This window comes from Glycine soja, chromosome 16 (assembly GCF_004193775.1).
Source record: "Glycine soja cultivar W05 chromosome 16, ASM419377v2, whole genome shotgun sequence".
Lineage (NCBI taxonomy): Eukaryota > Viridiplantae > Streptophyta > Magnoliopsida > Fabales > Fabaceae > Glycine > Glycine soja.
The window spans coordinates 3,669,526-3,785,130 of record NC_041017.1 but is presented as its reverse complement, the minus strand read 5'-3'; the positions used below and the strand labels follow the sequence as shown (position 1 = coordinate 3,785,130).

Here is a 115,605-nt window from a genome sequence, read left to right as displayed (position 1 = left end):
CCAGCACAGCACTAAACAACCTTATTATAATCTCTTCATTTTTTTTTATATAAAGAACAACTATTGTACGTGGTATTTGGCTAGTGGCCATAATTGTTATATTTATTTATTGATTGCTGCAAAAGTTGGAGGATAGTATTATAGTGAAGATCTTTGATGAAGGATCCTCTGATGATGGACAGAGATTTGATGACATGCAGGATTTTTATGTATCAGAATGATTTAAAGAGTTATTAGCTTAACTTCAATTAATAGAAAGAAAAAAAAAAATTCTCTTTCAATATTTTTCTTTATTAGGATAGATTATGAAAAATATCTGTTTTTTATTTTTTTTCATTCTATTTTTTCTTTTCATTCTGTTACAACATCATAATATTCTTTGGTTAGTTTGTTATTTTGCTTTCAGCCTTTGCCCCTTATATTGATAAGGGCAACACTCTAAATGTTCCCTTTTGTATTCAGTTTTAATAAAGGTGGAAGATATGAAATACACCATTCAGATTTTTAATTTTTCTCTTTAACATGGTATCCACAACCATTTGGTCTAGTGGTAAGCCCTAATTTTTTTTTAAACCTAACTCTTCTTTTTGTCTATGGCTACCTCGAATCCTTCTCCTTCTGCGCCTCAATCTTTTCCCAACTTAATCGCTGAAAAACTTGATGACTCTAATTATCTACATTGGAAACAACAAATTGAACCTGTCATCAAATCACATAAACTTCAGCGATTTGTCGTTAACCCTTCAATTCCTCAACGATATCTCACTGATGAAGATCGCATTGCGAACAAAGTGAATCCCGCGTATGAGGCTTGGGAAGTCCAAGACCAAACACTCCTCACATGGCTTCAATCAACATTGTCGAAGTCGATTCTCTCTCGAGTCATTGGCTCGATTCACTCGTATCAGGGCTAGGATAAAATTCATGAGTACTTCCATATGCAAACGAAGGCGCATGCCCACCAACTTCGCACTGACCTTCGCTCCACCTCCCTTGACGGCAAGACGATGCGTGAGTTCTTATCGCAGATCAAGAACATTGTTGACGAACTCGCACACGTCGACAATCCGGTACCTCATGAAGAACACGTCGATGCCATTCTTGAAGGCCTACCACAGGATTATGCACTAGTGATCTCTATTATTGAAAGCAAGTTCGAGACTCCTCCTGTCGCCGAAATTGAGGCTCTCCTTCTTGCACGTGAATCCCGAGCCAGCAAATTTCGTAAACAATCATTTGCTCCCTCTATCAATTACACTCAAGGGTATGTGCTCCCTAACTCAAATGATACTACCACTCGCAATAATTCTAATGGTGGATATGGCTGCAGTAGTGGAGGCTGTGGCAACAATGGTGATCGTCGTGGCGACGGTAATGGGAGGGTCCGTGGAGGACGTTTTGCGAACTTTCAATGCCAAATTTGCTTGAAATATGGTCACACTTCCAACATTTGTTTTTACAGGGCTGATTCAAATTATCATCCCCATGAGTCTCTTGTGCTCTATGATCCCCAGACTCTACAACTTGTGCAGATTAATCATTCTCAGTCTAACAATAGAACTTCCAACACTTGGGTGAATCCCAATTTGAAAAACTCCAGTCAAGATATTAATGTCACCTCAGCTACTCCTAGTGTCATGCTTGCCAATGTCTCTTCTACAGGTGCTGCCCATTCTGCATGGATCCCTGACTCAGGCGCATCATTTCATGTCACCGGTGAGCCTCAGAACATCCATCAACTAGGTCACTTTGAGGGTCCGGACCAAATTTTCATTGGAAACAGTCAAGGTTTTCATATTAATGGTTCTGGTTCTTCTTCCTTTTTGTCTCCTATTAACTCACATGTTTGTTTTAGACTAAACAACTTACTTCATGTCCCATCTATTACCAAAAATTTGTTAAGTGTGAACAAATTTGCCAAGGACAATTCTGTTTTCTTTGAGTTTCACCCTCATCATTATCTTGTCAAATCTCAGGGGACTCATGAAACTTTGCTTCAAGGTGTTGTTGTTGTTGATGGTCTGTATTCCTTTCCCAACCTAAAGCTTCAAGAGTCATCTATGTTGTTGTCCTCTAGACTATGGTGGAACTTCAACTAAACCACAAAATAAAAAATGTCCAATCTGATTGGGGGGGGGGGGGGGGGAGAATACAAGCCTTTCACTACCTTTTTGCCTAATCATGGCATCACTCATAGATTGATTTGCCCCCCCCCCCCCCTCCCTCACACCATTAAAATGGTGTGGTTGAAAGAAAGCATAGACACATTGTTGAACTTGGTCTTACAATCCTTCATCATGCTTCTTTGCCTCTTGCCTTTTGGGACTTTGCTTTCACTACTGTAGTATATCTAATTAATAGACTACCTACTGCATCTTTAAATTTTAACATTCCTTTCACAATCTTGTTTAACAAATCACCAGACTACAAATTTCTAAGAACTTTTGGGTGTGCTTGTTTCCCTTTCTTGAGACCTTACAGTACCCACAAACTTGATTTCAGATCACAAGAATGTGTATTTCTAGGCTATTCATCTTCCCACAAAGGCTATAAATGTCTATCTACTTCAGGCAAAATTTACATTTCCAAAGATGTTATTTTTAATGAAATGCGATTTCCATATTGTGATTTTTTCAAGCAAAGTCCTACTCAGGCTACCTCTTTCTCTCAATATTTTACACTTAATCCTGACTTGTCTCTACCTTGTCATAACTCCTCTTTGACCTCTCCAACCCCTACACATCAGCTTTCTATTTCCTCTCCCATCTCTGCTGTTGTCCCCTCACAGTAACTTATTTTGTCCTCAAATAACATTCTCCATAATAATGAAACTAGTCCTACATCTGTGTCACAACCTGAATCTGATTTCTCATCCCCTCATGAATCCCTTGAACATGGTGAGCCTGTTTCTAGAACTACCAATGCTCATCCTATGCAAACTAGGTCCAAATCAGGGATACATACTCCTCGAATTCATCATTCACTATTTTTGGCACATAGTGAACCAAAAGGTGTTAAACAGGATCTCGCTTATCCAAATTGGCTTTCTGCCATGCAACTTGAATATGTTGCCTTACTAAAGAATCACACCTAGGATTTAGTTCCCTTGCACTCTAACAGAAAAGCAGTAGGGTGTAAATGGGTTTTTCGGATCAAAGAAAATGCGGATGGGTCCATCAACAAGTACAAAGCTCGGTTAGTGGCCAAGGGCTTTCACCAAGTCCATGGTTTTGACTTTCATGAGACGTTTTTCCTGTTGTTAAACCTATCACTATTAGGCTTATCATTACTCTTGCCCTTACTAATAATTGGGGGTTATTTCAATTGGATGTGAATAATGCTTTCCTCAATGACCTTTTAGATGAAATAGTTTACATGGTGCAACCTTCAGGATTTGAAGTTGAAGACAAATCCTTTGTTTGTAAGCTTAACAAGGCCCTTTATGGGCTGAAACAAGCACCAAGGCTGTGGTTTGACCGACTAAAAATTACTTTGATTCAGTTTGAGTTTCAAGCTAGCAAGTGTGATCCATCATTTCATGTATAAGCGTCAAGCTCACACTATTTTTCTTCTAGTATATGTGGATGATATTATCCTCAACGACAACTCATCTTTTCTCATCCAGCAGATTACAACTCAACTTAATTCTGCATTCTCTCTCAAACAACTAGGTCAATTGGACTATTTCTTGGGTTTTGAGATCAAGTATCTACCTGATAGGTCTTTTCTCATGACTCAAGGCAAGTACATTAAAGACCTCCTTCACAGGACTCACATGGCTGAAGCTCATTCTATTTCTTCTCATATGGCCTTTTCTTGCAAACTGTCTAAAATTGGTGGTGATTTATTTCAAGATCCTACTCTCTACGGATCTACAGTTGGTGCTTTGCAGTATGCTACTCTAACAAGACCAAAAATTGCATTTGCTGTTAATAAAGTTTGCCAATTCATGGCAAATCCCTTAGACACTCATTAGGGGGCAGTCAAGAGAATCCTAAGGTATCTTAAGGGCACCCTCTCCTATGGTCTTCTCATGAAACCTGCTGCTGTTGGGAAACCTTTATCAATTACAGCCATGTGCGATGCTGATTGGGCTTCTGATGTTGATGACAGAAGATCAACCTCTGGCTCTACTATTTTCTTAGGTCCTAATTTGATCTCTTGGTGGTCAAGAAAACAACAAGTTACAACCAGATCCAGTACGGAGGCTGAATATCACAGTATAGCTCAAACCTCAGCTAAATTAACTTGGGTTCAGGCTCTGTTACAGGAACTTCAGGTTCCCTTCTCTACTCCTATACTGCTCTGTGACAATCAGAGTGCAGTAGCTAGTGCTCATAATCCTGTTTTTCATAGTAAAACTAATCATATGGAGATTGATGTCTTCTTTGTCAGAGAAAAGGTCCTGTCCAAACAGCTTCTCATTTATCAGATGCCAACCTTGAATCAATGGACTGATATATTAACCAAGCCTCTCTCCTCAACTAGATTTGAGTTGCTAAGAGGCAAACTCAATGTGCAACATTTCTCTAGCAACCCTCCACCTTGAGTTTGAAGGGGGGATTATAAATGCTTCCTTTTGTATTCAGTTTTAATGAAGGTGAAAGATATAAAATACACCATTCAGATTTTTAACTTTTCTCTTTAAGATTCTTTAAGAGAGTCAAAATTGAGTAATGTAGGATTTTAGTTTTTTTTTCTTTTAAAATTTTGTACCGTACGAAATAATATAAAAAAAAATTCCTTCCTTCTCTATTGCTGTTCTGATTTTCCTTTATTCAGATGCTATGTCATTGTAGTTCAGTTCTTTATTACTGTGTTCCCATTTTGAACCAATTGAACCACAAAAAATAGTTGGTTGGGTACTCAATATTCATGAGTGGGGCAAGGAAGGTAACGGGAAATGAGTTTAAATTCTGTTTATGTTTTTATTGTTTCATCGTTTTTTTTAGATCAGTGCGTTAGTAGATATTGGTTGGGTACTCAATATATACTAGTACGTTTCATTTGGGATTATTGGATTAACGATGCCCCTTAACCTCTGACCATTGGATAATTTTTCACGCTACAAATAAAACTTCCTCAAAAAATATTTTGTGCCTTTATTTTTCCCTTACGTTCTCCTCGAGGTTCTCTTTTTTACCTTTGTTGTTCACGCCTTGTGCTACCATTAGTGTGCTCCGTTCTTTTTCAATTATTTATTTAATTGAATTTTTCCATGCCTAATTAATGATATATTTTAATAAATTTACATGATATTAAATTATTAGTCTTTCAAGTTTTATTTTTTTATAATTAGTTTTCTATTTTTACAGAACTAGTAGTAGTTAAATGTGTATTAGTTCTTAATAAATATATTTTATTACATATATTATTGTAAATAGAGAAAAATATATACATAATTATTTTTCTATTAATATTGATGTTCATATTAAAAATATTAAATTTAAAAAATATTATTTATTGCATATGTTACACAAGTATAAATATTATTTTTTCTTAACAAATCTTAGGGGATGTACATGAGAAATAATTATTTTACCTTTTTAAATTTGTCAATTAAACAATGTTTATTTTCTTTAAAATAATTAAAGCACACTATTAGCGTGTTTTAATTAACTTATTATAGATTAAAAACTGAATTTAATAGTTAGGCATGTAAAAGTTTTTACATTATCAATTAATAAAAAAAATATGCACTGAAAATATAAAATAATTTTACATAATTATCTAATTACAGTATAAAAGTAATTTTTATATTTTTAAAATAGTCATAAATAACAATTTTTCTTAAACCTAAATATTTTTTCCTACAATTTAGTGCTTTTTTAATTATCATCCTTGCAATTTTGTTTTTTTTTTAGTTATGGTAAAATATGTTTATTTTTATTTTTGTGTTTAAAGTGCTTTAGCAAGCATTTTTTTCATTGTTTAAAATATTTTTTCACTGTTTAACACATATATTTTGCAAGGAATAAAAATAATTTTTTTTGGCGAAAATGAAAAATGTTAAATTACAATTTGTAAAAAATAAAGTTTAATATCTATTTAATACAAAACAGTTTATACTATGATTATTTGAATTCCTTTAAAAAAAATTAAAAAAATTGAAGAAAAGTTATTTGGTCGGAAAGAAACAAACACAAGTGTTAGTTTGTTACCAAAATGGCAAGATGAGTACTTGTGTTGTGTGTTGGACTTGGGTTGGTATATTCAGTTTTCAGGAGAGTTTGGTATACACACAACACAACACCAACATGAAGAGCATGGTGACGCCATTGACGAGGGTCTTACCCTTTCGTCACCCAAATGGCTATAATACCCTTCCCTTCTCTCTTACACGCTACCCTTCCTCACCGAACTTCTCCTTCTCCTTCTCCCCTCTCACTCTCACTCTTTCCATGGCCGCTTCACCACAATCCTCCGCTCCGGTACCTCTCTCTTTCTCTTCCTTCCACCCAATTGAACCGTACTTAGCTTGCACGCTTCGAAATTTGAACTTTGCATCACTTGATTGGAGTTTGGAATATATATATTTTTTTGTTTTTGCTTGTTTTCTTGTCTGTTTCTATCGTGTGATTGAAATTCTGAAGTGCTCAATGATACAAAGTCCATTGTTCTTTCGGTGATGATTATTTTTATGAAAAAATAATAATATTTGTTCTATTGATGGTTTCTGAATCAGACTGTGTCGCCTGGTGATGCTAACATCAACAAAGATGGTGTATTTCAATTGATTCAAGCACATCAGGTATTGTATCGGTTATCACTTATCAGTTCTATTCAATCTGTTAGGTGTGAACTTTGATGTTGTTTAACATTGAAATATATATTTGTGTGTGTGTGTGATTGGTTGTGTTAATTTATTGATTGGAGCTGTTTTGCTATGATAGGAAAAAGCTGCTAGACTTCCACCAGTTGAGGAAATTCGAACTGTCCTTGATCGTAGCGTGCGTGGGATGCTCTCTACATTCTCGAAGGTTTCTGTGCTTTCCTTACTATGTGATTTGTATTTTGTACAACTGGTAGTTTTTCCTATGTTGTTAAAAGTTTGGTGATCATAGCTGAGTGTAATTCATGAGGATCAAAAACTTAGGGTGTGTTTGGTTTCTGGTTTTAGAAACTGTTTCTAGGTTTCAAGAAAAAAAAAAAAAAAAAGCAGACATGTGCGCGATCACACCAAGTTTGTGCCTCACTAATGCAGCATCAGTCCAGATGACTTGCATACTAGGATCACAAAACAGAATATGTGAAAACATCTCCCAGCTCTTTCTATTCTTTGGTTTTTAAAGCACTTGTTTTTGGAAACAATTTTCAAAACTTAATATTTTTTTTTTTTGAGAAATTGATTGCTGGGTAGTATTAAATTATTTTATAAAACAGTTTTTTTAAATTAAAAAAGTGAGAAGGAAATCAAACAAGCCAATAACTATCTTCTCTGATGTTGAAATGATCTGCAATCACCTTTGAAAAATAGAAAAATTGTGTTAGCATATAACTATTATTTTTCCTGGTGAGACATGGAGAAAGGACATTTTGTCTTTCTGGGAGTTTAGTTGTGCCCGAATCTTCAGTTATTTCTGGTACTAAAGGACTAATGAAACTGCAAACACCCTTCCCATTCTAGTAACAACAGCAATAGCAAAATCCAAGTCTGGCAGAGCAATAAAATTGAAACCTTGCTGCCTTTTGTGTAAATATATTTTGCCTGGAATTTTGTTTGTGTTTATTGGAAGACAACTTAAATACCCTCTTGTCATCTGGTCTTCTTTTGATTTTTAACATGCAGAAGTTCGATGGTTATCCATCAGGGTCTATGGTTGACTTTGCTTGTGATTCAAATGGATATCCTATATTAGCAGTGAGCGACTTGGCAGTTCATTCGAAGGTTTTTCTTTTTTTCCTCCAAAATTTTCCTATTGTTACAAAATGATAAATATAAATAATTTAAATTTTAAAGATTAAAAGTGCTTCGGGTTGTGAACTGACTTCACAAGAAATAGGATTTGATGTTGAATGTGGTTTTGTTAACCGGCTTATATTATATATAATCATTCAGTACGTTATGCTGAGCTTGGCTTGTACAATACCACAAGTTCAATTTCAAATCCTATTTTTCCTGTCTTCAACCAGCACATGGTCTTGTTAACATTTATAATTCTTGAGACCACCTACAGTTAAAAGCTTGCTTCCATTGCCAAAGAATCTTTTTGTTTTCCTTTTCAGGACCTAACTGCCAATCCTAAATGTTCATTGCTTGTGGCTAGAGATCCTGAAGATAGGACTGATTTAGTGATTACTGTACATGGTGATGCTATCTCTGTAAGTTATGATCTTCTGTTCATCCCCCAGCTATACATGGTTTCTTTTTGTGTTTTCATTTCCTTTTACTATTGCATATTGGATTATATAGTTGTTATATTATAGAATCATTATATGAAGATTTTGAAGTTTAAATGCATTGCTGAATTTTTTTTTTCAGGTACCTGAAAATGAAAGAGAAGCCGTTCGAGCTGCATATTTGGCGAGGCATCCCAATGCATTTTGGGTAAATTTGTTCATCACTCTTCTTTGTAATTCATGTCTTTTCCTTCTTCTTATTGTTGTATAATTAACAACTATGAAACCGTCCAATATTGAAGGTTGACTTTGGAGACTTCCGATTCTTGCGCATTGAACCAAAAGTTGTACGATTTGTGTCAGGTGTTGCCACGGCTTTGTTAGGATCAGGAGGTTTGTTAACCCTGTCACTCTTGTTGGTTTAATTTTCTGATTTGCTTTTTTTTTATTATTAAACTAAAGGATGTAATTATTGTGTAAACTTTTTGTCATCTTAATAAAGTCTCTGAAGTAGTTTGTTAGAATAATATATAATAGTTACTAGTTAGCTGTTAGAATAATGGTAGTTAATTATATCAGGTATGCTGAGCAGTTCTGGTGTTAGGGGTAGGGAGTTAGTTTAAACAAGAGGGGTATGGTTGAAGGATTATTCATTATAGTTGAAGCCTTGAAGGTAAGGGTGATTTGCAGCAATAGGAGAGGTTTTAGGGTTTTAGATTTGTGGGTGTTTGGATGGTGTGAAGTTGGGAGAAAGCTCTTCTAATGTGAGCTAGTCTCTAAAGTGAGCAACATAATATCCATTCTTGATTTAATTTGAAGTGTATTGTGATCTTAACCTACTAAAATTTAAGAGTGGTTTTATCCTTATTTTCTCACTTTAGAGATACTCTTTTTCAGATGAGTTTTTCTCTCTTGTGAATGTTACCTGTGGGCTTCCTAAGTAATTAAGAAACACTTAAGCATCTAGGTGAACAAATCATCCAGATTCCTAATAAATATTATAAAAAAATAAAACACCGTAAAAAAAAACCCTCTAAACCAACGTACTGAGATTGTTTGTATTTTAAGTAGAGGATTTCTTGATGATGGTGCATTCTGCATCATATGGGATGATAAGAACCAAGTCTTTCGAGTAGGTTTATTCGATTGGAAACTGTACTGGTTATCTGGTTTTAGGATAGCCTTCATTTTTATTGCAAAGAATCTGTAATAAATCATTGCATTTTGGGGTAAATTTTTTTATCTTTATCTACTTAATTGTTGATCATAATGTCTTGCCATCACAATGGAAAGCTTCATGAATGAGCAAATATCATCTCTGGACCATAAGTGAATTTTGTGTGTTCTCTATATCGTCCTTGACAATTTATGTCATGTTTTTCTTTTGATTTTGATTTTGATTTTCAGAGTTTAGTGGAGATGAGTATAAATCTGCAAAAGTTGACCCCATAGCTCAGTTTTCCAAGCCAGTGGCGGTAGTGATCTCTAATCGACCATTATATGTTACACATCTACAATGCCTTTCAGAAGTCGGACATTTTTTATTCTAATATAGATAAACTGTGTTGTTTAACAGTCTCATATGAACAAAGATCATGCTGAAGATAACAAAGTGATTGTGCAGCATTGGACCTCAGTTCCAGTATGTTGTCTTGACCATTCTACAGTATACAATATAAAAAATAAAAGAAGCTCTTTAATTCAATTGCTAATATCATGTAAAATTACTTTGTTAAACCAGTGTGCAATATGATATCTTAGTGTGATGTGTGATATTAATATTCAGTGGGGTGCCACATTAACAGGCTTAAAAGAATCTATGAGGATGACTCTCTAATTGTCTTGTATTCATCAATCATCATGGGGGTATGATGTTCAGCATTAATTTAACTGAATTCATCATCATCATCTGCAAGTGGACTTTGCCGACATACTAGATTTGGATAGTCTTGGTTTCAATGTTAAGGTACTTCCTTCGTTATGTTTTTTCTTTTTTAATAATTGTTTTGCCTATTACTTTAGGAACTATTTTTATTTTAAAATTCACTTATAAATTTGACAAATGAAGTCTTTAATAAGTTGGTCTTTTCAATAGTCTTTTATCCTCAGCCCTGCAGTTTTTGGATAGTTTTTTGAGTTTGAAATTTGCACCTTATTTATTAGAAGATTTTTTTTTTTGTAGGCTGGTTACCAGGGTGATACTTTCAAGCTTCGTGTACCTTTCCCTCGACGTGCTGAAGATAGAAAGTGAGACATCATATTTGATATAAACTCCCATCTGCAAAAAAGGACATATCTATATTCATTAGATCAAATATGCTCTTCTGTTTTCCAGTTTACTTATGCAATTCCATGCTTGTGTGAAATTTGATGAAAATGGTAGTATTACTGTATTAGTCTAGGCTTTACTGTTCAGTTGATTAAACTTGATGCTGTTAATCAAACAAATACCATTTTTCTATCTTTTTTCGTCCTTTTGGGATGATGAGATTCATCATGTCCATGCCAAGGACTCCTTTGCTGAATAACTAAGTTGTGAGCTTCCTATTGCCATGGGCTTATGGGTTTCCGATAAGGAATTAGGAAGAATAACCTTTCCTGAAGCATGTTGGGTTTATTTTCCACAGAGAAGTGATTCTTTTACTGTTTTTCTTTTAGGGATGTGAAGACTCTCATTGTTGAGATGCTTCAAGCTGCTAGGCCTAAAGTTGATTGATCACGCCATTGATCAATGATGAACAGGTGCTCCTCCAAACTTCATATAATCCCTCAATTCAATTCATGTGCTTCAGTCTCCAAGATTTGTCATTTTTCTTCGTTCAGAGATTAGTTGGCTATGTATGCCTTGCAACTAAATATTCACATACCACATAAATTATTAACAATATTTGTGCCAAACAAATACTTGCTTACGTATTGGTAATTAGTTTTTTGTCTGCTACTTTCAGACCAACTTACAAATCTTTGGTAATCGTTAAATTGAGTTGCCTGGTTTGGTAGTCAAAGGAACGTTTTCAATCTTAATTGGATTGTATTAAAGTTTGCAAAAAGGTCAAAAAGTAGTGAAGCAGATGCTTAAAAAATGGAATATTATAAGATGTGCTTGCTGTACTCATCCCCTTCTGTTTGAAATGCTGCAGCACCTGCCAGTCATCCTGGGGAGAGGACAAAATGTATACGTCAAAAAAGTAAATGCAGTTATAATTTCCAAAGATAAAGATGACAAAGCAAATGGTTGACTTTTGTCATTTCTTTTATACACACTATTTAGTATTCTTACTAGGGAAAGCACTTGAAAATTCAGACATACAAGTGGTATGGTATTTTATCAAAGAAACAAACCCTTTATACATAAATGATTTTGTGTATTTCTTCCTGGTGTACTCTTGTATAGAGTTGGAACAATGTATGGATAATCCTTAAGAAACAACAACAATTATTTATTTTGTGCATGTTTATTTTATTGTTGCAAATAGACTTTTGAGACAAAATGAGATTTGCGAAAATATCGAGATCCTTCCTTTTGCAAAATGGAGTTTATGGATCATTTAATTTATTTGAAAATTTGTACACCACATTTTGAACGAACATCCAAACATGTTTGTTCGTACCTTGACCTATTATAAGTTCAAAGGAATGAACACTTGGAAACTACATTTGCGTTATGGGAGAAAGTACAGCAAAGTCAGATCTGTTTGTCTGTTGTGATGATTTTTGTACTTTGACATAATAGAACAGCGGCTGAATGAATGTTGTGTCAATCAAGTTTGCTAAACGGCTAGGGACTTAGCCTACACAATGCCCTCTTTTAGACGTAGCTTCTTCTGTTGCTTAAAAAAGAAAGCACTATTGGGGAGTTTGAGTTATTACACACACCTAACGGTTTCTAGAACATGTTATCATGGCTTGAGAGAAACCTTTAATTGATACAGTACAGGATGATGAGGCAGTGTAACTAATTTCAATCCAAACAAGCACTGAAGAATTAGAGTGTATTTGAAAAACCGCTTTTATCCATGTTAATGGACGTTGAACTTAAAGACACAAGATTTGCTCATTGAATCTTCTCTTGGAAAGTGTGAATGTTTCTAGGGTTTCTAACGGTAATTCAAATATGCTATTAATAAGTTTTGTCGTTTAAGAAAATATATCATAACATATTTAAAATGGTAATTTAAACACCCTATTGATGTAAGTTTTGTCATTTTAGATGATATATCATTACGTAAGTTTTGTTGTTACAAAACATATTATGATTTTTGAATTTTAACTAGAAATCCTAAAAGGTTAAAACGAACTTTCAAATCAATCCTTTTTTTCAAGTGTTTTTTTGTTCAATCGACTTAAAATATGTGCAAATAATAAACCATTGCATGTAGGAAATTATATAGGCTTGTTTCTTTGATTTTTTATTTCAAGAATTTTTTTAACTCTAGTCTATTTTTTTTAGTTGTAAGAATTGAACACGATATTAAAAAATTTACAACACTTACAAATATTGATCTTGTTCGATCAACTAAAATAGACCGACTCTATTATTATCTTAATCTCTACTAAGTGATGTTTTAATAAAACGATAGGACATTAATGGAATGCTATGTTTAAGTATTATAATATAGAATGATTTGATCAAATAAATACACTTCTATATTTTATATTCTAAAAATAACTTAAATTAGAGATATTTGACAACGAGCAGTTGATTGGTGCGCACGACGAAAGAACGGTGCGTTGAAACAAGTCCTTTTTATATAACATTGCTTCTAAAAGCTAGCAAGTGGAAAATGGTACCTTCAAAGCTGCAAAGATGCACGTTTTTGTATAGCTGTCTTTGGTGTTACCCAGTCAATTTTCATGTTCATATGATTTTATGAAGCGATTTACTCTTGTTATTATAATCAGTGATTTGTTCAGCATTATTACATAGCCACTATTTTTATTTTCAATGACAGAAGGTCAACTTTCGTGGCAAGTGACGAGATAAGCTACAATCTTTTTTTTTATCCAAATTTCATATCTAGCAAAGAATTTGGGTGACAGATCTCTTGTCACATTGTTAGCTGAAAAACAAAAGCCGACAAAGACCAAAAGGGAAATATTTGCTGCCATTTCTTTCTTTCCTCTGCGTGAAATGCGTTCAATTTCTTGCGCTGTGAACGCACCTAAACCAGTTTGTTTTCTTATTCTCTTTTGCTAATGCTCAAACCAAATAAAAAGTAAAAATATAAATGTTGCACTTATGTAACTTTTCACGTGCCACAACTACCTTTACTCGCAAATATTATGAATCAGCATAAGGTTTTGATTTTGAGGGATCATAGAAAATTTCCGTGGCACACACTTAATAGGTCCCTATTAGATTGTGTTAGCTGAATTGAGATTGAAAATTCTCAAACAAATACCCTACTCCGTTTAATTTTAAAGATCAAGCTTAAAATAGGAAGGTATTTTTTGGTGGAGATTTGAGTACTAGAGTATAAAGATTCGCCTCAATTCTTCGTTTAGATCAAAATCTAATTTGCACTAGTGTTTAGATAGACACAACAAACTCAGTGAGATACCACAAACAAGTGGATGATGCTGAATGATGGACATACCGGAGGCTTACAATCCTTGAGAAGTATTTATTTTCCTTATTGGCTAATGCAACCCTATCTTCTTTTTTTATAACTTCCAAAGCTTCTAACGGTCAAAAACACTATGATTTCAATAACATTCAAAGGTACATACATCGTAGTGCTGTGTCGGCAAACTACAAATGTGGGGCACATAGCATATTTTGCATAAATGGGTTTTGCAAAAGATCGTCCAATCTCCACGCTACCCATTTTCATCGATGTTTCTCTTCAAAAAAATGAGAAAAAAAATACCATGGAGAGGGGGTTTTGCTGGACTTAAAATTAAGAAGTGCACGCCATAAGAAACAAAAAATTCAGAGAAAGAGGAAAGAGATGAAGGTGAGAAAATATTTTTGCTTAATTAATTGAAATGGATTGGATCGGATCGAATCTTACTCGTTTACAAAAAAACATTGAGGGGGCAACATACATGCCACACAAATATAAAAAAAACTTGAATCATCATTATCTTCACCATTCATCAATTCAAACAACATCATCATCATCATCACCATCTCCAAAACATTTCTTCTTCATGCTTCTTAAAAGGGCTTCCTTCTTCCCCCTTCTTGTGGATCCGCTCAATTGATTTTTTTTTTCTTTCTTTCCATCATATCATTCATTCAGAATCACTTTCCATGCTTCCCATAGCCTTCAAACCTCTTGGTCTCTGCATCCAAAAAAAAAGAAAATATATAAGCCGTGTGGTATATATACATACAAACACACACGCTATATAGAAATTTAGATCTAAGTCACAAAAGGTAAAGTAAAAAGCCCACAACACAAAGCCACCAACCACGTACCTTCTTGTTACTTTTCTTCTCCCTAACTTCATATCTCTCTTGGCACATATCAGTCAACCACGCCCCGGGACTCACCAACTGTAACCAAAAACAAACAAAGACAAGATAAGGTGGTGAGAATAAAGATCAACCCAACCCCAACCCAAATCACCCACCAAAATTAACCCCCTGTTTTTACTATAAATAAAAACATAAAATACCCTTTTTTTATTAAGAGAGAGAGAGAAACAAAAAACAACTTACAAGTAAGCTTCTTTGAATGATTTTGGCCCTCTTTTTGGGTCGCTGAGGAAGCTTGCAACCCTTCATGGCCAGAAAATCTTCCTCTTTCTCCTTGCTTGAGAGAGTGATGTAGAGCTTGGGCCAAACTAGGGCTCGTTCTTCGCCGTTGATGCCTTCGCCGCCGGTGACCTTGCCGTTCTCCTCCGCCGAACCCCGCGTCGTGTAGTACCGGTCCTCCTTCTCCGGCGACGCCGATTTCCTTGTCTCGCCGGCCGATGACCGGAGAATCGCCCCGTCGGAATTCCTGCACCCAAATTAAACGTCAAAAACCACAACAAAAAACATAAAAATACGTAAATTTCAGACATTATGGCAGAATTAACAGATCCAATGCCCTCTTGTTCTAAAAAAAGAAAAACAAATAAAAAAACGGTTACACCCCAAAAAAGTATATTCTTACGGCTTTACCCCATCTGGGTATGTTAAAAAAAACTTGATTTTTTACATCATCAAAAACCTATTTTTTCCTGTTAAGAAGAAACGAATAGTGAAATGAAAAAAAAAAGAATTTTTTTCTCCCTTAGCTGCTTTTCATCCTCTGAGAGAATTCTCAGCAACTCTAAAAAGGGAAAACAACACCATTACAACCCATCAATCAAAACCCCATTTTTCTTCTTCTTGAAACCAAACAAAATGAAAGAAAATTGGAGACGGGCAACATCATTGCATCCCATCAACCCAAAATCACATCTTCTCTGGGAAGCCAACCATAAGCCAGAAAAAAGAAAAAGGGTAGAAAAGTGGGGGAAGAAAATCATGAAGAAACCAAATCCCCTTAGTTGATGTTGTTGTTTTCAGCACCTTGTAAGGCGATTAAGTTGTTGATGATGATGATGGTGATGATGTTCTTTTTCTGGCACAGTGAGGCCAGAGCGATGATGCTCCATTGCAGAACCAAGTTTCCTTCTGATTCCACCGTTGAGCCTCGCTGAAATCCGAGGGTCCTTCACCCTCACACATCTCAGCCTCTTCCTGTTCCCCCACTGCAAGAAAAACTCTGGCTCCGAAGCCTTGCAATCTTTCTGGTTCCTCTCTTCTGTTTCCATAACCTACACCACAAAACAAAACACAACACAACACAACAAAAAACGCTCATCAAGCTTCGGTTTTTCGCCACAACACAAAAAGGGGGAAGGTGGCGAATGAAGAAACAAAACAATAAAAAAGAAAAACCCAATTTGGGCTTCGAGATTAGGATAATACCACCAAAGTGTGTGAAGGATTTTGCCTCCAACCTCAAGATCTGTGTCTCTCTGAAGAGACAACAACCCTTTGTGAAAAAATTGTCCTGCGAGGTGAAAACCAGAGATGATGGGGTCAAAACAAGGTGAGTTTGAAGAACAACAAAAAGAGACCCTTGAATGTGAATAAGAAGAAAACTTACAATGATAAAAATTCAGACACGAAGAAGGGTGTGTGTGTGTGTGTGTGTGTGTGTGCGTTTGTGTGATTTTCTCTGCAAACAACAACAACAACAAAAAGAGAGAGAGAAATCACAGATCTTCTTTCTCAGTTGTTAAATTTGCAAAGTTTCATATCTTCCTTTGCAAAACAATTTTTCTTTCAGTTCTTATTTTCCTTCACACACCTCTCTCTCTTGAAGAAGTGGTGTATGTGTGTATTCTGCAGCACTTTCTCTCTCTATATCTCTATTTTTCTGTGAGTGAAATGGAGTTTGAGGGTTATTATGTGCTCCTCTTTCTCTTCTCTTCCTCTAAAAATGAGTCATGAGCATTGTTGTGTATTTATCCTTCTTGTGGAGGGATGGGAAACTAGAGAGAATCAGGGCCGTTGGATGGAGAAGGGAAAGGTTTGGTGATTGATCACACAGTTTTGAGGGACCCGCACCCTCCTCAGACTCTTCTTCCCTCTTTTTTTCTCGATAATAATTGTCAAATATAAAATTAAATTACAATATTTAATGAATTTTGTATTGTTATGTTGGAGTAGGAAGATAAGAGATGGATGGGGGTTGTTATCAGAACGGACCTGCCCCCAATCCAACGGGTATGGGCTTGGTCTTGGGCTTAGGTTTGGGCCTGGTCCTCTTTTAAGACTGTGCTGAAGTTGATTTTTTTCTTGGGATCATTTGGGCATAAAACTTAACAAACATTTCTTGTATTCATGGTGATATGACTTACGTCATGTTATATAATTGTTGTTCACTTTACACACAAAAGATCTCCTCTTTGTTTCTCAAATCAACCTTTCACCATTAAATTAAATTAATCCTATGAGTTGTTGTATTTTATTTTAACCCCAAATATAAATTCCCCGAGAAAGAGAATTTGTATTTCTAATTAGACTTTAAAAAAAAAAACATGTATTGAAAAAGTTTACACAATTAAGTAATAAAAATAATATTTTGTATGACTTGGGACGTTGGATAGGGGAAAAGTTTTATCAGTTAATTATAATTTCTGAAAACGACTAAAATTTATTTGATTGACTATCACAATAAATTTTTTAGAAATTAAAGAGTTATGTATTATTTTGTCCATTATTTTGATTATTTATCATAAGAGTAACATGATATTTTTATTGTAGCAAAAGAAAATTTTTACTCAAGAAAATAAGATTTACATCTTCCAATGGAAAAACTTTCGTGAAAATTTTTTAAAAAAACATTCTCTAAAATCCCATGAATCTTATTTTTCAAAAAAACAAATGGATACCAAATATGAGAGACTAAGTGTCACTTAGTTGGAGTGTTTATTGTTTTCATTTTTAAAGAAAAAAAAATAAGAATGAAAATATGTTTAATTAAAAATTAGAAACAAAAGTATTTTAAAAAAAAAAAGCCTAAAACTGAAAATTTGCTTTGTAAATCAAAATAAACATGTGTTCCTAAATCTTGAAAATTTGAAAATCAAAACTATTTTTAGAAAAGGAAAATATAAAAAGAAATCAGAAAATAAATATTCAAACCAAATGCCACCTAAGATTCTCAATCCAAGATATTCACAAAACTTGAAAAAAAATTCCTACCAAACGCCTTCTTAAAGTAAATATTATAAATGACTTTTAAATTATATTTGGATAGTTTGTTTAAGTTTATTTGTTTAAAAATATTTATTTTAATAAAATAAGCAGTTTTTTTGTTTTTTTAGTCTACTCATCTAAATTGTTTTTCCTTAAAAAAAATTATTTATTTTGATAAGCAAATTCTATTTGCATATTAAATAAGTGTTTTTTTAATTACTTATTATAAATTTAAACAAGTTCAGTCATTCTTATCTAAACACAAATGATTATGTATGATAAGATTTTTTATGTTAATAATAATTATCTTAAAAAAATACCAACAATGATTTTTTATTGATTGATAATGAAGCCTAAGCCTCTTGTGTGTAAAAACAAAACTCTATTGTAAAAATTAATAAACTTCTTGTGATTTCTAATGAAATGACAAAGGGTAAAGAATCTTATATTATATCATTGAGTATATAGATTAATTAACAAGAGGTTAATCTAATTTAACAAGTAGTCTTAAGTTTAAATCTTGATATATGTTGAGTAAAACACACATATATTCACACATATAATAATGCACATGTATAAAACAAAAAGCAATACCACAGAGAAAGAAGAAAAGATCACGCAATTTATTTAAAATCATTTGGCTCATCATACCTACATCTCCAACACCGATTTATTTAACATGGTGCAGTCTCTTATGTTTATACCCACAGCTTCATTCCCTCGATTTTTTTCACAGACATACAAGATTTTTTTTTTTACCAAAACAAACAACTCCCTCCATTATTTATCAAAATATATATATATATATATATATATATATATATATATATATTATTCATAGAGTAAATTCGGATTGAGGAGACTCAAATTTATATTATATTTTTAATTATTTTTTTTGCAAAATTCATTGAGAAATCGGATTTTCCCCACCTGAATTCTCAACATGATTTTTAATATTTTAGATAAAATTATTTTAAAAAAATATAAATAAAGGAAATTAATAAAAATAGAAAAGATAATAAAGTTAAAGAAAATTAATTAAAATAATATCATTGAATAATTTTTTTTAATTTATATATAGTGTGAAATGAAATATATTGATAATAAATAAAAAATAATAATTTACTTTATTAGAACTTTTAGGAGGATGAAGACACCTGATTTTTAAATGACTTATTAGGATGTAAATTGAATAAATATTTTGATTGACCTCTTTTTTTCTCATCCATATTAATCATTATTCCATTTGATAATTTGTAGTGTGTACTTGATGATTGGAGTGATGAATGGTGCTAGAAGGTATTAAAAAATTGTTATGCTTCTATTCCTAGTGGTGGAAAGGTGATTGTTGTGGATTGAAGAGAGAACAGGTGCATTGAAGAGCATTTCCCAATTTGATGTATTGATGATGACTACAAACCCAGGAGGGAAGGAGCGAAGTGAAGAGGAATTCATGGCTTTGGCAAAAGGAGCTGGATACAGTGGCATTAGATTCACATGCTTTGTCTCTCACTTATGGCTTATGGAGTTCTTCAAGTAAATGTTGTATGTCACACGTGCTGCTGCAGATGGAATAAAATAAAATTACAAAATGAGTAGACAAGATTTTTGGAATTAATAAAATGAGCAGACGGATTTTCGGTTCTTTTATGCCATTAATTTACTAGATATGATTATAAGACTGTTATTATAATTGGTCAACAATGTATCAAAGTTTAATATTATTAATGAAATATAAAGTGATGTCACCCGTTATCATTATTTTTTTGTACTGCAGTGATGTCACCAGTTATTAATACTTTGTAGTTATATATATATATATATATATAATTGATCAAGAAGACATATTTTTCCAGTAAAAAATTAAATTTAATATTTTTTTCAATATATATTTATCATTTTTAATCGAATCATCAAGATCAAGAAAGGAAAGTTAAGTCATTAAATATGTCTGAAAATAAAATAAATTTTCAATTATACTTTAACATAATTATACATTCAACTAATTTCATTAATAATTAATTAAATGTTTAGTCTAAATTATCATCTCACAAAAGATATAGATAATATGAGAGAGAAAATAATAAGAGAGACAAAAAGAGAATAAATTTAAAGAAATACTCATATTTTTATTAATTGTATGGAGTGAATGGATGATGCATGAAAAATAAATTTCCTTATTAATAAAATGTTAAAAATAATATAAATGACAGAATTAAAAAATTATTATTAATAAATGAAGTTAATAACTTATAAATAAAATTAAATATTTGTTTTAAAATGTGACTAATATATATAAGACCGGAGGGTTTCCTTTTAACGCGCGAGTTCTCTCCACGAGGTCAATTTGGGATGCAATCTTCCTAGGCAGTAAGTTAGTTTAGTTGTTTAGCGAAAGAATTGTAGCGTAGCTACTTGATGATTTTCTTCGAATACTCAGACAGCAGAGTGTGCATGAGAGAGATTTTGGATGTATTTATACCGTGTGTCTGGTTACTTATCTTCACTCAAAATTCATCCACGCCTAGCTTCTGCCTCTTTAAACATTGTTTGATATGAGAACTTGTACTATTATTCTAAATTTTGAGAGTTTAATTTTAATATACTCTTAAGTATACCTAAAGATTTTTATCTCATTGATTAATGAATTATAAATCATTTTAAATATAATTTTTTAAAGATTATATGTATAATTAAAAGAGAATGTGTAGTAAAACATTATATGTATAGTTTTTATCTCATTAAATTGAACAACATTTTGGTTGATTATCTCTTGTTTTTTTTTCATCCATATTAGTTCATATTCTTGTTGAGTTTGGTCGACTTTTTTTTATTTTTCTAGATTGATATATAATTGTGATCTTTCATATGGTAACCCAATCAATATGACGACACATACATGTGAATGAGACTTTGTAAGCATATGACAAATAATCCAATGTTTTAATTGTGTTTCTTGATCTCGTGTTTTAATTATATTTTTTAATATGTTTCTTATTTTTGTTTTATTATGTTATGTTTATTATGTATGTCTCTATGTCTCTCATATCAGTTATATTGTTTTATTATATATGTCTCCATGTCTTTTATTTGAGAGTTTCTTATTCTCGTTTTATTATGTTATGTTTATTATGTATGTCTTTATATTTTTAATTTATTTTAAGATTATTAATTAAATTTTTTATTTTCTAATTAATGTATATAACAAAACAAAATCGTCAATGACATACAAATTTAATGTTAGACTAATTCACAATATGTTTAACTACCTCAAACTTACAATATATCTAAGTACCTACTTGGTAACTAAAAATTATATCATAATATTTCTAATTTTATTAATTTTCTTTATTTATATTTTTAAAAAATTTCTAAAAAAAAATTAAAAATCACGTTGGAACCCAAATTCTCAACGGGTTTTGCAAAAAAAAAAAATCAAAAACACAATATAAATTCTGACCCCAACCTGAATTTATACCGTGAACAACAATATGTATTTGTAAATAATGAGAGAAATTATGTTTAGGCAAAAAAAAAAAAATCTTGTATGTTTACGAAAAAAATCTCATTCTGTCCCTTCAAATCACCCCACTCTCAATGAGGGCTCTAGGTAGTTCTTCTCATCCTAATAACATTTATTTATTTATAAATTTAACCTCATAATCTTAAAAAAAAATTTCTTAATTTACATGTAATATCTTTAAATTTAAACAAAATATTAAAAATAAGATAATATTCTTTTAAATCTAAACAATATCTTAAATATATTTAAAATTGGAAATTTAAATTGTTTCTTAACAATATGTAACTATAAATTTGAGTTATATAACAATTTTAACAAACTCGATCAGAATTATCTTTCATAAATAATATTTGTAATTTCTAAACAAAGCTTAAACTTTTACACTGCAAGTATATTTACTATTTATTCCTGGTTATACAAGCAGTCATGTTTCTAGTTTATTTACCATTTCAAACTTTTTTTTCTGAGTTCCATTTCATAGTCCTCTTACAGCAGAATAAGTATTACAACTATTATTTAATTGTAAAAATACCTTAAGGAGTGTTACTTCGAGAGTTGTTTAATTAAGCTATTTTAACAAATAAGTGTATCAAAATATTAAATCATTAGGACTGCTTGATATGACAATTACATATAAGAAATGATTATTTATATAAGCAATAATTTTTACTTAACCAATAAAGCAATAATATGTAAGAGTAAGACCCACCAAAATTATACCATTAGAAGAAATAATTGTTTAAATTGCATAAGTTAAAACATATAAATTATACAAATAATGGATTTTTTTTACAGAATAAATAATAGTTACACGACACTAATAAATTGTATCATTATAAACGCTGTAATGGGCATAAAACATGTTTACTATGCAATGTAAATAACGACAATTTATTCCGCCCTCCTTGTCCGGCCAGCTTTTGTTGAAATGTATAAAAACGTATTGTTTACTATGCAATGCAATCATAATCATCGATCTTTTGTTGGACGTGTTATATGAATTTGCTGAAAATTACCCGAATATTACATAGTAAAGTGTCAAATATTCCGAACTAACGAAAAAAAAAAGCAAAGTAAACTAAAGAGTGAGTTGCAACAAACTTTTTCTAATATTTATAAAAGAAACAAAATTAAATGAATCAAATTCTCACATAAATTAAAAAAAAAACCTATAGAAAACGTACAGATAAGAAAAACTTTTAAAAAGGTAACTGCATAAATTTTTCTATCATTTTTTTATATAAGTTTATTTTAATTTACAAGAGAAATTTAAGTCACTTTATTTATTTATTTTCTTCTTTTATAGGTGTTTGTTGAGAAATTTAAATTAAATTCACAATATCAAATAATGATAAATATTTGTTGAAAATTCTTTTGTATTACATTTCTTTACCATTCCGTAAGTGTCAAATTAATTGATGGAAAAAGAGGAATGAAAGCTTGATCTTTTAATAGATGCAGAAGGGATGTAACAAAAAAAATGATGTAATTAATTTTGATTCTAACATATTTATTTAAGATATTATTAAAAAATATTTATCAATTAAATCATAATTAATGAATAAAATAAATGTCATTAAAATTGAATATTAGACTAAAATTATGAATTTTCTAAAATAGAAAAATCAAACATTTATATTCTAAAATAGTGAGACTAAGGGTTTGTCGGGATGGTTTTAAAAATAACAACTAGTTCTTAGTATTAGATTTAAAAAAAATTTAACCAATTTTTAAAATATGATTAATTTTAAATAAATTTGTTTTTTAGAAGTTTTATATTGTATTAAAATTATTTTAAAAGTATTTTTGTGTGGTGGTGACATTAATGGTGATGATGGTGATGTCATCATCAACAACGATAGAGATCTCAATTATAGTTGTGGTGGTGGTGGTGGAATTATGCAAATGGTGGTGATAGTGGTGTTGGTGGTGGCAGCCAATGGTGATGATGTTGGTGGTGGTAGGAGAGACGAAGGTGATATTGGTGGTAATAGTAATGGTGACAAATGCAGTATTAATGGTGGTAACAATGACGATGTCATTGATAACTATAATGGTGGTGGTGATGTTAGTAACGACGATAGTGACAATGACGATGATTGTGATAGTGTGGTGGTGGTTGCAATGACATTGTTGGTATAGGTGTGATGACAGTGACAGAATGGTGGTGGTGGTAATGGTAGCAATGCTGGTGGTGATGGTGATGTTAGTGACAATGGTAGTGACAATAATGACAATCATGGTAGTGATAATTAGTTATGACAGTGACAACAATGATGATGATGATGGTGGTGTAGTGGTGACAATGATGAGATAATATTGGTAGTGGTGTCAGTGCCAGTGAAGATTATGATATTGGTGGTGGTGACAAAAAATATCGTTATCAAATGTGAGGAATAAGTGTTTTTTTAAACTAAACCAAATTTATAATTTTTTTCTTGTTTAGAAAATGAGTATAAAATTATTTTAAAAATGATTTAAAAATCATTTTAGTTCTATTTTTGTTCGAAATGTTTTGTTTTTAAAATTATATTGAAACCCAAAAACTAAAAACTTGCAACCAACCCAAATGGACCTTAAAGTTGTTGAGATTGAGCAAAATCAAAGGATTAAAATTATACTTAAGTCTTTAATTTTTATTTTGAAAAGTCTTTTAAGAAAAGACCATTTTAAGGCAACATTTTACTGATCAAAAATCAAAACAAAAAAAATTCATTGAAATAATTAATAAAAAAAATTATTAATTCATTTATACTTAAATAGAAATTACAATAAAAGATTTAATGAAATTAAAGGTCTTACTATATTTAAAGTTAAATAATTTACTTTTATAAATAGTCAAATTTATTTAATAAAATTATTAAATATTACTCAATTGTTTCCCTTAAAAATTAATGATTAAAAATAATCATTTGTATAAGTTAAAATTTAATAATACACAAAATAAAAAAGAAGAGACCTATTCATAAATACAATAAAAATATTAGATAAAATAAAAAAATCACTTTGATATATAATAAAAATATATAATATATGAAATCATCAATATTATTCAATAATTTTCCTTAAAAACTAAATATTAAAATTTTCTTAATTTAATATTTGTAATTTACAAAAATAAAAAATAAGAGTGCTATTCATGAATACTCTGAAAATTTTAATTAAACTAAAAATTTTACTTTCATAAATAAGTTAAATATTTAATAAAATTATTAAATATTTTTAGCGTTATCCTTTAAACCAATAAATAAAAGTTAATTATTTTGCATAAATTAATATTCTATAATATTCATATTCTTATACAAAAAACAAGTATTAATTAATTTTTTCATGTAATTAAACATTAAATATATAAATAAAAAATAAAATATGTATGAAATGATTTTTATATTTTAATGTAATAAATAATTTTCATTAAATATTTATTATTTTGTACATTTCTTCAGTGTTTTAACGTTTTATAAAAAATAAAAATGTAAATATAATCAATGAGTTTCCTTAAAGAACTTTTTTAACTGACCTTAAAGTAGAGTGTAAATATTTACTTTTTTAATTATTAAATATTTACTTCATGAATCAAAATGTGCATTAAAAATTAAATACTATATAATTAAACTGTTTGCACAATGATGATAATTACAACTTTTTTGATGATGTAATACTTAATAATATAACATAAAATTAATATGACACGAAAAAATAGAAATAATGTTATCAGTTACTTTTACCACTTGAGTTTAAACTTGTTATTTATTTAATTTTATTTTTGGTTGAGAGGATGAAAATAGTGAAAATAAAAGATATTTAAAGTAAAATAGAATGTAAGAAGTGTGAGATTCATCCATAAAATTTTTTCTCTATTGTTTTTCTCTTTCTCTCCCTTCTACCAAATATAAGAGTTTTTTTTTTAAAGAAATAACACAACATATAAGAGTTAAATATGAAAATCATCCCTCAACTTTTGACAACTTGGTCTTTATTTTCTAAAATCTTGATTGATTTTAGTCCTTGGAAATGAAATATTTTTGAAAAGTTAAGACACTAATTAAAAAAATGTAGTATAGCAAAAAAAATATTCTTAGATGTCACATAATATTAGTAATCTAAATGACAAGTCATTAGATTATCAATGTGATTATCAATTAATTACTTAACAATAATACTTGACAATACATGAACCAAAATGTTAATAAAGATAAAAGTATAAGCAATAACACAGGTTAAAAGTTTATTTAGGGACTTTGTCAAAAGTTGACTGAGTATTTTTATATTTAACCCTTTCTCTTATGCCAAGAATTAATTATTGATCTAAACAATAGTGATCATTGATCTTTCTCTCTGATATTTTCAATTTACATGTATTGTTTAAAAATTAAAAATTTGCTTTGAATAATTCACTCCAATGATTTAAATAAATATTAGTTTATCATTTTTCTCTATGTTAAACTATTGTCTCCTTATAATGATAGTGTTTTTATATTACCAACTCGTAAATATCGTTTCTCTAAAGAAATAAATTGTAAATATCGTTCGTTAGTGTGTTCGGGAAAGATTATAATCTCTAATTTTACCTGTTTTTTATGGGGGAAAAACTGTTTATAATGTACATATAAGTATTTACTTTTCAATTATATAACGTTTCTTAAAAATGCATTATCAAATAAAAATATTTTTTATACTGGAAATAAAAGTGATTATATAATATAGACTTGGACATAAATATTAATGTAATATTTAATATTATTTATTATGAAGTTAATTTTATTTATACGTAAATACATGATTTTTATTATTAAACGTTTGAATCAATTTAGTGTGTTGTTTTATTTTAATAGTAACTTTGATTTATAACTTCGTTAAATACTGATATTGGATACATAGAGGTAGGGTTTTACGGTCCATTATAATCTATATAAAAAATATATTTTAATATTGTATTAATGAATAATGATTGTATTTAAAAATATAGTATATGACTAATTTTAATAATATTATTGAATACTGTAGTTTTTTTTGTTGTTGTTGAGAAAATCAAGTACTGTATTTATTAAATACAATATAAATATATTAAATTTAATGAAGATAATGAATGTTTCTTAACCTTTCGTATGTTTTTTTTTTTTTGACTAAACGTTTTGTATGAATTTAAGTGTATTAAATGTTTACTATTAAATAAAGCTAATAATATATTTATATTGTATTTAAAAAATACATACGAAACGAAAAGAAGCATTCATTATGTTGGTTAAATTTTTATATATTTATTTTGTATTTAATAATATTATTAAAGTTAGTTAAGTCAATTTTTTTAAAGTTAGTTAGATATTATATTTTTTAAATACAATCATTAGTACTATATTACAAACATTAATAATACATTTCAGTAATAAAAATATTCTCTTTACATATAAAAATTAACTACAAAATAGATATCATTAAATATTACATTAATATGTGTGTCCAAGTCTATATTATATATTCACAGTAAAAATAATTTTATATAATTGAAAAAATACTTATGTTTATTAAATTTAATATATTTGTATTATTTTTTTAAAATATAGTATTTAATAATATCATTAAATTGAATTATAAATACTATATTTATTAAATACAATAATTAATATTATATTAAGAAAAATATTTATTCAAAAATATAAAATTAAAAATATTACATTAATACTTGTGTCCAAGCCTATAAGTATATGTATGTGTCTTTTTTTAAAAAAAGTCTATATGTATGTGTGGATGGTGAGACAAATAGATAGAAACATATTGATAAAATGTTTTTTGAAAAAATTCGGTGGTTGTTTTGGTCAAAATAATGAATTGATTGATTACCGGTCAAACTAGTGGGTTAGTCGAATCGAGAGAATTTGTGTAAGCAACATAAAATATAAATAAATATGTTATTTGTATGATAAATTTACTAAATAATTATTATAATTTGATGATAAATTGATCTACTAAATAATTTTTAAGTTTTGAGTTTGATTCTCATGTTGTTATTTTGGTTGTATTTTCATTAAATGTTACATTTTTAAAAATATTAAATATTGATTCAACAATATAATCTATTTCTAAGATATTGATATAGACAAACAAATAGACAAATAAAATGTTGTAAGAAAAAAATTGGAGTCTTACTTTGATTTTAGTAAATTATATTTATGAAAAATTCTACTAACATATTCTTTGACACAATTTTTATCATAATTCAGACTTATTGAAAATTATAAAAATTATAAGAAAGAGGGGTTAAATAAGATGTAAAACTCTCAAAATTTTATATTTTTCAATAATTTTCGATCAATAATAAAAAATATATTTAAAAGAGTTTTACATATTATTAGCATTTCTATTATGTTTATTACATAAGTTGAGAAATATTTTCGCTGTCATTCAAAATTTCTATAAAGCTCTAGGATGGTCGAATGCAGGAGCTTCTTTATGCAACAACGTGCCTGTTGTTCATATTCTTGGTGCTGACGTAAGTATTGAAGATGTGTGGAATAAGAGTAATGATATGGGGACAAAGACTGAGTTGAACTTGTAATGCAAAAGATGAAGGATATCAATGGCTAACTAATCAGAAAGCAACATTTTCTTAAGTCTATACGGGGAAGGATTTGGAGATTGAAGATGCCAGGCCAATTCTTCCTTTGATTAATTTTTCTCGAGGCAATTCCCTCAAACTTTCAAATTTAGTTTCAGAGACTTTTGTCTGATGCTCTCCTTTATGCAATCACTTTTCACTCTAATGTCTATGATATGAAGATTATTCTGCATTGTTTAAGAGATTGCTGGTTTGCCTTTTCAAATCTGGCAAGTCAAGGGTTTCCTCCAAGTCTCTAATTTCTTCACTTCTAATAGTCTCTATTTCATCATACAACTCTGGAAATTTGTTGTTTTGTAAGCAACCTATGGCATGTTTGATTGGCCAGGAGCTCTCATATTATTGCTGATCAATGATTTCAATAATGAGAACGGGAGATGGGTTTGGTTATATATAATTAATCATCTTTGGCTAATTATATTTGTCTAATGTCAATGGAATTAAGCTTGCTTGCTAGCTAATTAATCCAGGTCGCGCTGGCTTGTTAATTGGTCTAATGTGAGACTATAGTAAAGTGGTTTAATTTTGAGGGTTTTTTTATATATAACACAGGAGTTTTAGATAGTATTCATGTTGAAATTCTAGCAATGCTTTGAGTGAATATAGAAATATTCTGTGTGTTTCTGACTGTTTAGAGGTGTTGAATTTTTGTAAGAAATGGAACAATATAGAGAATATACTTTTCATAAATATGGGCCAAGGAAAACTCAGAACCTCATTATTAGATGTTACAATGTATCTTTGGAGCCTAGAAAATTATGGTGATGTGTTAACAAAGATGGGAGCATGTGAGCATCACAACTAGACGAATTTTGTGTTCTGAGATCCCCTATAAATTTGCATCAATGATTGCTGGGTAATATTGTAGGAATAGCTTTTTTTAGCGCGTAATTTTTCTTGCCTTTTCCTTTTGTATTATAATGAAATATAAAAGAATTGTAAATGCTTTTATATTAAAGAAAAAGAGTTATATATTAATACACTTAAAAAGTTTTACATAATTATTCAATCATAAATATATAATAAACTTATTAAATTTTAAAATAATTCAATAATAATTTATAATTAGATAATAATATAACAGTGCATATACATTAAATTCTTTATATTACTTAAATAAATAAGATAATTATAAAAAAAACACTTCTTGGACACCGCATATATACAAAAATAGAAAAGTTAACACTTAAACATTTTTTTTATTAGCAACAAAAAGGTCAAAACTCAAAAGACAGTGATATTATTACGGAGAATATTTTTTAAAAGATAGAATACTTTTGAGGTAAAAAAGAAGGAAGGATAAAATTTATTTCTTAAATTAAAAGGGAAGATATATTTCATAATTAATTACACATGATTTTGAGTCAACTAGCAAATATTCTACACATTGTACATATCTATTTATATTATGAAATATAAAATATAGAGTTAACTTTTTAAAAATATTTTATTGATTATAAAAAAATAGAATAAAAATAAAAAATGCAACTATTTCAATTTTCATTGATACTTATGTCATATTTTTCTTATAAATTTATACTTTTTAAACTTAATTCCTTTCTTTTATATCATCATACTCTCGTGATCAAGTTTAAGTTAATTTTTTTATAATTACAGTTAAAACTATATTAAAAAACAAACAAAAAAACAGAACTAAATTAAGCACGGATGAGAGAATTTAACATTTTTTTGCTTTTCCTGTAAAAAAACATTTTATGTTTTATAAATTTGTATTTAAAAAAGTATATCAATATTTTTTATGACCTAATTGAGGATAATAGTAGGAACTGGGTGTACGGATTAAGATTTAGTGGCAAAATATGCTCCAGGCATTCTCCTTTTATAGCTTGTTGCCTTGCACCCTTGCCATTAAATAAAGCATAGCCTGAATGAAAGAGACCTCTGAAGAAATTAAATCGTTTACAAGACTGATTCTATGGAAACCTATAGATTAGCTTCAGGCAACCTTTCTATAAGCATGGAACTATTGTTAATGACTTTTATAGCTAAATAAGGGGTTGCCAGTCCTAAAAGTCCGGCAATTCTTGATTCCCTCCTACTAGCATAAAATTTCTTATGCTTGATGACTGGTTACTTATGTTGTTTGAAAAAATATTTTTCTATAACATAGTTTTATAGGCTGACTGGTTACTCATAGTTTTATTAGTTATAGTTGTTAAAAAAATTCCAGTATATGTTTGAATGTGGAGAACTCAAAAGTATTTTTTTTATTTTATTTTCAAAGCAATAAACTTTTTTTTTTATTTCTATGCCTTGTAACTTGAAAATGTTTATTGAAATTTCCAAAAACATATTTCCAACTTTATTCAAACATTTATCCTATACTCGTCATTAGAAAATAGTGATAGAGATTTTTATAAAAACATTTAAAATTTATAAAGATCAAAATGAAAAAAAAAATTATATTTATATAAATAAGAAAAATAGTGATTTATTTTTAAAGTTAGACATAATTAATTTTAGAATTTAATGACTATGTATTGACAATATAAAATGTTTTTATACTTTTATCTAATTACAAATTACATTAAAGATAATTGTTAAAAAATTAATAAACTAATATATTTATATTTAAGATAAACTAATATATTTTATCCTTATGACAATTGCTACTTAACTAAGTGTATGGTAGGAATATATATCATCTGCAACGTAAACTCTGTCACCCTCTCCTCACGCCTATTAGAAGCAAAATAAGTAGTTTTTATTACTCATGTATATTTCTCTTTTTCTATTCTTGATTTTTTTTGCAGATACGCGGATGCAAACTTCACAATGGAACAAGGTATTTTGATGGTTCCGACTTCAGAGAGTTGGTGCATGTGTTCTTCTGTTATCTTTTAGTATTCAATGGAAAATATGCTTGCTTGTCTGGAGTTTTATTATTGATTATCAAACACATCCACACATATAATTATTTTAAGAGTATTAATCGTTTAGTTTGGAACTATTATGGGGTTTATTTTATTTTATCATTTTTCTACCTACACTCATTTCGATTTGGTGCTAGGATTTAGTAAACTCTAGAAACATGATTGCTGATAAAATGTACTTTTTTTTTAGCAAAAGATTAAGTTTTATGGTCATTTATCTCCCATTTTTTTAAATTTGTATTAATTAATCAATTTTTGTATTAAACTCTGTAATTTGAAGATTATTATTATTATTATTACATTTTTTTACAAAAAAACAACATTAATTGGTTTAAAATTAATGTAGAAAGTGTCTTTAAAATATTGATTTTGTCCATAACCGATGTAGTATACATATTTAACATTAATTTTTTCAAAATTAACGCACAAAATACTTTAGAATATATAATTGTGACTATATTTTTACATCGATTTCAGCCAAAATCGATGTTAAAAATACTTACTTTTGATTATGATTGTTTCAACATCGATTCTATAATCGATATTAAAGTCTTTTTATGTAGTATTGACATTATTATAATTATGTGTTCTGGCATCAAAGCGATGAAACAACATGTCTTTTATATGATTCACACAATAAAATTTTATTAAAAGACTGAAATTAACATCATCTTTCATATATATCACAATTATTAAGGATTCATTAGAAAATTGAAGTTTTCATAACAAATTAAAATTTTCAAGTCAAGTACATCTAACACTTTTCAAACTTTATTGTGAAGTTGTTGTAGAGCTAACAATCTCACTTCCAAGAGCTGGTTTCTTGAGGTGTTTAAAGGAACTTTTTAATTTTTAGTTTTGGTTATTTTCAATCACAATATGTCACCACACCTACTTTTTTTATTTTAATAGCATTTTTTTACTTTTTAATTCAATAAACATGAATAAATATTAATATAAGAATTTTACCCAATTAATCAAATTTAAACTCAAAAGCAAAAAAATGACATTTGTCAACGTCCAAATGCATGTTTGATTTGTAGTTAAAAATACTACTACACACATTCCAATACAAATTTAACGAAAAAAAGTAAAATATATGAAAAATAATGATCTTAATCCGTTGACAAAATTACCTTTTCTTCAAACATAATTTTGTAATGGATTTTCTAAAGAAACACAGTTTAATAAATTTAACACTGAGATATTTGACAATTCTCTAACACATTCCCATACAAGAAACTAGCTAGATTTTTTTAGAAATGTACTAGTGGTAGTAGCTCTATGATTTAACAACTAGATTCGAAGACATTGTGACAAAAAAAAACAAAAGTTGGAACGTTGCTAAGTTCGGAAGCAAGTTAGGGGACCAATCGTTTGAACTTTCCTTTCCCTACCTCGCGGTCCATTCGTGGAAAAATAATGTGACGGTACACATTGTTCTCTTTTAGTATTTGTTTGTTGCTATTATTGTCCCATTGAATTTGGTCACTCGAAATTTAAAGCCAACAAATTTGGACCCATTTTGAAATAGAGTATGAGGGAATAATAACATGCCACAATTTCAGTGGAAGTGGGGGGTCCCATTAATGCATTATGCCACGTTAGGTGATCAACTCAAGAATCAAAATCTCTTCATTCTCATTTTCTCAAATTGAAAACCTATACCGTTATGAACGCAGCTTTTTGAAAAATATATAAAAGGTTGGGTTCGGAAAAGAAAGAGCGCTATTAAGGTTTGAATTTGGTGTTGAGTATCATAGAGTTTTGCACCCCTTTAAAATAACATTAAGAAACCGTTAAGGCCAAAAAATTGATAGAAGACTATGTCAGCAGATTTGTCGGTATCGATTATTTGGTCTGGTTACTAAACCATCGTTCCCAATTAAGCACAACCCATGAACTCGAGGTGAAAAATTCACGTTATGTTCACCATCATTATTGAAGTCTCTTTTGTTTGGATCTAGGGTTTATTTTTTGGATAATAATCATTTAAAGGCAAATAATTAATTTCAACAAACATTTTTAGCTGTAAAATTACAAGTTATCTATTAATTGCGATATTCTTATATTTAAACTCAAGTCACCATACATTTTTTTTAAGTTTAGAAGATTAATTAGGTAAAGTACTTTTGTAAATTCACTAATATCAACTTAGAGGTGGAAAATTTAGATAATTTATACGAAATAACCAATTTAAACCTTGTTGTCACTATTGTAAAAAAAGCATTTTTGTGAAAGATGAAATGCATGCTTGGATAATCGTTTGTATTTACAAATAGAAGTAGTCCAAAACATTCCAATCCTTACTTTTTCTTTGCGTTTGTGGTCTATCAAATTTTCCTCAGAATTCGTGCAAACATATGTTTGATATGCCAGTCACGAGAAAATCAAACATGCTCGAGATGGGATAATTAATATATAATTTTATGGAAATCACTGTGTACTCTCCCTTCTCTTCTCTTGTCTCTTGTCTAATAAATATGAGCTAGCTACAACCTACAAGTGTGAAGTTCGTGACTATTCTTTGTCGATGATACCCACATAAAAAAGTTCTTTGTTGATGATGATAAAGTGTAATAGGAATGGGTTAGCCAAATCTTCCTAGCTAGCTGACTATAATTAAATGGAAGGGGAGCGGCTATAGCAATACAGAGTGACTTTCAAAGTGTGAAAGGGAAAGAAAGATCAGTAATTAAGAATAGCATTTGAAGCACCTAATAACTATGTTGTGTTATTTTAGAAGTAGAAGTCGCACGTTGAAAATTTTAAAATCTTTATAAATGAATTTGTGATAATTATAGTTTACAAATAAGCTAGTAAGAAGTTTGAACTCACATCCATGAGATTGAGTTAAGTTCACATTGTTGTAGAATGCAAATTCACTCGTTAGATGGATTAACTTGGTTGTTAATTAAGTTGGTTTTTTTTTTTAACTCTTTCCATTTCTTTTTTTCTAACTTTTGCTACGTAGCTCCCCCTTCTCCTCCTCTCATTTAAGTTTCACATTTTTTTGGCCTTTTTTTTTAAACATATTTTTCTTTTGGTTTTGTTGTTTTGCTACCTCAGCTCAACCAGAGATTTATGCATCATGCAGATAAATTCTTGAGGTTAGCATGCACACCTCAAGCTTAATTAGTGTTGGTTTGTTTTGGTTCATGATTTCATTGTGGTTAGTCATACTACAACTACAATAACAACATGGATGCAGTGTAGGTATATGGATGTTCTTAGGGTTGAAATATCTATTTAAGATACTCAAATGTACTAAAAGTATCTATTTAAAAATATAAGATTGATCTAGTAATAAAATAAAAAAAGATCACAGAATTTAAAATCCTTTACTAATAAAAACTAATAATATTAATGATTAACATTTATTGATAAAAAAAGAAAATAATATCTACTTCATACTTTATTCATAACTATCATTTGTCTCGATGATCTTTAAGATGATTATTATTATCACAACCATTCAATTGAGAGCATTCCAACCTACAAATTCATGATTGTAACAATTAGGTTGACCCTTGGCAGTGTATTCTCAATGCACTCTTCCAATCGGTTGTCATATGAATCAAGACATCAAGTCCTAAAATATATTCTTGAATGTAAATGTGAGTCAAATGGTTCATACATGTTAGGCCTAGTAACGGTTGGTTCGTTCCTAAAGGATATCGGGTAAACTAACTAAAAGATGGAAAATAATAACATATAGCTTTAATTTCATAATGTAAAAAGATTCTAGTAATTAATTATAAGAATCAACAGTATAAGCACAAAGCACATTCACGAGTAAAATTCTGATAGAGTAATTCAACTACTTTTGACAAAAGAAGAAAAATACTAACTATACAGAGTTAATTCCAAAACGAGAAAGTTATAGTAGTAAAACTGAAAGCCACACAAAACTGAAAAAGCTTCCGAAAAGATTACCTCTAAATAAAATGAGCAACATCTTGATCTTATGAGGTTCACGCAGAGAATTGTGATGGGTATTCATTCGTACATGGATATCTGAATTGTTGCTCGTGAATTCAAGGGTAAGGGAGTTATGAATGTGAGGTCCTTATGCAGCTCTCAATTAGAGGTGTAAAATACAATGGCCATTAATGATACATATAAAAAATATCTCTCATATCATTTCCTGATTTGATTTATATATCACTTTATTAAAATTTACTAATTATGTAATTTCATTTATTAAATTATTCTTCACATTTAATAGGAAAATTCCTCCACTGAAAGAAAATATCAATTCTCTTAATTACTAAATGATAAATTATTAAATAAATTATATATTAAGATATTAGATATATATACATTTTATTAGAAGTACTATAACGATTTTTTATATAAAAAAGTTAACGAGATTTAGAAAGATATAAGAAGAATATTTATGATAATGACGAACCACATGGGATGAGAGAATAAGTTAATTATTTTGTTGTCATCATAATAATCAATGTCCAAATCATATATATATATATATATATATATATATATATATATATATATATATATATATAATTAGAAGAGACGATTACTATCTATCTAGGTATCAGAAGTCTCAACCAGCTCAACAGTACTCACACCCCCAGATTTTGTTAAAATTAATTTTTAAATGACTAAACTCAAATAATAAAGTAACACCCCCAAATTATTATGAATGGTTGCCGACAACAAGGCACATATCTCATTCCTTTAGAAAAATTATAAATGAACACAAAATATATCGATGAACATCTGGTGAGAGAAAAATAAAAATAAAAAAATAATATGATTTGACATAAAAAAAATAAAATAAAATGAAAATGTTTATTAGGTATATAAAAAAATGAGTGTCTATCATGACTATTCCTTTAAACAAAGTCCATTAAAAAATAACTTTTTTTTATTTGGAAAAAGGAAAAGATAACTATTTTTTTTAAAAAAGAAAGAAATATAGAAGGTTGACCCCACAAACCGTTGGCAACAGCTGTAAGGCACAATGAAATCCAATGCAGACACTCTGCCCAACAATCCGGGTAGCCGTACCTGCCCGACAACCACGACCCTGTCGACAGCAAGAAAAGTCCGGGCAGCCTGCCCGTCTTTTTCCTCTGCCCGCATCTATATAAGATTACCCAATGCATCAACTTGTTTTCCAACAACTGCAACTACTACTACTCATCATTGTCTCAAAAACCTTCTCTCTCAACAAAACCTACAACAACAACAAAAAAAGAGAAATTTTTTAGAACAATGGAGGCATCAAAGATGAAGTTTTTCTTGGTTTTGGTGATTGCCATGTTGGCGATGGTAGCAACTGGGGTTTCAGCTGCTGAGGCACCTGCCCCAGGTCCTTCATCCGATGCCACCACCTTCTTTGTACCCACTGCTCTTGCTTCTCTCTTTGTTCTTGCATTTGGCCTTCTCTTCTAATTAATTCTTCAACAACCTTTGGTTATTTGTTACATTACATATATGGAATTCACTTTGTTCAGAGGTGGTTGTGTTTTGTGTTTCGTTCTTCTCTTTTTTTCCAACTCAGCTTGAGTAGTGGTTGCTCACTACTCTCTTGTGAGTAGAAGGGTTTATTTTTTTGAGGATGCATTGAATTGGAGATTTGGAGTGAGGGAGGAAGAGAAGTAGATGATACAATATAGGCTCTTTTTGTTGGGTTTTCTGTATTATTATCATTATTCATATTCTTATGTAACAAATTCATTATTATTCCTCATTGTACTTTCTTTATATGGGTTGTGACAATGTAATCTTATTGTGATTTTGTTTGGTTCCCTGGTTTGTCTCGCATTTATGGTTAAGCTTTAGCTTCAATTTTATGTCGTGTTGATTATTGAACTGACATTAGTTATTACGGGCAAAATTATTAATCCAACAAAGATAATTCTTTACTATAAATAGTTAAATTGTACTACCAAAATAACCATTTTTTATGTGCGAAAAAATTGGTTATTTTTCGAAAACAATCGTGCTTTGAAGTTAATTTACCTCTTGTATACATTTTAATATAGAATCTGTGGTTGAAATTAATTTAAAAATATATTTGAATTACATCAATGATTTGGAATCATGTTTATTAAAATTAATTCTACTAAGTTTTAAGAACCTTTTACATTTGAAATGTGTCGGCAAGTCTATTAAGGAAGGAAAAAAAGATCATTGGCAGTTACAGTAGTTAATAACGGAACAAAAGTCCAGTTTTCGAACTCCATTGGATTGTTCGAGGTTGGTCCTGAAATTTGAACAATCAAATATCAATAACTAACAACTATCTTAGATTAGTTTTTAATAGGCCTCTTTGGGGAATAGTACTAGCTAGTACCATATGTCTAAAGATCCCAACTTGCTTAATAGATTGTGAAACTTCAAAGAGGCTTTGTCAAAAGGTCAGTTGATTGGTGTTGAGATTTTACCCCAAATGTTGACTTTGACCCCAAATGGATTTTCGACTGATTTGTATGCTAGAAATAAATCAAATGTAAATATTTGAGACACGTCAACTTGCTTACCACACTTTTCATGGATTTGTTTTTCGAATTCTGCTGAGGACGTCAAAACTATTGTTGGTTTTTTACAAGGATGTTGGCAAACATACAATCTCTTTAAAAAGAATGCAAAAACCTAGGTGGTTGGTGGATATCTAGTTTTGAGGAAACTCTCCCAATTTACATCTACATATGTATTAACGTGGAGGGAATTAATTAATAAAACATAATATGAAATAATAATACTTAATCTAGAGCTTATTTGATGAGGTCATTGAAGGAATGATGCATAACTTGTAGATAAAGCATTGTAAAGTACACTAAGCTTCCTGAGATATATATCCTTTAAAATAGCACCAAATGGCTAAAAGTTCTGCATCAAGATCACACCACAAAATTAGAGAAACACGTCTCCCTCGAGCTATTCTCCGTCTTCATTTGTAATGAGACCACCAAAACCAGCCCTCTCCGATTTGTACCTTGTCCAAAGTGTGTTCCAAGTCAAATTATGGAGCCTTACAGTATCACTGTGCATGTAGATCGATCATGTATATTAGGGATAATATATATAATACTGTATATATATATATGACTCATATAAACTATTATTCTGATTCCTGACCAATAATTAATATCACCAGAGACTTGCTATGAACAAAGATTCGTGCCTGTCCTAGACATATGCACTATTGAATTTCCATATCAATGTGATAATCATCGATCTGCCACTGGATCAGTAACGATGATTTGCTGAAGTATGTGATAGTGTTGAGAATGTGAATCAATACCTATTTTTATTGTAGTTTATTAGAGTTTATGGTAGAAGTTCTATTGTTATGTCTGTTACAGTTTTCTGTTTTTATGTGAGTTTATGGGCCGTTACAAATTGATTTGCGATTATTTTCTGTTATGAATCTTTTATATTTAAAAGTCGGAAAGTATGAAGTAAAGCATGAATTTCAATCTTCATTTTATTGTGTCTTTGTTGAATTTTTTTTCTTATTTCCTACCAATAGTGTAAAGATAAGAGAAATGCAGAGAGTATGATGATAAAAGACATCCTGCACAACGAGGTCAGGATTCAGGTATATTAATAGAAGGAAGTTGATTGCATAAGGGTCCATTAATTCTTTAGACCAATTATCAAACCATAATAATGAAATACTACCATTGCCCACACCATATCTCTCAACACATCAGCAGCTCCAGGGATAGATATAGATCTCCATGTGATAGAATCCGGTTAACTTGCGGAAGCTAAAGCCATTAACTAGTTGGAAAATAAACAAGTGATTATAAACAAATTGAAGACATTATGTTACCTTTTTTTTTTATATATAGAGATTATGTTACTTTAGCACATGCTATATGAATTAGTCTGGATTATAATGGAGTAGCACATGACTATTACGTATATATTCAAAAATTAAATTTTTTATCAGTAAATATTAGTTATTAATTATTAAGTTTTTTTACATGACCATTTACATAAATATCCAATTTAAATATTAAATATAGACATAATATTAATGATAGATTCTTAGTGATTACATAAAAAGGAATAATACCCTTTAAACAAAAAATAAACTCCCTTAATTAGTATATGGAGTAATAACAACTCAAACCTCTTTATATTTTAAGAATTTATTTTCTAATTATTATTTTTAACATAAATTCTTTACACATATTGACAGAACATATTAATTTTAATATTATATATAACTAAATCATAAAATTAACTAAATATACAAGTACAATTAACATAATATATATTTAAAGATAAATAATATAATATTAGAATAAACATTATTTATTAAGTCAAAAACTTGTATTATTAATATATCATTATTTAAAAATTATATTTTAAAAGGATGTATGACATTGAACTGGGTTAGAACAATTCGAAACACAAACCAAAACCTTCCTCAAAATATATCAAAATTAATTTCTTAAATATGAAATCCTCAAACGTCCTTTTAAATTAAATTAAGTGCATGTTTGTTTTTTTGGTGGACTTGTGCAGTGATAAGTTAAAGACCGCTATACCATAGAAGCAGCATGGGTTTTGTTGCTTTTCTAACCTTCATTTTGGATTGTTTCACCGGTGATCCAAACACATACTAAGTTAGTGAAATAATCAAGACAGATCATTGATACTTTCAAAGGATCCAATAATTAAGATTCGCAGAAAGGGGCATAGGAGATTAAGAAAACCAGAACGTTAGTGATGATATTTTAGAATGCCATTACTAAGGCTAATAGTAACTTGTTAGAAATTCCTTCGGTCTAGCACTCTAGCTTGCAACATCTCAGCCAATCTAGGATCTCTAGTCCCTGTATTAAATTTAAAGGCATTTCCTACAACAGACCAAAACACAGGTTGAAACCCGTCAAGCGCAAGCACTAATTTATAATAATTCATCCATAGATGATAGGCTATCGACCACGACTTAATTAAAAGAGGGTCTTTACTATTTAAACCTCTTCAGTAATACTCTTTAGTGATATGTCATAGGTAGGTGATGAACCAACAAATCTGGACAAGATTCAAGGGAAAAAGTGAAAAATAAAATACAAAGACAGGTGAAGAATCAAAACAAGTCCAATTCTCTTATTTCTGGTAGACTATAGTCCAATTCTCTCATATAATGTTCAAACTTGTTTTTTTTTATCCGTATGTTTTGAATGTTGAATTATTGAAATCCATGGCTATCCCACACGTCGCCACATGACAAACAACGTCCAACTTGGGTTGAATTGGTTGCTATGGTTCCCTCCTATAATTTCCAAGTACGTGGTACTCAACAAATGATTCCAACAAAGCCATCACATCATTAATTCAATTTCTCTTATTTATTTATGTAATTATATTCACCCCCACACAGCAGCCAATGTACACCGTGTCCCATTTGTGTTCGTCCATAGTCTCATTTTCTCGAGAGGGGTCATGTCTCAATATATCTCATTTTGTCTAGATAGTTTGGTGGTTCAATATAGGTCACTTTCTCTCTTTGCAGTCTCATTATTTGATTCACACCACAAATATCTTGCTTAATTAACTGGAGAAATTAAATTTCATCAGTTTACCCTTTGGATCCATTTGGTAAAGCCCCATTTTAAGTTTTTAACATATTCCCTTCTCAACATGGCCATTTCACATTTTAACGTAGCCGTAAGTACAAGGATAACAAACTTAATTAGAAACTAGAATTTGTTATATCACCGGTGTATTAACCCGTGCAACTATATATGCAACGCATGCCTGCCTTGAATTTTAATTTTTACAAGACTAATTTTTAGGTGAAAAAACTACTTTGTTTTTAAATTTATTTATATTTATTTCAATTCAATTCTTTATTAATATTTTTTATATTTTTTTGTGATATTTTTTGTTAACTGTGAAAGTTTTGTACTGTCACTAAAATTGATAACTAGACAAAAAGGGTCAAATTGAAATCACAATTTCATTAAAAGTAAGTAAAGTGAAATAGCTTAGATGAAGAATAAAAACTCAAAATGTGGAACATGAGTGCAGAAGGCTGAGAATAATAATAATAATAATAATAATCACAACTAGTTGTTCCCTCAACCAGTAGTAAAAAAAGAAAAAAAGCTTTCTCCGAGAAAGCTTCTGTTCACGTCAGGGTCCGGGGTAGGCTTCTTCATTGAGATTGGGTTGGTGTTCAGTCTGAATGCATTTCCTGCAACAAATGAGAGCATGAATTATTTTGATTTAATAAATAAGCAATAAGTTTTTTTAAGTTAATAAAAGCAACATGTTTTATCACTAAGGTCTCATTTGTAAGAGCTTATAAACAACTTATTTAAATTTATTCTATTATAAGTACTTATATAAGAGTATTTGAGAAAGTTTATATTATTTTATAGTTAATGCATAAGATGTATCGAGCTTATTTTCATAAGTTGTTCAATATATGTAAACAAGGTAAATCCAATGGGAGCCAAAAACGGGAGGGTACCACATTGATTGACATTGGGCAGAAGATTAAAAAAGCGAAGGGTCACCCAGCTTTTATGAGAATTATCTTGTACAGGACTTTTCCAGAAGCACGGGTTTGAATGCATGTCAGTGCATACTATTTTATAATGAAAAATACTACTTGTTTATTTACTTCTTTTTTTTTCATCTCACTTTCACCCTTATTTTTCTTTGTATCTCTCTCCCTTCCTTTTTATTTATTTTATTTTGCCTATTACATCCAAGAATATAAAATAGTCAAAATAGGTCAGAATTCACGAATAAACTTAACTCACCACAAGTTCGGATTGAACCAAATCAGGTTGTAATTTTTTTTTGGTTGCCTTTTCCAGTTATATGTAAAATCAGACTCAACCCACCAAATTTGCTAGTTCAAATACGATGTGTAAACTTTGATAAAAATATAACTAATAGTACATATATAATAATCGTTGTTGCTATAAAAGATAATATGATAAATAACATAATCTGATTTAATTAGTACATTTTTTAATATAATTAATAAGATATTTATTTTGAATTCTTTTATGTCAAATGCAATCTATATGAAAGCAGACAAATTACCAAAGAAAAGGAGATTACATCAGATTGAATCATAGGAATCACTTGGTGATGGACATCCTTAATCCAAAATGGTTCCTTAAACATAACAACAAGATCAAGGATATGTTTGGATACAAGTTAGAAGTATTTTTAAAAGTTTCTTTTATTTGAAATATAGAATTTTTTTTTTCAATAGAAAAACTCTTAAAAACACTTCTATCCTTATATCCAAATAGGCCTTAACTTATTTGCAACTATATTGTGGATTCTCTTTGTGAAAAGATAAAAGCAAGTTGTAGCCTCTACTTGTTAAGGAAACACAATTGCTGACCATCTCAACCAAGTAGGAAAAGTCTTAAGAGTTTCTGTTGTGCCACAAAGAAAAGAGAAGTTGACAATATAATTTGACACTATCTAGGGAAGAGATAACTGAGTTGCAATTGTTATACTCCACCTAAAAGTCGAAATTTCAGCAATAGTAGGGTTATAACAAATGGGAATAAAATTTGTTGCTGCTGCAAGTGGCTATCCCAAATGATCTCTACAAATCATTCCCATTCTCGTACCAACATCCTTCTTTATGGAGGCATCAATATTGAATTTGATGTGGTTTAGATTTGGGGGCTTCCAAAGAACTTGAGGTTGGTTGTTTTGAGGGATAAGATGATCTCAAACAGAGCTTAGTGTGTTTGTTGTGGACAGAACTTGCTCCAGAGGTGTGTTCTAGTTTGAGAACAACCATTTGTTTCGTTTTTTCCATATCATCCACGTCAGTTCAAAAACTTTTGCCACGCATTAAGTCAGGATTATTATGCTCAAACACTCTAGCTATCCAACCAGAGAAGTCTAAAGGTTGTTCATTGGAGATTTGCAAACAAAATGTTTCTAACCTACTGACATTGAAGGAGTGCATGCTCAATAGTTTCCTCAGTTAAACCACACATTGGACAGATAAGATCAACATCAATCCCATGTTTCTTCAGATTGGTGCAAACAGGCATGATGCCTTTATAGGCTTGCCATATGAGATGTTTACACTTTGGTGTAGTCTTTACATTCCATATTTGACCCCATTGGTTTCCATCTACTTTACTTGTTAAGCCTTGTTATTATGATTCATTCCTCATAACAGAATTATATCCCGACCTTACAGAGTAGATGCCATTTCTCTCATACTTCCACATGAGGCAGTCAGGCTTAGGTATAGTGCTGAAACTAGAATCACAATTAATTGAAGAATATTTTTAAAATTGTATAATTAAATATGACCAAAGGTAATTAAAATTTACTTATATTACTATTTGAGTTCAATTTTTTTTTTATGTTACTTATATTTAGGTTCAGAGAGTACCTTTTTTAACCAATGGAAAAATATTTGGCTTTTAGAACTTGTGGCATGAGTAAGTCACCAAAATGGACAAGTCCAAGAAGGTTCTTGGTGTTGGTGGCATATGAAATTAATGAATGACTACATTTGTAATTTTTAATATTTAATTTATTTTATGTTACTAATATATTTGAGACGAGAGGAAGTATAAGCAATAGTAAGCATTAATATTGGTAATTAAGCTCATAAAAGTAAATGAGGGATCATTAATTAAACAATGATCTTTTCTTTATGACTTGACTTTATGTCCAAAGCATTAATAATTGCTGCCACACTTAAATTCTGCCTACCTGTGCCAACATTTGAGTGAGCATCAGAGCATGCCTAACAACAAAATCAATTTTCTATACCCATTTTCACGCTACCCCACTCATTCATTTTGAAAACCTTTCTTCCAACAATTGCTCCAGAACTTGGGCCAACCTTCCAGATGAACTTTTTTATCCTCCAAAACCATATCGATAAAATAATAGTACTAATAATACTAAAAGAGCCCCTAAGCTGTAGCTTAATTTACAAGGCACCATCCTCATTATTTTATTTACAAGAAAAGAAAAAAAAACTATATGATAGATCTAGAATAGTAGTATAGTTGGCCCATTGTACTATCCGAAACTTCCTTAATCAATGCTCAATCAAAGGCCATCATAGTAACCACCACAGGTTATGCGAGCTCTACTCAGAGGAACACCACTCACTGCTGCCATTGCTTCATTCAATTTGGTTGCATGCACCACTTGCTTAATCCTCTGCAGAGTCACAATTAAGGGTCATTTCAATAATTAAATATCCAAAGATCCATATCTAAGGAACTATTCAAGAATAGTGAAATTGCATAGTTGATGCAAAAGTAAGCAAAGACATAGTCTTCCCCCAAACCGCACTTTTTTTAATGACATCATTTCATTAAATCATAGAATTGGCCCTTCCATCATAATCCTAGACTAAAATATGCATAAAACCATGTCTAATTTTTTTTAATTGATAAGTAATCACAAGCCAAAATAAAAACAAAAACTTAAAGACATTTGCTTACGCATATAAGATAAGATTAATCTAATGATTGGAAAAAAGAAAAAGGAGAAGAGAGACATAACAGGTTTAAATCTTCCGATCAATATTTCTAACAGAACTAAGAACTAACAAAATAATATCTGGAAAAAAAAAAAAGACATTTGTTGACCTTGTCATCAGTGTAGATCTGGAACCAAATCTTCTGATCCTGCTGGATTTTGTTGTTCCTTTGCTGGCTTCCAAGAATTAGGACACAGATTGTGGCAGCAGCAAACCCAAAAGAACATATAGCCCCAACACCATTCAAGCTCCACTTCCAAAAGTTAAAACCACCACTAGAGTCCTCCACTTCTTTGCCACAGTCCATAATAGTATCAATTTCTTTCTCAATCTTCATTCTTGGAGAGGCCATGATGATCTCTTGTGCCTGATCACCACCTTTGTCCTCAAATTTCAAAGCACCCATATCAGGGAACAACAATCCTCTATCAATGGACTTTGGAGACTCAATTTCCTTGATCTTGGAGAAAAGGTGTGCAACAGTGTCATAATCAGCCTCCAAAATCCCTCCTTTGATATTCTCAATGGTAGTTGGTGATGATGGAACAAGAGGGACCTCAACACGATGATGATCCTTAGTGTTTTCTTCCATTGACCCTTCATCTGGGGCCTTCCCAATTCTCGGTTCCAATTGAATTGGAATATGAAGAATCTGTTTAGGCACCCTTGGATGAAAATTCCTTGATGCTTCAGAGGCTTTCTTGAATTTTGGTGAGGTGCACAAGTCATAGTCATCAAAATCAGAAAGGCCATCATAAGAAAGGACTTCCCAGTCAGTAGTGTCCATCTTCACACCAGATCAAGGAGTATTAATTCAGAAGGAAATTAAAAGGTTGGTTTATATAGGAAAAAAGGAAGGGAAAACAAAATGGGATTTTGAAAACTCGGTGTTGATTTCTTGAATCAAAGAAGGTGGCTTTTGTGGAGTTTTGCGTGGAATTTCATTTCATTACTAGTAGCACACAACACAAGAGTAGTAAGTGCCACCATTTCGGTGTCTTGTTGCTCTTGTGAAATATAAAGGGTGAGATCACATGCCATTTGCACATGAATTGAGTGTGTGTTTATCCAACTTGAAAATGACAATTTGGGGAAGGGTGCAATGGCCCCCACCAAGCAGATTGGCCTCTACGCTAGGAATTAGGATTCTTCTCCTTGTTTGTTTCTTTTCAGTTTTCTATTAGAAAATTGGACTAATAAACAATTAATTATGACTGTTAGGCTGTTAACTTTGGATAAATAAGAATTTCGAACGGTAATGGGAAAATTAATGAGTAATGACCAAGTCTTGTCATCGGCAAAAAAGAAGGAGTATGGACCAAACCAACAAAAGATTCTCCTTTTTATTTTCTTAATATTGATACGATGATTTTGTGGCAAGAGGGTGTTTTTTTTTCCTGCCATATGTCTTCATGATAGAAGACAATCTTATTTAATATTCAGAATTTAAATATGAATATTTCTCTTAATAAAAATTTTAACCTTGTTTCAAGGGAGATTAATTTTTTTGTTAGACCCAACTTTTGGTGGGGGTTTTATTTTTCACTACTGCTGATGAATAAAGAAAAGAGGAGAGAGATTGATTCTTTCTTTACCTTCAATCTCTTTAATTGTAGAGGGAGATTGTCGGTTGCTTGTTGGAGTGAGATGATGTTGATGTATTGATTCTGGAAGTTAAAAGAGAAAGAGAATAGAAGAGACCTCTCCCAAGCACAAGTGTCCAGGGACTGGTATCTTTGAGTATCTCATATTTATGAGACGAATTGAACATGTTACTTCTCTCTGTTTTTTTTTTTTAATCTTTTATTAAGTTGTTTATTATTTCTTATTTGATTATTAGACATATAATATTTATTAGTTTTGTGTAAGATATAATCTATGAAGTTTTTTTTACTGAAATATAATTTATGAAGCTGTTATATTATTTTTTGTACAATTTTAATATTGTAATTTGATTTACAACTATTTAATAAATTCTAATAATGTATAATATTTGTAAATAAAACAGTACTCTATTGCAAAATTTATAGTTATTATTATGCGTAAAATATTTTTTATGTTATTCGTTTTAATTTAATGTAATTTCAATTATTAGAATATGATGATATTTATTTTATAAGTATTTAAAAATGCATGAAGTGGTTATATTGAATATGATCTTTAATTAATTTAGAAATAAATGAACATGCTATTGCAAATAGCAATATCTTTTGTATCATAATTGTTTTGTTATTTGTATTAATTTAGTGTCATTTTAATTATTAATATATTTTTTTATTCATATAAAAGAGGAATTTATATGACGCTTATTATAAGGTTTATTCGCTTTCATTTATATATTTACGCATTATGTTATTTTTCTTGATTATCTAATTAACTCTTGACTATCCTTGTTTTTTTTATTTATGTTAATTCGCTTCCATCAATGATTTTTATTTTTTTAAACTAATTTTTAATATTTGATTTTTTAATTTCTTTCTATTTTTTTACATATAAACACTTAAGTTATACATTTAATATTTTATACTTATTGTTTAAATATAATATCACATTAAATTAAAAAATTGAAAATGTATTTATTTTTTCGTTCCTAGTTGGTGGCTATAATTGAAAGCACTGAAATTAGAAATTGATATAACAAATTATGTTTGTTAATATTTACTGGGAAATGGAAGTTTAATAATAATAATAATAATAATAATAATAATAATAATAATAATAATAATATAAATGTAAATATAAATATAAATATATTTCATATTCCTAGTACTCACATAAAATGTTATAATTTATTAACAAAAAATCATATCTTCGATATTGATAAATGAAATTACAATATAACATTTTTTTTAGTTTTGTTGAAAAGTAATAATTGTATTATATTTAATATCTAATAATCATTAGTGATATAATATTTTAAAAATATTTTTATGTATATTTTAATTTTTTTTATTAAAACATTCATGAACAAAAATGAAAAATAAATATTTGATCATATTTTTTCTTTCGTGCTTCATATTAATTATAAGAATGTGAATCACTCACAACATTATTATTAGGATTATATACTACAAAACTAAACTCAATACCTTTGATGACTATAGAGTTAGGTTAATATGTTATATTTTTCTTTTTTTAATATTAATAAATAGGAGATATTTTTTACATATAAGATAGGAGAATTTGACTCCTCTAGGCAACTTAAGAGGATAAAATGTACTTACAACCTTGATTAGAAAATTAATGGTTTAAATTTTTTATATAATAAAATCTGAAAGTTATCGTTTATCTCAATCATTGAATTCTTAATTAATAATTATAATTGTACTTTATAAATTCAAATTAACTACTTTCACTTACATAACAGAGAGTGATACTTTCACTTTTCTCACTCTTTAAATTAGACATTTGGATATTCTATCTATTCTCTCATTTGCATTTGTATTTTACTAGCTGTTCTACCAGTAGGATATTTAAGTTGTGTAAATAAAAATAATAATTTAAATATTATAATTTGTTTAAAATTATATATGATTTTTTTATATATAATCACATTTCACAAAAAGAATAAAAAATGATTATTATTTAACATTAAAAAATAACTATATAACATTTTTATTTGTCATTCTTTATAGTTTGAATTATTACATTTTATAATATATAAACTTTATACATGAAGTGAATATATATATATATATATATATATATATATATATATATATATATATATATATATTAGAATTGAATCATGTTAAAAATTAGAAATTATTTATGATAATAATATTTGACAATATAAGAAATATGATTGAAATTTATACATAATGATCATAACAATAAGATTGTTTCTTTATAAATAATTATTGATTTTTTTATTATATCAATAGTATTAGTATAAAAAAATAAAACATATACCAACATAATATATATGTATATGTATGTACATATATAAAAAGAAAAAAAAGTCATTTATAAACATGATTGAAACTATAAATTATCATTTTAGAAGTCTTTTATTGATGCATTAAAAAATTCTTTCATGAATTACCGTGTGTATTTTTTTAACAAATGTTGTATGTATTCAAATAAACATTGCATAACATAATGTGACAAAAAAAATCAATATTATTTATTTAATATTTATATTTTCTTCATATGATTTATAGAAGAATAATTAGATGTGTTGGTTAAGTATGAATAAAAAGGACATGCTGGTTAAGTCTATAACTCGGTAAAAAAAAAAAAAAGAAGCAAATGTCAATTAAATGGACACATATATAGGAAAAAAACATATCCCTAGGATTTACTGTGGGGAAACTGTGTGGATATGTCTCATTAAAGAGAGGGAATGCACTTTAGAAGATTTGGTTTTGAAGAGTTTTTATCATATCTCAAACCTGAGATTATGAACATAGTGTTGCAATAAGCAAATCATTAGCCCAAGTTGAAGACAAACAATGCACTTTAGAAGATAAAGTGAAGTGCATCCTTCATTTTATAGAAGTCAAATCTTATCTATAATATATGAGCAAATTTTAGAGGTAATTATGATGAACCTTTTAAGTTCACTTATTGTATATTAACATTTTTTTAAAACTATTTATATGAATTTAGTTTAAATATATTTTTGTAAATTTTTTGCGCACTACCATTCAATAAAAAATAATAAGATTATTAACTTTTGTAATAATTAATATAAAATTTTATTAAAATTATTTTAATTAGTTGATGGTATAAAAATGTGAGAGATGGTGAAATTAAATTTTAGTTATATTTTTTTATTATATTGATTTTCTTACACTTTTTTTAAAAAAAATGTATATACCTTGTTTAAAGTAAAAACTCTACAATTTTTTTAAAAAATAAATAAATAATTTACATAAATAACTTCAAAAATAAGGTATGTGTTAAGTTAAAAGACATTTATGTCTAAGATGAATTATGACTCCTAATTATTTTTATTAGATGCAAATAAATACAAATGATAAAAGTTGCGTATAATATCCTATCAGATCATGATATGTGTATACAGGTTTGAAGTTTTTAAATGATGCACTTGTAAGATGATATGATATAGTATTTAAGTAGTGTATTTAAGACCTTCATTTAATACTCCATGTCTGAGACTATTTTATGCAGAAAATATTCTTCTAGAATCTGCCAAAGTCTTATGAAAAAATAAAAGAAGTCTACAGTCTAAAAGACGTTGATTCTCATCAAAAGGCGTGTTCTATTGTTACATACTTGATATGATGAAAGAAGTGACTTTTTTATTGAAGTACAAGACATGTTATCCTATCAACATGGATTTTGCATGAAGAAAGTATGTGCATTTAATGTAAACATTAAATATTTCAACGAACTCAAGACCTCAAACGAAGAACAGAGTAAAAAATTCAACTGCTGAAAGACAACAAATACTTGGAGAAGAAGACTATATATATATATAGAAGCTTTGAAGAAACAAAATACAACCCATCCACGCAAATCATTCTTTCTTGTAAAAAACTTTTTGTAAATTCTTGTAAAGAAACAAAACTTTTAAAACACTTTGTATATCATGAAAGAAAAGACTAAAAGTGTTAAGTGATATATTTGTATGTTAAATGATCATACTTTAGTCAATAAACAATCTTCTAACATATATTATTAATTTGCTTAGAGTTAACAGTGACTTGGTAGAATAAAAATATTAGTTTTAAGTCAAACTTAGAGTAGAACTTACAAGTGTAAGTGCCAAGAGTAGTAAACAATACTTGTAACTTTGATTAGTTAGTGAAAACTTGAAAATGACAAATAAATAGACATAATTTTGGGATTGAAACTAACCAATATAATTTTTTTATGTATTTTCTTGTTGTTTAATAGACAAAGAGTTTGAATTTATTTTTAGTTTTCATATCTTTATTATTTTTCAAAGGAAATTGTTTTCTTTATTATCTAAATCAAAACATGTCTAAGTGTTTTTAAATTTATCTATATCAAACAATAAAACCTATTTTTCAGTCTAAAAAAAGTTTTAAATAATTGAAAACACAATTCAACCTTACTTTTTGTTTTATTTGCTTCTACAAATATTATACCTAGTTAATATCACCAAGACGCCTTCTAGCGATTAGCTGGGAATATAGTTCACGGTGGACCAATAACAAAGAAATCAACCAATAGACAATCCTAAACCAAAACTACCATTGTGTTAGTCCAAAATCAGCAAATTCAAAATTTTATTCCTCGCACAGTTCATGCAGATTGAGATGAACAGCTTTGCCCTAGAGAACCCGCCGGCATTGAAAGCGGCGATCAAGATCAAAGAGACGTTCATCGTGCGCACTGCCGTGGGACAATTTGGAGGGTTCTTGATGGCGGATTCGTTGTGGGTCTCTATGTAACTCTTTTTTTATTTATTTATTTCGCGCAACAAGATAAACTATCCTTATAATGTGTTTGGATGGAATAATTTAGTAGAGAAATTTATTTTTTCAAAGAATTTAAAATGATTCATGATAAAATATAATAGCTTATTTGGATAAAGTATTTAAAAGGAGATTTAATTTTTGATATTTTTATAAATCATTTTGATTGACTAAAACAGTGAGATTTCAAATTTTCTCAAAAAATATAGAATTTTAAATTTTTTTTTGGAAGATGCTCACTCTAACTTCTCACGACTCTTTCTCGCTCAACACTCACAACTACGGGTGACCAAAGTTTTTATGATCAATATCGACATAAGTTGTTTTTCATTAACGTTGGTCGAGGGTTTTTCGGTCAGAATTTTTTTGTATGATGTCAACCAAAGCTATTTTTTGCCGATATCGGCTAAGATTTTTTTTAGATGATGTTGGTTAGGGTTGTTTTCTCACTAACGTCAATCATGAGAAATTTTTGCTAATATCGGCCAAAGATTTTTTTGACTATTGTCATCCAGGTTTTTTCCGTTGATGTTGATCAATGATTTTTTTGGGCAACGTTGGCTAGATTTTTTCTACTGACATTGATCATGACTAACTTTTAAGTAAACACCTATTAAGATTTTCCAGCCAACATCAGCCAAAGCTATTTTTTAGCTAATATCGGCTAGGATTATTTTTTAGCCGATGTTAGTTAGGGTGTTTTGACTGATGTCAACTAGATTTTTTTAGCCAACATCAATTAGAATTTTTTTGCTGACATCGACTAGGGTTTTCTGGCTGATATCAACCAGAGTTATTTCTTAACCACATTAGTTAGGTTTTTTGGTTGATGTTGGCTAGGATTTTTTCTGCTAACACCAGTTAGGTATTTTTGACCGACATCGGACATGACTATTTTTAGTCAACATCAACTAGGTTCTTACAGTTGACATCCACTAGAGTTTTTTTAGTTGACATCGGTCAGAGCTATTTTTTAGCCAACATTGTCCGACATTGGTCAGGACTATTTTATAACCGATGTTGGATAGGGCTTTTTGTCCGACATTGGTCAGGACTATTTTTTAGCCAACTTCGACTAGGGATTTTTCGGTCAACATTGACCAATGATGTTTTTTGACCGACATCGGGTAGGTTCTATTGGTCAGCATCGTCTAAGTTATTTTTTAGCCGATATTGGGTAATTTTTTTGTCAACACCTACTAGGATTTTTTAGGCCGACGTTGGCTAAAAATAGCCTTGGTCAATGTTATTCGAAAAGACCTTAGCCAATGTCGACCAAAAAAAACCTTAGCCGATGTTGGTAAAAAAATCTAGCCAACATTGACTGAAAAATAGACTCAATCAACGTTAGGCAAAAAATATTCTTGACTGACGTCAACCGACAAATATTCCTAACATACTTTGACAAAAAAAATCCTATTTGATGTTGACCGAAAAATAGTCTTAGTTAATGTCGGTTTAAAAATATCAGTGGTTGTGGTCAGACAAAACAACCCTAGTTAAAATTATCAATATTTTGTATTTATAAATTATTAAAAATTGAAAATATTTTTTAATTAATATTTCAAAATTAGATTGTGTTTATTTTTTATAAAGTTTAATATTAAAATTTCATCTATTTAAAATATAAAATTGAAATTTTGCATATGGAGGATATCGAATTGTCCTATCCAAACAAAGGATTTAAAATGAAAGAAATTTGAATTGATTTATCCAAATAAAGCATTTGAAAAATGAAGAAAATTAAAATCAAAATAATTCAAATTCTAAACATTTCAAATTCTTTCAAATTTTAAAATTCTTGATTCAAACACAAGGTTAATCTTTAAAGAATGACTTTGGCATTGTGAGAAATGCCTCAAATTCCCTTATCGGAAATTCGATTGCTAGGAAAAAACTTATAAATTTACTTCTGAAAAAACATTAATTTAGAAAAATGAAGTTCAGGTAAAAATTAAGTTTGTAACTTGTAACATCCAGTATATACACACAACCTCAAAAGACCAGCTAGGTACAACAAGTCAATGTCAGTTGTTTTCTTACCACATTGGATGTTAGCCATGTTTACGTAGATGCGTGATTGTTAAGATTGACTATGCTATGAATGTGTATGTGGTCTTCGTGTAAGCTACGTATTTTTACCGTATGAAACTATGACCTAGAATTTGGAAATGATACTATTATTTGGTTTACTTGTTTGTACGCATTGACAGTTGTCGAGCAATCTATAAACGTGATAACCATGTCAAAAGGGGTCGGAAATCTATTAATTTATTTATAATATATAAAATTAGAGTTTCTCAATACGATACTATTTTACTAAAGAGTAATTTAAAGTAATTTAAAGGAAGAAGAGCATAAGTTGAATTTTTTTAATATATGAGTCATCAAAGTTAGTGATATGGAGGAAGGAAAATATTTCAAATTTTGTGTCATTATATTAATTTAAAATAGTATCGATGAATAAACATTGATATATTTTAATAAAATTACTAATTTCTCACATTGATAATAATTTAAATTATTTCTAATATTTAATTTTATATATTAAATTATTATGAAGGAAAAATTATTAAATAAAATAAATGTAAAAGTTTAAACTAGTTTAATATTATTATGTATACACAAATTTATTTATTTTTATGATTAGTTACTTTAAAATATATTTCTGAAAAATAATAAATTAAATTCATCACTTTAAAGTTATAAAATAATATAATATAATATGAAAATAAAAAAATAAAAAAATAAATAAATATATATATATATATATATTTAAAAATAAAATTATTAATAGTTATATTCAATGTTAGTTATTTAAATTAGAATTAATTAGATAAATGTAAATTAATGATAGAAGACTAATAGTTAGTATAAATATAAGAATTTTTACATTATTTTTATTGTAAATTTTATTTATAAAATATTTTTTTAAGAAAACTATAAATAAAATAATAAAATAATAAGTATTATTGACTTCAATTTTATATAAAATAGCTATATGTAAAAATATATGTTACAAAATATATCATAAGATAAAGTTAACAATATTTTCAATTTTAAATTATATTTTCTAAAATAAATCTTTGTTCAATGATAAAAAAAAATAATTATATTTTAGATTATTTTATTACCACATTAAAGTTACACAATGAATACCAATAAGATTTAATGGTTACATGTATTAAAATGCTATTGAATCATATATAAAATGATTGATAGAAAATCGTTATATACATAAATGAGTTTTAACATTGGATTTTATTTATGTGAACTCTAAGTTAACTTATTTGTAAAATATAAATTTAAATTAAGTTCATCCATAATAATTTAAATATATTAACCCTAATTATATAATTTTGATACTACTTTAAATAATAATTTTCACATTGTTAGTAAATTAAATAATATTTGATTGTGCTTAATTTTATTTTATTTTTAAAAATAAGATACATTAAAGTATATATTTCACAAAATAACAAAAAGTATTTATAATATTATATACTATAAAATAATATATATTAAAATTTTCTATGGCATTATTATTATTATATATTAAAATAGTATAATATATTATTAGTTTCTTGTTTTTTTTCACTTGGTTCTTTATAAAAAAGTATTATTATTTAAATCTTTTAATAATAAAATTATTTTTAAAATTAATAATATTTATACTCATTGATTATAGTTAAATTTTTATTATCATTTTGACGTTCATTATCAAATTGATGGTTTTACTTTTTACATAAACTCTGCTTCAAAGGATTGTAAATATCCATTTAATTTCTTTCTAGTGTGTTTTTTATCTTCTTATTCTTTTTCATTATTATAATCTCATTTCTTGCATTCTTTATTTTTATGTATGAAAAAAGATACTTGAATTTGTTATTGATCATTATCAAAATTGAAAATTTAACTCTTTTAGATTGATAAGATTTAAAGTGGATCTATATTCATAATTGATAAAAATTCATCTGTTTAAATTTTTATTTTCAATGTTATTTATATTTATATTTTGATTTTAGGTCTCATTGTTTCTTTAAATGATTTTTACGAAATTGAATAAACATTTGAATAAATATCATGTTTTTAATAAAAAGTTATTATATGAATAATTTATCCAATGTATTTTGTGAGGAATGATAAGTGGAAATTGAAAACTGTATTTGATCACCTATATCGTCTTAGTTTTAAAAATAATTAATAACCATATATATTTATTAGAATTCATATTATTCAAGAAAATTTGAAAATATTTAAATTTTTCATAAATGTACACTTAAATTTATATAAATATTGTACATTATATAAATATATATTATATCTATTATTCTTTAACTTTTATGTTTTATATTGATATTACATTAATACTATTACTTGGAGAAAAAATAAATTATAGTGAAATTCAATAGACTTAATAAATTTAAAGAGAACGTGTGTTTATTAAAAATATAATATTTTACATTTTTTTCAATTTTAATATTTATATATTTTTTTCACTTTTAAAAATCTTTAAAATGGATAGTTTTATTTATGTACATTTATTTTTCAAAAGATATTGTATCATCATTATTACTTGAATGAACAAAAAATTATAATAAATTTTAATATACTTAATTTTTAGGAAAAAATTAACTCAATTAAAAATATAATTAATCAGATTTCTCATTTATAATATAATTATGTTTAAATTGATAGTAAATATTACATAATAATAATAATAATAATAATAATAATAATAATAATAATAATAATAATAATAATAATAATAATAATAATAATAATAATAATAATAATAATAATAATAATAATAATAATAATAATAATAATAATAATAATAATAATAATAATAATAATAATAATAATAATAATAATAATAATAATAATAATAATAATAATAATAATAATAATACAACAATTTTTATAAAGGTTAATTATAAGAAACTATAACTTAATATTCTTATACATTTGGACCATAAAGAATAATAAACATCAATTAAATATCATTAATTTAAAATAACTATCGTATGTAATAATATAATTATCATTACAAAGAAACGTAATAGTTAATATCGTATTAAAGATTAGTTATGGTGACATCTTTAATAAGTTAATAAATATGTAAATCATCCATAATATTTAAAGTTTGAAATATATAATTATTTTATGAATAACTTTTAAAAATTAGTAAGCAATGAAAATAAAACTAAAATTAAGGAAAAATAAATAATAATAATAATAATAATTATTATTAAATCGAGATTATTAAATTTATATTACGTCATAATGAGATTAATTAATTCAAACTTTAAAACTTTATAAATATTACACAAAACTAATATATTCAAAATAAGTAAAATTATAATTTTAAAATTAATTAATAAAAATGATCATATCTATTTAATAGAATTCATACTATTTCAAAAAATATAAAAATGTTTAAATTTTTATCATAAATATACACTCAAATTTAAATAAATATTATATATATATATATATATATATTATTTATTATTCTTTAACTTCTATGTTTCATATTGATATTGCATTAATATTATTAGTTGAAGAAAAAATAAATTATAGTGAAATTCAACATACTTAATAAGTTCAAAAAGAACAAGTGTTCATTAAAAATATAATATTTAAGATTATTTTTCAATTTAATATTTATATATTTATTTCACTACTAAAAATCTTTAAAATAGATAATTTTATTTATGTACATTTATTTTTTAAAAGATATTGCATCATTATTATTTGAATGAATAAAAAATTACAATAAAATTTAATATACTGAATGTTTAAGATAAAATTAACTCAATTAAAAACATAATTAATCAACTTTCTCATTAATAATATTATTATATTTAACATAATACTAAATATTTTAAATATATATATATATATATATATATATATATATATATATATATATATATATATATATATATATATATATATATATATATATATATATATATATATATATAATTTAAAACAACCCATGCAACACACGGGTTAAAAGTCTAATTTAACAATAAAAAATCGCATACTAACATATACCCGTGTACATGACTCTTGTTGATGTTGAAAAGGACTTTTGTGAATTGTGAGTTTCGTTTGTTATTAGATGATTAAGGCTGTCTAATTTTTTACGAGGGTGCAAGTATTATGTTTATGAAAGAAAATCCTGTTTTAATTAGGTTGTAATAATAGGTGACACTTTTTTTTTTTTTAAGAAAGACAAAATTTTAAGAAGGTAAATAGTTACATATTTAAGACTTATTAAATTCAACATTAGTTCTTTGTGTAACCTAGGACCATTAGGTTTTGGAGATATAGTGCGAGACTCTTAAGGACTTTAATTTTTCAAGTTCTATGGTCATTGTGGTCACACTATGAACATGTATGTTGAATTCCTTATTATCCTTAATAGGATGGGTCATGCATGAAATAATGAGTTTAGATACATGATCATAAAGACAGACTTCTTAGTTGTTATTCACCTGATTAAACAGTAGTCACCTTTGTTCATCCGTTCACAACGATAGTTGCATCTATTAGGTTACTTTTGGTCTTCCAATGTGATATTTGTATCGTCCACATTTTGCGGGAAGTGAATGTTTGCGCTAATATTCTCACAAAGAAGGGAGCTTCCACTAGTGTGTCATTGGTCACATTAGAACTTTACATCGATAATGTTTTACCTTGTGTAATAGTTGATGGCACAATTTTTGTAAACTTGTTGTAATTATGCTCTCTTCTTTTCTTCATTACTAAAAAATAGATCACTAATTAGTGTAAAACAATTTCGTACTAGTTAATTGATATTTGATAAAAAAAAATTCTGATTATGATATTTGCACGAAGTTATCTTTGACAAAAGTTTTGATTAATATTTATTCTGGGACCTGAGTGCACACAAGATATATATTTTCTTTCCAACATGATTTATTTCGTTAGACATTTTTTCACTTTATAAGAAATAAAACATGAATGGAATGTTGGGTATGCATGTGTTAGACCAAACGTTGGTTACCATTAGAAAAGTTGTGGACTATAGTTTTTCTAGTTTTAAAGCAGGTAAGGTAAATTTAAATTCTCATAAATATTTATGTCTAACCTTTATTAATAAAAATCCTACATTAAGAAGAAAAGTCTTGGACGAAATCCAATAAGTACTTGAGACAACACGTAAATAAGGAATATCGTAGATTCCTATATTTTTGTTTTTATAATAGTAACTCTTATTCAAGTTTTAATTGTCTAACCATCCTACGGTTGGCCATGATAGACAAAAGAATAAAGAAAGAAATTGCTCAAGAGTAGCAAGTCTTACTATTATTTGGTTGAAGTGGAATTCAAAGTTTCTGCATTCCTGATGCTTTGTGTGGGCTGGTTAAGCACTAATGCAATAGCTTAACAAAATTCTGGTATGCCTCTTTAAATTTCACTTGCAAGACAATTAGATGTTGTGTAAGTTTCAAATATAATTATATTATGAAAGCGTTGGAAGAATTTACACCCAAATGCACACTTTCGAGGAGGCAGAAAATTCATACCCTTTCTTGAAGGATCACACGTTTACCATGATCCAATATAAGGTTTTAGACACAGTTGTATAGTTGTAGGGATATTAAACAATGCTCCAAATTCTACATAGGCACGAGCCAACAAAAATATAAAAAGGGGTTTTAATGGAAGGAAATAAAAAAGGAGAAGGGTCAATAGAGAAGAGTTGTCATAAACAACTAGACAATGGAGTCTAACTAAGTTGCCAATAGGAAACTCGAAGCCTAAGTTTCATAATTTGAACTTATTAGCACACATGTGAAATAAAGTTTTTTTTTTCCCATTTTTTAACTTCCAAATTTATTCCAACCATACCAAAATCAATGGTAACATTAAATTATAAAAAGTTTATAACATGATTAGGACCTTTCGAATTGTTCTTAAAAAAAGTAAAAATCAATTATAATAGAAGTGATATGCTAGTCACACTTGTCTTCTACTATTCACAACATTGATTTTAAAGTAACACCAAAAAAAATTCACATGCACACATACATACATTAGTGTAAAAGTAACTACACCCTGTAGTTTCAACATCAATTATTCTACAGGCTGCACCCTTAAACAACAAAACAAAAGTGTGTCGTTTTAGTTGTCTCTTCAATGACACAGTACCCAGTCTTTGAAAGAAGATACCAGTGTAACACGAGACAGCTGAAAATGAAAATGGACCTTTCTTGCTACCAAGTCACTTCAGCCAAGTATACATTAGTTGAGTATGGAATAATATACCTGAATCAGTTTCAATATGAATCTCCTCCAAAAAAGTAAAAAAGAAAGAAAGAAAAAGGAACATTTTATTGAACTTAGAAAACGTGTGTAAATATATACATTCAGAATTTACAAAGGAAAGATATTTCAAATTTACACGCCTATTCACTACTTTCTCCCAAAGTCCAACTCAGACATCAGCATCTTTTAACTACTAACAAACAAAATTAGTAACAGAACTAGGGAGTTATGTGCAAAAGGTCATCTGATAAACTCTTCACAACCCTCAAAATGACTAGAACAACATGGTTAGTTCAAAGTTCAAACATTGAGATTTGAGACCATCACCTAGCTGATGAGTCACCAAGGGAAACAGAAGCCAGAGATGATGCCAAAACCCGGGCACTCCTCACCCTTTCATGAAAGTTCCTGGTCTTGTATAGTCTTAGCTTGGTCCAAATCCTCTTGACATCAATTACATTAAGAACACGTTCCATCACCTCGCCAAATATTTGCATGTTCAAATGAGAAGCATAGGAAGTCCAGAATTCTTTGAGACGTGACATAATCGTGGGCAATACAAATAGAATAATCCTTAAACAGAAAAACAATATAGATAATGCCAAGTAAGGTTCCCTGTTAAATATTTCTTTGAGGGAGAAGCCCTTCATAGTTGAATGTTCATCACTCATCAAATTGCTCAGTTGACCAACAACAGCATTGTCCTTGGCTTCTAATCCTGAGATGAGACATGGTAAGGTCATTATCATTTATCACTCATTGGAGTTTGAAAAACTATGTAAATATGGCTTTCTTTTTTCAACACATTATAAACTCCAGGCTATCAAATCACAATAAGGTGAAAAATGGTGGTCCAGGAAATTCCCCCAGAAATTACAAACAAGATTCGGGATATGCTTACCTGTGTTTCTCTCATAAAATTCTACAAGGAAGTTAAGAATTTTTGGACCATGATATCTCACCCTAGATGTCTGATTCACCAGTAAGATTGCAGGTAAGCTATGGATTCCATATTTTGAATATAAGCTACAGGAAAAAACACATGAACATTAAGACATTTATGAAGTTTGCCGAATTGATTATGCCATATTCTACAAATTCTAGGTACACACTACAAAGTAGCATAACATGCCACCAAAGAATCTACTTCAACATTAGTTCATGGAATAGCCTGTCAAATGCAAGCTGAGGCACTGTTGAACAAAGAATGGACCTAACTACTAAAACTAACATATGAACCCTAAAGTATGTATGTGGCTTACATATAAGGAAATAAAATTCATAATTATCTAGATACTATAGAACCCAAGGATATATGGCTTCAAAACCTGGGCAAAGCAGATGATTGCTCAAGTGCTACATGTTGTACTTGAGGAAACATGGAACTAAGAATCTCAAATTCAGGAAGCATTCTGCATGATAAAGGACACCAGGAAGCATAGAAGAGTATAGAAATGTATCCAACCCTCTTTCTGCCAGACAAAACCCCTTCTATGAAATTCCCATCCACCTGAACAAATCAAAACAATATATAAAATACAAGACTCCAGAATATGCATAATGATACAAATTAACTAAATGAATAACCAAATCTGCAAAACAAATCAATTTTCAAATTAATGAACTATCAGCTTCGATTATAAGGTTCAAAGAAAAATAAGCATTTTCAGGAAACTCTAAAACACAACGACACATTGGAATCAAAGCCAAAAACCATTACTGACCCAGACACAATCTGTGCATTATCTTGCATTAATGGGGTAAATTGAGTTTCAACATCCCTTCAAAAGGAGGCTGTTAAGTCATGTGATTCTTCTTACTATTTTGCATCAACTTAACTACCAATAAAATAAACTGCAATATTTTCAGAATTGGCACACATCAAGTAATGCTACACGGGCCATTTAAACTGGTTTTGTAGACAGTTCTACTTGCACACAAACAGACAGACAAAAGAAAAATCTTAGCAGAAAGGCAAGCTGCTGAAAGAAAACACAAACATAATAATAAAGAAAGACACATTTGAAGTTGGCATTGAGGTACAGTAGCAGGACAAAGCTGTTCTAAATTCCTTTAATCAGACACATAGGTACATTATTTAGAGAATACAAGTTGAGAGAGGATTCTGTCAAAAGTTGATAACTATCAATCAAAGAGGAAATTTTCTAACAATAAGCATTCCCTCTACATTATTTTGTTCTTTATGATAAGAGAGATATCATGTCTCGTACTGTTTTCTGACCAGTTTTTGCCTATAAAAGGGATGCTCTCACTACTGTTTTAATACTCCAAAAAATATCTTCTCCTCTCTCTTCCTGGATTTCTCTACTTTCTTTATACATTTCCACTTGCTAGTTTTGATACCAAAATTAATTCATGATGAGCCTATTAAATCTTAGGGGACTTGCGCATCATGCGCAGAAGTCCTTGTGTGTGACTATATTTTCAGGGTAGGTGATTAAGCTCTATGAGTCGGAGAACTGGTTGAGGTTCGTGATCATAAAGTTCATGTGATTCATAAGATCGTGGTTCATGATTTGGCCTACCTAGATCAACATTTTTTTTTCTTTATTTGGGGGGAAGGGGGTATGAGACAGTGCAAGATTCTAAACGGATGAAAGTTAGAATGAGATTAAAATTTAACAAATTAAAGTAAAATCAATATTCGCACTACATGCAAACTGTTACTTGTGATTGTTAGATGCATAAAATCAAATTAATAATATAAGTCTTAAGTTGACTTCAGTCTATGAAAAGAGCCCATCCATTTAAAATCGTTTTGCTTTTAAAATTAAAATTGGAAAGTGATTACCATAGTCTAAATTCTTATCAGTAGGATATAGCCCAATCACACAGTTAAATCTCAGCCACCCATGTAAAATTTAGAGTTTGCTTGGTATCACCTTAACATTGGGGATTAGGGATGAGTTTTTCATACAATGTTTCGTATATATTTCATCCATAAATTTTTCACCCTTATTTTAAAATTAAAATTTTCTTATTCTTTTTAACCAGTTGCAAAGATGCATTTTTCTTTACAAATATGAGGTTATAAGGTCTTCTCCTTATTCTCAATATTTTAGTTTTCAAGACCAGCAAAAATATCAGCAGAGCAGGCAATAAAAGTAACATATCTGGTTTCACACAATGGAAATCTCACACCAAGGGGAAAGACTGAATGAAATTGATAACCATTAAATGAGCTATAAGCCATTAAAACTTAAAGGGGAAATAAAAGTGAAAATTCAAAGTACACAGTGATTAAGGTTTTTAGCAGAAGCATTTATTCATAAGAACAAACAGAATCACTTATGACAAATATGAAGACTTCTAACACTCAGTTTGGTAACCTGAGCTTCACCAGGTAAACTTAACAAATAATGAGCAAGGAACAAACTATAGGTTATATATATAAATGGACTTTGCATTACATCCCAGTCTAACTACAAGCTTAGAAGTTATCACTTATCACATTTCCAAACATATAACCTAAGGTAATGAAAACTAAGTTAAGAGACATTGACTTTATCGACAATGTTAGTTTCTTTTTACACCCTCAAAAATTAGAATCAGGAAAAAATATTAAAATATCATCTATTTTGATATTTTCTTAACTGTAAACGGCATACTGTTTTTGTTTTTGCTGATAAATTATGAAACAACAGGAGAAACTAAATTGGAGACATTATTTGGGCGTGTCTGCAGTTGCAGTGCAAATGACTTGTTTGAAATCATAAGAATGTCATCTCTTTCCATTAGGTAAGTAATTATTGTCATTCAAAAGATTTCACAGGGATTATTTCCTACAAGAGATTTTGATGATAAGTGTCTCATCTTGCATTCAGAAGATCCTCAAGGAGATAATATAATAGTATTTGCGGAGTTAAATAACACATTACATTTACATGACATATCATCTGTAAAACACTGCAATGTTAAAACTGAGCATTTAATGCAATCTCTCATCAACACTATAATTTCGCCCTGTTTGGATAAACTTCATACTAATAGGAGAAGAAAAATAAGAAGATAAAATGCATTGAGCTCCTCCATAAGCTAAAATCATCTTATACACCTTGGTTTTTAGTGAAGTTTAATGAAAACAACTTCTATGAAAGTTTAATACATAAGTTGATTTTAACTTATTCAAGAAACTTAATTCATTTTACCTATTTTCTTTCTCCTGTAAACACTTATGGAGAACTTTATCGATCAAAACATTTAAAACAAGTAAACTCTATTGATAGACTGAAAGGATCACTCCCTTGTAGATTGTTGCGGAGGGAATCACATGGATGCATTTTAGTACAAGTAAAATCAATCAATTAGACCTCAGTTTTCAGTCTGCTAAAAACAATATAATTTCTTTTTTGCTTATCTAGATGCCTAGGATTGGACCACAGAACAATTCCTAGGAAGGACTCAATTAGATCCCCAATCCTAAACTCACAACAACTACTTTTCTAACTAACCCTGATACGTATTATATCAATATAGCCAAAAGCAAAAATAGACAAGATTTAATGTAGTCCAAACATATTGATATTTTCCCTTCTGTACAATGCTAATGGAAATTTTCTGGGACCATGACATCACAATGAATTCCTTCAGTTGAATTGAATTGGAAAAAGCAGTTCTAACAAACATATATCAACAAAATAGAAAAGAAAATTATCCCAACACACTATCCTTCAAAACTATACCCTCAAAATTTCCTTCATAATCACAAATTTCCCAAAATGATTCCCACATAGTTTGGCATTAGATGGTAGCCAAACACAACACCTAATGTTCCGATTCCCCATTTTCAAATTACCATACCAGAGCCTTATTCTTCAAACGAGGACACTCATGAATCGAAACAACATCAATCACAAGTGAAGAAGCATTGGCATAAAGCAAGAAGCCATGATAAAATCACAGACATCAATCATATCAAGGAATAAAAACAAAACCCCACAATCAAAATCACATAAAAGAACAGAAGAACACTTTAAAAAAGATAATTTTTGAAGGGACAGTGATAGAGAAAGGCACCTGAAGAGGAGGGTCAGGGGAGGTGGCAAGGGAGCACTGAGATTGAAGTTCATAGAGAAAGGAAGCAGAAGGTGGAAAAGGAGAGGAATAACTATAAGAAGATGGTAGAAGAGAGAAACAAGTGATGAGGAGAAGTAGAAGAAGTGAAGTGGCCATTGAAGGTTGTAGAAGCTAATAAGGGTATGTTATTATATTCTATTATATATATATATGTAGAAAGAAACACAACACAAACCAACGGGTTTAAAGGAAAATAAGAAACGTGTGATGTTGTTTGTTTGTGCTATGTTGTTGTCTCTTATGGTGTCTGTGTCTTTAGATTGAATAGTATCTGGTACTGTTGATGGTGTGGAGTGGCATATACTCTGGAGGTTGGGGATGGCTCGTGTAGTGGGTAAAGAAAATGGCTCGTGTAGTGGGTAAAGAAAATGGCTAAGTTGGGTTTGGTTTGGTTTGGTACGCTGATTCTAACACAAGGAAGTAGTAAGAACTAAGAAGGAACCAATTTTCAAAGTTGCTACTACTTTTCCAACTCATTTCACTGAACAATGTCGCACAAAAAGGGTCTACTTTTCTTTCCTTGTTTTAAAAACAAACCATTTAACTTGCCGACATTAAAAAAAAAAAATCTTATTATTCGGATTTAGATCCTCTCTGATTATATTTCTCTTCAGCTCTTCTTTATTAGTTTTGTATATGTTTGATTTGCAGTTAAAATTGTTGTGACATACATTTTAATATAATCCAACGGATAAAAATAAAAGCAAAGATATGATCTTTTCATTTAAGTATTTTCATCTTAAACTTACTTTTTCACTTGATTTCCAAATATGTTCTCTCTCTCATGTAAAAAAATTTGTGCGTTTTTCGCATTCTTAAGTTTGAAATTGTCAAGTTTTGACTTGGGAACCTACAATCACGATCCATACGTTATACATATAATTGATATAAATCTATTATTTTTTATATCAATTATATATATAATCAATTTAACATTTTTTACATCAATTATATATATATATATATATAAAATCAATATAAAAAGTTATACATATATGTTGAGATATTTAAACTTTATTCGAGATAAAAAAAATCATATATTTTAATTTTATGATGACAAAAGGTTACAAATTTTTTTACAAGCATAAAATCTAAATATTTTTAATTTTATGAGAGTGAAAAGTATATCTTAACCTTTTAATTTTCAATTATGTATTCTCGCTTCTCTTTTTTTTTTTTTTTTGAAGAGGTAAGAGGGTAAGAGAGGATTCAAATACTCAAGATTATGTTGTATTTCAACTTCCAACTTTTTTTATTAACTAAAAAATTTATTTGACTATCTGATAAATAAACTTTTCTAAATATTTTTTAACATTTTTTGAAAGACAATTTAAAGTAGTAAGTAATATTTTTTAAAACGCTAGTTTTTAATTTTTTATATTTTATTCTCTTTTTATCTTTAAAATATGTATTTAATTTTCTTATTATCCTTTTTAAATATATTATTTTATATTTTTCAACTATTTCAGCAATTATTAATTTTACATAACACTTTTGATTTAATAAACTAACCTTATTATTCTTATGGTTGGTAATGGAATATGTTATGTTTCTGTATATTCAGATTTAATGAAAGAGAAATGACCAGAACATATTATTTTTAAGGTTTACCCAACGATAAAACAACTAAACCCACAATAAAAAGAAATATTTTTTATTAGTTTTTATAAAGCAAAAGAAAAACTACATATGTTAACAAAAAGACCAAGGCTAAACTTTTTGCACTCCCACTATTGTTTCTTGTTGCATCTCATGACATTCTGGGAAGCACAGTCCACTTAAAATTATCTTAAACCTCACTCACTGTTGGATCAACTAGTCTTGCATATTCTCTCACTCGTCTTTTTAAATATATTCTTTTATCATTTATTAAAATATAATAAAAAATATTAAACTTTACGAGACTTGCATGATATTTAATAAGTCTCACTCATAATTATGTTATTTTTAATAAATTTTAAAAAATATCAATTATTAATAAATGTATTAATAGTACCCTCTTAAAGAAAATAGTACCCTACTTATATTGATATTCCCTTTGATAATAATTTTAAGAGATGTAATACGCTTATAACAATTTATAGTTTGTGATTTTGTGAAACTTTATTTTTTGTGGCTATTTATCTCCATTATTATCATATGTAATAAATTATGTGTAAGGAAAAAAACAGACACATAAAGAATATTATATAAATTGTTGTATAGGTAACATTTTTCTAATTTTAATACCTACAGTTTATCTTGTTAGGTACCTAAGTATTTCTATAAAAAAATTATTACACTCATTAATGTTGTGTACTTTTACCTAATTATAAAAAATTAATGAATATAAAAATATTGATAAATAAGTATAAATTTCATAAATTTATTTATTTTTAATTGGAAGATAGATATAATAGAAGTCAAGTTTCATAAATTTTATTTTTTAAATTTATTTATATGTATGCATGGCTATGAGACAAGTAAATATCATGGTAGTTGTACTTAGATGCATTTTCATCTAATTATCTGAATGAGTACTCATATCTATACTAATTAAATAGATAATTATCTAATCTATCATAAGTAATTTTGCAAGATAAATTGATAAATAAATAAATAAAATAAATGAATAAAAAGGTATTTAATGCAAGTATTTATCAAATACATTACCCATTACCATGTTTGGATAATTGTTTTATAAATTCTATAGGTGAAGAAAATAAAAATAAAATAAAGCTAAAATCAGCTTATATATTATCATGTTAATTTAATAATTTCTCCAAAAGCTAATTTATAACTTTATCTTGTAAAATAATTTATTTCATTTTTTTCTCCCTTTAAGTGTTTATGAAGACCTTTATTCATTTTTTTTTCATCCATAAATCAGTGGTTATGTTTGTTTTGCAATATCTTTTAATCTCTCATTAGGTAGAAATAAGCTGGGCCAACCAAGACTTTCATTAAATAGGTCTATCCTATTTTAAAAATTCAAGGCTTGAATCTCACCTATTTGAAAGTCTAGTTTGGTTTATTAACCTACTTTAAGGCATATTTCATATTAGAATTTTTATAAAAGTCTGGGTAACTTCTCTTTATAATAGGCTCATAAACTAGTGAGAAAAACTCTATATAAACCAAAGTATAATCTATAAAAATCAAAATTGTTGTTACTCAATGCATAAGACAAAGGTAAAAATAGGCAAACTAAATTTTATAAGAGTCAAGTCTAGCATATTAATATGATATAAATTTATCACCTTTAAGATAACTTAGTTAAAAACTTATTTTGTAATAAGCCCTCTAAGTAACATAAATTTGACATTCAAAATATTTTTAAAAGATAAATAAATATATGATTTTGTAATTTTAATAATAATAATAGTAATAACAATACTAAACAAATGATTATAATTTATACAAAATTGACTTAAATAGGTTGGTCTGTTAAACCTAAAAGATTTTTATGACCTAAAGTGTGACGTTTTTAAGCAAATAAGCTTTTATAAGAATCTAAGTCTAACCAATTTTTGAAAAAGCTTAACATGGGCCTGATGTAGGCTAAGTTATTGGATTTGGTCCCACCCCTACCTCTCATGAACTGTGGTTAAATGCCTCTTGCGAAGCGTGAAAGAAGTACTATTGTGTGTTTGTATTAGTTCATTTTATATTTAATTTTTTTGGATAAAAGCTTTACAGAAACTTTTACAACATTGAAAATAACTATAGATAATTACTACAATTGAACTTATGTTAGCTCCAGATTCATTGGACCTCTACTTAAATTCAGAAGTTGCAGTGCACAGTATCAAAGGAAAATTATCTATGCCTTAATTAGGGGATTTTTTTTATGAGAATTAGGGGATTGGTATTGCTGTATTGTGGAATAAAACAAATCCGACATCCAGATTTAAACCCCACTTGTATCTTTAATTAAGATAAACGAAAACTCTGTTATAAATGTAGTTTAAACCTGGAAGCATTCCCCTACCTTAAATTAAGATGTTATCCTCAATCTTCCCTTAAACTTTTATAAACTAAACATTAATACTCTAGAAATGCAAGTAGATATGAAACTAGATTCATCAAATCCACAAACTGTTAGCTCTAGACTGGGATATTGAGGTTGATCATGTTTATAGATAAGCAAATCGTACTGTGAATACTTTTGCCAAGCTTGGTCTCTACTAAGACCATTAACATATTATTACAAGGAGCCTTAGGTGGCTCATGAAATTCTTGCAGATGTTACAAGAGTCTCTACTCCCTCTTTTAATTCCCTTATAATTTTGTTTTTAGGCATAAACTCCTCTTTATTCTAAAAAGATCAATAGTGCTACGTAATTTGATTTTTTTTATTAAAAAATATGACAAAAATACATTAATAACATTAAATTTCACATTGTTTAATAAAAAAACACCAATTTAAAATTTTAAGCATTACCTTAAGAGTTTACAATCTTAGAATTATAAGTTTTGAGTCAAACTCAATTTTACAAAATCTTATAAAGTGAAATATATACTCTAATTTAGTAATACCACTAGTCTCCAACATACAAAATCATTTTATATGTGAAGCCTTTTATTGTGTTTGGAGTACATATAACATGAAAACATTAAATACATTTTATTAAATAATACTTTAAAGTATTTAATAGAGAGAAAACATTGAATTTTTATGTTTTTAAGATAATAAATATTTTTTGTTGAATTTTTTAATTTTTATGATAATTTTTATCATATGTCTTTGAACAAGTATTGGGAAAAACATAACAATAAAGGTAGCATAGACTCATGCATGTGGCCAAAGATAAGGTAATTGGCAAAAAGTCATTTCAGGTATGCATTTGAAATATTTTATTTTATTTTATTATTACTATTTTTAATTCTAAACATCTTCGAAAGAACTTTTCAAAATACAGTTACTTTTTTTTTATAAAAAAAAATGTTTATCAAGCATGTTGAAGTCACCACCAATAAAATAAATTGTATTGTACGAAACAACGAATTAGTATTTTTGTTAAAGTAAACAAACATAGCAATATTCCACTCATATTTCACAAAAATATAAGGGTTTGCCGAGAGTGCTTTATTAATATTACTATAATCTTTCTTTTGTGGCCATCCCTGAGCCACAGATTAATGGTGACAAAATTGTTTAATGTGGATGTGGTTGTTGGAGAAGTGATTTATTGTAAGCCGATGTAGTTGGTCATTCTGAAAAATATGTTCATCTAATCATCTTTATATTACTAATAAATAGTATTATCTCTTTTTGCCCGGTGGTTCATGTTTATGGTGTATGATGATGCTATACGTGAAGAGCTTTGGAAAGAGTTGTCTTTTCAAGAAAAATAACTTTGTTCCTTGGTGTCTAGGTGGTTTCCATAAGGTAATCTATGGTTGGGAAAAGGTTGATTGGTGGCTCCAAATTCTCCATCTTTCTCCAAATTCTCCAAATTGCCTTATTTAATGATTGTGCTCTTACCGACCTTGATTGCAAGTGGTCTGATAGAGTTGTGGCTAATAATAAATGGATATGAACCATTCCCAACAATTGTCTTATAAATGTTCCCATGTTGATCACTACAATGACTCTGGTGTGTTTAGCTTCTTTTTTTTTCTTTCTTTCTTTAATGTATAATATGCATAAAGATTTCAATATAAGATTTCGTATAGATTATTTAATTTTTTTACTATTAGGCCAGGTCTAGCTAGTAAGTTTGGGTAATTGGCTTTGCCTGCCTCAAATATATACAGAAAAAAAAACTTAAACATCTTTTAGTGAAAACGCCCCACTTAAACAAAAATGGAACAAACATTTATAATGATAATTAAATAAACTAAAAAAACTTGAAAATTGAAGAAGAAAAAGTATATTATTGAAATAGATCGAATTTTGGATCAGATGTTGAAAGTCAATCCACTTCAAATTGAACCCAATTTTATTGTGTATTCAAGATTATTTAATAATTAATTACATTTTCTAGTATTCACGAACTTGAATGAGTTAGAAATCGAAGAAAAAAGAATGAGTTAGGAATTTGATATATTGTGTATTTGTTCTTTGAGTTTTCTATAGTTGCTCTCCGAGAGACTCGTTTTTCACACATTTTATTTAACATGTTTATGGTCATTTTTTGATTATGTTCCAACAATTTTTATGTAACTAAAACTAATTAAATAAATTTTACTTCTTGAATCAATAAAAAAAATTAAAAATTGTGTTCCAAAATCATGGTTTCAGGAGCCTTGAAGATATGATTAGTGAGAACCGTTAAGGAAGCCTGACAATTTTGAGATCAATTAATGAAATAACTCCTCTAGAAATGTGATCATGTCTTTGTTTTGTTTTGAATTTTTTTTAACGAGTGTGATGTTATCTTCAACAAGCCTTATTGTGTGTTTAATTCTGCGTTTCCTACCACTGGATTCAATTAATGAAATAACTCTCAGTAGTAGCTTTCACTTCCTTTTTTTTTTTTCATTTTGATGTGAAAAACAACTCATACTTATGTTAGCAACGTTGAATCAAACACACTGTTAATTAACTGTTGTTCTAACTCAATATAATCATTATATATTTCATGTACATCCTTATTACTTTAAATTCTAAAATAATTTCGTCTTCCTCACTTAGTTGCTCTCCTCATGTCATGTAACTATAGTAGGTGAGAAGCTATATAACTTAACTCAAACATTATTATTCGGATTTGTCACAGATATGTGATTAGAGTTTTATTTCATTTTTTTAAAACTGGCGACTGGTGAGTCATTAGGGACACAAAAGTGCTGTCACCGTTATCCAAAACTTTTATATACGTAAGAAGTATGATTCATGAAAATGATCAAACAAAAAATTATTTCTTGGAGACATTACTACAGTTTTTTTTCTTAACCATTGACAACTTATCAAACACTATTATTTATTGATTTTGACAATAGACATTAAAAATTTATTAACATAGGTTAATCAACATATAATTAAATAGTACTCATATCTAACAAACTTGTGAAAAGCTATCAATGCTTGGGAAAGAGTTATCATCAAAACCTTCAATGAGAAGATTAAATGCATTTAATAGAGTGGAGGCATATCCAATCTATACTGCTTCTTGTCCAAGTAATTTTGAAGCTAAGAATAAAATCTCCTAATGGAAAAATATAAATTTGTTGAACTTATAACAAAATTAAATTCAAGCACTAGGGACATGGAGGTTGAAAGGTAGATTGATTCAGCCTTTCATGCTTCAAAGATCTATGGCAGTGAATAGTGATAGTTGAAGTCACAACTGACCAGGCCAAATGAACCGATCATACAGAGATCCAGCGTTTCCAATTTTCTACACCAAGTTAGCCCACAAAAGCAGTACAGAATTGCAGGATAGAATCATAGAAAGTTTCTTTATTAGCTTTGCTGAGTCTTCTGAACATTCTCAGCAAGTAACTCTTATGATTGTTATTCTGTTATCACTGATTTTTGGTACAAAGGCTAACTGTACTATTGACCCATCTTGTCAGATACCAATATTTATTTAGGAAAAAAATCATCACTAGCTAATTATCACTAAGCACATTAAAAAGCATAGTAATCAATCAATCATTACAAATATAAGAAGTAAGGACACATGCCTTTTTTAGTACAATTTTTCTAATCACTGCTAATTTTAAATCCTAATCTAAGCATTGTAACTTTCACTCAATTAAAACTAGACTCTAGTTTTTGTTTTTCGTTTGCTTTGGCTGTATTTTTTCTGACTGATAAAAAACTATCACTCAATTAATATCATCCTACACGTGATGTAATAAAAAATCTGATATATTTTAAGAAAAATATCTAACTTAACAGTCTTAATTGAAGAGAAACGTGGAAGAGCAACGTCATCAGCTGTATAGCTGGTACAGCTCGCCTCAATGGAAAAAGATGTGTCACAAATGCAAGATAGATGATAGTGCATAATAAATAAATAAACAAATATATATATATATATATGTGTGTGTGTGTGTGTGTTTTTTTTAACTATGACATAATAGGACAAAACTATATACAGTTATAGAGATTTTTCTGACACGCAAATCTTTATTAAGTGGATTACTAAGAAGAAAATTTAATTCTTATTGAAAAACAATACAGAAAGATACAAGAAATTGTTTAAGTTTTTTCTTAAATAATATATACTCCACAATCTAAAATTTTATTTATATTATCATTCAAAATTATAAATTATTATATCTAATAAATTTATTAATTTTATAATAAAAAAATAATTTTGTAATAATGTGGAATGATATTGTGTGATGCATGTAACCATCTCATCCAATAGATAAGACAGATAAGACTTGTTGTTGTGTTGGTTGAAGGTATAAAAACTTTTATACTCAACAGCGCATGTGCTTGTCATGCCTGCGTACTTTGTGCCGAGCTATGACATGAAATTTACAGCAAAGGAGACAAGGACTTGTGCCCCCACAGATAAGTTGCAAAACCGACCCAAACAATGAACCCCTTCAACTCCACCGAGCAGTTATCTTATCTCCAAATGAGGGTCCCCCACTTTATTATTAAAAACTCTCTTCAATAATTTAAGATATTTGTCAACTGTAAAAGTTTGTAACCATTTGACTATTTAGCCATCCCTTCATATATTGTGATTATGTTATTATGTCAAATTATAACTCCAAGGAAATAAAACAAATACAATCAAAGAATCTTCTTTGCTTTCTCTCCTTTGCACTTTCCTTCTCCTCCTTGTGATTTTTTGTTTGCATCAAAGGGAGAAACTGGGAGACACAGAAGATGAGAGAGATAATTAGTATTCATATTGGACAAGCTGGAATTCAGGTGGGGAATTCATGCTGGGAGTTGTATTGCCTTGAGCATGGAATTAACCCCGATGGGACCATGCCTAGGTACACTGCCTTATATGATCATTGCTGTTTTATGTGTTGTTTACATTAATTATGTATCTTCATGGAATTGGCTTGATTCTTTAGGTCTTTTGAGTTTGGTGTATTTTTTTCACTCAATTTTTGGCCTTGAATAAAAAAAAAAGAAGAAGCTTAATTTGATTGATTTTCAACATGATTGTCTTACTTGCTCAATTAGATGTAATCCTTAAACTTGATATATTTTCCAAAGTGCATCTAGGGTCCATTATTTAGCACTCTGCCAAATTGGAAAACTAGGGATATCACTTCAATTTGGATCAACATATTACTACTCTGATCTATAGTTATATGTTTAAATGTAATTCTAGAATCTTATAATGTAACTTTCTCATGTTGTTTCTATCATTGTTTCCCATTAATTGGTTGAGTTATTGTGGAGTACTCTCGGTGGGGTCTTAGAGTACCATTTGGAGTCCAAATTCATATTGAATGAATTTTATCATTTTCTAAGCTTATAATTTCTCATTACTCTAAAACTAGAACTTGATTTTTGTTTTGACTTATCCATTCTAATTATTTTTCCTAATAATTGACATTTATATCTGCTTAATTGCAGTGACACCTCTGTTGGCATTGCACACGATGCTTTCAACACCTTCTTCAGCGAGACCGGATTCGGCAAGCATGTGCCAAGGGCTTTATTTGTTGATTTGGAACCTAGTGTTATTGATGAAGTAAGAACTGGTCCTTACAGACAACTCTTTCACCCTGAGCAATTAATTTCTGGCAAAGAAGATGCTGCTAATAACTTTGCAAGGGGACACTACACTGGTAAGTCAATTTTTTCTGATGCAGATAAAAAAATGGCTAATCTCTTCCTTGTTTAGCTGGACAATGCCACTTACTGTGTATCTATGCCGCAGTTGGAAGAGAAATTGTCGAACTATGCCTCGATCGTATCAGAAAATTAGCAGACAATTGCACTGGTTTGCAAGGATTCTTGGTTTTCAATGCTGTTGGCGGTGGTACTGGTTCTGGTTTGGGATCATTGCTGTTGGAACGGTTATCTGTCGATTACGGGAAGAAGTCTAAACTTGGTTTTACCATCTATCCTTCTCCTCAGGTATTTATTTTCTTAAAATCATTGGAAAATAACAAAGAAAGTAAAAAGATCTGTTTGTGGTGCATCAAACAAACACTTGTTAACATCATTCTGTCTTCTGATTTTCCAGTCTTTGATTCAGGACAGTATTCCTGTAGGAAATATATTTCTTGCCTGAGTAATCATATTCAAATGGAAACAATTCCAGTGAAATATAGTAGAATGCCCCCTATTTTATTTTTGAATATTCTAAGATACAATGTAGCATTGCCGCCACAAAGGAAACTACCTAGTAGGCTTAAATTAAAAGAGATACAGATACTTTTTCTCAGTTGTTGCTCAACATTCTCTTGGGATTTCTTGATTTTGTTAACTCATGTTCTATTGTTTGGTTATTAATTGTTTATATGTGCATATTGTTATTGATTATCCATGTGGAATGCCTTTATGGTAGTACTGTTTTTCATTCAGGTATCTACTGCAGTTGTTGAGCCTTACAACAGTGTCCTTTCCACTCATTCTCTTCTTGAGCACACTGATGTGGTTGTGCTTTTGGACAACGAAGCAATATACGATATCTGCAGAAGATCATTAGATATAGAAAGGCCAACTTACACTAACTTGAACCGTCTGATATCTCAAATTATCTCTTCCTTGACCACTTCCCTGAGATTTGATGGTGCGATTAATGTGGACATTACCGAGTTCCAGACTAATCTCGTGCCATATCCTCGTATTCACTTCATGCTTTCATCTTATGCCCCTGTAATATCTGCTGCAAAGGCCTACCATGAGCAGCTATCTGTTCCCGAGATCACCAGCGCTGTTTTTGAACCATCAAGTATGATGGCTAAGTGTGATCCAAGACATGGAAAGTACATGGCATGCTGCCTGATGTATCGCGGAGACGTTGTTCCCAAAGATGTAAATGCAGCTGTTTCAAATATCAAGACAAAGAGAACAGTTCAGTTTGTTGACTGGTAACTAAACTTCCTTGGAGTGTCTTATTATTAGTTATAGTTTAGTATGTGTTCCTTGCCTAATGGTTTTTGTTCCTTCTATTGTAATTCTAAAATGATACTTAGTCCAATAATTGCTAGTTTGGGGACATGTTCTTTGGAGTTTTCCATTTTTTCTTGACAAAAAATCTTATAAGGTGATTTTTATGGCAAAATTCAGGTGCCCTACTGGATTCAAGTGTGGTATCAACTACCAGCCTCCAACAGTGGTACCAGCTGGTGATCTTGCCAAGGTGCAGCGGGCGGTTTGTATGATAAGCAACAACACTGCTGTTGCTGAGGTTTTCGCGCGCATTGATTACAAGTTTGACCTCATGTATGCCAAGAGGGCATTTGTTCATTGGTATGTGGGTGAAGGAATGGAAGAAGGTGAATTCTCTGAAGCCCGTGAGGATCTTGCTGCTCTTGAAAAGGACTATGAAGAGGTTGGAGCAGAAGGCGAAGAAGAAGAATAAGAAGAACACGACGATTACTCGAAATAGAGTCAATCATTCATCAACATTTTCACCAGCTACCTTACCTACATCTCCCTTCTTTTCTCTGTCTAATGTCTGTCCTTGTCCGTTGAATTTTAAGCATTTTTCTGTTGTGTGCTAGCTCTGTTCTTACTATTGTTTCATGTTAAAGTGTTAAGTGATACAATTGCTTTCCTCATGAGCAGCAATGGTTTATTTGTAAGTTTCAGTGAAAGAGCAAAATAAAGGACAGCGTAGGAATGCTGCAATTTTCATTACTTAAAAAAGAAATCATATGTTTAAAAATATAGCAAAATAAAAATGAGGGACTAAAGAGATAAATTGGCTATATAATGTTTTCTGCAAGTGAAAGGATAGTTAGGATTAGATTTTGCTATAAACTATAATAATGTATATCCAAACTTTCAAATGGTGATTGTCATCTAAACTAGCCAATATATTTCCAATATTAAACCACAGCTCATGTCATATAATAGCATTTCCTACATTCATATTCAATCCAACCAGTTACACCCTCCCATAGTATATCCAGAAACAAACTATCTTGATCAGAAGAAATTCTGTATCACAAAACTAAGTGTTTGAGGAAAGGAAACAAGTTGAAGGTCTGTGGTTCCACTTCTACACTTCCCTGTTATACAACATTGGTAGAAAATATTGTTACATTACATGGTCTTTTTATACACAAACGATCAGGTATATTAATTACAAATTTGAAGGCCTAAGCAGAATTGGAGATTGCAAGCTTTTATCATAAATCAATTCTAGAACTTACCTACTTCGTATATGATTAAAACCCTTTTATTTTATTGTTTTCATTTTAAAGGCAGAAGAAGACTGAAAAATAACTAATGTTGTCATGATAAAAAAAATCCTACCATTTGTATTGAACATTAGTGGAAGACTAGAAGTCCACCATTCCATGAATATTAATTATAATAGTGGTGTTACATAGCATTAAGCAAGCCTCTTTTTGTTGCTGAACAAGTTGCTTGTTTGGTCAAAAAAATTTGACTCCTATGCCTTTGCAGGCTCCGCCCGAGCAATTCCTTTATGTTTAATCTAAGACCATACCTGAGACCAGGTTCAGACGTAATTTGTCTCCACTCATGTTCTGTAGTGTCATGTATCTATCAAATTTGACCTATCCTACAAAATAAATGTGAGTGGCTTATCCTTCACAACAAATATTTTTAGGTTGAATTTATTTTTTAGATTCAATTTGCTCCCCTATTTTTTTCGTATTTAATTAGATTTTCTAATTTTTAAAATCAATTTAATTTGATTTTATTGTTTAAATTAGATCATCGATGTTAAGAAATCATACTTTGTGGCGGTTTAAAATCATCACTAAGTGATTTTAAACTACCATAAAATATATATTTAATAACCCCTTCAATCTATTGTATACGGCATGACCAAATTGAATCGTTTTAAAAATTAGATGATCAAAGTGAACTCAAAAAAATTTAGAGGATGAAATCAAATCTAAACAGTAAATTAGTGGGGGAAAACTAATTTAATCATATTTTTATTGCTTTTCTTTTGTAAATATGGTGCTGAGTTATTCCTTGTAAGCATGCCTTTAAGAAAAGTTCTTTATTCTTTGCTAGTCTCTCATGCTGACGAGTTTTGGTCTATAGAAATTTTCACATCATTTTTTATACTTCCCATGGGGTTTGTCTTTTCCTCCAACTCATAAGGCCAGCAGACATTATTCTTAGATTTAAACAACCACTGTCTAGGTTTTGCACTTACTCCAGAGTTTTAGTAATTGGTAATATCTAGATGGTTGTTTTAGAGTGCTATTCTTGATAGCTAAGTCTCAATGCATTCTTCACTAGCCCAATGCAAGAGAAGTGAGGATAAGGATTAAGAAAAGTGGAGTATTAAAAAAGGGAGATTCTGGGTCCACAAGACTGAGCAAGATGTTTCCTTATCCTTGGATGTGATGGGTAATTTAATCTTAGTCCTATCACTAATCTCCAAAGTAATTAAATAAAGACTCCAAAGTTAATCATTTCTATGATGGTTCACCAGCTAAGGTTTGGGACAAGAGAATGAGACAAGTTTATGTATCCATAATTGATTGGGTAAATAACCATATAGCCAAAACAGATTACCAAAAGGCATGAGTTATGCAAAAGCATTGGACCAAAATCTGAGAAGATACGGAAGCATATTTTTCATTAATTATTAATAACAAAGCAAGCATATATAATACTTGTCCCTTTCATGTATGAAGGAAATTAATGTGCGTGATTTCTACTGTTTATCCATGTAAATCAACGTGAATAGTTATTTTGATTTTTTTTCTCTAAGATCCAAGATTCCAATTTGCTTACTTTGCCTCCAAAGTCTAGATTTTCACACTGACATATTCCTAGAAAGTAGACTGTGATACAAAAAAGACTTGAAGATTTACTTTTGACATTTAGGATGTGAAAAAGAGGAACATAAGTGCTCAGACTTTTTACATAATAAGGATTGAAAAAGAGCTTTCACAAAATGCAACTCATGGATCTTCCTGCTGACAATTAAGCAGTTAGGAAAACAAAATTATATCTCACCAAAGCTATATATATGTTTTTGTAATATTTCAATTAGATCACACACCCCTCCCTCGAATTTTCAATAATAGCAAAATAAAAAGGACTAATGACATTGAGAAGGAACAATTGCAGGATCATTTAGACCTTCAAGTTTAACAGAACATTGAGCATAAGGGTGGAAGATCCCAGAGAGTATCATTGGAGTCCTGAACAGTTTCCATGTACTCTTGCACCCCATTAATTGCATAGAGTGAAGCTGATATTTGTCTTTCAACTTTCATTCTTTCAAATTCTGAAAGCTCCAAGTCAGCTGCATTAGTGAGGAGGCCATCATCAATCTTTGGTATATCCAATATTTGAGCAATAGGAAAACGATCAAAGACAGTTCCAAAGCCCCATGAAGCATTGGATTGATGACCTGACTCAAACTCCTCCCTGCAATTGCTCAAATCTGGTTTATAAGCATCATCAAACAGATTCGAACTTCGAGTATTTGCGGTAGAAAGAGACTTATCATTCTTGTCATTGCCATTGCTTGAATTACTACTAGTACTAGTACTAGTACTAGTACTAGTACAAGTGCTAGCACTTCTAGTAGTGGTAACTTTTGGAGCAGGTGCATTATTTGCATTAGCATTAGTATCTTCCTGTTTTTTTACACCTTTTCTGTTGTTAAGAAGATTTCGAATTCGAGAAGCAAGAGGGGAATCCAAGGACACATGAGTGATGAAGTTGGTGCGAGTGTTTGATCCGCGAAGAAGGCACGCAGCTTCATCGTAGGCTCTTGCTGCTTCCTCAGCTGTCTCAAATGTGCCAAGCCACATTCTTATCTTCTGAGTTGTGTCTTTGATCTCAGCAACCCATCTCCCTGAAGGCCTTTGTCTCACTCCAACAAATTTGTTGGTGTTGTTGCTTCTGCTTCTCCCTTTCAACTTTCCTCCTTTGGTGATTGCAATACCTGATTTCTGTTGCTGCAGGTTTGGTTGTTGGAATTGAATTTCCATCACAATTTTATTGAACAAAATGGTGTGTTAGTGGGAGAAGTTATGATGAAGGTATATGTCAAGAAGAGACAAGAGGAGCAGAAAGTGTTTTAGCTCTCACAATGTTGATGAAAAGCTGGATATTACTTAATTTTCATGTTGTTTGCAAGCTGTGAGAATCTATATATATGTGTATGAAAAAAGGTGCCTAACTTTTCAGCAAGCAAGTGGGATTAATATATTATATGCACATCTTCAAATCAGTATCCTTAGGAATATTAATTAGCAACACCATCCTTCAAATTCAATATCCCCTTTACTTTTTGAACAGAATGGCCGCGCTTATGTGTGTTTTTGTGGGCATTGCATCATTGAAAGAGTCAAGCCTTAGTTTGAAAGTATGCACCAAAAAGAATCAATTTAATGTAGCTTTATTCTACTTCTAATCTTTTTTTCCCTTAATACTAGTATTTAATGTAGTTTCAGCTAGCCATACTCCTTTCTTTCTTTCTTTTTCTTCTCAAAAGCATTATGTTTCTAAACAAACAGGAAAAATAAAATTAACTAAAAGCCTACATTCTAAAGTCCAACAATACCTCTCCCCATGCCCTAAAATGACTACATTTTTTGCTTTTGATTATAGAATTTTCTCATAAGGTAAAATATGATTAATGTCTATTTATTTATTTATTTATATCTATATCAAGTATTGTTTAACAATTACCAGATAAATCGTACTATAGTCTATAGGTCCATACGCATGAAAAAAAAAATTAAAAAAGTCAATTTCTTAAATAAAAATCAAAACTTTAAGTGATTAATCTTTAACTTCTAATCATAAAAAATACTTTGTATTAACCCAATAAACAAACAAATCCTAATAAGTGTGTCATAAATTTATTTATTTTAGATCAAAAAGACTAAAATCTTCATTTTAAAATTTAAGGACCAATTTAACATATAATATTTTAACAAATTAATTACATCTCTTAAATAGAGAGACAGAAGAAACCAATTTAATGAGAAAATTAAATTTAGATAATTCTTTTAAACCAATACAACCTGTTAAAAAGCATAAGAGAGTAACAAGTATTGTATTATTACTTTCCTACATCTTCAAACGGTCATAAAATCACACCTTAGGTCAACATCCGATTTGGTGAAGTATCCTAAGGGCTACCTAGATAAAAACCAACAGTGTAAAAAAAAAGGAAATAAGAAACTATGCTTTAGAGAGACTGAGAATACCAAGTCCTTGTTCTCATTCTTCCCCACATTCTGCTAAGTCAAACAGTTGAAAGTATGGTAGTGAAGGCATGAATGGTTGCCACTTGGAGGCTCCAAAATGATCCTTCAGATGCACCCATAAACTAAGAGATCATTAAAGCCATGCTTAGCACTACCTCACCTATATATGTAGCTAATATTAATAATATACTAAAGATTCATGCATATATTATATCTTATAATATCGTGCGTGCTGCGTTTGTTGTAAGTTGTACCCCTCTTCTCACGTCACCCAGGGCATTTTGTTCCCCTCTATTATGTTTTATTAATAGATTCTTCTTCATCATGTTTCAACCAATTCCGAGTTTTTGATTTGTGTGACATTGTCCTTGTCTACTTTGTTAATTGATTGAGAAAGACAATTAGCTAATATTGGCTAACCTAAAACAACTATTCAGTCTAAGTTAATCCTCGAACGGTTTTCCTTTTTTCATGCTTATTTTTTAATTATGAAATTATGAAATTTGAAAATAATTAAATATTGCATGCCACTAGAAGTTTACAATGGATCTCACGTTAAACAGGAATGAAGATATGGGGAAAAAGACACAAGTTTGTTGTATTAAATAAATTAGCAACCCAATATGGTAATGTTATCTTGGAAAATCTTTCCGAGATCAAGTTTATGAAAGCATTTATCATAATGACGATAATAGTTCATTAATCATGTTAGCAATAATTGTGTCCTTTAGCGTAGCTTGAAAATTTATTATTATAAAGCAAAAGGTACGTAAAGAGATATTAAGCTTCGTCAATTTGAATAGTATGGTAACTTTTGGTACTGATTTGAATATTGTGGTATCAATAATAACAACTCAATAAGTTTAAATAATAGGTTAAATTGTAATTTTTATCCTTCTAATTTCTTAAATTCATAATTTTGATTCTCTTAAATTTTAATTATAACATTTGATCCCTTAGTCTTATAAATTGATAATTTTGATCCTGATGATAAATTATTAATAAATAATTCTGATTAATTGAGTTATTAACTTAATTATAAATTAATTAAAATCATTAATTATTAAAAAATAATAAAAATTATTAATCCTAATTTTCCACAACATTGTACTCCTCTTCTTGCATCTACCTTTACTGTCACACGTGACTCTATTGCCAATAATACCATATTAAAGTTAATAGTTTTATTAAAAAAAAATTAATGATAAAGAATTTGTATTTAATGTATAATTATTTTAATCTCTAATGATCAATATTATTAGTTAATAATCTATGAGGAAGGTCAAAATTATAAATTTATATAATTAAGAGGACCAAATATTATAATTAAAAATTAAAGAGACCAAAATCATAAATTTAAAAAACTAAGAAGACTAAAATTACAATTAAGCCTAAATAATACTAGCATTACAAGTAATGCATGATTTTTAATAGAAAAAGAGTGAGAGAAAAAATACAATAAAATGTTTTAAATTTTTAAAAACAAAAATAAAATACATTAAAAACAAAATAAAGTGTAAACTGTTAAGCCATTGACACATGGTCATGCACTGACAGTAAAAAAACATTTAAAGTATAAAAAGCATTAAATAAATAGTATCAAGAATTTAATGGTCATGTACTAGTATAAAATATTTTTACACTATTGTCTAATCATAACTTATTATTAATATAACTTTTAAAGTACAAAACATTTTTATATATCTATAGATGACAACAAAAAGTTAAATAAATAATATCAAGAATTTAATAATCATGCACAGACCGTATAAAATATTTTTATATAGTTATTTAATCATAATTCATTGTTAATATTAATATAACTTTTAAAATAATTATTATAAAATTTAATAAAATTATCATACAAGATCGATAGTAATCAGATTACGTTATAAAAAAATTTACACTATGATCATTTTTCTCTATTATCAAATAATAAATAGAAACTTAAACTGTCATGCATAATAAAAAAAAATGTAATAGTACTAGAAAAATGTAACTTCCCAGTAAATTGTGTAGAATTGTTAGAGAGGAAAAAGGAAGAGTCCAAGTGCCCTGAGTTCCTTTAATGAACAATATTTTTCAATTGTTAATAAAATGGATAACATTGAGGAGCGTGTATGAGGAGACGCCTGATGTTAGATGCTTCAACTACTATTGCGGTAAAGGGGACCTTCAGATTTTGAATGAGAATCTTTCCCATAGAAAAACAAACCCAAACAACTTATGAAGCGGGGACACTTCAGCCCTTTGTCGTGTTTGGTGTCCGACACGTGTCAGTGTCAGTGTCCGACATCGACATGACACCCGTATTACGTTCTATATTTTGAACATTACAGGTGTCCACGTGTCCGTATCCGTATCGTGTCCGTGTCGGTGTCAGTGCTTCATAGCAAACAACCCTTTTTCTCTAATTTTCTATGCATCATTTTCCTTTAGTTGCCTTGGTTGTTTATCAAATTTAGCCTTCTGATGTCTTTTAAAGTTATTAGCTCATTTAAAATAATCTAACTCTAAAGTCTAATGCCATTTCAAATTTTTTAAGGACAAAAATGAATTGAAATATAAGCACATATTTAAAGTCAATGGTGCATGCTCAGGCTGTTTTTAATATTTCGCACCCATGTACTTCCATGTTTGATACCTACTACAACTACTACCCGTTCCTCTGAGTTCATGGAAATTGAAATGAGTAGTACTTAAGCGTAGTTAATCATGTAGACATTGGAGAGACAAATACATGAATGTTAATTGATATAACCCCTCTAATATGATAGGAGTCAATTTTTTTTTTATCATTTTTGTCAACACATACGAGCATACCAACAAGATATAATATTTGATTTGATCCATTGACAATACTAAAATGTTATACTGCTATTCAATCATAAGTTAACATATACAATAATTAACATCCGATTTTTCCTATTGGATTAGATCATTTAGTTTTCGATTTCAAACTTGAAAATGGATCATATTTACATAGAACAAACTTTTATACACGGAGAGGATCAATTTTCAGTTTTAGTTTTGAAAAATGATTCAATTCAGACTAAATTTATTAATGAATTCAACATCTTACTCAAACTATCGACTTTCCTATATTTTTATGAAATTAACATCCATCCTTTAGTTTTGTAAAAGTACATTTGAGAGCAGGAAGACAGTTATAAAAACTGGTGAATTATCTCATGCAAGAATAAAAATGTCTCTATACTAAAACTAAAACACTTATTATCATCTCAGTTTTTTTATCCAACCAAACAAATGAAAAAAGATAACTTTCAAAATAACTTTTTTCTTTTCAATCCAAGCAAGATGGTGTGTAATGTGCGACACCAAAACTTGTTTCACACCGTGCGTGACTGCGTGAGTGCATTTTTTCTTCTTTTTCTTTCCTTTCCAAGTTTGTCCGTTCACCCTTTCTTCCTGCAAGCAACCGCACCACAATGCCACCGCCGCGATTTCTGGCGACGACAGCCAACATTTTTTGTTCTTTCCTCCTCTTCAACCACCATTATTGTTTCACTTGGTTATAACCATCATTGTTGTTCTAAAACAAGTCGTGTCGCTTAGATTTAAGACATATGTGAACACAATGAAGCTAGATCTGTTGCGTCAATGGAAGACCGTGCAGAACAACCAACACACGCTTGCAACAAATTTTGAAATGGAAGCTCTGCAACGACGGCTTCATCTTCAAGCAAGGGTCTTTGAATCGATGCTTTGTCGTTGTCAAAGGCGCAGGAAGTGGCAACAGAGAGAAAAAAAATCTATTGAGGATTTTGGACTTCAAGTCTCAATTTATGTTGCTTGGGATTTTTTTTACAGATCGGGTTGTGGCTCAGAAATTTCTCTTTTCTCTCAGATTTCAACCCCAAAACTAGGGGGCCGAAGTTGTGAGGCCCGCCCCGGACCTGTCCCAATTTTAACCGAAAAAATTTGAATTGATCCAGTCAGGGTCAAATTTTTCCAGACAGTTAAAGTTGAATTAGGGGTCAAGAATGAGATTATTAATACTCATCCTGTTAAAAATATACCTATATATAACACATTAAAATTTGAAACTATTAGATAAAATCATATGCTACTATTAAATTGTATATTTTATATTATCATGTATAATCTAAAAATATATTATGATCGTTATTTAAAATTATAATTTTCATTTTATGAAAAATTATATTTTTACAAGATTTCATAAGCATGTCAGAGCGAGACAGGACTGGAAAAATCCAACCACATGGTGGGCAAAGATGGGAAAAATCCACCATCCCGTTGGGTTGTGGGAGCGGGGAAAATGGAGAAAATGGAGAGTTGGGCATGAAATAAGTAAAATTGGACCTTGACCTGCCCCTTTGTCATGCTTACCCAAAACACCATTTCTTTGTTACACTGAGAAATAAAAGTCGGGTAACGGTTCTGGATTGGCATGGGAGAACATAGGAAATTTGATGTACGGAAGAGGAAGAGCATTTTCTATAAGTGTGGTTGTGTTAATGATGCTTTGTAATTAATTGTTGTTGCTTGGATAACCTTATTTTCTGGAAATTTTATATAAATTTGAGTGGGTTGATTAAATTTCTTTATTGTCTTAATTTTTTCTTTTCTTCATTCATCCTTCCCCTCACCGCCGTTGTCATTGAAGAAGCGCAGAGGGGCGATAAGAAGATGGGGAAGCTTTATGTTTTTCGATACTTTTTTTTTTATATTTGTTGGTCGAAGAGGATGGAAGGCTCATCTTCGACAAGGTGGAAACGGCGTCGCCAGAAAAGCAAAGGGTAGAGACGGATGAAGTGTGTGAGAGAGAGGACAAGGAAAAAGTGCATGGTAAATCAAGAATTAAAGGGACAGAAAAAAAAAAAAGAGAAAAAATCACACCCATGGATTCAAAATTTATAAAATCTAACGATGTACGGGTGAAAAAATACTTCTGCATGGTGCGAAAGGTGTTATGCTTGCCGTCTCCAAAGAACCTAAAAGTTATGTTAATTTTTTCGCCACCTCCATCTTTCTACCCTACTCGCTTCTATTTTCCCTATCCTAACTTAGGGTACGTAGGAAGGAAAAAGCGCAGGGAAAGAAACATGCAGATATACAAATTAATTAAACTATGACAATATGTTTCCAACTTCCAAAAGAAATGACCCATCAAAACTGTTACAACTCAAAATAAACAAAAGAATGCTATGCGATTTACCTGAGTCGTGCATGACTCAGGATCACGCCTCGTCCCCATCATCCACAGACAGGATCGAGCCACTGTTCATTTGAGAATTCCTTCTGACTATAACACAGTATGCACATTTCACACCAAAACTGTTTCCTATCCAACCAACTCGACACTGCTCTGCCTCTGCAACAAAGCCTTACTCAAGTCCTGGCTTGCAAAACCAAGTATGGATTCAACAATCATGAAACACGAACCAGACACAGCTGCTTCAAAAAAAGACACTCCGAAGATGCCAAAGGAATGAATTTGACCTGACAAAGCAGCTTCTGAAAAGGTAACTATGACATCCCATGACAATAGACACGCATCTTCTGAAGGTGACGATCCAAAACTACTAGGATGATAGGATGGACTGAAGTGCAAGCTGCTGCTGAGGCTGCAAGGATGACCAGGTTGAAGCAAGTGTAGAAGGTGGTAAAGTCTGTTGAAGCTGCCTCAATAAATTAATCATCCGACTAACAGTCTGTTCGTTTGCCAGATTATTTCCCGCACATAAAATCTACACCATAGTTGATGCAAAATAAACATTTATAAGGGAAAAGTGGATCCAGAATATAAAAGCAGTAACTAAGAGAACTAGCATTGAAAGTACCTCGGCAAAAACTGCAACAATTTTGGAAAGATATTGATTGTTGGGACCTATAAGTTCTCTATCCGATCTGAAATTGATCACAAGTGTGTATCAATACATATGACAAATTTTAAACTCAATAAGCAACAGGAACAAGAGGAAGCATATTAGGTAAGTAGCAATCAAGGAAAACACATGTTCTGGATCAGAATTCTACCTTTCAACCATTGAACAAAGTTGGTCATGCACAACCTTGGCTTCAATTAAATCACCTTTTATAGGCAAGCAATTTAGCCAGGCAGGAACAACCTGATTTCAAGCAATAATAACTTGAAGTTAGATATCAAACACACAGGCAGGGGATTTTTCTCTAAACGTTCATTTTCATAAGGATTTAAAAGAAGTGTCAGAACTCAGTACGCATCTTAAAATAAAACCAAGATTTGCAGCTCATAAATTTCAGAGAACCCACACCAAGTAATTGATAATAACAGATTATGAATACAAAACTCATCCCATAATTGTGTCCATGTCTTCTGCACATAAGTATCAATTACTGGACTTGAAGAGTTTTTCTGATGTGAATGACTTGGGCAAAGTCTTCTCTAAGCCTCAAGAATTTATAACAATAGAAAATTAAATGCCTTAATCCTTAGGTTTAGGGATTGAATAAATTAACGTCAAAAGCATATGATCTTTCCTATTCTATCAACAACTAGCATGCATAATAGAGTTCAAAGTCTTTAATTAATAACAAAAATATTAATAGTTGTCTGTGTGTGTGTATCCATAAACCACAAATCCCAAGCAGCAGTTTTTCCACCGCTGGAGAAAACAGAGCCTGCCCAAGAAGCCACTAAGTAATTTTAGCAAAGGCTGAAAGATGACAGCCCTCCATATTATCAGGACTGTATCTGGATAAAAGTCAACCTTTACTCTAATGATAAAAAAATCATTATCACATGAAGTGGCATTAACAAATACTAACCCAAGCATTTGACTACCAACTATACTGTTTCAAATGGTATTAGGATCACAAGCAAGATTAAGTAAACAACAAGAACAGCATTTTCAAACAGCAGAGACATGGGGCACCAAATGTAAAATACCTGTGCTGCATTTATGCTATCACGATGGAATTGGCATATTTTTCCAAGAGCTGAAACAGCATTGTCATATGCCATTATGTTATCAGAATGTAGTGCATTTGGATGCCTTATCACAGCATCTAACCTTGAAAGTGCCTCTGCAATAGAACAGAAACATTTATCCAAAAAATATATATAGTAAGGCACGACAACAAAATAAGAAAATGGTATTGTGCAACTAACCTCCAACAAGGGGTTTGAAAACAGATCCACCAAACTCAGCACAAACACCAACACCATAAACAGCAGCCTGCAAAGAAATTTAATCGTTTTGTGAGATAGTGTCTCAATTACGTCCCAAAACTGAATAAGCAACATTAATATATAATAAAACAAGCAGGGGCAATGAACCTGTCGAACATCTGGATATTCATCATTGCAAGCTTCAAGTAAGAATGGAAGAAAAGAATCATAATATCTGTAGCAACAACATAAAGAAGCATTTAAAATATAGAACAAAATCATTCCAAGTAAAGGGAATAAAATAATTTTAAGTGTGGAATTGCAGACAATCAACAATAAGAACAAAAGAAAAGGGGACCCCCAAAAGGAGAGAGATCTTACTTAAGAGCAGCTTCACGACCATGCTCAGCAACATCATCAAATATACAAATGGCAATTCTCCTTTCCTCTGAGGTTTTGTCTTTACCCTGATTATTGAATATCAGTAGGGGAGGAGGGGAATTGGATCAGAAAACAGAATGGCAAATATGTCTAAGCTATGGCCATCTGTACAAACTTAGAAAGTGTGTATACTCACATACATATTAGCAAGCAGATTGGTAGTAAATTAGTCACTGAACAATCCAAATTATTTTACTTGAGGACCGGGGAGGGGGGAGGCAGCACATCAGCAAGTTCCATTAATAAAAACACATAATTTAATACAATAACATTTCAGAAGGAAGCAGTGTTATAATAGTGCTAGTACACAGTATTATCCAATTTTTGGCTGATTACATGGCTTTCTTTCCCTATAGAAGAGCGTATACAAAATGAGTGCCCTCATAGGAAAGAAAAGATAAATTTTTCCTTCAAATTAAAAGCCTAGAGGGAAAAGATTTGACAAAAAACAGATGGAAAAGCAATGAGAGGAAAGAGAATACAACTTTTAAGCAAGAACATAAAAAAACTAAAGACACATTCTAGCAGCAAAGGAAGATACATTATTAAAGGAATTATAAAAGGAATAAAAAGAAACTTACAAACATAGGAGTTAGGTATGAGGACAGATCATCAAAGAAAGGCAAGAAAGATGCCCTGAATGTCTTTATCAAAGTTCCCAAGCAATCACCAACCTAGAACACATTGATTCAAAATAAGAGCTAGAACAGCACATAAAAAAAAGTATTTAATCAAGTGACTCAGATCACAAAAACAGATTACTGAGCATACTTGATCAAAAAGTTCCTCTTCTTGCTCATTTTCTTCTTTGAGTAGTTCTCTTTCTTCAGCATCAAAGTCCTCTTCTTTGGCCCTCTCTGCTCTTTCATGTTTTCTTGATGAACTGGCCGTAAGGACTTGTTTAATCTCATCAACAATGCTCCGAACTTGCTTTTCATCTAGATGTGATCCAGAGACCTGAAAGCAAATGCCAGCCAGCTTCAGTTTAAAACAACACCTTAAAGAGAATTGATGACTTAAGAAATACAATAAACAAAATCACTGAGATTTTAGAACAGCACAATATAGCACACACATCCAAGTCCTACCATGATGTAGATAGACACAAATATCGACAAAATGGTGCATATAATGAGGACTAAGACTTCAATAAATTAGTGTTATTTTGAATTTTTAGTAATTCAGGATTGCCTAGTTATCAATCTTTGCCTAAATCTAAGGATTCCCATGTACCAAGTTTAGGGAAACTTAAACTTGATTTGAGGACTGAAAAATTGCCTCTAATAGTTTCTCCATCCAAACTGTACTTATCCCCTTCCCCCACTTTCTTCTCCAGTTCAACCCCTTTCTGTCTCTCTCTCACATGCTCTCAATTTCTTCTTCCCTTTCCTTTCTCCCTTACCCATCCTACATGAGTGTTGCAAAAGAATAAACTGTATTTATGATGTTTATACTTTATAGTTTATAAGCACTGCATAGAATAAGAATAAGTAACCACACCACTAATGTTATCCTATTGCATAAAGTCAGAAAAAAAGTTCCCTAATTATTCAATCCATGTTATATTTCACATCTATTCTATATAATCCAAGACACAACATTACAGAAGAACCAGAGCACACGTCATGGACAGAATTTTCTCCCATAAATCATTTTGGGTATCAATTTTTCCTTCACTAATAATTATTAGACAGAAGGTAAATGAGAATGTATATAACAGAACTGTAATATAATTCCAATAAAAAGATGAGTGTACAAATCTTCCACCTGGATAGATGAATGTTACAAACCTGTATGCATTCATTCAATGCGTCCAACATGCTTGCACAAATTTCTACTTCTGGCTCCTGGAAGACAGCAAAGATATATTGATACAAAGCCAAAAAATAAAAGCAGAATGGATACCAATAGATAGGCAGGACTTTAACCTTGTGTAAAGCCTCCACCAAATTTGGTATTATATAATCAGACAACTGTTTTACGTAAGTCTTATCACGACCTTGCGACTGTCCCTTCTCTACAGCTGATTTTGCCGAGGACAACAGTTCTGGCATGGCTATAAACAAAGCAGACAGGTGATATTTGAAGAAAATTCAACAAGGGCTATTGGAAATAAACAAACTATAAGCGAGGTTTTGGTTCTTAGAGCCAAGAAAATACCTGAAACTGCAGCCTTCCTAACTTCTTCATGGAAGTAAAATTTAAGAAGAGGAACCAATGTGAAAGCAACCTAGATAATTCCACATAGTTAGCCAATAAAATATTATGGACTGGAAATGCAACCAAAATATAAAATAAAGTCAACCTGGTCAATCCAAGGGAAAAATCCTTCCTTCAACTCATCAGCATAGCAACATAGCATGTTACAAGCGGTAGCCTTCTCCTCCAAGACACTAGTCTTAATGCCAATCCTTTTATCCCCAAGTGTGATTGTTTCAATGCTGAAAAGAAGAACAGCCAGATACAAAAGTATTTAAAAACAAAACCAAAATATCCATCAGTATAATCCATATCTATTTCTTCTTCATTCTCAGATCTAAAAATTGCTACTCCTTTTTCTCTCTGCTTATTCCCTTCTTTCTTTACATATGAGAATGAGAGGCCATATAATAAAGGGAATTTCTTTTGCTTTACTTAACATTTAAGCCCAAGATGCCATGAGAGTTGAGACCACACCACATGTTCTACAAATTAGGCTGAACACAACTCCTTCAAACCTCAAAAGTATTTAACTAAAAAAGCATGCCTATGGACAAGTATAAAGGATTTAATACATGGAAGTCTTGACAATGACAGTCATACAATAAATAAAAGAAGCATTATGTAGCTCACACTATCTCAAATGGACAAATATTTTTAAAAATAAAGACAGAAGTTGAAACTCAAATACAGGGAAGGATAACCCAAGGAAATGAAATGAAGAAAATATTGCATATTAAATCATGTTATGCCATGGGTATCAATCAATTATGACAATGACATCAAATTTGGCAATAATAACTGAAAGGGTACCTGTCATCTTCTTCATCAAATTCAGTATCAGAATCCGCTGATGTAATGGTCACATCGGGCTTAAGTTGCGCAGACTGGAGCAAAGGAGGCATGACAAACCCCATGTATGGGAGAAAATCCTGCCCAAGGCACTTGCAAAGCCGCGCCCATGCCTGAAAGCATGGCATCCAAGTGCAAATTTGAGATTTGTAAGAATTTTTACTAGACGACAAAATAAATATATTTCCAAGTTGATGCCAAAAGCTGGTAGAAAGACTATACTTGTAGCATGTAACTTGCAGTTGGATCATCAGCATCCAGTTGAGATTGTTGCAGTGACATCAAGACATCCATGACCTAGTAAAGGAAAAAATGAAAACTATACATTAGCACACTGAAAGTAAACAATAATTAAAGGAAAGAAAATATAAAAATTACAACTTCCAGCAATACATATGAGTTTAAAAAGTAAAAAGAAACACAAGAAACAACACTGTGAACTAAATTAAAATTCACCTGTTTGGCATCATCCCTGAACTTCTCCTTTCCAACAGCCATTCCTACCAAACTAATGCACTCCATTGCTTTGGCTCGAAGCATACGATTAGACTTATCGTTTGCATTCACCAGAATAGCTTTTAAATATGGCATCACAGCATCATAATACTTCTGAAATTGCTCCTGTTAACATGACATTTTATTTAGTAAGTATAAAACTTAAAAGCATTGTCATTACTATGGAGAATATTGGATACATAAAGCACCTGTGAAGAATCAGCAACAGATGCTAAGGCTGTCAATGCTCCTTCTTGAACCATTTGCTTCCCATTCTAGAACACGGGCAAGAAAAGAAAATATAACTATATATTTGGAAAATAATCATCTGAAATGCATAAAATGGGAAACATGCAGGTCAAAATATTTATTATTGATTAATTATAAAGCACTTCACAACAATGGGTCAAACAAAATTTATAGGAGGCAAACGATTATGAAAAAAAAATAATAAAATTACAAACCTATGTGCATGATTGGTTTAGCTCATTTCAAGGAAAAGATATTAAGCAATTATTCCTTCAAAAAAGAAAAAACTCTCCTAAACATGCTCTGAGGCTTACATTGCACTAACCAAAATCCAATTAAGATTAAAAAATTAAATATAGGGAAAATGCAGTTCCACTTGGAGAATAAAAAAAGAAGCCAGGGAGAACCCACAAAGAGCTATTTCTTTCAAACCAAGATGTCCAATCAAGGAAAACACACCATATGATCTCTACAAAGATATTATTATCCAAATATTCTCTAAAATTTTCTTGCCAGGTAGATATCAACAACAGTCAAATACCTGCAGGAGTACCAAAAGTTTGCTCACAATCCCATCTAAGTAAGGTGTTAGGATATCTGAGGTACAATTCTCAGTGAAATTTAGCACTGCAGAAGCAGCATGAGCCTGCAATATACAAGTAAAAAATGATGGAGCAGATTAATGAGTTTCTTAATGTAAATGAAACAAGTTGTTAAAGATCAAGAAAATGAAGATTTGTATTTACACAGACAGAGGTCCAAAAATAATGGCACTAAACAGCAGATCCATTAATTATGAAGAGAGACTATTAGGGTAGAAGAACCCTAATATCTCAAAGAAACTACTAAGCCATATTCAACTGATGAAAAGTAATAATAATATCAGAATATCCAAGATGTTAAAAAATGCATAACCCAGAAAATTCACCCCAGCCATTTAACTTAAATCTAAATGTCTAATAAGAATGAGAAAAACCTCTGCACAAGGCCTTAAGAAAACTGAGTATAGTAATAGCAGTAATTACTAGTTTTCATTTACCACCAGAACCTATAAACACTAAAATACATGAGGTAACACAAGATAATAACTGCATGAGATTGCTTTGATCATGCGCAACCAAACTCGATCATTTAATTGGACTAAAATGTCTTATCTCAAGCAAAATGAATACATGATCAAGGAAAAAAGAAAGAACACAAAATAGCATATAGTGGAGCTAATTTATAGAGTCCATCTTAGCACAGTATGAATGAGAATATGCAATGTCACAACACAAATTTTGCACATTATTAGAACAAAAAAGAAGAGCATGACCTGATTTATTACAAAAGGAGACAATGTACCTAATCCAGATAAAAAGCACAACAATACAAACCTGTACTCTTGGATTTTGAAAATCATCCATGGCTCCAGCCAAAGCCGGCAGCACTAAGTGGTGAAATTTAACCTGCAAGTCTGGCCCCAAATCCGTGGACAACTGCCCAATTGCATTTATAGCTGCCCATTGCACTCGAGGGTGAGGATCGTGAAATGAATTTAAAATCATTGACAATACCTGCTCCAGATTCTTTATCATAACCTGCACCATCAAATATCACAATCTTAGAGACAATCCAGACAAACACAAAAACAACTAAGGGATTGTTTCTTCCAGCCAATCATGAACATTCAGCCACACAATGCATTAAAAAACAAAGGCATAGTTGCAGAATTCCCGAAAAAGCCCTGCATACTGTGTACCAAATTCACCATACCACGTGCTGCATTCCGGGTTAAAGGAAGTCTTCTAATAACAACATAAAAATTAAAAAGTAATGTATTGCATACCGCACCTACACGAATCACATACTGGTACCCATACACAAAGGTTTAAAAACACAACAGCACAACATAAAAGTATGAGAACATAAAAACAGTCGCAACAAACCTAATAAATAGTGTAAAATATTTAATTATGGATGGCCAGCATAACAAGCACATATACCTGTTATCATCACCTGCAGCAAAGACCACAATTCACAACAATCTAAGAGACAACCGCGCACACAAATTAAGATATCTTTTTTTCACAGCTACATACGAACATTCATCCGCACAATGCATAAAAAAACAAAAGCTTCAAACAGAAAAGCAAGAAAACACCAAAAACACATTCCCAATAACCTAGTAAACAGCAAAAGAACCACAGCAAGCAAAGGTACCTTCGAACAACCCTCTGCAATTTGGGCAAGCGCAATGAGGGCAGCATGGTGCTTCTCCCACTCAGGAGCAGACAAGTAGGTGGGCAACAGCTCAGAGGCAACTGGCACAATGGTGTTCCCGCCGAGTGAAATCGAGAGCCTATCCAAGCACTCCTGCCCAAAGCCATAGTTACTCGTCTCGCCCGCGTCCTCTTCCTCATCCTCTGCACCGTGCCACGCAGGATCATCCTCGATATCAAGCAACAAATTCATCAACACACCAAAAAGCTTTCTCACAAACTGTGGCAGCTTCCTCATCATTCCAGGAGCACGCTCCCTCGCCTCAGCGAGAGTAACGACAAATTCAATCGCCAAGTGCCGTGTTCCTTCCTCCAAGGCCTCGGCCTCTGCCACCTGCAGCATGGAACCGACGACATCGACGATTTGTCGCCGGAGGAAGCGCGGCTCAGTGCCGGCGAGCTCGATGAGAAGCTCGAGAGCCTCCTGAGCGACGGCCTCCTGGCCGGAGTTCAGTGCCTCCGTGAGGGTCTGCATCATGAGAGGGAGGAGGTCCTGGAAGCGGTCTCTGTCGGAGGAGTTGGTGAGGCATTGGATGAAGTTGATGGCGGCAGCGAGGGCGGCGATGCGGACGTCGGAGGGGGTGGAGGAGTGGAGGGAGCGGAGGAAGACGGAGTGGAGAGTGGAAATTTGAGGGAGTAGGGTTTGGCCGATGTAATGAGCCAATTGAGCGAATATCAAGAGCGAGATTTCTTGGAGCCTCGGGTCGGGGGAGGTGACCCACTGGAAGAGGAGGGGGAGGAGGTCGGGCCAGGCGGCGGCGTCGTCGGGGAGGGTGGCGGCGGCAAGCTCTGAGATGGTGTCGCAGAGCTTCTTGGTGATTGATTTGAGAGGCTCGTTGTGGAGGGAGGAGAGGAGGAGGGAGTGGAGGGAGGAGCGGGCGGGAGGGGAGAGGAGGGGCCAGAGGAAGGAGTCGTGGTGGCGCGTGAGGTGGCGGCGGAGGAGGATGGCGGACATGGTGCGGCTCTCGGGGTTCGGGGAGGAGTGGAGGAGATGGGCCAGGCCCAAAAGGAGGGCCTCCGGGCGGGCCTGCTTGCAGAGGTTGAATAAGGACTCCGCCTGGGAGCGGTGGTGGTTGGACGAAGACATCAATTGGGAGATTAGGGATTCCAGCTGGGCTGAGTCCGGGCCCAGGATTAGGGCCACTTGTTGCATCGGATCACTCGCCATCGCTTGCTCTCTCTCTGAAGAAAGCGAGGGAAGACCAAAACTGCAAGGGTTTGCCACTTTCAGGGGGGGATTTTAAATGGCGGGTTTCGATATATGCCTTTCTCTCAGGTTCCTTATCCTACGGTTCTTTTACAGTTCTTTCTAATGGCTTCTGGGTTGGGCCGCTTATCAAGACCTATGAAATCATTCACTCTGTCTCATTTGCCTCCATTTATTTAATAAAAAGATTAAGTTTAAATTATTTTAGTTAAATAAGTTACATCATGGGTCTTAAAAAAATTTATTAAACTTAATCAACTCACCCATTTAGTAACAATATTTTTAATAAATATATTATTATTAATATGATATATAATATTATAATTATTTTAATAAAATTATAAAATTATTTTAATGGTTTGATAAATGTTTTAAATAAGTTAATTGTTATAAGCATAAATGAATAGTAATAAAAGGACTTAAAAGATTTTCATAATATGTTACATGTAATGTTTGCAGGACCGGTTTAAGGTTCAACCAGTCCAAGCAAGGACTTTAGGTAAAAAAAAAAGTCTCAAATTTTTTTTAATATTAATATACCTCAAAAAAATTATAAAATTATATTTAAAAATAAATTTTAATAAAAAAAATTAGTACTAATATACCTCAATAAATTTTTTTAGTACTAATATACCTAAAAAAATATATTTGCTTTAGGCTAATTTTGGATTAAAATTTCGTTATTGTTTTTAACCAAAGTTTTAGTTTTGTTAAAGAAAAAAAATATATTTTTCACACTTCTTAATTAGAGTGTAAGATGTGTAAAACACACATGAAAAACATACAAATTTTTCTTTATTTGTCTCATCTTCCCCTCAATCAATCATATTCTTAATTTATTCTATAGAGAAAAAAATAGAAAAAAAATAACTTAAGATAAAAATTTTAAATTAAGATAGAATATAAAATAGAATTTAATGATCATGTATCGATAATATAAAATAATTTTATACAGATATCCAATTATAAATCATCATTGATATAACTTAACATAAAAATTAATAATTTTATCATGATGAATTATAACTGAATGATTGTTGACATTATATATATATATCTCATAAAAGTATATATTATTGCACGTTATTTTAATGTTTATTTCTTTCCTTTTTTTATTTTTTCTTCAAAAGAACGCAGCATGTGAGTGTGTCACTCTTCTCTGATTAACTGTGTTGCTTAGCATTAAAAAAAGATTAACCGTTTTACTTTTTTCCTTTTGTTTTTGTTTTTGTTTCTTGGTTAGTTGACACTTGAATTAATAATGACTAATGAGCAATGGCGGTGTTGTAAATATTTTTGTACGATGATGCTTCAGTCTTGGTTGGGGATTATTTAGAGAAGTTAATTACAAATGATGTCATATTTATGACTACTTCATCTGTCGCTTTTGATTTACTACATTTTAGCAAAAAAATTAATGAATAAACTTGTTAAAAAATTAAGAGAAAAATATTTTGATTAAGAAATATTGTTGATGTACTTTTGTTGTCATTTCAAATATGTAATTTTTAATAAAAAAATTAATTCATTATCTAGTTTTTTTAAAATACTATAAAACATTTTGATTTCAATGGTGATTTTATAATAATGAATAAACAATACATGCATAGATGATAGATCCTTAAAAAAAAATGCTTAGATAGTATAAAGATTTTACTTTATCGTTCAGTTATATGTTATTATTTTAACTTTTAAAACTTTTATAATTTATTTACTATACCAAAAAAAACAAAGATTTTCAAATCAGATGTCAACTCTACAAAGAAAATTTCTTCGCTCAGGTGAAGACCATTTTGATAATCTATTGTATCCATCCCTTTGGCCATCCATAATTACAAAATATTCATAGTATATTATTGTTATTATATATTCAAAATTTTCAATGGTTTTATCTTGTATATATCAAAATTTATAAGTTATATATATATATATATATATATATATATATATATAATTATAATTATAAAATTGAGAAGATATCAGTTTGAAGATAGTTAACAAATATTATTAGGATCTAAAATTAATATGATTTGGATATTTTTTTATCTTATCTTTTCTTTATTAGTTTGAAAATTTTATCTTATTAATATTTGTTTTCTCTATTAAGATCAAAATTTTATCTTATTTTAGTTTTAGTTAAAATAATTAGAATTTATTTTCTGCTACTTGTTTTTTTGCTTCCCAACAAATGAAAAGTCATGTAGCGGAGAACAACAAGTTAAATCTAAAATATCAAATTAAAGGATTTTTTCCATTGTAAGAGCTTCACTTTGTTCTCAAGTTAAAAGTTTTATATTGTTATTTTTATCTGCAGTGGTTAAGTTTAAGTTCATTTTTGTTCTATATTTGATTTCAAGACGATCCTTTAAGTTGATTCACGTCAATTGCTCTACTATAACACCCATGTTGTTGTTCAATGAAAAGGGTTCCCTTCTTGAACAAAACATAAAGAAGGCCAAGGTTGGGATATCCAATAACAATGAGTTTGTGAAAAAACTAATTCAATAAAAAGGGACCTAAAGCAAGTAATGGTGAGGGGGATAAGACTACCACAACAACCATGGCTAATAATCTTATACGAGGATATATGTTGTGGTGTAAATAAAAAAAGGCTTTGAATGACCGAGTGCCTACAAAGAATGATCTTCTTGGTGTGGAAGCATAACTCGATGACTTGTTGGAGGATCAATGTGAAGCAATAGAAGGAAATGCTAAGAAAACTAGGAATGACCCTTTTTGTCCTAAAGTCACATGTTTAGTAAAGGAAGCATAAAATTTATACAATCCATGAAAATATACTCTTAGGGGTGTTTGATGGGCGATAAATTTTCACTAACATGATTGGATTTACTTTTTAGAGAATGAATACTTGGCATCTCAAATGGATAACTTGTGTTATGATGGTAAGATTTTCACGTATCAGGTGAATTCATTCCATAAACTCTTTTGATTCTCAAAGATTAGTGATAACTGAAATAGAGTTTTTTAGTTCCTTATATTAGATGAACTAATTTTATAAACTCTTATGATTTTCTTTCTTGAGGAGGTCAAGATAGAAAAAGGTGTTTGAATTTATGTGTGTGCATGTTGTTTGTAACCCGGAGTTCATAGTCGAATTCTCAACTAAGGTTGTTGAGAAAAACTAGATGCAGATCAATCTCGATCGAGCGAGAATAAATTGTCTTGCCTCTTTTAATCTCTTTTTCCTCACAACTTTACTTTAGGTATTCAATTTTGTAATCTAGCCTTTGTTTCAAGTGATTTTAATTCAATGGTTTGAAAAATGTTGTTTAATTTTGATTTAGGTCTTTAACTCTGATAATTTTATTTTGAAAATTGATATTGATAAAAAAAAAAAAAGGTAGTGAATGCCATTTGGTTTCTTGAAAAACAATGAAAAAGTTTGAAAAAATATATTCACCCCTTCAAGATTCCTTTTCTTTTTCCCACATTTGGATGATTTATGAAACCCATAGATAGAAGAAAATGTTAAGTTAAAAAACATTGGAGGTGCAAGAAGAAACAGTGGTGCAGGATGTAACTTTTAAAAATTTGTAATCTATCTGATGGATCGAATCGAACAGTAACACTCTTAACCGGCCCTAAGTTTCTGCATCATGTCACGGTGGTCATTTGTTTCCTGCACGTTTACTATTGAATCCTGGATATCTCATTGTATACAGAAAATGTAATGGAAGGTGGTTTGGATTCAATTACCTCTTCTTTACTTTTTGTTGCTTAGTACCGTACCGGTATGTCCAATGTTTGTGTTCGTTTTATTCTTTGTTTCTCTGTTTATTCTTTCCATTCACTTTCTCTGTTTCCACACGCCATGCTTCGTTCTTCCTTGCTCTACCACTACTCTCAACACCGTGTTGCAGTCTCTTTCAGAGGCTTCTTCTTCTTCATCCCTACAACCGTAGCTCTCTTCACCTCTCTCTTCATTCTCTTCTACATTTACTCCACTTCTAACCTCTTCAGCCATCACCACCATTCCAATTCTCATTTCATATCACCCTCTCCCTTTTCCACCACACCCCTCTTCATCCCTGTCTTCCACAACAACGCTTCTGACTCCACCAACACCAAGTTTCGGACTTTCCAATTGGGCCATGGCCTCAGACCACAAAGTCAACGGGGTCTGCCTCTGCCACTGCAATTCAGCTCAAAGGGTACGCGAAAGTTTCGTTCTTTTACTTTTTATTTTCTGTTAATGTGCTTCTGGGTAGAATTTTCCACGGGGCTTTCGCGTTTTTTATTGAGTAGGCCTTGTTTTGATAAGTTTCTCAATAAGTACTATAAATTAAGAAGCTTAATTATTAGTTAAAACCAGCTTTTGGAAAAGCTAAATTGAGAATTTGAGAATGCTAGTAGGATCAGCAGATGCCTGCACTATGCTGTAGTTGGAACCTGGATTTGTTTGACTTCTGTATGGTATTGTGTAATCTATGGTGTAGATGATGGTTATATAGTTGACAAATGAACATTTATAGTTCTAATACTGAAAGATTCAATTATGTTAAGTATTTAAGTATGAAGAATTTTATTGTAAAATATAGAACTTCTAGACTCAAATAAACCTTGTGAGATGATGTCCTCTTCTGCTTGCACCTGTTCTGCTGTGGCTTATACTCACTTTCTGCGTTCTGTTTTACACTATGGTTAGGTTTTAATGAATAGTAGCTTATCTTAACATTTCCATCATTTGTTCATATAATATAATGATGTTGCTAAGTGCTAAGCTCTAGCCATATTAAGAGATTTAAGCAAGATAATTTGAAGGGTTAAAATTGGTCCTCTATTTTTTAGTAAGGGACTACCACATTGATTAACTTTAGGTGCTTCATCAATCATCATAAAACATACTGTGGTGTTTGTGGGTTCAGTAGTTGGGCTGATGAAGCTACAGTCAATGTGTATAAACTTTACTGTCTTAACTCCAGTGTCTGGGGAATGTTTTTTTTTTTTTTTATGGTTCAGGAAAATTTGAGATTAACGACGTGTGCCATGATAGAGATATCTTTCTGGAAGACTATAAAGAAATGAATAGGAGCTTATAGATACATGTTTATCCTCACAGGGAAGATGATTCTTTTGCAAACGTGCTTTTGCCTGTTGAATCTAAACCTGGTGGCAATTATGCCAGTGAAAGTTACTTCAAAAAGGTACCTATGAAGAGCCATTTCATTACAAAAGACCCAACAGAAGCAGATCTTTTCTTTCTGCCCTTTTCCATAGCAAGATTGCGGCACAATCGTAGAGTTGGTGTGGGAGGTAAACAAGACTTCATTAGAGACTACATTCAGAATATCAGTCACAAGTATCCATATTGGAACCGCACAGGTGGTGCCGATCACTTTTATGTTGCTTGTCATTCAATTGGAAGGTCTGCCATGGACAAAGCACCAGATGTGAAATTCAATGCCATTCAAGTTGTATGCTCATCTAGTTATTTCCTAACTGGGAATATTGCTCATAAGGATACATGCCTACCACAAATTTGGCCAAGAAAAGGAAATCCCCCTATCCTTGTTTCATCAAAGAGGTAGCACCACTTCTTCCTCTTGCTAATAAGTATTTAGAACCGTGCATGCTCTAGAATGCAAGTTCTAAACCTATCATGTTCTTTACTTTGTCAACTAAATAGGTTGTGAACTATATGTACTTGGCCTTATTTGGATAACTTCTCCATAAACACTTATGGGGGAAGATGGTAAAATGAATTGAGCTTCTTCTCCCATAAGCTAAAATCAATTTACGCCCTTTAGCTTTTGGAGAAATTAAATAAAGATACTTCTATAAAAGTTAAGTGCATAAGAGGGAACAACTCAATTAATTTTACCTTCTTATTTCTTCTCTTACAAATATTTATGGAGAAGTTTAGTCAAATAAGTAGAGCAGTTTTTCCAAGTGTTTGCTTAACCATAGATATTAAAGTGACCAATAAGCTAAAATTATGAATGGGTTCATTTAGTGAGTGACCTGGTAGCATATGAGTTTAACAAGATGCCAACTATCAATTAGTTTTGCTGAAAATTTTACTCCAAACGTAGAAGCTAAAATAATAGATCCCTGTTAAGTATTTAATCTGATATCAGTTAATGTAACTTTTTGACAGAATACAATTGACTTTGTTTGGTTCATGTAGTCCACCCCACTTAGTTGGAATAGGCTTTGGTGGTTGTTGTATCTGATAATGTAACTGAAGCCAATAAGAGGATATTGGATAATTTCACAAGCAATTCATTACATTTTTGAATTAAATGCATCTTATCTCGTTGGTGCAATAGGCGCCTAAGGAAAAAGGAAAAGAAAGTCTTATCAATCTATTAATAAAGCAGCATCACAACAATGATTTTATTCAGTATGTCAACTAAAACTCATTTTGTTGTGTTTTTTTTCAATCACAGGAAAAGGCTAGCTTTCTTTGCTGGAGGAGTAAATTCCCCGGTACGTGTAAAGCTTCTCGAGACATGGAAAAATGATTCAGAAATCTTTGTGCACCATGGAAGACTTAAAACACCATATGCAGATGAACTGCTAGGAAGCAAGTTCGGCCTTCATGTTGTAGAGATTCAAAGCAAAAGATAAAGTGCATGTATATTGGAAATTAAATTTTTATCACTAAGATTTAGGTGGCTTAAATGCAAAGTGAAAGATTACATTTTACTAGATGAATCTTAGTTGAATGGATGCGTTGGAAGTTGTTTTTGTTTCAACTTTCAAGAGAGCTTATTTATTATAGTTAGTAACAATCTTCACTATAAATAGAGAAGATAATTAGTGGAGAAAAACAACACATGAAGAGAATGTGTATGAGAAAAGAGATTGTGAAATAAAGTCACTTTGTTGAGAGAAAATATCTTTGTGTGAGAGTGTTATCATTTCTTGTAGCCATTGAGTGAGGTACTCGGATTTGTAGAGTGATGATACACTATTTGGGATGAGTTACAATTTTGTAATCATTTTTGTGATAGTGAAATACGATTTGAGACGGTTCCGTGGACGTAGGCAAGAGGTGTTGAACCATGTTAAATTTTTGTGTTTATTATTAATTTGTAAGGTGTAATCTTTGTTGTGTTCTCACAATCCTTTGTGGGTGTGAGTAATTTTATTTGTGACAGTGTTAATTATCAACAGTGGTATCAAAAAGTTGATTTCCCAACACATGTTAAGGGCTTTGAAGTGAACACAACTCGCATTGGAGTGATCATTGCCAACTACTATGACCTTCCATTTGCAGATGTGTTAAACTGGAAGAGCTTTTCAGTTGTTGTCACTACCTTAGACATTCAGCTTGGAGAAGATATGAAGGAGCTTCAACAATGGTAGCTAAGAGCTTTTTAGTTGTTGTCACTACCTTAGACATTCAGCTTGGAGAAGATATGAAGGAGCTTCAACAATGGTAGCTTGCCGCGACATGTGGTGATGAAGAAGGTTACCATGCAAGGGAGTTTGGGGATTGTTGTAGTGGCGACAAAAGGACGATGTTGTGGTAGTGGTTAGGGATTATGAGTGACGACAATGGTGGTGTTAAGAAAGATGATGGAAGTGTTGAGAAGGATGACAGAGGTGTTTGTGATGACAATGAGGGATTTGTTGGCGTCAAAAGTGTTGTTAGTGATGACAAAGGTAAATATGGTAAAACATAAAGGGACAAAGATAAACTATGGTGATGAGACCCCACGGTTAAAAGATGTGATACAGAGTGAACTACTTATAAAGGTGGTCCACTATAGATGCCATCTTAAAAATATTATACTAACATCTCAAACCTTACAATAGAGGTGAAAGTAATAGTAAAAAAGACAGAAAATACTTATTTAATTATACTCATGAGGTGTTGGTGTAATTTTTTCTAAAAATTATATATTTGTTCTGTTTCAAAGTAATATTTGTCTTAGATTATTTTACAAATTAAAAAAAACAATAAATAAATAAAATAATAATAATAATTTTACAAAATTAACCTTATATTATCATTAATTTATTTATAAATTTTATCATCCATAATTAATATTATAAATGATATAAACAAAAAATTAATTAATGTTATATTAAAAAAATAATAATAATTATTTGATTTTTTTTACACGATAATTATGATGAAAAGAATGACTAATGGTTATCCGATGGGAGGTTCCACGGATAGAACACGGGAAGAAGAGAAAAAACGCACCGTCAAATTGGGTGAATGACGCTCTCACTCGAGACCCCGACAAAACTTTTCCTTTTCGTTGAAATGAAAACCGCTTCATCGATATTTCCTTGTATACGCGTCAATGCGTGTGTAACCGACACGTCACTAAATGTCGCACTCAATGGATCCGGAAAATGCTATAAATACGTCAGACACAAGCCAGTAGTACTAAGTCACCAACGTTCCAGTAGCTGCTCCTCAGTTTCTCCAAACCCAAACTTTCACGACAGGTGCGTTTGGTTTTACTTTAAACTATTCAATATTCATCTGATCCTCTAGCTTCATTCATTCATTCATTCATCTTCGTTCAGATCATGATCTGTGCCTTGCACCATGGAAAAATTGAATTAGCTTAATTTCACTGAATTTATGCATGATTAACGGGAATCTAATGTTGATTCTTTTTTATGGCCAGATTTCGTTTGAAATTTTGTTTGTTTTATTTTGTTCTGTTTTTGGTTTGCTTGATTGGCTTTAATTTATTGAGATGTAAAAAAAGTGTTCACAAGGAAGAGGCAATTCAGCTACGTGTACGGAGGAATTCATTCTTGGATATTTATGATTAAAAATAAATTTTGGATTTTGTACTGCTATGACAGAGATTTGCATGTTTTAGCATATTAGGATGTGTAGCATTGATGCGTTCCCTGTTTGGCGTCTTTTGTGCTTGGATGGGCCTTGGATAGGAATAGGTTATTAGTGTTTGTTCGCTAATTAATTGGTTGAATCTGTTGTTGGATATTGTTGTTTATAGTCTCAGATCTTGTACATAATTTTAGTGATTCAGCTTTTTTTTTTTAGAATGTAACTTTTTCTTAAATAGAAAATTGTAGTTTGTTTTGGGTGATATGTTATTGTTGTATGCTTTTGTTTACTTGTCCAAATTGAAGAAAAACAAATTGCAGAGTCTAACTGATTGGGAATTATTTTGTTTATTTGTTAGATATTGCAGTTTTAATCAATTTAGTTCAACTTGATTAATGGTTATACTGAGGTTCTTTATGTTTTCTAATTCCCTCTCTAACAATAGTGAAAGTTGTTAGTAGCTGGTGATTGAGAATTGTTTTGTTAGATATTGCAGTTTTAATCAATTTAGTTCAACTAGATTAATGGTTTAACTGAGTTTGGTTCTGGTGTTTACGAATTCCTGTCTAAGAATAGTGAAAGTTGTTTTTTGCTGGTGATGTTTTTATATATCAATATGTGACATGTCATCCTTATATTTGATTAGCCTTGTTTAGTATTCTGTATGAACTTGGTTGATTTCCATTTGCCTAGCTTGAGCTGTGTATTCTGTCATTGATTTTGAGGAAGGTGCATTAAACTGTTAATCAAGTATGTTGGAGTTTAACTAATGTCTTGCAAGTAATTGTATCAAGCAATTTATTTAAATTAATGGCTTGACTTTACTGTCACATGTGCATGTTTCAGGGACCTGTCAGATTTAGTTAAGGTTTTTGCATCATCACTGTGTGAAGATAATATAGATATGGAAATCTCCCATGACATCAAGATCAAGGATGACAAGCTAGGTGATGTAAAGGAAGAGAAGATTAAGGCAGAAGCGGAACTGAAGCATAAATCAGTTGAGAAAGAGCATACAAAAAGTAAGGAAGAGAAGATTAAGGTAGAAGCGGAACTGAAGAATAAATCAGTTGAGAAAGAGCATACAAAAAGTAAGGAAGAGAAGAAACATAAAGATGAAGATAAATCAAAGAAAAAGAAGAAAGAGAAGGTGGAAGAGGAAGATGAAGAGAGAGAGAAAAAAGAAAAAGATTTGAAAGCTAAAGGGGACGATGGTGAAGAGAAAAAGGAGAAGGATAAGAAGGAGAAGAAGAAAAAAGAAAACAAAGACAAGGGTGACAAAACTGATGTAGAGAAGGTCAAGGGGAAAGAAAATGATGGGGAGGATGATGAAGAGAAGAAGGAAAAGAAGAAAAAGGAGAAGAAAGACAAGGATGGCAAAACTGATGCAGAGAAGATCAAGAAGAAAGAAGATGATGGGAAGGATGATGAAGAGAAGAAGGAAAAGAAGAAAAAGTATGACAAAATTGATGCAGAGAAAGTCAAGGGGAAAGAAGATGATGGGAAAGATGAAGGGAATAAGGAAAAGAAGGACAAAGAAAAAGGAGACGGTGATGGTGAAGAGAAGAAGGAAAAGAAAGATAAAGAGAAGGAGAAGAAAAAGGAAAAGAAGGATAAAGATGAAGAAACAGACACATTAAAGGAAAAGGGAAAAAATGATGAAGGTGAGGATGATGAAGGAAATAAGAAAAAGAAAAAGGATAAGAAGGAGAAAGAGAAGGATCACAAAAAGGAAAAGAAGGATAAAGAGGAGGGTGAGAAAGAGGATAGCAAGGTTGAAGTTTCTGTTAGGGATATTGATATAGAAGAAATAAAAAAAGAAGGTGAAAAAGAAGATAAAGGAAAGGATGGTGGGAAGGAAGTGAAAGAGAAGAAGAAAAAAGAAGACAAAGACAAGAAGGAGAAGAAGAAAAAAGTTACTGGAAAGGACAAGACCAAGGATCTTAGCACTCTGAAGCAGAAGCTTGAAAAAATTAACGGAAAAATACAACCACTCCTTGAAAAGAAGGCTGATATAGAAAGGCAGATTAAAGAAGTTGAAGCTGAAGGTCATGTGGTCAATGAGGAGAACAAGAATGAGGTACAGTAGCTGTTCAGGATGTTCAGGACACACTTATACTATATTGCATAATATACAAACTATGTTTGTTCTTTTTATGTTGTTTTGACTTTTGTGTAATAAAGATGTCTTTTTATTTGAGTAAGAAGTGATACATTTGTACACATTCTTATGCTTCATATGGGAGTGATTTCATTCCCTTTGTCAGTGAAGGGCTGTGCTACTTTTAGAGCTGTCTAACATGTCAACTCCCATTCAATGGAGGCATTACTTAACGTGCAAACATCCTTCAGTCTATTTCTTAAACCCCGGATTCAACTAATAACTAAAATTTTATGTTTAAGGTTAAGATCACAAATAATGAGAAGGTCAATAACAAAGAACTATGCAGAGAATTAATGACCAGTTACTAGGTACTTGGGTATGTGGCTTTTGCATACAGGACAAAAAATATCAAAAACATCAAGCAGGTCTATTTCTTATTATGTGTTTTTAAGCTGCATTTACACTCCTCAATGAATGAAATCACTGGACTAACCTTTGCTCTCTAAACGTTAACTAAAGATAATTCTGCTTTGTTTATTGACCAAATATAAAACAACTCAGTTTTACAAATGCCTTACCAGTTACCGTTTTTTTTAAATATTATGTATATCATGTCACAGGGTATAATCTGAAAAGAAAAAGAATCCAGATGTCTTTGTATTGACTGACAAGTTCTGGTTAGAGAGGCGGGCAAAATAAATTTATGCTTAGATACACAAGCAAAATAATTTTCTCCAATTTTTGGACAGCCGAGAGAGGGTGAATACTGAGAGATTTTTTTCACCAATAGACTATAAGTAAATTCACATCACACTTTAATCCAAATATAATTTAGACAAAATTAAAAATTAGATCAAAATTACATGTTTAATTTAGTACTAAATATTTCTTTTTAAAAATAAAAGATTAAAATTGCATTTAAGCAAGTAAGAGTAAAATTAATGTCTACATGTAAATTATTGTTTTGCAAATCACATATAAAAGTCTTGGGAATTGACATTTCTAAAAATTTTAAAAAGTGAAAGAATTTACACATAGCTCAAAAGCAATGAACAATTTATCCAGAATCACATTAGCATCTAAATTATTATGACAAAATTAAATTTCTTTAATTTATTGATTTTAATAATAATTTTAATATAGCTATAATTTCTTATATAAATTTGAATGTGAACAAAAAAAATGTCAAAAAATAATTTTTAAGCAAATTATTATTCATTTTTTTTATTATCTTCTTACCAATATAAATTATTAAAAGTTTTCTTATACCTAGATAACTTTAAATTTAATTGCATTCTGTGAAGAATACGAGTGATCTATACCTTTGTTTGTTATTTGTTAATGAGACAAGCTAATGAACATTATATAAGGATTGCCATCAAATAAAGAATAAGAAAAGGCGATGAGAGATCTATTTGATTCGGGCTTGACATTTTTTTTATTGTGTTGTGTCAGGGTGAATAAATTAGATCTGTTTAGTATATTAACATATATAAGTAATAAATAACAAATACAAATTATGCATCCATATTTTCATGAATTTATTATAGTTCATTTTTATGGATATATATATATATATATATATATATATATATATATATATATATTTGAATTTCTATAAAAAAGTATTGACTTTTACTCATTTACACCTTTTGTAATTATTTTGAGAGTCTTACGAAGATTTCTAACAATGTTAGTCGTAAATATTTTAATGCATTCTATTAAATGCTTATAAGTACTCAAGAAGAAAAATGTACTAAATTTTCTTAGGTTTTTTATGTAATAAATACACTTTTTTTTGCTTAATGTGGTGTTAAGACAACATGATTAATGTTTAACTTATTTTAATTTTCACCGTCTTAGATATCCTTAAATTTTCAAAAGTAAAATTATCTTTTATTTTTCTATTATTGTGTATTATTTTCGTTGCTAATTATAATGATTATAATTATTATTTTTTAGTAAATAAAAATATTTAATTGAACGTATTAAATTCTGTCAACTAATATTCTTTTCTTTACTAATATACTTAAACAGTTGTTGCTAATCTTTTTTTCTAAAAAAATTTGATTTGGGAATTCTTATTATATTTTCATCAAAATGTGTTTAGAAAGATTAAAGTGACATGTACATTATTTTTTTAATTTTAAAATTTCTATAATTTCCATAATAATTTATCATTTTTTCTCGAATACATTAAATAAATAAGAAAGTACATTTTACATAATACTTAATTTTTTGTTGTATATTGTAAGTTTGAGTTTTTTTTTTTAAAACGCTAAATTATATTTTAAGTTCCTCTAAAATTAGTATTGTTTAATTTTATTCCTAGAGTTTTCTAGGAAGTATAGGAAAATATATTACTAAAACACTCCATGATGTAAGAATTTTTTAGGAAGTTTTCTCATCTCTTTCGACTTTTGAAATTACATACTTTCTCCTAGTCTATAATAAAATTAATTAATTTTTTTAATTTAGATTTATAAGTAGATTTTTCATGCCCACTCAGTATACTCGTATAAAGTTTTGAAACATTTTCTTATTAAATATTAGAAATTCTATTTAAGAATAAAAAGTATCAATTAATATTATTATTCATATAATTTTAAAATAAATTTTCTCTTGTAAAATTTTTTATTTTTATTTTTTAATATATTAAATACTCTTCTCTTAAAAGTTTTATCTTTTAGTTTTCGAACCAATTGTTAAAAAGTTAAAGTGAATATAAAATTCCATAATTCATACGAAAGTAATTAAATAAAAAAATATTAATAATCATAACGTGTTACTGATATATGTTACAATTTTGAATTTTATGAAAAATATTTTACATAAAAATTGTCCAAACTTATAATCTGATTAAATTAATTTTCAAATAAAAAATAATTCTCATGATATAAAACAAATTAAGTCTCATAAATGTCCTACCACTCACCTGAATTTTTCAAATTGTGTATCATATCAAAATGATATAATTTTTTTTCTTAGCTCAGAGATCACATGTGTTTTTTAATTTATTGGATCAAAAACTCATCCTACTCGTGATACATGATTTTCATTAGTTTAAGGAAATTTTTATAGGTGATAAAAATCATATAAATTTTTGTATTAATTAGATTGTTTTATACAAGATAATCTTACACCATTATATCAATCATTCTGAGTTCACATGTTATAATCTGAAAGGAAAAAAGAGTATTGATGTCTTGGAAAATTCTTAATTTAACTAATGTTTGCTCTAGGTGACACACCACACGCGTGAATGGTCCAAATATTGGACAAGTTAGTAATTATCTAGCAGTGTTACAAAGGCCAATAATAATAACCGATTCTGTAATATTTTTTTTTTCATATAAGGATTTTATGCATATTCGTTACAAGACACTGTGGTTAACTGTTATGTAATAATTTAAAAAGTTTGAAATTTCAAGATAATATTTATAATAATTTTTAGATAGTTCAGATTATTACTATTTGAATATATATATTTAATCCTAATTATTCTCAATTTTAAGAAAATATTCACAACATGTTTGACGTGGGTGACGATGACAATATTGATAATTATGTTGGTGGCGACGATGATAGTTATGATAATGATCATGATAATGATAATGACGATGATGGTGGTGGATAATTGTGGTGATGATCTGAATGAAAGTGGTCATAACAACAAGTGTTAACGATAATGATGATGGTTGAAGTGCCTACAATGATAGTTGTCACACAAATAATCATAACATAATGGTGATGATAGTAGTTGTCATGGTTATAATATGTTTAAGATATTTTATGATGTTGAATTTTTAAGACATTTAATGTTAAATCTTATAGAAATTTTATTGTTAAATAAGATTTTAATTTAAATTTAAAATATTTTAATTTCAATCGTTTATTTTAATCTGATTGCTAGAATTAATTATTCTCATTCACAACTGCTAAACTTAATAGTCTCCCTTCACAACTGATAAAAAAATGTTGTTGATTTTGAAGTATTATGAGTGGCATGCATGACAAAATCACATGACACCAAGGATTAATTTGTCTGGATGGAAATTAAATCATTGAATGTGCACACTCCAACGAGATCCTAGTCCAATTAAGAGGATCTAGATCCATGAGAAAACATTCAAGCATAATGACTTAAAAGCATTGGAAACTTGGTTGAATGGCATAGTAGTTGCTGCTCCACCATGGCATCAAACACTTTGTCATAAGCAACAGACGAAGCAGACCTGACATGGTTCCCATGAACAAGCGGAGCCTGTCTCTGGAAAATCAAAATAGATGTTTGAGCCGCAGAGTTCAAATCGGTCAAAGCATCGCCAAGAGGCCCCAACGCAGGCTCCTCCAACACCGGATCCAGCGTCTGCGCCAGCGACATCTTCCTCCCATGCCCTCTCCCCACCACATACAAATCAAACCCTTTATTCCCTATCTTATCCAGCACCTTCACCGTCTCCTTCTCATCCCTCACCTTCTTCTCCAAATACCTAACCCTACCCATCTCCCTCGTTTGCCCCACAAACCCCCTTATGAACTCCTTGTCCTTCTCGTCGAACTCGTCATTAGGGTTCTCCCAAACCAGCCTCACCACCGTTAACTTCACCTCCTGCCTTCTACTCATTCTCCACGCGTATGAGAGCGCTTCTCGGTCATCTGCACCAGAGATGTAGAACATCGCCACATGTTGCTCCTTATTATGACCACTCAACCCCCTATCCACAAATATCGCCACACAGCATGGTGCATCCCTAACTAGGTTCTCCAACACCACTTTCTTCTCGTCTTTGCTTGCTTGGTCGCGGTTAATTATGTTAACTGCTCTTGCGGTGGCGGCACCGGCTCCCAAACCGTCGTAAGTTGGTTGCTTGTATAGTGTGGTTAGTATAAGCGCCACTCCTCTACGCCTTGCAAGGTTTAAGATGTCTTTGTGCATGGAGTTGTAGTCTGAGATTATTCTCATCTTCTCCGTGAAGATGGCTTGGTTGAGGTTGTCGAAGCTGTTGAGGGTATCTTCGGTGTCGAGTTTCGGGGATTTTGAGGTGAAGGATGGTTTTTTGGCATCCCTTATGATGAGTGATGCGGTGGGGCGGGTGTTCATTTTGTTTAGTTCCACTGCCAGGACTTGAATTGGGGTTCTCACCGAGGGGCACGAGGCTTTTAATAGGTCAATAATCACGTTGGCATCGCGCTTTGTGTGGATGCAAGCTAGTAGTCTAAGGGGTGAGTCTGGTTGTGTGTTTTGCATGCTCCTGCGGTTGCCTCCTAGAATGTTTCTTGTTTTCAAGGCTTTTGTTAAAGCGAATGAGACTGGTCCCACTAGGATTGTCATTAGCCAGCATGCTACTAGCATCACCCCATAGGTTTGGTTGTCCAGTTCCTGCATCACATGTATATGCATACAATTAAATGTTAATTAACACCAATGCTGTTAATTTGTGAAACTTTGTTGAAAATTGCTACGAATGAATGATTTTGATGAAAAGTGCTATGAATTAATGGTTGTTAGTGGACTCAGATCACCTATTCCTAATACCTGCCTCTTTCTTGACTATTAATTACAAGTGATTTTAATGACCAAGAATATGTGATTTCCATCTATATGTTAATAGTACATGCAATTTTTGCATGGAGGCATATCATCATGTAGACATTTGACATAAGCAATCAAAAAGTCTACATACATATCGCTGTATACTTCTCCTATTTAAAATTTTAAATTGCAGTCTACAATTACCATTGTCATTGTAATATTAAGGTTTTGGAGTTCTAGACAACTATATTGTCATCATGATCGTCCCTTAATGTGACCCCATCTACGACATTCTTCTATAATTTTTTTTACAGTATTAAGGTTTTGAAAGTCCTTAAGCCTTAACATAAATGACAATTTTTTTTAATATATCTCAATAACAATTTAGGACCTTGCTAATGTTAAATTATTTGACTAATCAAACCTTAGATGAAGGAAGATTGACTATATTTGTACCAATGCATCATAAATATAGCATGTTACAATGTTAAGTTTGTAAGGTAACTTACGCGTCTGTCCCTGCCGATGCTGAGAACGATCAATGGCATTATTCCTTTAGTATTCATGATCAGTGCAAGGGATAATCCTTCCATGTTTGGCATCAGGCAGAACCAAGAAACCGCCATAGTGCACACAATTTTCGCCACAAAAGCCAACAAAACAACCACCACCATAGTTGTAAAATGAGTGTCCAAGGCCAAGTCTTGGATCCTAATTCTCTCTCCAACAGTCACAAAGAACAAAGGCATCATGAACGAAGCCACAAAATCATGTGCCTTGTCCTGCACCGCGTTGTTAAGCGCACCTTGAGGGATCACAACACCCAAAAAGAAAGCCCCAATAATGGAATGCATACCCAACCCATCAGTTAACAACCCAATAACCAAAACTATATGCAACACAAAGATAACTTGTGACTCAAGGAACTCACGATCCCGGGTACCCGCATTGTTGAATAGCCACTTGAAAAAGGGGTGAAGTACCACAAAACACACCAACACAAGCATGATCGTTATGAAAAAAGATATCCCAGAAGCATAATAGAAATTAGATAGAGCTAACACAAGAAGAGTCCATGAAAACAAGTCATTGATGAGAGAAGCAGTGAGAGTCAGTTGTCCGTTTTCTGTGAGGAGAAGCTTAAGGTCTGAAAGGATCTTTGCAATCTCAGGAAACTCACTGCTGCAAGAAAGGGTAATTCCCCATAATATTGCACCCTTTGGCCTAGCATTGACAAGGGGCAAAGGTTTGCGCCACATGTCGGTGACAAGCATGTAGTACAAGCCAAACCCTATTGGTAAGGTGAAGATTGTGCAGGAAATGACAATAACCATGGCCTTCTTGTGAAATCCCGTTATTGGTTTCAAGTCTATCTCTAGACCTACAAAGAACACGTAGTAAACAAGGACCATCCCTCCCACGGTTTCAAATGGTATCATGTTACTGAAAGGAAATGCGTTTTTGATAAAAGCATTCCAACGTCCCAGAACAGATGGACCAAATAGAAAACCCGTCTAGGAACATAATCACAAAAGTTGATGTTGATTAGTAACAAATCAGTCATTAAAATCTTAGCAAATTAATATATTTAGAAGAAAGAAAATAATTGTTTATTAAAAGTATAATTCTCTTAAAAACATGTGATTATTTAAGGGAAAATTAATAGTTGACCTGAGAGCCTATGCCGTTGTCATCAGTCATCGTATAACATGCAATTTCATGTTTCAATTTAATGGCAAAAGTTAATAATTTGTCATAGAGTTTGGCTAAGACCACGTATTGTTGATTATATGATAATTTTTCTTCTTTCTGACATGTACCATGATTGTAGCACATGAATGGTGAATTGTTAGCACTTTTGATTTCATAATAAAGCTCTTTATTCTTTATCCTATCATATTTATGTTTGTTGTTTAATTATCGTCCCCATGTTAAGATTGAGAATTCAATTCATGAGCCAAGGATCATAAGCTGAAAATACTTACAAAAATATTGGCAACAATATGAGGTACATGGCATTGTTCAGAAACAAGGAGCAAAAATCGGTTGACTGCTAGGATAATTGCAAATTGCAGGACAAATTCGGGTAGTGTTTTCTCCACGGAATTTTCCAACCAAAGGCTCGAACCATGGTATGTGCTACTATTGAAACAGACATGCAGCGAGTTGTTTGAGTTTATCAAAATGAAATCGTTGGTTCCAAAGTCGGAGGAATTCATCTGAATGATTCACTCCGATAAAGTATTTTTTTTTTGTTTATTCTGCAATCTAATTTTCTTTTTTCTTTTTCTGATTTATAGATTTCTGAACACAATTAAGAGAAACATCAAAGGGTGAAGGAAAGGGGTTTTGATCAAAGTGTCAATGAGAGATGAACAAGGGACACAAAATTCCAGTTAGATATCGTAGTATTATGATTAAGATCATACGGTTGCTTCACTTGCTTAATTATAGACAAGTCGTTTTCTTTGCTCTATTATATATTTGTATTTTGTATTCTATTTAAAGAGTACATGTCCTATCTGTATGAGGCATGAGCTTTAGATTTTCACAGAAAATCATTTATGTTGTTAGGCAATTACGATTTGCACGTGTTAAATTTGTAACTTACAAATTTGTTATATAATTATAATTTTTATTTATTTTATTTTTAATTTTATGCATACATACATATAGACATGTGCATGCCCGACATCTTAATAGTTTTGCTACTCTTGTTAGTTTAGGAATTTTTATTATTTTTGTCTTAATTTAAAAAAAAATTGGTTTTTTTTTACTTGAAAAAACAAGCAAATTATCTCTCTTTATTTTTTTTTCTATTTTTTGAAAACTCATTAATTATTTATCAATACTATAATCTCTCCCTCTACTACCTGCTACTCTTACCCCCATTGTTATTATTACATCAATGACACTATTATTAATATCATTACATCACTACTAATGTCACAATAACTCTTATTATAACACTCTTTACCCAAAAAGCATTAAATAAATAGTCATCACAAAAAAAAAAATACAATTTTTTAAAAACTTTTTGCGAGTAAAGAAAGATCACATCCTCACTTAAAATATCAATTTAAAGCCTGTAGCTAATAGTTCAATCAAATAAAAGGATTTATGCACTCCAAGAACCTAATTAAAAATTCAGTAAAAGTATATGGAGACCTGCAAAATAATTAAACCAAATAATTATTAATTTCTCCATTAATAATTAAAAAATATTAAATATTTTATAAATTAATTTAAGGATTCCTTTAATTACGCATAGAAGAAAAAATATTATTTTTTTTGCTTCTAAGATATTAAATAATATTTTTCTATTTAACACTTTTTTTAAAATACTTATGGTGATATTAGGTAAATTTTGTAACTTAGTTTTCTTTTTGTTCCTATTTATTTGTTCATTCGAAAAATTTATTTTATTCCAAAGGTTGCTGCTGGTTAGTTTGAAAGAATTTTTTACGAAACAATAATATGGAACAATATATAAGGATTTTTTAAACAAAATATCTTTTATATATATATATATATATATATATATATATATATATATATATATATATATAAAATAGGACTCAATAGAAACCAAAAGGTTAATTAGTTTATTCAATTTTCTATTTCAAATTATTTATTAAGAACATACAGAAATTTTTAATTAGTTTTCAACTTTACTTTCATTTTTTAATAAATACGTACATGATAATAGAAAGATGAATAGAGTTA

The 115,605-nt window shown here is 30.5% G+C and overlaps 10 protein-coding genes and 1 long non-coding RNA gene across 15 annotated transcripts; 4 read left to right on the top strand and 7 right to left on the bottom strand.

Moving 5' to 3' along the window:
• Nucleotides 1-6,183: 6,183 nt before the first annotated feature.
• Nucleotides 6,184-11,803, top strand: LOC114389353. Of its 2 annotated transcripts, XM_028350006.1 has the most exons (13): nucleotides 6,186-6,431; nucleotides 6,686-6,751; nucleotides 6,894-6,980; nucleotides 7,790-7,888; nucleotides 8,227-8,322; nucleotides 8,483-8,548; nucleotides 8,643-8,733; nucleotides 9,748-9,815; nucleotides 9,917-9,982; nucleotides 10,256-10,306; nucleotides 10,523-10,587; nucleotides 10,999-11,082; nucleotides 11,481-11,803. In XM_028350006.1, the coding sequence occupies exons 1-12, from the start codon at nucleotides 6,258-6,260 to the stop codon at nucleotides 11,054-11,056; spliced, it is 987 nt and encodes a 328-aa protein (XP_028205807.1). In that variant the 5' UTR covers nucleotides 6,186-6,257; the 3' UTR covers nucleotides 11,057-11,082; nucleotides 11,481-11,803. The 2 variants fall into 2 exon arrangements, with proteins under 2 accessions (XP_028205808.1, XP_028205807.1); XM_028350007.1 differs by lacking the exons at nucleotides 10,523-10,587; nucleotides 10,999-11,082; nucleotides 11,481-11,803 and having other exon boundaries at nucleotides 6,184-6,431; nucleotides 10,146-10,260.
• Nucleotides 11,804-14,292: 2,489 nt separating this feature from the next.
• Nucleotides 14,293-16,770, bottom strand: LOC114390779. Its single transcript, XM_028351661.1, has 6 exons — nucleotides 16,431-16,770; nucleotides 16,250-16,334; nucleotides 15,848-16,095; nucleotides 15,008-15,290; nucleotides 14,765-14,842; nucleotides 14,293-14,628 (listed from the first exon to the last, which is right to left on the bottom strand). Exons 3-6 carry the CDS (start codon nucleotides 16,090-16,092, stop codon nucleotides 14,578-14,580), a joined length of 657 nt encoding a protein of 218 aa, XP_028207462.1. The 5' UTR covers nucleotides 16,093-16,095; nucleotides 16,250-16,334; nucleotides 16,431-16,770; the 3' UTR covers nucleotides 14,293-14,577.
• A 17,554-nt stretch (nucleotides 16,771-34,324) lies between these two features.
• On the bottom strand, nucleotides 34,325-35,173 carry LOC114389069. The gene is made up of 2 exons (XR_003661691.1): nucleotides 34,998-35,173; nucleotides 34,325-34,556 (listed from the first exon to the last, which is right to left on the bottom strand). It is a non-coding gene; the product is annotated as an uncharacterized LOC114389069 (long non-coding RNA).
• An 8,479-nt stretch (nucleotides 35,174-43,652) lies between these two features.
• LOC114390828 lies at nucleotides 43,653-45,587 on the bottom strand. Its single transcript, XM_028351721.1, has 2 exons — nucleotides 44,666-45,587; nucleotides 43,653-44,231 (listed from the first exon to the last, which is right to left on the bottom strand). The coding sequence occupies exons 1-2, from the start codon at nucleotides 45,341-45,343 to the stop codon at nucleotides 44,118-44,120; spliced, it is 792 nt and encodes a 263-aa protein (XP_028207522.1). The 5' UTR covers nucleotides 45,344-45,587; the 3' UTR covers nucleotides 43,653-44,117.
• A 13,724-nt stretch (nucleotides 45,588-59,311) lies between these two features.
• Nucleotides 59,312-64,827, bottom strand: LOC114389158 (5'-adenylylsulfate reductase-like 5). The gene is made up of 4 exons (XM_028349775.1): nucleotides 64,308-64,827; nucleotides 60,599-60,780; nucleotides 60,172-60,296; nucleotides 59,312-59,988 (listed from the first exon to the last, which is right to left on the bottom strand). The coding sequence occupies exons 1-4, from the start codon at nucleotides 64,461-64,463 to the stop codon at nucleotides 59,594-59,596; spliced, it is 858 nt and encodes a 285-aa protein (XP_028205576.1). The 5' UTR covers nucleotides 64,464-64,827; the 3' UTR covers nucleotides 59,312-59,593.
• An 8,177-nt stretch (nucleotides 64,828-73,004) lies between these two features.
• Nucleotides 73,005-76,091, top strand: LOC114390221 (tubulin alpha-3 chain-like). The gene is made up of 5 exons (XM_028350923.1): nucleotides 73,005-73,256; nucleotides 73,852-74,066; nucleotides 74,159-74,358; nucleotides 74,809-75,317; nucleotides 75,517-76,091. Exons 1-5 carry the CDS (start codon nucleotides 73,144-73,146, stop codon nucleotides 75,809-75,811), a joined length of 1,332 nt encoding a protein of 443 aa, XP_028206724.1. The 5' UTR covers nucleotides 73,005-73,143; the 3' UTR covers nucleotides 75,812-76,091.
• Nucleotides 76,092-78,265: 2,174 nt separating this feature from the next.
• On the bottom strand, nucleotides 78,266-79,508 carry LOC114390371 (ethylene-responsive transcription factor ERN1-like). The gene has a single exon (XM_028351094.1). It carries the CDS (start codon nucleotides 79,386-79,388, stop codon nucleotides 78,537-78,539), a length of 852 nt encoding a protein of 283 aa, XP_028206895.1. The 5' UTR covers nucleotides 79,389-79,508; the 3' UTR covers nucleotides 78,266-78,536.
• Nucleotides 79,509-85,693: 6,185 nt separating this feature from the next.
• Nucleotides 85,694-95,557, bottom strand: LOC114389435 (importin-5-like). 2 transcript variants are annotated; one of them, XR_003661770.1, is made up of 21 exons: nucleotides 94,189-95,557; nucleotides 93,363-93,566; nucleotides 92,528-92,632; nucleotides 91,947-92,012; nucleotides 91,699-91,863; nucleotides 91,465-91,539; nucleotides 91,204-91,355; nucleotides 90,497-90,632; nucleotides 90,352-90,421; nucleotides 90,120-90,247; nucleotides 89,982-90,038; nucleotides 88,963-89,148; nucleotides 88,773-88,865; nucleotides 88,132-88,217; nucleotides 87,919-87,985; nucleotides 87,751-87,817; nucleotides 87,529-87,665; nucleotides 86,637-86,728; nucleotides 86,441-86,507; nucleotides 86,100-86,347; nucleotides 85,694-85,995 (listed from the first exon to the last, which is right to left on the bottom strand). XR_003661770.1 is itself a non-coding variant. In XM_028350108.1 (20 exons), the coding sequence occupies exons 1-20, from the start codon at nucleotides 95,413-95,415 to the stop codon at nucleotides 86,183-86,185; spliced, it is 3,345 nt and encodes a 1,114-aa protein (XP_028205909.1). In that variant the 5' UTR covers nucleotides 95,416-95,557; the 3' UTR covers nucleotides 85,694-86,182. The 2 variants fall into 2 exon arrangements, 1 of the variants encoding a protein (XP_028205909.1); XM_028350108.1 differs by having other exon boundaries at nucleotides 85,694-86,347.
• A 3,397-nt stretch (nucleotides 95,558-98,954) lies between these two features.
• Nucleotides 98,955-103,116, top strand: LOC114390373 (probable glycosyltransferase At5g03795). 2 transcript variants are annotated; one of them, XM_028351098.1, is made up of 3 exons: nucleotides 98,955-99,626; nucleotides 100,535-100,999; nucleotides 101,865-103,116. In XM_028351098.1, the coding sequence occupies exons 2-3, from the start codon at nucleotides 100,626-100,628 to the stop codon at nucleotides 102,043-102,045; spliced, it is 555 nt and encodes a 184-aa protein (XP_028206899.1). In that variant the 5' UTR covers nucleotides 98,955-99,626; nucleotides 100,535-100,625; the 3' UTR covers nucleotides 102,046-103,116. The 2 variants fall into 2 exon arrangements, with proteins under 2 accessions (XP_028206899.1, XP_028206897.1); XM_028351096.1 differs by having other exon boundaries at nucleotides 100,435-100,999.
• Nucleotides 103,117-103,633: 517 nt separating this feature from the next.
• Nucleotides 103,634-106,595, top strand: LOC114390660 (myb-like protein X). Of its 2 annotated transcripts, XM_028351477.1 has the most exons (3): nucleotides 103,634-103,884; nucleotides 105,086-105,235; nucleotides 105,305-106,595. In XM_028351477.1, exons 1-3 carry the CDS (start codon nucleotides 103,649-103,651, stop codon nucleotides 106,326-106,328), a joined length of 1,410 nt encoding a protein of 469 aa, XP_028207278.1. In that variant the 5' UTR covers nucleotides 103,634-103,648; the 3' UTR covers nucleotides 106,329-106,595. The 2 variants fall into 2 exon arrangements, with proteins under 2 accessions (XP_028207278.1, XP_028207277.1); XM_028351476.1 differs by having other exon boundaries at nucleotides 105,086-106,595.
• Nucleotides 106,596-110,374: 3,779 nt separating this feature from the next.
• On the bottom strand, nucleotides 110,375-114,098 carry LOC114389535 (cation/H(+) antiporter 15-like). The gene is made up of 3 exons (XM_028350227.1): nucleotides 113,865-114,098; nucleotides 112,389-113,393; nucleotides 110,375-111,726 (listed from the first exon to the last, which is right to left on the bottom strand). The coding sequence occupies exons 1-3, from the start codon at nucleotides 114,096-114,098 to the stop codon at nucleotides 110,473-110,475; spliced, it is 2,493 nt and encodes an 830-aa protein (XP_028206028.1). The 3' UTR covers nucleotides 110,375-110,472.
• Between the last annotated feature and the right edge of the window lie 1,507 nt (nucleotides 114,099-115,605).

What these genes read in the sequence shown, in the direction of transcription:
- LOC114389535 (XM_028350227.1), bottom strand. Translation starts at nt 114,098, where the DNA reads ATGAATTCCTCCGACTTTGGAACCAACGATTTCATTTTGATAAACTCA. An exon ending in ATATTGTTGCCAATATTTTT is followed by an intron (nt 113,394 to 113,864) that starts GTAAGTATTTTC and finishes TTATGTTCCTAG; the next exon opens with ACGGGTTTTCTATTTGGTCC. An exon ending in GCATCGGCAGGGACAGACGC is followed by an intron (nt 111,727 to 112,388) that starts GTAAGTTACCTT and finishes CATGTGATGCAG; the next exon opens with GAACTGGACAACCAAACCTA.
- LOC114389353 (XM_028350006.1), top strand. Translation starts at nt 6,258, where the DNA reads ATGAAGAGCATGGTGACGCCATTGACGAGGGTCTTACCCTTTCGTCAC. An exon ending in AATTGATTCAAGCACATCAG is followed by an intron (nt 6,752 to 6,893) that starts GTATTGTATCGG and finishes TTGCTATGATAG; the next exon opens with GAAAAAGCTGCTAGACTTCC. An exon ending in GGCATCCCAATGCATTTTGG is followed by an intron (nt 8,549 to 8,642) that starts GTAAATTTGTTC and finishes CCAATATTGAAG; the next exon opens with GTTGACTTTGGAGACTTCCG.
- LOC114390828 (XM_028351721.1), bottom strand. Translation starts at nt 45,343, where the DNA reads ATGGACACTACTGACTGGGAAGTCCTTTCTTATGATGGCCTTTCTGAT. An exon ending in AGATCTACACTGATGACAAG is followed by an intron (nt 44,232 to 44,665) that starts GTCAACAAATGT and finishes GTGACTCTGCAG; the next exon opens with AGGATTAAGCAAGTGGTGCA.
- LOC114390371 (XM_028351094.1), bottom strand. Translation starts at nt 79,388, where the DNA reads ATGGAAATTCAATTCCAACAACCAAACCTGCAGCAACAGAAATCAGGT.
- LOC114390221 (XM_028350923.1), top strand. Translation starts at nt 73,144, where the DNA reads ATGAGAGAGATAATTAGTATTCATATTGGACAAGCTGGAATTCAGGTG. An exon ending in TGCAAGGGGACACTACACTG is followed by an intron (nt 74,067 to 74,158) that starts GTAAGTCAATTT and finishes TCTATGCCGCAG; the next exon opens with TTGGAAGAGAAATTGTCGAA. An exon ending in CCATCTATCCTTCTCCTCAG is followed by an intron (nt 74,359 to 74,808) that starts GTATTTATTTTC and finishes TTTTTCATTCAG; the next exon opens with GTATCTACTGCAGTTGTTGA.
- LOC114389435 (XM_028350108.1), bottom strand. Translation starts at nt 95,415, where the DNA reads ATGGCGAGTGATCCGATGCAACAAGTGGCCCTAATCCTGGGCCCGGAC. An exon ending in CTGCAAGTTACATGCTACAA is followed by an intron (nt 91,356 to 91,464) that starts GTATAGTCTTTC and finishes CCATGCTTTCAG; the next exon opens with GCATGGGCGCGGCTTTGCAA. An exon ending in TTTCAAACCCCTTGTTGGAG is followed by an intron (nt 87,666 to 87,750) that starts GTTAGTTGCACA and finishes GTTCTATTGCAG; the next exon opens with AGGCACTTTCAAGGTTAGAT.
- LOC114390373 (XM_028351098.1), top strand. Translation starts at nt 100,626, where the DNA reads ATGAAGAGCCATTTCATTACAAAAGACCCAACAGAAGCAGATCTTTTC. An exon ending in ATCCTTGTTTCATCAAAGAG is followed by an intron (nt 101,000 to 101,864) that starts GTAGCACCACTT and finishes TTTCAATCACAG; the next exon opens with GAAAAGGCTAGCTTTCTTTG.
- LOC114390660 (XM_028351476.1), top strand. Translation starts at nt 103,649, where the DNA reads ATGACGCTCTCACTCGAGACCCCGACAAAACTTTTCCTTTTCGTTGAA. An exon ending in AACCCAAACTTTCACGACAG is followed by an intron (nt 103,885 to 105,085) that starts GTGCGTTTGGTT and finishes TGCATGTTTCAG; the next exon opens with GGACCTGTCAGATTTAGTTA.
- LOC114389158 (XM_028349775.1), bottom strand. Translation starts at nt 64,463, where the DNA reads ATGGCCACTTCACTTCTTCTACTTCTCCTCATCACTTGTTTCTCTCTT. An exon ending in CAATCATCTGCTTTGCCCAG is followed by an intron (nt 60,297 to 60,598) that starts GTTTTGAAGCCA and finishes TTTTTCCTGTAG; the next exon opens with CTTATATTCAAAATATGGAA. An exon ending in ATTTTATGAGAGAAACACAG is followed by an intron (nt 59,989 to 60,171) that starts GTAAGCATATCC and finishes GTCTCATCTCAG; the next exon opens with GATTAGAAGCCAAGGACAAT.
- LOC114390779 (XM_028351661.1), bottom strand. Translation starts at nt 16,092, where the DNA reads ATGGAAACAGAAGAGAGGAACCAGAAAGATTGCAAGGCTTCGGAGCCA. An exon ending in CAACTTAATCGCCTTACAAG is followed by an intron (nt 15,291 to 15,847) that starts GTGCTGAAAACA and finishes ATTTGGGTGCAG; the next exon opens with GAATTCCGACGGGGCGATTC. An exon ending in TCATTCAAAGAAGCTTACTT is followed by an intron (nt 14,843 to 15,007) that starts GTAAGTTGTTTT and finishes TTTTGGTTACAG; the next exon opens with TTGGTGAGTCCCGGGGCGTG.